At 42.5% G+C, this 121,896-nt stretch overlaps 1 protein-coding gene and 4 pseudogenes across 4 annotated transcripts; 4 read left to right on the forward strand and 1 right to left on the reverse strand.

Annotated features, from left to right (window-relative positions):
- The first annotated feature begins 40,738 nt into the window (after positions 1–40,738).
- LOC127932330 (prostaglandin E2 receptor EP1 subtype-like) lies at positions 40,739–46,648 on the forward strand (annotated as a pseudogene).
- A 6,001-nt stretch (positions 46,649–52,649) lies between these two features.
- LOC118382036 (interleukin enhancer-binding factor 3-like) lies at positions 52,650–68,481 on the forward strand (annotated as a pseudogene). The gene is made up of 21 exons (XR_008143399.1): positions 52,650–52,803; positions 53,402–53,562; positions 54,206–54,320; positions 55,323–55,540; positions 56,484–56,658; positions 56,950–57,126; positions 58,893–58,990; positions 59,648–59,743; positions 59,870–59,981; positions 60,120–60,217; positions 60,482–60,575; positions 60,742–60,870; positions 61,049–61,257; positions 61,674–61,793; positions 62,145–62,270; positions 62,561–62,728; positions 64,320–64,437; positions 64,695–64,733; positions 65,414–65,824; positions 66,459–66,580; positions 68,458–68,481. The product of XR_008143399.1 is annotated as an interleukin enhancer-binding factor 3-like (transcript).
- Positions 68,482–71,046: 2,565 nt separating this feature from the next.
- Positions 71,047–74,441, forward strand: LOC127931926 (tartrate-resistant acid phosphatase type 5-like; annotated as a pseudogene).
- Positions 74,442–88,464: 14,023 nt separating this feature from the next.
- Positions 88,465–94,962, reverse strand: LOC118371123 (glutaryl-CoA dehydrogenase, mitochondrial-like; annotated as a pseudogene). The gene is made up of 12 exons (XR_008144854.1): positions 94,770–94,962; positions 94,168–94,286; positions 94,000–94,035; positions 93,642–93,782; positions 92,486–92,548; positions 92,194–92,364; positions 91,457–91,585; positions 90,578–90,794; positions 90,246–90,349; positions 89,900–90,025; positions 89,535–89,695; positions 88,465–89,053 (listed from the first exon to the last, which is right to left on the reverse strand). The product of XR_008144854.1 is annotated as a glutaryl-CoA dehydrogenase, mitochondrial-like (transcript).
- A 5,414-nt stretch (positions 94,963–100,376) lies between these two features.
- Positions 100,377–121,445, forward strand: LOC118371125 (choline transporter-like protein 2). Of its 2 annotated transcripts, none has more exons than XM_052527886.1 (20): positions 100,377–100,585; positions 108,730–108,778; positions 108,916–108,989; positions 109,382–109,466; positions 110,445–110,646; positions 110,737–110,797; positions 110,930–111,056; positions 112,836–112,919; positions 113,182–113,294; positions 113,697–113,828; positions 114,395–114,587; positions 114,935–115,019; positions 115,227–115,489; positions 115,744–115,838; positions 116,034–116,137; positions 117,851–117,924; positions 118,138–118,208; positions 118,335–118,423; positions 118,667–118,751; positions 121,280–121,445. In XM_052527886.1, the coding sequence occupies exons 1-20, from the start codon at positions 100,543–100,545 to the stop codon at positions 121,390–121,392; spliced, it is 2,142 nt and encodes a 713-aa protein (XP_052383846.1). In that variant the 5' UTR covers positions 100,377–100,542; the 3' UTR covers positions 121,393–121,445. The 2 variants fall into 2 exon arrangements, with proteins under 2 accessions (XP_052383846.1, XP_052383847.1); XM_052527887.1 differs by lacking the exon at positions 100,377–100,585 and adding an exon at positions 107,107–107,330.
- Positions 121,446–121,896: the final 451 nt, after the last annotated feature.

Genomic DNA, 121,896 nt, shown 5'->3' on the forward strand with positions numbered 1-121,896 from the left:
TGTCAAAACAACAAAATAACTAGGGCTTTATAATGATGGTGAAATTTGAGACATTTTGGGATTAAGTGGGTTAAAATCTTCATAGAAGTGACACAGGGGTGACAGAGGAATTTGGGGATTAAGTGGGTTAAAATCATCATAGTATTGTGGCACTTTAGCAACCCTTTATTCATATTACAAATCACATTTCTTGAATTCGCCAAGTAGTCAAAATTAAAGGGCACTTCATTTAATATAGCAGGCTTTTACAATTCAATATCGGTCCACAATTTCTATTTAAAGGCACTCTTTTTGTAGAACGACCCAATACTTGTTCCTTTCAGTCAGCAACCCCATCATTCATTTCATTCGATAACTTAAATTCTGCTCCTTTCAACTCTTTCCATATAACTGTACTTGATTTGTATTGACTATAGTCCAAAAAGACTTGTCCATCCCAAACAGCATCCTATTCCCTCTATATACGACCCTGGTCAAAAGTAGTGCACTATATAGGGAATAGGGTGCCATTTGGGACGCTAGCAATGAGCATTGAATATAGTCCAGACAGAGTTACTGTTTTCTTGCCGAAAGGAGGAAAGCCAACCCAATTAATCAAACTGTTATATTTAATGAAAGCAGACATGTTTAATGTCATGAACATACGCTCCTTCAACAGATATAGTTGACCTTGGTGGGTGGATGGTGAAATAGATCTACCAGAAAATATTAGTTTGGGGTTGTGTTCCTTCCTGAGGACCATAATGGAACCTCTAAACTGAAGATCGATTGTCATGGTTATTACACAGGACAGAAGGAACCTCTGCTACTGAAACATATCTCTGTCTTCTTTCTGTCCTAGATACCAATCAAGGAAAGACATATTCCTATTCTGAAATGATAAAGGCTTTAAGGATTGCACAAGGCTTTTGGATGGCTCTCCAATGAAGCTGCATTTGCAATTCAGATCTGATCTTCATCTAATCTTCCCAATCCAGGCCTGGTCTCCCATTCCCTTCCCAACACTGTATAACGTTACCAATGATCCATTTATAACCTGGGTGGATTTGATGACTCCTCCATGAAATCTCATCCTCCATGCTTGGAGGAAACCAGATGACCTTGGGCTGGAAGGGAGTGAGAGAGAATGTGTGTGTGTGTGTGTGGTTGTGTGTGCAAGCGTGTGCGCATACAGGTGTGCTTTGTTCATGTGTGTGCATCTAGAAACTGGCATGGTCCTCATTGAGGAAGGGCTAGGCTAAACATCTGTTGTAACTGCTGTGAGCGGCGGTGTCTCTCTCAGTCATTGTGGGGAATGGTCCGCTGTCAGGTGTCTCCTTTCCATTTCCAAGAACTTACTCACTCAACCTTCCAATGGGTTTATTATTTTATCCAGACAGATTGGAGTTAGTAGCCAAAGTCCCTTTATTGTTGGTGGTGGTGGGTCTGTGAATACGGTTGAACGTTTTCCTTGAGTGCAGCCCGCTGAGGATATTCAAGGATCTTTCGTTTCTTAGGTTTGTTATGGCAACACTTAAACTCTGTAACCAATTAGAGTAGACCAGTATAAAACCAGAAAGAGAGGATGAGTAAATGAGCTGTGTACCTCAATGTCAGAATGACATATACTTCATCTAAGCCTGGATTACAATGCATATAGTGGTGGTATGCTCACCAGACCTGGGTTCAAATACTTTTGAAATGTTTCATATGATCGTTTGCTTTAGCCGGTGTCTGGAGCGCTAGGTGGGGAGGGGTTAGCAGTTTTTTGGGACTTTCTTTTGGCTCCATTGTAACAGGAAAGCTCAATCAAGAACAGATACAAGTATTTGAAATAATTTCAAATAGTATTTGAACCCAGGTGTGATGCTCACATCCCTTAAAACATTTATCCAGGTGCTGGAATAGAGAGTAGTGTCGTGCAGTAGTAGAGCCCCTGAAACAAGACAGAGCCTGCAATGGATAGGGGTTGACATCTCTTCTCTATTAAGCCAGTGGTGTGGTCCACTGAGTCAACACATGGTCAAATGTATTCCAGGAAAGAAAGGCTTACTGATACAAGCTGGAGGGAAAGATGGCACATATGTCAGCTTGGTGTTGTGTGTGTGTGTGCGCGCGTGCGTGTGTGTGTGTTTGCGCGCATGTGTGTGTTTGCGTGTGCGTGTGCGTGTGCGTGTGCGTGTGTGTGTGTGTTTGCGCGCATGTGTGTTTGCGTGTGCGCGTGGCGTGTGCGTGTGCGTGCATGCGTGTGTGTGTGTGTGTGTGTGTGTGTGTCTAACCATTGTGTAAACCCTGGTGACTTCCCTGCATCACTCAGCAACAGAGCAGGGTCAACTCTCGGCTCCCTTATCTGCCGCAGTGCATCTGAGGACACACACACACTTACTCACACACACTCTTCAAATATGTGACAAAAGTCAAACGGCAGGAAGTAACACTCCATGTATTCGGGCGCTGAAGATCAGCGTGGTAGCGGGGTTGAGCAGACATATGCAGTGCTTACTGGGATTGCAGTCTCCGCGAACGTGGAAACATTGCCTTTACATTTCACTCATGCTACAACGCTGATCCTCGGCACTATTGATTGAATCCAGCCCTTCAACTCAGTGACTCTTCATTGCGTCACACATAAACACATATCCTCCTCGTCTTTGCGGCGCAATAAAAAACCGAAGCCAAATTCCAAACAACGGTCCAGAAAATGTGGTTATCTTTGAGTTCTCGGCGAGAAGTTGATAAACGCTTGTGCTCCCGGGTTGTTTATATTGACATGTCTAACGTTCAGTAAACGTCTGCTGACTCCTACTCTTGTTCGGGGACTTGGCCGAGGAGGAACCCAAGCAAAGTTTGGCCCCTGAATTAGAGATGACTCGTGTTCTTTAAGAATCATTTGTTCATCGGTGTTCTCTCCGCTTCTCTGTTATATAACCTTGTTGGTCTTCGGTATAGAAAGGTTTCTAGGCCTCTATAGGAAAGTCTGTCACGTGGAACGCCACTACCACTTCTCAGGACCCCATAACTCGAGGGGATCATTCGCTCTACAGATCATTTACTGCTGTCTACAGGAGATCACTTATAGCCCAAACCACTGGAGGCTCAGAGACAGTAATTGAGCGTTAATAATACATTTTGTTTACGTTCTTATGTCAGGGCTGCTGGTAGATGCGTTCGTTTGGAAAGGTGTAATTTACAAAGGTGCTTAATGGCCGTTGGGGATGAGGAAGGGATCAATTTGAAGCCAAGCAGGAAGTGGATGCAGGGAGGAAACGAGTAGGTGACAATGTAAACATGGGATTTTCTCTTCTTTTCTCGCTCATCATTCTCCAGTTCAGTTACTGTAACTCAGCCCTCATAGCAGCCTTTCCATGTGCCTGCCATAAAGTGTTATAGGTGAACCTGCAAGACAGAGGAATTCATGTGGGTTTAGTAAATATCAAATATGTCACAATTTAATTGAACACAGTATAGTGGCTGCTTCCTCTGCATCCCTCTATCTGTCTCTCTCCCTTCTGTCTCCCTGCCCCCACCTCTCTCTCTCTCTGCCCCCTCTCTCTCGGGACGTGGGGCTGTGCATAGACGTAGAATGACCATAGTAATGATGCATCTACAACACCATGTTAGCCATATTGAGTGTGCCCATAAGTGTACCAGTACCAGCCAAATTGCCTTGATCGGAGGGACTTTACATCAATCTAGTAGAACCAATTATATTTCTATGGGCTTGTCATTGACCACTCTTAACTGTCAGGCTCTGAAAGAACAGAGTGCAGTTTAATTCCTAAGAAATCAAATGTATTTTGCAAGAGAGCCCCTGGAGATTATATCTGGTATCTGAGTTTCCTCCGGGCTAAATGATGAACCATTGGGACTCCGGAGAAGGATTTGGACATCTACTAGACAGCAAAACAAACAGGCCAACAGACACACTGTTGCCAATATCTCCATACTTTGTGACCACTCTAAGAGTCTAAACACTCTCACTCTCTCGCTCTCTATCGCATTCTCTCTCTTCCCCTCTTTCTCCCCCCACATTTTTTTATGCATGATTATTCAGTTAGTGCAGTGGACCTGATCCTAACCCTCTGGGGGGCCTCAACACCAGACCCAGCCTCAGGACAGTTGGTCTCAACGGTTGTGAAACTATGCTGCTCGTGCCGAGGACATGAACTAATGACCGTGATGGCCACCACGGACTAATAACTCCTCTACAGCGAACCGCGAGGACAGGGGGGAAAGTGTGATTTATGAGCCTGCCTTTTCCAAATGGGAGGAAGGTTGACCTAATGCATTAAATAACTTTCACATTTCTACAGCATCTCACTTTGGGTTTGCAGTCTATGGTGCGAAGGTTGTCTGTTGTCTGTCGTCTGTCTGTCTGTCTGTCTGTCTGTCTGTCTGTCTGTCTGTCTGTCTGTCTGTCTGTCTGTCACCATCTGTCTGTCTGTCTGTCTGTCTGTTCGTCTGTCTGTCTGTCCTGTACTGTCTGTCTGTCGTCTGTCTGTCTGTCTGTCTGTCTGTCTGTCTGTCTGTCTGTCTAATGTCTGTCTGTCTGTCTGTCTGTCTGTCTGTCTGTCTGTCTGTCTGTCTGTCTGTCTGTCTGTCTGTCTGTCTGTCTGTCTGTCTGAATCTGTCTGTCATCTGTCTGTCTGTCTGTCTGTGTGTGTGTGTGTGTGTGTGTGTGTGTGTGTATGGCCCCGTTCTACAGACAGAGGTTGACAACGAGAGACAAGAAGATGAGGGTTTTATTGTTGCTGTCTGGTTGTGTTTTAGATATGTGTTTAGTTGTATGTTTCCACGTGGTGAAAACCAAAACAAGGGCTGGATAGAGATGCTGAATGATCATATCCCGTTTTTCACATCTGGGGACCGCAATGAATAAACCCACTTTTCGCTTTTATGGTTCTAAAATGATGTAATGTTGGATTATTTTCTGAGTATCATTATTATTTTTAATGAACTGGTAATGGTTAGAACTCATGTTAGTAGATCTCCTGAAATTGTGTATCCATGACCATGACCGCGGACCGTGGTCTAAAAATGGACCAGGTTCATCTCATAATTGGAACTCGATGGTGAAATCCAACCGGTGTTATTGAAAACCCAACAAGCTTAATTCCAATAACAGATTTTTAATAAACAGCTAGACAAGAATACATACGAACGTTAGCCGCATAGCTACCTAATTCCCATACAAGCTAAATATATTTGAGAAACATGAGAGGCAGATTGGTTTACATGCTCCAGAGTTTGGTGGGCGCATTATTCTGATTTTGTACACCCCATATTTCACTTCATTGGCCTTGTAAAGCAGAGAGTGCCAGAGCACTCAGACTGCGGGTCGAGTTCAAAGGAGACAGGCAGGTTCGTATTGGCATCATTCATTATGCAGCTGTGGTGTAGTGATCATCTGATCTATGTCTAAAGGCTCTCTCCCTCTCCCTCTCTCTCTCTCTCTCTCTCCCTCTCTCTCTCTCTACCTCAGCCCAAGTTTATCTCTCTCTCTCTCTCTCTCTCTCTCTCTCTCTCTCTCTCTCTCTCTCTCTCTCTCTCTCTCTCTCTCTCTCTCTCTCTCTCTCTCTCTCTCTCTCTCTCTCTCTCTCTCTCTCTCTCTCTCTCTCTCTCTCTCTCTCTCTCTCTCTCTCTCTCTCTCTCTCTCTCTCTCCCTCCCTCTCTCTCTCCCTCTCCTCTCTGCTATGATAGCTTGAGCCAGAAAAATATTGTGTGTTCAGTAAATTAAAAGTGGCCCTAATGCTTAAGGAATTATAGTCCAAGGCACCGTCCGTTGACGTTTGAGTGACCCTTGCTAAATCTAATTTCCTCTCCTGGTAAATTGACCAAAGGGACCTTGATTTTTCCTCTTTGCTCTTGGATGCGAAGGTTGGATGATGTGAGGAGTGTTTGGGACTGGGGATGAGGGATAGCGAGTGTATTTTATATTGGTATAACGCTGATTAAATCAATTCCATGGGCCAATGGTCATTTATGCAGTCAGATTTTCCAGACCCCAGCCAGGTTGGTGACTGTTGTCAAAAACAATCGGACTGTTCTAGAACATGAGATAAAACACGTAAGAGACTCTAACAGTGTCTCGTCAGTCATGAGATAAATATGGCTGATCTCTCTCTCTCTCTCTCTCTCTCTCTCTCTGTTTATTTTTGTCTAAAATATCCAGTTGTCTCCATCTGGTCTAGTAGGCCGTGACCAGACACATATATGGTAACAAAAGGAGCATATCGACAGACAAACTTCAACCTTTACCCTAGCAGGAAAACAAACAGCGTTGTGCCAGAAGAATAGTTTTTACTTTATGCAACAGTCTAACATGCTTATTTTTTATTTTCTCTTGCAATGAATCATTCTTCTATCTTTCATTTTCTGGGACTGTGTGACGGTAAATAGCCCCCCAGCCCACACAGAGTTCTGGGCTGATCATGGAGGATGCAGCTGCAGAGAACCACCCAGTCCTGTCGTCCCTTCTACGCTACTAAGCAACTAACTGTCAGTCTGCATCTAGTTCCCTCAAACTCAACTCAAAGCCAGTTCCACTGCATTTCTTTCATTGTTCCCATCTAATCAGAGACAGATTTAGACCTGGGACACCAGGTGTGTGCAATTAATGATCAGGTAGAACAGAAAACCAGCAGGCTCCGGAACAGAAAACCAGGTAGAACAGAAAACCAGCAGGCTCCGGAACAGAAAACCAGGTAGAACAGAAAACCAGCAGGCTCCGGAACAGAAAACCAGGGAGAACAGAAAATCAGCAGGCTCCGGAACAGAAAACCAGGTAGAACAGAAAACCAGCAGGCTCCGGAACAGAAAACCAGGTAGAACAGAAAACCAGCAGGCTCCGGAACAGAAAACCAGGTAGAACAGAAAACCAGCAGGCTCCGGAACAGAAAACCAGGTAGAACAGAAAACCAGCAGGCTCCGGAACAGAAAACCAGGTAGAACAGAAAACCAGCAGGCTCCGGAACAGAAAACCAGGTAGAACAGAAAACCAGCAGGCTCCGGAACAGAAAACCAGGTAGAACAGAAAACCAGCAGGCTCCGGAACAGAAAACCAGGTAGAACAGAAAACCAGCAGGCTCCGGACCTCGTAGGGTAACAACAGAAAACCAGCAGGCTCCGGACCTCGTAGGGTAAGAGTTGAATACTCCTAATTTAGTATATAGTAACAGACTTGTTCAGTCCAGATACTTCACACAGCCTTTCTTAGTTCAGGATGTGTGCAGGAGTGCAGGGAATCACATAGGCCTATCATTTCCCAATGCCATTGGTCAATAGCTTCTCCATTATGATGCAGTTCAGTGTTGGGGTCAATTCCATTTCAATTCAGTCAATCCATAAAGTAAACAAAAATTCATTGGACTTTCAATTTACCTCCTGAATTGATTGAATCGAAATGGAATTGACCCCCAACCCTGAACTGTACTTTATGTGAGAAGCTACGTATGTGAGAAGCTATGTAAGCTGGCCTTGCTCAACACAATAGCCTCCCCCATAACTCTATTGTATGAACATCTCATGAAGGGGAATGCTAATGGTATGGAACACTAACAGGGAATATTAGCTCATTACAAACTACACCACTTATTCCAGTAAAATCAGAAACTAGGCCAACGCATTAACTATGCTGGCAGCACATTAGCTTGTTTTCTCCTTCCAGATTTGAACAATGCCTCTGGAATAGGGGGCATCTGGTGGAGCGGGAATAAGCAGTGCCGTACTGGGACATTGATTTGTCTGACCTAATGAAAAACACTAAATGTTTGTTTTTTTATGGAGGGGGCTTTAGACGAAGCGCTCACAAGTTTACTGTGTGGAAATCCCAATGTGATTCATGAGTTTCAATTTAGGATTTATTGTTCTTCAGAAACCTTCATTCCACTCGGTTACTGAGGGTACATTCAGACAGTGCATGCCCCTCAAATGGCAACCTATTCCCTATGTTGTGCACTTCTTTTGACCAGGGCCCATAAGGCTCCCACAGGGTGCTAGTCAAAAGTAGTGCACGACATGGCGAAAAGGCTGCCATTTCAGATGTAGTCAGTGTTTCAGTTAGAATTAATATATATATCTGTCCCAGAATGGCTGGCTGTCCCTAACTGTAGGAAACTGACTAAAATGAATACTGGTTTTCAAAGACAACAGATCTTAAACATATTCATGTTTTATATACAGAGCTGACTTGTTTTGAGCTTATTGCTTTCCATATTATATAGGCTAATACTTGGATTCAACATCAGCAGATAAATTGTGCATCTTCATTTATGTTTTACAGTGGGGCAAAAAAGTATTTAGTCAGCCACCAATTGTGCAAACTCTCCCACTTAAAAATATGAGAGAGGCTTGTAATTTTCATCATAGGTACACTTCAACTATGACAGACAAAATTAGGAAAAAAATCCAGAAAATCACATTGTAGGATTTTTAATGAATTTATTTGCAAATTATGGTGGAAAATAACAAAAGTTTATCTCAGTACTTTGTTATATACCCTTTATTTTCTGTAAGTCTTCACAAGGTTTTCACACACTGTTGCTGGTATTTTGGCACATTCCTCCATGCAGATCTCCTCTAGAGCAGTGATGTTTTGGGGCTGTTGCTGGGCAACACGGACTTTCAACTCCCTCCAAAGATTTTCTATGGGGTTGAGATCTGGAGACTGGCTAGGCCACTCCAGGACCTTGAAATGCTTCTTACGAAGCCACTCCTTCGTTGCCCGGGCAGTGTGTTTGGGATCATTGTCATGCTGAAAGACCCAGCCACGTTTCATCTTCAATGCCCTTGCTGATGGAAGGAGGTTTTCACTCAAAATCTCACGATACATGGCCCCATTCATTCTTTCCTTTACACGGATCAGTCGTCCTGGTCCCTTTGCAGAAAAACAGCCCCAAAGCATGATGTTTCCACCCCCATGCTTCACAGTAGGTATGGTGTTCTCTGGATGCAACTCAGCATTCTTTGTCCTCCAAACACGATGAGTTGAGTTTTTACCAAAAAGTTATATTTTGGTTTCATCTGACCATATAACATTCTCCCAATCTTCTTCTGGATCATCCAAATGCTCTCCAGCAAACTCCAGACAGGCCTGGACATGTACTGGCTTAAGCAGGGGGACATGTCTGGCACTGCAGGATTTGAGTCTCTGGCGGCGTAGTGTGTTACTGATGGTAGGCTTTGTTACTTTGGTCCCAGCTCTCTGCAGGTCATTCACTAGGTCCCCCCGTGTGGTTCTGGGATTTTTGCTCACCGTTCTTGTGATCATTTTGACCCCACGGGGTGAGATCTTGCGTGGAGCCCCAGATAGAGGGAGATTATCAGTGGTCTTGTATGTCTTCCATTTCCTAATAATTGCTCCCACAGTTGATTTCTTCAAACCAAGCTGCTTACCTATTGCAGATTCAGTCTTCCCAGCCTGGTGCAGGTCTACAATTTTGTTTCTGGTGTCCTTTGACAGCTCTTTGGTGTTGGCCATAGTGGAGTTTGGAGTGTGACTGTTTGAGGTTGTGGACAGGTGTCTTTTATACTGATAACAAGTCCAAACAGGTGCCATTAATACAGGTAATGAGTGGAGGACAGAGGAGCCTCTTAAAGAAGTTGTTACAGGTCTGTGAGAGCCAGAAATCTTGCTTATTTGTAGGTGACCAAATACTTATTTTCCACCATAATTTGCAAATAAATTCATAAAAATCCTACAATGTAGTTTTCTGGTTTTTTTCTCATTTTGTCTGTCATAGTTGAAGTGTACCTATGATGAAAATGACAGGCCTCTCTCATCTTTTTAAGTGGGAGAACTTGCACAATCGGTGGCTGCCTAAATACCTTTTTGCCCCACTGTATACTTACAGAACGATACGTGTTTTATTGATTCTATACTGAATTACATGTAAATTAGATCTATAGGCCTACTTGGAGGAACATCATCCATGTATCCAATATCCATACCATCCTGTTTATGTCATAAACTCTCTCATTTGGCACTGTACATAAAATGTGTGTGTGTGCATGTGTGTGTGATTTTGGTTTTCGTTCCAATTAAGACCTAGACAACCAGGTGAGGGAGTTTCACTTACTAATCAGTGACTGTGTTAGTTCTTTAATCAGAAGTACAAGGGCGAAAACCTGCAGACACTCAGCCCTCCGTGGAAGAGTTTGACACGTGATTTAAAGGAAAATAGGTCGATTTTTTTCGAATAGTATTATTTTGACATAAGTATTTACAAAGTAAGTATTCATATATCTATGCCAAAGGATGGCATGGTATAAAAAGAATCACAAAATTGTGTGTGTGCTTGTGTGCATGCATGCATGTCTACAATAGAGATAAGATGGAAAGCACCCAATCATTGTGGGTGGGAATGTAAACATGGATGAAATGGTTCATGAGAGATAAATACATGAGCAAAACAACATAGACAGAGAGTTTATCGGAAAGGAAGAGTTGAAATAGATTTCCTGGTTTCTCTTTGGGAAAGGGCCAATAGATGGGCCTACAGTGTGAGTCATGTTTGTAATCAGGCCCTGTTATGAGTAATGATTCAAACAATGCTTCGTAATATTAATGAATCAATACAGGGAGGCAGTCACAATTTAATGTTGTTATAAGTAATATGATATACAATAAATTGTGTTATTGGTGTTTGTAGCCAGCAATGTTGAATTAAATTACAAAACCATGTAATTTGACTGTTTGCAGTGTAAAATGCATGGCATTTTTGTCTATCATGCAACTGTGAAATACTAAGGGTTGAACCTGCCATATTTTCAAAGGGTTGAAGCTTGAAGTTGCCAGACAGTGTTCGAGACGAGTTCGGTAGGGTAAGTCGTCATTTTTGTGTGTGAAATATGAATAATGTCATTTCTGGGGCCAGCAATGCTAGAAACACCTTGGATTAATTTATTTGTTAAAAGTTGTAATGTATCAATGCAATCTGATCTCGTGTTTCTCCTGTTTTATGCTTCATTCCCTCAATTCATTCCCTCAACAATTTAGCTTAGCCTAGTTGCAGTTGAAGTCGGAAGTTTACATACACCTTAGCCAAATACATTTAAACTCAGTTTCTGAATTCCTGACTTTTTAATCCCAGTAAAAATCCCTGTTTTTAGGTCAGTTAGGATCACCACTTTATTTTATGAATGTGAAATGTCAGAATAATAGCAGAGAATGATTTATTTCAGCCTTTATTTCTTTCATCACATTCCCAGTGGGTCAGAAGTTTACATACACTCAATTAGTATTTGGTAGCATTGCCTTTAAATAGTTTAACTTGGATCAAACGTTTCAGGTAGCCTTCCCACAAGCTTCCACAATAAATTGGATGAATTTTGGCCCATTCCTCCTAACAGAGCTGGTGTAACTGAGTCAGGTTTGCAGGCCTCCTTGCTCGCACACACTTTTTCAGTTCTGCTCTCAAATGTTCTATAAGCTTGAGTTCAGGGCTTTGTGATGAAAGCCACTCCAATACCTTGACTTTGTTGTCCTTAAGCCATTTTGCAAAAAACTTTGGAAGTATGCTTAGGGTCATTGTCAATTTGGAAGACCCATTTGCGACCAAGCTTTAACTTCCTGACTGGTGTCTTGAAATGTTGCTTGAATATATCCACATCATTTTCCATCCTCGATGCCCATACATTTTGTGAAGTGCACCAGTCCTCCTGCAGCAAAGCACCCCACAACATGATGCTGCCACCCCAGTGATTCACGGATGGGATGGTGTTATTCGGCTTGCAAGCCTCCCCCTTTTCCTCCCAAACATAACGATGGTCATTACGGCCAAACAGTTCTATTTTTGTGTCCTCAGACCAAAAAAAGTACGATCTTTATTTACCATGTGCGGTTGCAAACCGTAGTCTGACTTTTTTTTTATGGCGGATTTGGAGCAGTGGCTTCTTCCTTGCTGAGCGACCTTTCAGGTTATGTCAACATAGGACTCGTTTTACTGTGGATATAGATACTGTTGTACCTGTTTCCTCCAGCATCTTCACAAGGTCCTTTGCTGTTGTTCTGGGATTGATTTGCACTTTTCGCACCGAAAAGTCGTTCATCTCTAGGAGACAGAACGTGTCTCCTTCCTGAGCGGTATGAGTGCTATGTGGTCCCATGGTGTTTATACTTGTGTACTATTGTTCGTACAGATGAACGTGGTACCTTCAGTCGTTTGGAAATTGCTCCCAGGATGAACCAGACTTGTGAAGGTCTAAAAACAAAAATCTGAGGTCTTGGCTGATTTCTTTTGATTTTCCCACGATCAAGCAAAGAGGCACTGAGTTGGAAGGTAGGCCTTGAAATACATCCACAGGTACACCTCCAATTGACTCAAATTATGTCAATTAGCCTAGCAGAAGCTTCTAAAGCCATGACATCATTTTCTGGAATTTTCCAAGCTGTTTAAAGGCACAGTCAACTTAGTGTATGTAAACTTCTGACCCACTGGAATTGTGATACAGTGAATTATAAGTGAAATAATCTGTCCGTAAACAATTATTGGAAAATTACTTGTGTCATGCACAAAGTAGATGTCCTAACCGTCCTAACCGACTTGCCAAAACTATAGTTTGTTAACAAGAAATTAGTGATTGAAAAACACGTTTTAATGACTCCAACCCAACCTTCCGACTTCAACTGTATGTACACTGAACCTTGAGACCATAAAGGGACTAACAGTTGAGGGCAGTTTAGTGAAATTTGAAAACAATTCTAAGCACCACTGAGTTGTTTGAGTCAAAGTCTCACCCTGTGTATCTATGTGTTAGCAGCATAGTGGCAGCCCTGTTGTGGGCCACCCTGACATCGTCTCAATCTCAACAATCGAGAAATAGGCTCTTTTCCAACATTTACACTACGCATTTCTACACTAGCTTATTTTTTTATTATTAAATTGAACCTTTATTGAACTAGGCAAGTCAGTTAAGAACAAATTCTTATTTACAATGACAGCCTACCGGGGAACAGTGCGTTAACTGCCTTGTCAGCTCGGGGATTCGATCCAGCAACCTTTCAGTTACTGGCCCAACACTCTAACCACTAGGCTACCTGCCACCCCATTCTAGTTATTACCTAGAATGGAGCAATAAATTGGGCATGTTTTCTAGGTGGTATGTTAGTATGGACATTGGAACATAGCCATGGCTGAACTGCCAATAGACATATGGAAAAACACAGAAAAGTAGACCAGAGACCACATTACACCAAGAGTACATCAGTGGAGGCTGCAGAGAGGAGGACGGCTCATAGTAATGAATGGAACCGAATGAATCCATTCCAGCTATTATCATGAGCTGTCCTCCCCTCAGCAGCCTCCACTGCTGTACATGTGGCCAAGCAGAACAGTGTTCTAGTTGTGGCAGTGCCCATCCCACATACTGTACAGTCTCTGCCATCCCAGCGAAGCGCCAGGAGACTTCGAAGCCAGGCCATGTGTTTTAGGTTTACACTGTCCCGGGATGCCAAGGAGTTGCCTGGCAACCTGCAACATGGTTGTTATTGTACAGAGACAGACACAGAGACACACCTGAAACAGACTTGCACAAGCATGTGTGCATGAATGCTCTCTCTCTCTCTCTCTCTCTCTCTCTCTCTCTCTCTCTCTCGTCTCTCTCTCTCTGTCTCTCTCCTCTCTCTCTTCTCTCTCTCTCTCTCTCTCTTCTCTCTCTGTCTCTATCTCTCTCTCTCTCTCTCTCTCTCTCTCTCTCCTTCTCTCTCCTTCTCTCTCTCTCTCTCTCTCTCTCGTATGTACAGTGCCTATAGAAAGTATACTCTGACATTACACTGTCAAAGCGGAAGAAAAATTTGAACATTTTTTAAAGATTCATTCAAAATAAAGCACCAATATACTTTGATTAGATAAGTATTCACCGCCTATATGAAACACCTTTGGCAGCAATATTGCAATATTTGACCATTACTCTTTTCAAAGTTCTGTCAAAGTGTTGGAGATCATGGCTAGACATCAATTTTCAAGTCTTTTCAAGCAAATTAAAAACTGTAACTTGGCCACTCAGGAACATCACTGTGTTCTTGGTAAGCAAGTCCAGTGTAGATTTTGCCTTGTGTTGTAGGTTATTGTAGGTTTTCCTCTAGGATTTTGCCTGTGCTTAGCTCCATCCCATTTCTTTTGATCCTGAAAAACTCCCCCGTCGTTGCCGATGTCACGCATACCCAAACCATGATGCAGCCACCACCATGCTTGAAAATAGGTAGGCAGTTACTCTGTGATGTACTGTGTTGGATTTGCCCCAAACATAACACTTTGCATTTAGGCCATTTTTAATGTGTCTGGGTAGTTTAATACATCATCCACAGCATAATGATTAACTTGACCATGCTTAAAGAGATATTCAATGTCTGATTTGTTGTTGTTACCCGTCTACCAATCATATCCTGCCTATTTGGTCCTGTCCGGTGGTATCATCGGATGTGGCCACAGTGTCTCCTGACCCCTCCTGTCTCAGCCTCCAGCATTTATGCTGCAGTAGTTTATGTGTCGATGGCTAGGGTCAGTCTGTTATATCTGGAGTACTTCTCCTGTCTTATCCGGTGTCCTGTGTGAATTTAAGTATGCTCTCTCCAATTCTCTCTTCTCTCTCTCGGAGGACCTGAGCTCTAGGAACATGCTTCAGGACAACCTGGCATGATGACTCCTTGCTGTCCCCAGTCCACCTGGCCGTGCTGCTGCCCGTTTCAACTGTTCTGCCTGCGGCTATGGAACCCTGACCTGTTCACCGGATGTGCTACCTGTCCCAGACCTGCTGTTTCAACTCTCTAGAGACAACAGGAGTGGTAGAGATACTCTTAATGATCGGCTATGAAAAGCCAACGGACATTTACTCCTGAGGTGCTGACTTGCTGCACCCTCGACAGCTACTGTGATTATTATTTGACCATGCTGGTCATTTATGAACATTTGAACATCTTGGCCATGTTCTGTTATAATCTCCACCCGGCACAGCTGAGAAGAGAACTGTCCACCACTCATAGCCTGGTTCCTCTCTAGGTTTCTTCCTAGGTTTTGGCCTTTCTAGGAGTTTTTCCTAGCTAAGGTAGCTTCTACACTTGCATTGCTTGCCGTTTGGGGTTTTTAGGCTGGGTTTCTGTATAGCACTTTGAGATATCAGCTGATGTAAGAAAGGGCTATATAAATAAATTTGATTTGATTTGATCTGCCCTTCTTTACGAGGCTTCTGAAAATCTCCCTGGTCTTGTAGTTGAATCTGTGCTTGAAATTCAATACTTGACTGGGGACCATTTCTTACTTTGTGATTCCTTGAGCAGAATTTGTGTCAGGATTTGGCCAGGGTTGTTCCGGTTTTTGGTCACTAGATGCCCCCATTGTGCTTTTGACCTTTTGTTTTCCCTTGATCCCCATTATTATTTGCACCTGTGCCTCGTTTCCCCTGATTGTATTTAAACTCTGTAGTTTTCCTCAGTTCTTTGCTCTGTGTTTGTATGTTAGCACCCAGCCCTAGTATTCTGTGAACTCTTGTTGATCCGGTGGACTTTCTTGTGGAATTCTGTTTTTTGTTCTTGTTTGTTTATTTTTGAGTATCTGTTGAGGCTTTTTATGCTATACCTACCACCTTGTGGATTTACCTTTTTGTCTTGGAGGATTACCTTTGTTCTTGTGGAATTCCTTTTGAGGTTGTGGAGTTACATGTTTTCCTGAAGGACTTCACTTTTTTACTTCATTAAATACACCGTCTCAAGTACTGCTGTGTCTGCCTCATCTTCTGGGTTCTGCCGACTATTCGTGGCTCAGTTTGTTAAGTGACTGTTTCTCAATCTGGAGACCCTGGTTCGTAACCGGGTCCTGACAATTTGACTTCTGAACTAACTTTGGCTTGCCTAAACAAAGGGGTGAATATTTAAGCAACAACTATATTTTTGTAATTGAATTTGTAATTTCAATCCCACTTTAATGCAACAAAATGTGATAAAAGTTCCAGAGGGTGTAGAGTTTCTATAGGCCCTGTATGTGTTCTTACTACAGTATTACTGTCTTCCCGTCTTGTTATCACTACTGTCAGCTCTATATTTCTACCTTACACATTATTCCAACACTAGTTCCTCTTAGCACTTGTTCTATATTTCTCTGACTGGTGCCTCTCTCCCACTGGGGCCACCTACATGTCAGCTCTATATTTCTACCATACACATTAGTCCAGCACTTGTTCCTCTGACTGGTGCCTCTCTCCACCGGGGCCACCTACATGGGCGTGTTAGTGGTTTACAAATAAAACACTGCGGCAAGTCTGTAAGGTTCATCAATAAAGACAGAGAAATTTGACAAATGCCTGGACTGGATTGGAACTGAACACAATGCAACATGGAGCCCAGAATCAATCCAAATATCAATACAAAGAGTTCAGAACTGAATAACAGTTGACTACAAAATATTTGATTTGAGTTCAGAAAGAAAAGAAAGAAAGATGGACAGCAAAAGTAAAAAAATGTTTTGTTGAGCACACCAGAATTTATCAAACAATGTTATGAGAGCCATAAAATGAAGGGAGGCCTAAACCTTTCCCAATTACACTTGGCTGATTTTTCGTACATTTGAAACAGTTTTACAAACGTTAAAGTCTCAAAAAAAAACATAAAATCAATGTAAAGAGGCGCATTTACTTTTGAACCATTTTAGTCAAAACATATCGTTAAAATGTAAGATGCTGGTAGATTGTGGCTCCACAATGTCCTCTGGAAAACAATGTACAACAACTATGCTAACCACGGTATTGACTTCAAACTGCTTTTTACTATCAAAAAGGTTAGTGGTATTTCCAATCTGGGTCAAATTATCCTTAAATTCAACTCTACATCAACATCATCAGCAACTGATTTTGACACTAATGAGAGAAAAATCATAAATCATAAATAATTTAGAGAAAGCTCAATTAGATAAAGTTCATTCACTTCTAGATTTATTCATAGAAATTCTAGACCTAAATATTTACATATTCGACATGCCAGGAGATGTGACCTTAATACTAGCAACAGTAACCATGACTATGGTGTAATAATATATGATATCCATATGTAACCTAATAAAACCGCAGACAGTGATTTCCAGTTCAGTGGGGCAATGCCTTGGTTTGGACCCCTAGCCTGGCTAAACCAGTCAGAACTCGCCTGCTCATGAGTCAGGCAGCATTCAGTCTGGTTCAGCCAGGCTTGGTCCCCTGGACAGCACTAATGTTTTGGCACAGAGCACAGTGATATTTCAGCTTTGACCCTGTCAGGGCCTCAAGAGGGTTGAGGAGAGGGCAGATAACCACAGTCTGTGTGTAAGAGACAAGCAGTGAGCATAAACACCAGAACCCAGCATCAGAAGATAAGTGTCATCCTTATCATCAAAGACGTTCTGAAATAGAGATCCCTCCTCACAACAAACAATCCAGAAGCATCTCTGATTGTACAGTACTATGCTTGTTATTAATCATGGTGGCATTACATTGAAGTAATATTATTCTATCATTGGGATCTACGTTGAGTGATTGAGAACTCCTGCTGAAGTCCTCGGTGGGGTTTCCATACGGATTATAACATCAGCTAACATCGAGAACAAGGTGCTTGTGTGAAGTCTTTTGAGGATTTGAATAACTGAAAACTTTCACGATAATAGTCCTGATTCCATTAAAACAACATACACTACAATATCTATCCGGCCAGTATCCTTATAGGCTCATTTACATTCCGTCCCAAATGAATGACAATGTCAAACTTTGACAGTGATACTTGCACAGCATAGTTTTTATTACCGGATTGTGATGCTGTTCAGTGAGTTGTACTCTGTTACAAAGGTCCACTCAACACCAGCTTTGTGTTGATGCCAGTTTTATTCAGAGAGAGCGAGAGAGAGAGAGATTGTGTGTGTAATGTCTTTTGTTGTTGTAAACATTGTGTAATGTAAACATTGTGTGTAATGTAAACATTGTGTGTAATGTAAACATGTTGTTATTTTATTGTTAATGTCTGATTGTTTTGTTTAATTTACTTTGTTGGTTTTTGTTCTTATTGTTTGGTGTTTTCACTTGCTTTGGAAATGTAAACATGTTTTCCCTGCCAATAAAGCCGCTTTGAATTGAATTGACACACAGACAGAGAGAGACAGAGAGAGAGACAGAGAGAGAGAGAGATGAGAGAGACAGACAGACAGAGAGACAAGAGAACAGACAGATAGAGACAGAGAGACAGAGAGAATGAACGTGGGCTGAGGGCTCAACAAGATATTAAATATTGAGAGGAGAGAGAGAGAGAGAGAGGAGAGGAGAGAGAGAGAGAGAGAGAGAGAGAGACAGAGAGAGACAGAGAGAGAGAGATGAACGTGGGCTGAGGTAAGCTCAACAAACGCATACTAAATATTGAGAGAGGGAGAGAGAGAGAGAGAGAGAGAGAGAGAGAGAGAGAGAGAGAGACAGAGAGACAGAGACAGAGACAGAGACAGAGACAGAGACAGAGAGAGAGAATGAACGTGGGCTGAGGTAAGCTCAACAACGCATACTAAATATTGAGAGAGGGAGAGAGAGAGAGAGAGAGAGAGAGACAGAGACAGAGAGAGAGAGACAGGAGACAGAGAGAGACAGAGAGAGACAGAGAGAGAGAGAGAGAATGAGCGTGGGCTGAGTAAGCTCAACAACGCATATTAAATATTGAGAGAGAGGGAGAGAGAGAGGGAGAGAGAGAGAGAGAGAGAGAGAGAGAGAGAGAGAGAGAGAGAGAGAGAGAGAGAGAGAGAGAGAGAGACAGAGAGACAGAGAGAGAGAGAGAATGAACGTGGGCTGAGGTAAGCTCAACAACGCATACTAAATATTGAGAGAGGGAGAGAGAGAGAGAGAGAGAGAGAGAGAGAGAGAGAGAGAGAGAGAGAGAGAATTAACTTAGGGCTGAGAGAGCACAACATGAGAGAGACAAACCCTGAGAATTAACTTAGGACCTCGACATGACAGGTAATGTCCAGGCGTGAGCAAGCACAACCCCACTATACAACCCGCCCCCATCCCCATCCTGCAACCTAAGAGGTATGTATCAGATGCTCAACATGCTCTGCTCACACCTACTGGGATATTGCCCCCACACTATAGAACAGACCTCATGGAATATACAAAGTCTGAGGTCATCTTCCTTTGGCCTAAAGCACAGACTTCCATCCAAAGGCAAGACATTGATCCTACGAAACATGGTACAGCAGGACATAATGTCCAGGCCGGGTTACAGAGCAGAGCAACACCAGGTGGGTGGTATAGAGAAGACCCCAACCCCTGGGTTACAGAGAGCTGGTAGTCCATACCAAACCCAGCCCATCCCCCATCCCATCCGCAACTACCAGGTGGGTGGTAAGAGGTACGGACCCACTGGTTATCAGATGCCCATCAAAACATGCCTGGTTCCTCTGCTGGTAGTCCCATCCACCAAACTACCAGGTGGGTGGTATGGTCCCTCTGGGTTACAGAGAGCTATATCACCAAACTAAGGTGGGTGAAACAACGTTTTCTCTGGGTTACACTATAGAACATAAAGCTTTTTACAGAGAAGCTAGTCCCATCCATCCAGGTGGGTGAATATGGTTTCCCTCTGGGTTACAAAGTCTCCACCAAACTACCAGGTGGGTGGTATGGAGACAGACCCACTGGTTGCCCTCTGGGTTGAGGCTGGTAATCCCATCTACCAGGTGGGTGGTATAAAGAGACGGACCTGGTTTCCCTCTGGGTTACAGAAACTAGTCCCAAGAGTAGGAACACAGGTTTCTTCATCAAAGAAATTGGAAATACAGACATTGTCATCCTACAAGAAACATGGTATAAAGGAGACGGATCCACTGGTTTCCCTCTGGGTTACAGAGAGCTGGTAGTCCCATCCACCAAACTACCAGGTGGGTGGGTATAGAGGAGACGGACCCACTGGTTTCCCTCTAGGTTACAGAGAGCTGGTAGTCCCATCCACCAAACTACCAGGTGGGTGGTATAGAGGAGACGGACCCACTGGTTTCCCTCCCTCTGGTTACAGAGAGCTGGTAGTCCCATCCACCAAACTACCAGGTGGGTGGTATAGAGGAGACAGACCCACTGGTTTCCCTCTGGGTTACAGAGAGCTGGTAGTCCCATCCACCAAACTACCAGGTGGGTGGTATAGAGGAGACGGACCCACTGGTTTCCCTCAGGTTACAGAGAGCTGGTAGTCCCATCCACCAAACTACCAGGTGGGTGGTATAGAGGAGACAGACCCACTGGTTTCCCTCTGGGTTACAGAGAGCTGGTAGTCCCATCCACCAAACTACCAGGTGGGTGGTATAGAGGAGACGGACCCACTGGTTTCCCTCTGGGTTACAGAGAGCTGGTAGTCCCATCCACCAAACTACCAGGTGGGTGGTATAGAGGAGACAGACCCACTGGTTCCCATCACCTGGGTTACAGAGAGCTGGTAGTCCCATCCACCAAACTACCAGGTGGGTGGTATAGAGGAGACGACCCACTGGTTTCCCTCTGGGTTACAGAGAGAGCTGGTTAGTCCCATCCACCAAACTACCAGGTGGGTGGTATAGAGGAGAAGGACCCACTGGTTTCCCTCTGGGTTACAGAGAGCTGGTAGTCCCATCCACCAAACTACCAGGTGGGTGGTATAGAGGAGACGGACCCACTCTGGGTTACAGAGAGCTGGTACCCTCTGGGTCACAGAGAGCTGGTAGTCCCATCCACCAAACTACCAGGTGTGAAACAGGGAAGAGACTCATGAGGTATGCTTATTTGGTATAGAGCAGACCTAAACCACTCTATCAAATTAGTCAAAACAGGAACATTTTACATCTGGCTAGAAATGAATAAGGAAATGATCTCAACAGAGAAAATGTCCTCATGTGTGCTACCTTTATCCCCCATTAGAATCCCCATACTTTAACGATGACAGCTTCTCCATCCTAGAAGGAGATCAACAATTTCCAGGCCCAGGGACATGTACTAGTCTGTGGTGACCTAAATGCCAGAACTGGACAAGAACCTGACACCCTCAGCACACAAGGGGACAAACACCTATCTGAGGTGACAGCATTCCCTCCCCCATATGCCCCCTAGACACAACTATGACAACATAACCAACAAAATGGGTCACAACTCCTGCAGCTCTGTCGGACGCTGGGTATGTACATAGTCAATGGTAGGCTTCGAGGGTACTCCTATGGTAGGTACACAAATAGCTCATCTATTGGCAGTAGTACGTACTGTGACTACTTTTATTACTAACCTCAACCCAGAGTCTCTCAGAGCGTTCACAGTCAGCCCACTGACACCCCTATCAGATCACAGCAAAATCTGAGTGTACTTGAACAGAGCAATACTCTATCATGAGGCATCAAAGCCAAAGGAACTGAGTAACATTAAGAAATGCTTAGATGGAAGGAAAAAGCAGTGTGAAATCTACCAAAAACTATTAGGCAACAACCAATTCAACACTTCTGAACAATTTCATGGGACAAAATGTTTCACTGTAATAGTGAAGGTGTAAATTTGGCAGTAGAAAACCTAAACAGTAAATTTGACCACTCAGATTCCCTATCAAATCTAAACATTTCAAGCAGACAACCTAATAAAATGATTGAGAAACCTATACAACCAAAAACATGGAGACCCAGAAATCCTGAGCCTACGCCTTCACTATGGTAAATCACTCAAATATTTGCATCACTGCCTGGTAATGGCAACTGCTCGGCAACTGACCGCAAGGCACTACAGAGGGGTAGTGTGTACGGCCCAGTACATCACTGGGGCCAAGCATCCTGCCATCCAGGACCTCTATACCAGGTGGTGTCAGAGGAAGGCCTTAAAATGGTCAAAGACTCCAGCCACCCTAGTCATAGACTGTTCTCTCTGCTACCACACGGCAAGTGGTACCGAGTGCCAAGTCTAGGTCCAAGAGGCTTCTAAGCAGCTTCTACCTCCAAGCCATAAGAGTCCTGAACATCTAATCAAATGGCCACCCAGACTATTTGCATTTCCCCCTCTTTAACTACAAAAACCTATATTATTCATTGGCCGATGAGATTTAACAACATGGCGAGATCTGGTTCTGAGATCAACTACAAGGTGCTTTTAAATCCGAGCATCTTCTAGGCCAGTTAAAGTTTGTGCAGCATCTACTGATTTGGTCCTCAGCTCCATAAACCAGACACATTCTAATCAAACAAACATGACTCCTTGCTGTCCCCGCCAATCTGACTGTGCTGCTGCTCCAGTTTCAACTGTTCTGCCTTTTATTATTGACCATGCTGGTCATTTATGAACATTTGAACGTCTTGGCCATGTTTCTGTTATAATCTCCACCGCACAGCCAGAAGAGGACTGGCCACCCCACATAGCCTGGTTCCTCTCTAGGTTTCTTCCCTAGGTTTTGGCCTTTCTAGGGAGTTTTTCCTAGCCACCGTGCTTCTACACCTGCATTGCTTGCTGTTTTGGGGTTTTAGGCTGGGTTTCTGTACAGCACTTTGAGATATCAGCTGATGTACGAAGGGCTATATAAATAAATAAATTTGATTTAACGCTGCTGCTAATCTCTGTTATTATCTATGCTTAAGTCACTTTAAAAACTCGACCTACATTCACATATTAACTCAATTACCTCGACTAACCGGTGCCCCTGGACATCGACTCTGTACCGGTACCCCTGTACATAGCCTCGCTATTGTTATTTTACTGCTGCTCTTTAATTATTTGTTACTTTTATTTCTTAAAACTGCATTGTTGGTTAAGGCTTGTAAGTAAGCATTTCACCTGTTGTATGACAAATACAATTTGATTTGATTTGAAATACACTATGGGGAAAAGAACATCAGACATCAAGTCAATGGAACTGAATAATTCATAGAATCTAACCACTTCTGGGAGAATTGGAAAAGTCTAAACAAACAACAGGAAGAGTTGTATCCAAAACGGAGACGTATGGCTTCTCCAATCTTTTTGCCTCCATAACAAAGAACAAACAGCAAAACATTTCCGTACACGATCAAATACAAACCTTAGAATCAACTATTAAAGACTACGAGAAACCATTGGACTCTCCAATTACATTGACTGAACTACAGGACTAGGGAGAGAGAGGGAGGGAGGGAGGGAGGAGAGAGAGAGAGAGAGAGAGAGAGAGAGAGAGAGAGAGAGAGAGAGAGAGAATAAACTTGGGCTGAGGTAAGAGAGAGAGAGAGAGAGAGAGAGAGAGAGAAGAGAGAGAGAAAGAGAGAGAGAGAGAGAGAGAGAGAGAATAAACTTGGGCTGAGGTAAGAGAGAACACAGCATGAGAGAGAGAATGTCAGAGAGAGAGAGAGAGAGAGAGAGAGAGAGAGGAGAGAGAGAGAGAGAGAGAGAGAGAGAGAGAGAGAGAGAGAGAGAGAGAGAGAATAAACTTGGGCTGAGGTAAGAGAGAGAGAGAGAGAGACAGAGAGAGAGAGAGAGAGAGAGAGAGAGAGAGAGAGAGAGAGAGAGAGAGAGAGAGAGAGGGAGAGAGAGAGAGAGAGAGAGAGAGAAAATAAACTTGGGCTGGAGGTAAGCAACACAGCATGATAAATGTCAACATGCTCTCTGTGTTAAAATCAGTGAACATTACTTTAACACAGTTTAGTCTATCTTCAGAGACAGAGGGAGAGAGAATAGAGAGGGGTTGGGTGGGGGGCTATTATGAACATGTTCAAATGGTGTCCTAAGAGACGCGTGTTACAGCATGACCTCGGAAGTGGTGGAGAATAGTGAGCTATGCGTTCTCATCTCTATGTGATGATATGGACCTCGGAAGTGGTGGAGAATAGTGAGCTATGCGTTCTCATCTCTATGTGATGATATGGACCTCGAAGTGGTGGAGTATCAGTGGTGGAGAATAGTGAAGTGGTGGAGAAATAGAGCTATGTGTTCTCATCTCTATGTGATGATATGGACCATTGCCTGCATCCACATGCAACCTGGTCTCAGAGAATTTCATATTATTGTATACGTAACCGAGAAAATTCATTTAGCAGATTAAATAAAATAAAAGTATGCTATGTTATGTTTGGTATGGTTACATAAGACAGATGGTTACTTAAAGAAAACAAAAAGAAGGTGATTGGTCGGAAGGTGATTCGAATCTCATAATGGACAACTTTAGCATTTTAGCTAATTAGCAACTTTTCTACTACTTACTACTTTTTAGCTACTTTGCAACTACTTAGAATGTTAGCTCACCCTTCCCCTAGTCCTAACCCTAATCCTTTTAGCTAACCCCTTCCCCTAACCCTAACCTTAACACTTGAACTTAACTCCTAAACTTAACCCTAACCCCTAACCCTAACCCCCTAGCCCGCTAACGTTAAAGCTACCTAACATTAGCCACCTACCTAACGTTAGCCACCTAGCTAGAATTCAATTCAAATCAAATCTAATTTTATTTGTCACACGTGCCGAATAAAACAGGTGTAGACCTTACCGTGGAAATGCTTACTTACAAGCCCTTAACCAACAATGCAGTTCAGAAATTGAATTAAGAAAATATTTACTGGTCAATGTATCAATGTGAGGGGGTACAGGTTAGTCGAGGTAGTTATTACATGTAGGTTGGGGTAAAGTGACTATGCATAGATAATAAACAGCGAGTAGCAGCAGTATAAAAGGGGTGGATGTAAATAGGCCGGGTGGCCTTTTGATGAATTTTTCAGCAGTCGTACATATCATACAATTCGTAACATATCATACATTTAGCAAATTAGTAACATATTGTATGTTTGTAAATTCCGTAACCTCATTTAATATGAATTGTAATTTTGCCACATCTACAAATTAATACATACCATACAAAAACATAACATATCATACTAAATTGTTTGTCTTGGATTTACGTACAGAATCATACTAAATGGTCTGAGACCAGGTTGACACATGATGCACTTAGCCTGCAGCCACCAATTCTGATACAGCCAATTGCCTGGATCTACTATCATGATCAAACTATTTGTGAGGCAAATTGCCACTAATTCCAAGTACAGCTGGTGAAGTGGATCAAATGTAGGGAAGTATGATTTCTTGCCCTGCTGGCACTGGTATTAAAGCCACATCAATGTCAATGGTAGGCTACAAGAGGACATCTTCTTCAAGTCACTAGCTTGCCAATGTTATTGTACTGCAGCAATCCTGACAGAATTCTTAGACACATTCTTAGACAGGGTGGGAGACATCTTCCTGTGGTTATTTATGGAAATTCAGGAACGTTAAAAGAACATCAGTTTCGGTCTCGGTCATTAGTTTATAGGCTTCATTACAATATATCTGCGGATCTGAGCATAGGCTAAATATCTCACCAAAACATGTTGGGAGTATCAGAAAGCATAGAGGAGTACTGTCAAAGAAATCTAGTGATAGATCTCACTCTGTATGTGATTTAGTGGCAGGTAACCTGGTGGTTAGGAGCGTTGGGCCAGTAACCCAAAGGATTCTGGATCGAATCCTTGAGCCGACAACATAATGTCATTCTGCCCTTGAGCAAAGCAATGAACCCTTATTGCTCCAGGGTTGCCATCAATAATGGCTGATCCCTGGCTGTGACCCCACTCACTGAGGGTGTCTCCGGGGGGAATGGGATATGCCAAAAACACATTTCAATTTCACACCTCACACCAGTACAGGTTACCCACTTGTACATACAATGAAACTGAACTATATAAGCAGCCCCTAATTATTAAATACAATCACAATCAAATGGAGATAATCAGAGGACATCGGTAGTCGATCCACATAATGCAGTTTAAGACAAACTGGATATAAGTAAGTGAAACCAGAACACGAGTGTGTCAAATCAACAAGAGAACCAATAGACACATGTCTACCATTAGGGCTCAACTCAGCCCTGATTACTGCCAAACTGAGGCAAACACGGTCTCTGGCACAGCCCTGCAGACTAATTTTGTCAACAGGGTTCAATTTCAGGGACAGACCAGTGGTGTTGAGAACAGACAGTTTCACAATATGCTACAGGTGTCAGATCCTAATTTGCTGTACAGCAGGAAATGCAAACTCGTAGTGTTTTCACATTTTAAAAAGGCTTCTAAAATGTGTAATTTCTATTTAAAAAGGTTTCTAAAATGTGTACTTTCTAAATAAAAATGTTGGGCTTAATTTGCCCTCACTAAAAATGTATCTTCCCCTACATAAATGTCCACTAATTATAATCCACAAAATAATTCAGATTTTTTTTCATCTCAAGTGTAGTGGTCATTCATCTCAAGTGTAGTGGTCATTCATCTCAAGTGTAGTGGTCATTCATCTCAAGTGTAGTGGTCATTCATCTCAAGTGTAGTGGTCATTCATCTCAAGTGTAGTGGTCATTCACCTCAAGTGTAGTGGTCATTCATCTCAAGTGTAGTGGTCATTCATCTCAAGTGTAGTGGTCATTCATCTCAAGTGTAGTGGTCATTCATCTCAAGTGTAGTGGTCATTCATCTCAAGTGTAGTGGTCATTCATCTCAAGTGTAGTGGTCATTCATCTCAAGTGTAGTGGTCATTCATCTCAAGTGTAGTGGTCATTCCTCTCAAGTGTAGTGGTCATTCATCTCAAGTGTAGTGGTCATTCATCTCAAGTGTAGTGGTCATTCAATTCACAAATGGCTTCATCTAATGTAGGGCAAAAGGAAAAACAAATGATAAATGAGTTTTTTGAAAAAGATAATCAAGTTGAATTGTTAAGTTGTTGATGAGGCTGTACTAGTGTTTTTCAACCTTTTTGGTATTCAACCCTCAATCACGTTTTGCTCTGCCCAAAGTGCCCCCTCATGAGCAACTGATCATTAGACCCATGTTCTTATGAGTCTTCATAATTATCCCCTTACAGATGTAGGATCTTCATTTGAGCCAGTTTGCTACAGCAAGAAAATAATCCTGCAGCAACAGGAAATGAATATTATATTATATTATTATATATATTTGTGGATTATAATTCATGGACATTTTTGTATGGGTCGATACATTTTTCATAAGGGAAAATCAAGTCTGAAATGTCAAACTTCAGAAGCCTTTTTGAAACACAAATACATTCCAAGTTTTTAATTTCATGCATTGCAGGAAAGTTCTCCTGCAACAGGGTGATCAAATTAAGATCCTACATCTGTAACTATCTCATTACATCTCCTTCTACCTCTGAGCTCCAATTCTCATCATCTAATTTCTGTCCTGCAGTTTTACACAATAACCATTCCACTTGGATTCGGGACACGTTCGATACCGTCTGGCTCTCAGTGTTCTTGGCTAATGGTTCCTGTGTTAGTGTGTGTGTGTGCACACACTAATGCTTGTTTGTGTGTGCGCGTGTGTGTGTGTGTCATGGTCATTTCAGGCCAGGTTCAGTCTCTTTGTTTTCATAAGATACTCGCAGGGGCTTATTTCAGTAATTATTCTACATTGATGTCTGAGAGCCTTGTCATCGATCTTGTTTGTCTCCCCATGGAGCATGGCCTAATGGATAATTAACCAATAAGGCCTGAGGAGGTGTGGTATATGGCCAATATACCACGGCTAAGGGATGTTCTTAGGCCATATATCACAAACCCAGAGGTGCCTTATTGTTATTATAAACTGGTTACTAACGTAATTAGAGCAGTAAAAATAAATGTTTTGTCATACCCGTGGTATATAATTGAGTTTATACTATATTTGAGTCGATAATATATTTGAGTCTATACTATATTTGAGTCGATACTATATTTGAGTCGATACTATATTTGAGTCGATACTATATTTGAGTCGATACTATATTTGAGTCAATACTATATTTGAGTCTATACTATATTTGAGTCTATACTATATTTGAGTCGATCCTATATTTGAGTCGATCCTATATTTGAGTCGATACTATATTTGAGTCTATACTATATTTGAGTCTATACTATATTTGAGTCGATATATTTTGAGTCAATACTATATTTGAGTCAATACTATTTTGAGTCGATCCTATATTTGAGTCGATCCTATATTTGACTATTTGATATACTATATTTGAGTCGATACTATATTTGAGTCGATACTATATTTGAGTCTAAACTATATTTGAGTCGATACTATATTTGAGTTTATACTATATTTGAGTCGATAATATATTTGAGTCTATACTATATTTGAGTCGATACTATATTTGAGTCGATACTATATTTGAGTCGATACTATATTTGAGTCAATACTATATTTGAGTCTATACTATATTTGAGTCGATAATATATTTGAGTCTATACTATATTTGAGTCTAAACTATATTTGCTCTCTGTCGCCTATGTGCATGCCTACAAATATGTGTGTAATATTGTGTGTGTGTAGTGTGTGTTCGGCGCCGTGCATGTAGTGTAGGGCATGTGCATACCTGTGTGTGTGTGTAGTGTGTGTTCGGCGCCGTGCATGTAGTGTAGGGCATGTGCATACCTGTGTGTGTATGTAGTTTGTGTTCGGCGCCGTGCATGTAGTGTAGGGCATGTGCATACCTGTGTGTGTGTGTGTAGCCGCCGTGCATGTAGTGTATGTGCATACCTGTGTGTGTGTGTTCATGTTGTGTAGGGCATGTGCATACCTGTGTGTGTGTGTAGTGTATGTAGTGTAGTTGCATACCTGTGTGTGTATGTAGTGTGTGTTCGGCGCCGTGCATGTAGTGTAGGGCATGTGCATACCTGTGTGTGTGTGTAGTGTGTGTGCCGTGCATGTAGTGTAGGGCATGTGCATACCTGTGTGTGTATGTAGTGTGTGTTCAGCCGTGCATGTAGTGTAGGGCATGTGCATACCTGTGGCATGTGCATGTGCATACCTGTGTGTGTGTGTAGTGTGTGTTCGGCGCCGTGCATGTAGTGTAGGGCATGTGCATACCTGTGTGTGTATGTAGTGTGTGTTCGGCGCCGTGCAGTGTGTGTTCGGCGCCGTGCATGTGCATGTGCATACCTGTGTGTGTATGTAGTGTGTGTTCGGCGCCGTGCATGTAGTGTAGGGCATGTGCATACCTGTGTGTGTGTGTAGTGTGTGTTCGGCGCCGTGCATGTAGTGTAGGGCATGTGCATACCTGTGTGTGTGTGTTCGGCGCCGTGCATGTTGTGTAGGGCATGTGCATACCTGTGTGTGTGTGTAGTGTGTTCGGTGCCGTGCATGTAGTGTAGGGCGTGTGCGTACCTGTGTGTGTATGTAGTGTGTGTTCGGCGCCGTGCATGTAGTGTAGGGCATGTGCATACCTGTGTGTGTGTGTAGTGTGTGTTCGGTGCCGTGCATGTAGTGTAGGGCATGTGCATACCTGTGCATGTATGTGTGTAGGGCATGTGCATACCTGTGTGTGTGTGTAGTGTGTGTTCGGCCGTGCATGTAGTGTAGGGCATGTGCATACCTGTGTGTGTGTAGTGTGTGTTCGGCGCCGTGCATGTAGTGTAGGGCATGTGCATACCTGTGTGTGTGTGTAGTGTGTGTTCGGCGCCGTGTATGTAGTGTAGGGCATGTGCATACCTGTGTGTGTGTGTGTGTGTTTCGGCGCCGTGCATGTAGTGTAGGGCATGTGCATACCTGTGTGTGTGTGTGTGTTTCTACGTGTGTTGGTACCATGGCATCAGTCATTAATTAGCTGAATGTTGACTCTGCTAGCAGGCAGCTTTCAGTTCTTAAATCTCTGTTCTGCAGGTCCACTTGAATCACTGCTTCCTCTACCTTTATATCCCTTGATAGTGTGTGTGTTTGTGTGTGTGTCGACAGGACATTCCTTAGTCACTGCCACCTCCTACCTCCCACAGACCGTTACCACCAATGTTGTTCTTACCAACGTCAGCAAAGCCACCGATGGAGAAGTAAAACACGGCACGACCATGAGGTATAGTGGTGGGGGTGTCATGCATCAACGCACCCTCTGACATTTACTGCAAAAGCAATTAACTCTTATCTCTGCAGCGAAGGCAGATTGGCAATGTATTCTTAATGCATTTCCTTCTGGGCTGTCTTCCTGAATGGGAAGGAAGATATGTCAAGACTGCAGAGAAAGGCAACAACAACAAACATCTTTAAACTCCAATTCTTGTCCTATTCGGACTCCATGTTCCACTTCCACGTCTCTTTCTACTGGCATACCGTCCAACATGAACAACGTGTAATAGCCAATAGGTAATCGGTGAAGGATTTTTAAGCAATGCCAGCCAGATCTGGGTTCAAATACTATTTTAAATCTTCTTTGTCCTGAAGTGCCAGAAGGGCGGGCTTTGCAGGTTGCACTTTTACGACTATTCTTTTTGGTTCCATTACGTCAGGCAATCTCAATCAAGTCCAGCTGAAGTAATTTCAATGATTTCGAATAGTATATAAACCCAGGTCTGCCTGGGGCTAATGCATGGGGCCAAGAAAAGCAAAACAATAGTGGTTGCTGCCATATCATGAGCCAAACTGTTCAGTGTGAACAGTAAACATTATGAGAGTCAAGTTCTCATGGAGAAAGGAGAGGCAGAGAGATCGATAAAGAGACAGAAAGAAAGATATTGAGAGTGAAAGGAAGAGAGAGGGAGAGAATGAGAGAGCAGGAGAGAGAAGGATAAAAACTGAGAGAGCGAGAGAGAGAGAGAAAGAGAGAGAGATGTGGTGTGTTTGTTTAGGGATGCTAGTTAGGTTTTGTTTGGCGAGGGCCAAGATGGCCGACAATAATGAACCAATGTTTGAGGAAGATGGTGCCCATTAGAAAGCTATGTAAGTATGTGGAAAGCTGTCATTGGTTTAGTCTGGAAAGATAAAGAGCCAGTCAGTGACTTTATAAAGCATAGAGTGGAAGTGTGATGTTGAAGCACTCCGGTGGCTGTAAATGGCTGTTAAACTGAAAGTAAAGATCAATGAAGCTCATCAAAACAGGCCTGGTTTATATGAGACCTGAATAGCAAAACCAAAAGCTTGTTGGGTCCTTGTTTATGTCGTTCACATTGGATAAGTTCTGTTCTTGTCCTCGAAGGATGGGTTTACTTATTACTACAATTCACAAAAAAACTCATCTTCAGTGATTGGTGGAGAGTTATCAACCCACCTATAGGTCAACGTACTGTACTGTATGTCTCAGGAGGGAAGATAACTGCCAGCAGGAACTGTCTTCATCATGTCAATTAGAGGAACGCGAACACCTCACACACACCAGTAACTTATTGGCTCTGTATCGATTGATCATGTGCCTGCTTTCTAAAACGACCACATCGCTATAGAGATCACAGGTCGATCCATGAGGAAAGCAACAAATGAGTCAACCGCTTGAAGACAAGTGGCCTGATATAGATATATTATCCAAGATTGCCGTGACGGATTGAGAGCTATTTTTGTCTGTCTGATGTTCTTAGCTACATCTTATTTAGTCTTCATCATCCCACTAGTTTGTTGACCATGTTATCCCCATCTCTCTCTCTCTCAACACTTCACAAACTGCCTGGTGGCACGTCACCAATATCAATCAGTTATTATTCTCTCGGAGCGCTGGCATTCCATATTCCAAGCTCCGCCATCCCACACCATCCAAACCCACAAGCCCCACATGGCCTTTCCATCTGGAGGACAGAGATGTGAAAGGAAAAGGGGGAAGAAGGGATGTTTTCTTTTTCAGAACCCCTGATATTTTTATGTGCGTGTGGCGTACTAGACAGCGGTTTTTGGATGGAGAGATGAATGGAAAAAAGGAATTTGGGGATGGAAGGATAGAGGGATGAGCTGGGGCTATTGACCTCCCAATCACCCCCTGTTTCAGCTTTGACTGTCAGCTTCAACACACACGGGCACACACACACTCTTTGCACTTTTGACCCCCCTCCTTCAGACCCATAATCTGTGGTCTCAACAGTGGAAAAGATTAACTGTGAAGAATTCTTCTGAAGATCTCCCAGCTGTGGTCGGTCTGTCTCTCTGGTCGGTCTGTCTCTCTGGTCGGTCTGTCTCTCTGCTCGGTTTGTCTCTCTGTGGTCTTTCTCTCTGGTCGGTCTGTCTCTCTGGTCTGTCTCTCTCTGTGGTCACTGTCTCTCTCTTTGTGGTCGGTCTGTCTCTCTGTGTTGTCTCTCTCTGTGGTCGGTCTTTCTCACTCTTTCTCTCTGGTCGGTCTGTCTCTCTGGTCGGTCTGTCTGGTCGGTCTGTCTCTCTCTGTTTGTCTCTCTGGTTGGTCTTTCTCTCTGGTTCTGTCTCTCTGGTCGGTCTGTCTCTCTCTGTGGTCGGTCTGTCTCTCTCTCTCTGTGGTCGGTCTGTCTCTCTCTCTGTGGTCGGTCTGTCTCTCTCTGTGGTCGGTCTTTCTCACTCTGATTGGTCGGTCTCTCTGGTCGGTCTGTCTCTCTGGTCGGTCTGTCTTAGTACAGGATGGGGATGATTTATGCTGGAGTGTGTGTTTGTGTGTGTGTTATTTTAGGTCCCGACGAGAAGAACATCGTGTGTGTGTGTGTGTGTGTGTGTGTGTGTGTGTGTGTGTGTATGCGTCCTAGTATAGGATCTAAATCTGATTTATGCAGGAGGTAAGTGATACTGCAGACACAGACCTCAAAGCCATACATGCTTCCACTGGATCAACAGGGTTACTGCTTCTCTCCTACTGCTGCATATGAACTGGGATTAAATTACTGACTGCCATTGTTGATTGACTTAAATTCAGAGGTGTCCAACTCATTCCATGGAGGGCCTAGTCTCGGTTGGTTTTTGGTTTTTCCTTTCAATTAAGACCTAGACAACCAGGTGAGGGGAGTTCCTTATTAATCAGTGACCTTAATTAATCAATCAAATACAAGGTGAGGAGGGAAAACCTGCAGACACTCAGCCCTCCGTGGAATGAGTTTGACACGTGATTTAAAAAGAAAATAGGTTGCTAAAAAATATATATATATATTTTTTTTGACATAAGTATTTTACAAAGTAAGTATTCATATATCTAGGCCAATGGATGGCATGATATAAAATGTATAACAAAGTTAAAGGTGTGTTTAATGGCTGTATGTCCTGCTTGTTAAATGATAAGGTAGTTCAGAAGGATAACACTATATACTCACTGTAAAGAATCATCTCCATATGATCTGCTGTGTAACCAAATGGAGGAGAAACAACTGTGGCATCAGCTCAGGTTTCCTTTTCTCTCATTTCAATCTAAAACGTCATTTGTGCAACCTTCGAGGTCAAAGGTACAGTCATTTGACCTCAAACCTTGCCGCCCACACTGAAGCCGTATTGGAAGGCTACAAGGGAGTAACAGGAAATGATTTACATGCTTCCACGCTTACTTTTCTGGAATTGTTTATTTATGTTTCACAATAGATAAATGTAACTAATGTTTACTCAGATATGGTCTTTTGCCAGAAAAGGGAAAGTGAGTCTGGAGAAATGGAGAAGATGGAGAAATGTGAGACAACATAACAGCATGTGGGAATGTGGGAAGGACTAGCTTAGCTATCACAACAAAAATCTGACGCATACTAAGACAATATAATAATGTTTATATTTTACAATAGAATAGTTGGATACAGTCCTTGTTTCGGTTTCAGATCTTTGGCCAGAAAAGTGTGAAGTGATGATATGTGTTGACAGGAGCATATGGGCATTAGAGAGAGTTAGCCATCACAACACAAATCACACACATAATAAGACAGTCTAATGATATTTAGAAAATAACATTTTCTGATGATTTGAATCAGGTGTGTAGTGCTCGGGCAAAAACAAACATGTGCACCCCTTTGGGTCCCCAGGACCAGGATTGAGAACCACAGGTCTAAAGTGTCAGGCTGCTGAGCTGCCAGAAAGGAATTTGCATCCGTTATGAAATGTGTCACTAGAGGGACTACTAGACTGATCCCAGATCTGGAATCAGTCTAGTAGTCCCTCTAGTGACACATTTAATAACGGTTGAAAATCCCTTTCTGGCAGCTCGGCAGCCTGACACTTTAGACTGATCCCAGATCTGTTTGTGTTTCCATGTATGACCACGGGAGTTGGCTGAACAGCACAAACAGATCTGGAATCGGGCTAAAGTGTCAGGCTTAAACATTTTAAGGATTTGGGTTGCATACTATTATATCGTGGAATTTCAGGCTAATTGTTTTTATTGCAAGAGAGGGGCGCAGCCTGCAGCCCACGGCTTAAAATCCATCTTGGCCTCTCCTCTCCTCCATCTCAGACCCTCGTTGAAATTCTACTGGGCCTCGTTCAAAGTATGAACCACCAAGAGCGCCAGAGGCTTTGGTCCAAATTCATAAGCAATAAATAATAAAACCGTTTTCGGCGCACCATTTCGACAAGCCACAGTGCATTGAGTAAGTATGAAGACGAACAAAGGGTTTAGCTTTCAGCGATGTTCAGGATAACAGTGGGCTTTGGTTAGGTGTGCTAGTGTGAAAGCTAAATACAATATTGAGATCGGGTATTTTATACAAATGTCAGGGATTCCACGTAACAGCTTTGAGCTCATATCACTCTACTTGGTGACGTTGTGGAGTGGAGAGAGAAAACGAGAATCAAGTCGATGCTGCAGAACAGATACCATATCTTAATTTGAGCCAGTTTGCTACAGCAGGAAAATAATCCATGCAGCAACAGGAAATTATAATTATTACGTGGATTATAAATGTTGGACATTTTTGAAGGGGGTTGGTACATTTTTCGTTAGGGTAAATCAAGTCTGAAATTTCAATGTGGGAAGTTACATTTCAGAAGCCTTTTTAAACCTCAAATACACTATACGTTTTAAATGTCCTGAATTGCAGGAAAGTTCACCTGCAATTTATCAAATTAAGATCGTATATCTATCGGTTCAAACCTAGAGCTACATCTATTTATCTATATCTGTGGGTTCAAACCTCTTGGGATGATGACAGCTGTTTTCCGTTTTAGCGAAATACTAAACTGACCCACTAAACAACATAACATGTCCTCCGCTTGTCCTCAACATCTGGTTTGTACATGAGTTATGTTTGTTACCATGTAGGTAATGGTTGCTTTCCAACATAATTATATGGTTTTAAAATATGCTTGATGTTCATTTTCTATTTTTTGTTGTATATTAGTTTAGTATTTGGTCCCATATTCCTAGCCCGCAATGACTACTTCAAGCTGACTCTTCAAACTTGTTGGATGCATTTGTTTTGATTGTGTTTCAGATTATGTTTTGCCCAATAGGAACAGAATAGTGAATAATGTATTGTGTCATTTTGGAGTCAGTTTTATTGTAAATATAAATTTTTATGTTTCTGAACACTTCTACATTAATGTGGATGGATAACCATGAATGAATCGTGAAGAATGATGAAAGAAAGTTAGAGAAAAACAAAGATCATACCCCCACCCCCCAAATGCTAACCTCCCCTCTTATTGGTAATGGAGACAGGTAAACATTTTTAAAAACATTGTGGGGGGTACGATCTTATTATAATTATTTTTTTTTTTGTGGTGTGATTGTTGGTTACTGAAATATGAATATACTGATAATTAGTGCAGTGATTTATCAAAAACACATGCATGACCCTTTTCTTTGACAAGATCTAACTAAACTGACTACTGGAAATGTTTGCCCTTGAAAGGAATTTGATTGTGAACTAGACACAGGTGTATTTTTAATTGGCAAGCCTTTCCTTGATGCACACCTGTCTTGTATCAGCCCATGTCCATTCCTCCAAGGTCAGCTGTGGGAGCCAAGGCAATCCATCACTGACAGTGCTGTTCAGAAACTACAAGGCCTACTTCCCAAATGGCACCCCATTCCCTACATAATGCATAGGGCTCTGGTCAAAAGTAGTGCACTATATAGGGAAAGCCCATTTGGGACGCACACCTAAGGCTACCCAGAGTGCATTTCAGCCCCAAGTGCCCAGATCAATAAACCCATTTTCTCCTCTTTGTCTCTGCTCTTGGTTTCAACATGGGGTTCTGGTGGAGAGAAGGCCTGGCCACAATAAACACCTATTTTAGCATACCCCAGGTCGGGGGATTGAAATGTGTGAGTGCTCAGTGCTTGTAGATAAACACCGCGTGATGGATAGAAAGTGTGGAATATTCCATGAATCCATCGCTGTGGTAAATCTAAGAACCCCTACTGTCTCTGTCTGTCTGAGTGTCTGTCTGTCAGACTGTCACCCTCCTCCCACAGAGAAAAGTAGTGAGGTAGCCTAGCTTGCCAACCGTTCCAGAACCAACAAGCTTCCATCTTCCTTCCATTCCACTCAGCATAGTCATCTCTTTATGAATGGACTAAGTGCTTAGAGTCAACGATGCTGATTTGCATATTGTGATGTACTGTAGACATACCAGTAGGCGTCCAATTTATCCTGTTGATTTGAGAGTGGCTAGATAGCATATGGCTTTCCAATCATGACAGCAAAACATCTCACTGTAAAACGTTTGCGGGACAGATTATGACATGGTTTGTGGTTTCTGATTGTCTCTGTGAATAAATTGAATGACTGCATATTGTTTTATTCAAAATAACACTCACGGTGCTGTGTGCATGTGGACAGTTTGGCAAACAAAGCTGTTCAAATTATGTAGGACTGCAGCTGCTGTTGCCTGGGCATCAAGATGTCTGCAGTTGGAGAGGTTGTTCTGAAGGCAAAATACAGACAGAATATCACATTATAAAGTCACATTAGACATGGTGTCAGTAGCTACTGCACCGCATCTGATAGGGTTCATTCATATTCATTCAACATCAGGTGGGTTTATTGCATAAGATATTGAAGAATTTAGTGCAAATGAAGACTGGAGAGACTGCACAGAAGGAACTATCATCAGAAACTGATCGGAGAGGCACAACCATCTCTATTCTTGGGTTTGGGGTGACACTAAAACGCCTGAGACAGGTTGAGATATGAGGTGTTCAGCGATACAGACAGACTATGTTTTTTTTCATACCGCATGGGATGCAGATTTGACGAAGTGCCGCGCACGCAAGCGGTATGCAGTGACCAAAGAGGACTTAACTGTGCTTTTCTTTAGTCTAGCCTTTCCAACTTGATATGAACAGACAGAGATCTTTATCCGAAACCTTTTGCCTGGCTTTTCCAACCCTCCATCGGAGAGCGTTTCAAAGGCCGGCAGGTTCACTGTTGAGACAGAAAAGGGGGTAAGAGAGAGGAGAGCAGTCAGTGGTTTCAGGACCACTTTGTGGTCAGTGGGGAGATTGAGGAGCCGAGGGAGCCCGAGGAGGAGGCCTCAGAGCCAGACTGGGTGTTGGAAAGGACAACGGGGCCATTGCACAGGCCAAATGGCAAAGTCTGTGAGCGCAAATTACCAAGAAAATCGGAATGGGGAACATTTTCATAGAAAAATGGGGCCGGGGTGGGAGTGGGGGTGGGGGGCTCGTCAGGGCCAAGTGCTTGACTTGACTTCTGCTCTACGGGTCTGACCCCGTCTGTTAAAAAATAACAAAAGTTGTCTTCTTCTTGGTCCTGCATTCCGAATCCAACTTCCAAGATCAATATTCCCACAACTGTGTCCCTCTTAGAGATGAGGTGCATCGCAAAGGCAACCTATGGAGCCCTATGGGTCCTGGTCAAAAGTAGGGCACTGTGTGGAGAATAGGATGCCATTTGGGATGCAGACAAGTTCCTAATGGGGAAGGTTTGAGCCGTTCAAATCCTTTGAACTTCCAACGCTGTTTTGCGCTTCTTGATGATCAAGGTAGTCGGTTGTCACTCAATTCCTGCTTGTGTTATCAGATCCTGGCCTCCTACTGAGGAACATTGAAAGAGAAACCACCTCCTGCCACTGTTAAGCCCGTTTGGTGCGGATGTGTGAGGTGAAGGTAGTCTGGCTGGTACCGATGTCGTTCTTTTCTGGCCTTAATGGCCATGTACTCTTATAGTCTCCACCTGGCACAGCCAGAAGAGGACTGGCCACCCCTCAGAGCCTGGCTCCTCTCTAGGTTTCATCCTAGGAGCCTTTTTAGGGAGTTTTTTTTCTAGCCACCGTGCTGTAAAAATGTAAAAATGGCTTTATAATTAAATGTCATTGATTGATTGATTTTCAGGAATGTCACGTTAAAATGGGAAAGGAACTAAAGAGAAAGTAGGAAGTGAAATGAAGGAGATGTTTTCATGTTTCTTGATTCGGAGGTTAATCGTTTTTTATATCAAAGAGGTGACAACTAATATACTGTACCTCAATGTTACATTCCATTTACTTTCACACGCGGGTTGTTTTTCAGGTCCGATGTCACATTAAAATGGAATAAGGAATTTAAAAAAGGAAATGGGAAGTGAATTTCAGGAGATGTTTTCACCTCTGAGATTGCTTCGGCGATTTTTTTTTTAGATCAGAAGGTCAAAACCCTCCTTTGATGCACCTCGTTAAATTCCCTTTTCAATTTTTAATGCGGCATTCCATTTACTTTTCACACACAGGTTGTTTTTCTGATTGTGCGTTTGATCATTCTCGCCGTCTCCCACCTTCTTTCACTCTAACAGATGTTGAGGTTCTCATGTTGTGCTCTGGTTTTCTTGATAGACTACTCTTCAGCCAGACATCTTTCTCGCCATTTCAGCCTTCACAAAGCCTCTCTTTGTGAGAGATGTTTTGAATAATTTGGAAGGTCTAGTAGACCTGGGCCAGTCCAATGGAATACCAAACCAATGTCTCAGAGTATTCCCTCAGAACCATACCAAACATGAATGTCCTCTCTCTCTGTCTCTCTCTTTGTCTCTTTCTCTCCCTCCTCTCTTTCTTTCTCTCTCTCTTTCTGTCTCTTTCTCGCCCTCCTCTCTTTCTTTCTGTCTCTTTCTCTCTTCCTCGCCCTCTCTCTCTCTCTTTCTGTCTCTTTCTCTCTTCCTCGCCCTCCTCTCTTTCTGTCTCTTTCTCTCTTCCTCACCCTCCTCTCTCTCTTTCTATCTCTTTCTCTCTTCCTCGCCCTCCTCTCTCTCTTTCTGTCTCTTTCTCTCTTCCTCACCCTCCTTCTCTCTTTCTTCCTGCCCTCTCTTTCTCTCTGTCTCTCCTTTTCTGTCTCTTTCTCTTCTTCCTCCTCTCTTTCTATCTCTTTCTCTCTTCCTCACCCTCCTCTCTTTCTTTCTGTCTCTTTCTCTCTTCCTCGCCCTCCTCTCTCTTTTTCTGTCTCTTTCTCTCTTCCTCGCCGTCCTCTCTTTCTGTCTCTTTCTCTCTTCCTCACCCTCCTCTCTTTCTGTCTCTTTCTCTTTTCCTTGCACTCCTCTCTTTCTCTCTCTCTGAACTCCTTTCCATCCACTTCTTATTGCCCATAATCCAATGCCAAGCCACAAGCCTGTGTCTGCCCTGGCGTTGCCAAATAATGATTTAATTAAACAAACACGCGCACCTGTCTCCAGTGGGCAGTACGAGACGAGCGCCACGCTTTGGTTGGACCACCTGGCACATTCCTCCTATCACCTCTTTTTAGGCTAAGCTGTCAATCAAAGAGAGAGAAAGACAGACAGTTTCAGCACTAAAGGAATAATGTTAGTAGTAGAGGAAGGAAAATATTTCCCTAACTAAGCTGCATGGTCTCTGGGTAACCATATGAGTGAGTAGTAAAATGACATTCAATGTATTTAAAACCAGAGAGGGATAAGACACAGGCCTACAGTAAATAGTATAAATATGAATCATTCTTGGGCTGATCAGAGTGAATTAATTCCCCTGATATCTGGGCTATCTATAGCAGGCTAATAAAGCCTGTCATAATCAATCACTGCATGAATTAAGTGTCTGGTTTAGAATATATTTGCCTAATATTAGCCTGTATCATACATTTAGATAGGAGAGTAAAACGCCACTAGAGAACCAGTCTGCCTACCTCATAGGCCTACAGTATGTCCTCAGCAAAGCATTCAACTTTTACTGGGTCTGGCCTGATAGTTGACACCTCTAGTTATTTATAACATCATGTTTCATATGCAGCGTCAGCGTAGCAAGAGAGAAATGCTACCTCTCCTCTCGGTTTGCACTTTATCATCAATTGGAAACCACGCATTGATCCTAGGACCTGGAAAAAGAACACTGATCTAGATAAATCAGATTCATCTCACTAGGGCGGCAGGTAGCCTAGCGAATAGAGCGTTGGGCCAGTAACCGAAAGGTCGCTCTTTTGAATACCCGAGCCGACAAGGTGAGACATCTGTTTATGAGCCCTTGAGCAAGGCAGTTAACCTTCATTTGTTCCAGAGGTGCCGTAATACTATGGCTGACCCTGTAAAACAACACATTTCCCTGCACCTATCTGGTGTGTGACAATAAAACATATACACTGTGTGCTACAATACCTCAAGGCATACTCTGAGAAGCAGTAGTTAAAAACACTTGCAACAAATGTATTTTTACAGGAGCACAGAAAATAGCCTGAGTTACTGTATACCAGTAAGTACAAGTATCATTTGACACTTTCCTATACAGGCTGTACGATACTATCTAACCTACTGCATGTAGTGTTTCACCTCTTATAATGATGGGTTATTGATCACACGTTCATGCCATTTTTACTGAGCAATAATGATCAAATGAATCAATAACGGCTATTTAAAAATATATTTCTGTTTTAAACTATAGATGTTTGGCAGCTGGTTATTGTAATGCTATTTGAGTTATTATTTCCTGAACCATGGATATACAGACTGACATTCAAAAGGAATGTGACTCACATTGACTACAGTAGCCTAGTATAACAGTCACCGTAAAACGTACATGTAAACATGGACAAATGACATGAAAAAGTGTTCTTCTATGTCTGAAAATAATATCACTTAAACTTGACTCACGGGGCCGCCCATGGGCTACCTATCCATTAGGACACGGCGCTATATAAAACGCTATTGAGAAACACGCGTCAGAGAACCTGCGGTACAGCCTATCCGCAGCATTGGAATATTCCTCGCGCTCACTCTCTGGTCATGAAACTCCAATCAAACGGATTTAAAAGCGGTGAAGGCAATTCTGTTGGGAAGTTGTTGAACATTTGTTTTCCGAGAACAGTGGGGAATATGAACTCAATGTCATCATCCTGCCGAAGAGATATCATGGAACAATGGGTCTTCTTTTAGACTACTTTTATTCTGCCCCACTCGGTTTAGGAAGACTTTGGTGAATGTGTTTCGTTTTCAACGGTTTCTTTGGATTATATAGATACCTGTATATCTATCTGCAATCTGGTTTTAGAAAAAACACCGGGGACTATTCCGTTGACAGGGTGGACATCACCATTGACTGGAATTATTCATCCCTATCTGTAATGGTAATGATTATTCATGAAATATTTTCTTATCATAATTATTATGGCTTTTTGTGTGTGTGTGTGTGTGTATGGCAACAGTATTAGTAAAGGGTAAGCAAATGGACAGCTTTGGAAAAAAATAACCCTCCTCAAAGAAATGATGCTAAGAATGTTTCAGAGCCACAAAGACATGTCAGTGGTATGTTTGGCATGGTAGTGCATATTCAAAATAGCTAAACACACCTTCATCTGAATAACAATTACAGGGTGACTCGGTGATAAGGTCATCATTAGTCATTGAGTAGGGTGATTAGGATGATAGTGAAAGGTGAAAGGTCAACCCAGAAAATGTATTTGGATGTTTTCTGATTCATCCTCAGTGACTTGATACGAAAACCTATTTGAGTTGCATTTACAGTAAGGGTGAGCTGTGCCTGGAGAACTGTTTTCCTCAAGTTTAGTGAGTATGTAGGTCTATTCATGACGCATATATGCATTTATGCTGAATGTAAACAGGTGCAAAACGACCTGTTGGGATTTGTTTTTACCATAGTAGAACATAAAATAATAGAATATAATTGAGTAGAATAGAACAGCCTAGTTATTCAATGAGTTGGGTAGAATAATCTTTGCAGCATATATCACCTCAATCAGTGACGTTAGACCAGTGAATAAAACAGACAGATCTGTATTAGAAACATAGCCTCTAGACTGTCTGCCACATCAATACAATATAGACACACGGTTGAAGCACAAACACGTGTGTAGAGTTGTCAGAAATGTGTGTTTTTGCTGAAGATGTATTGCTTGAAAGTCTACTTTTACACCAACGAACGCAGACCATTTGAGGCGGTTTAAAAAGAACCATCGCCTCAATGTGATGTCCATGTTTCCATGCTTCCCAAAGACAAGTGTCAATGTGAGGAAACCATTTTGTCAAGAGAGAGAGAGCGAGAACGTGTGTTGCCTACCGCCTCCCTGATCTAGAATAGAGCCCGGGGGATTGAAGCTGCTCATGGAATGTGTCTCAATAGTTGTGCGCTTGTCAACAGGGAACTGTTATAACTTGCCCTTAGTTCTAACCCGTCAGTGGCGTATGACTAATGTACAACAGATTGTGTGATACAACAGAGTGTTTTTCAGCAGAAAAGTCATTACACCAGTGTGTGGAGACACTGCAGAATGGTTGTGTCTATATTTGTGTGCAGACAGCCTCAGTTGTATCACAAAAATATCAGTTGTATCACAACTATTGTGTCAAATGTGTACAACCTGAATTGAGCAGCTGTTTTCTGGGATTAGGTGGAAGCTGTCTCTAACCGCTGATACAGGATCAGATATTGTTTAATGATTCCTTAATAGTTATGTTTGGGAATTGGGGTAGAATGAGCTGATCCTAGACCTGTGGTTAGGGGTTAGGCGCTATTACCTCAAATAAAAATGTAAAATAAAGTAAAATCATAATTTGTCATGTACACAGTTTATAGCAGGTATAAAGGTTGAAGTGAAATGCTTGCGTGATAGACGCTCAACATTGCAGTACAATATCAATAAAAATCAAAAGCAAATAAAAAAGAATGAGTAATTAGAGCAAGGTAGTATTCATAGTAAAACTGATATATACACAATATAATATACAGTATAGATCATGAATGTGTTATGTCAAGTATGACTGTGTTACAAATATAAAGTGGAGAGTGTCTTGGTTGCACAGTTGAATAAATGGTATATAATAGAACACCAGTGTTAAGTGTGTGTGTGTGTGTGCATGTGTGCGTGTGCTTGTGTGTTTGTGCTTGTGTGTTTGTGCTTGTGTGTTTGTGTGTTTGTGCTTGTGTGTTTGTGCTTGTGTGTTTGTGTGTTTGTGCTTGTGTGTAAGGGTTGGATGTGTGGAGAGTCAATGCAAACAGTCTCTACGGTACAGATGTTCTCTGAGGTGCAAATAGCTATTTTTTTGTCAAGTTTAAGTTTAAATGGGCTTTAAACCATATTCTATCTATGTGGGTTGAATAGGATAGAGAACAGTGTGAATTTTGACACACATGATTCTGTGGTGTCATTCACGAGTTCCTCATCGTCATGATATGTTATAGCTAGTAGTTAGCTAGATAGGGAAGAAGACATGTGTTGCTGAAACTTGAGAGTCTGAATTCCAGTATTGACTGTGTGTGTTTTACATTTATATTGCTACCTATACGATGACCCCATTCCCCCATGTTACTTACAGGTCATTGAAGCCTGAAATACCACTATAATCATATTGTCTCTCTCCTTCTCTTCCCAGCCTCTCTCAGTGATGGGGTTCCTGACCTTCAAAGCCCAGTGATGCTAGCCATGAATCACTACAACCTCTCCGGGCCCCCGGGGGCCCTAGACCCTGTCTCCAACCTCAGCCAGTGGGACACGGAGATGGTAGGTAGGCCAGATATTAGAGAAGTGGAACAGTAACCAGAAGGTCACTGGTTAAAGTCCCGGGGCCAGAACTAGCTAATGGAAGGAGGCTGGTTTCACTTCTGTGTGTGTGTGTATGTGTGATGTCCGGTGGTTTGGATAAAATAAGACAGCACAAAGACACAGTTCAGATTGTGATTGGACATAAAGTTGTATTGCATATTGCATATTGTAGGTGGAAATGGAGAGTCTGGCTCACCAGGGGAACCTCACCTCGGACAGGCCTATGTCCGGAGGCCCGATCGCAGCCGCTCTCCATGACCCTGGGCGTCATCTCCAACATCGTGGCCTTGTTCATCCTGGCCAACGCCTACTCCCACCAGCGCCGACGCTCCAAAGCCACCTTCCTCCTCTTCGCCAGCTCCCTGGTACTCACAGACTTTTTTGGGCACATCATCCCGGGAGCGCTGGTCCTCCGGCTTTACCTCTCCGGAGGGGTGTTCCCCGAGGCGGTCGCCGCTTCCTCAAACGGCTCGACCGACCCCATGTGCCAGTTCCTGGGTGGATCTATGGTGTTCTTCGGTCTGTGCCCGCTGTTTCTGGGCTGTGCGATGGCCGCCGAGCGCTGTCTGGGTGTTACGCAGCCACTGCTCCACTCCTCCTTAGTTACTACCACCCGTACCAAGCTGTCCCTCTCTGGTATCTGGCTGGTGGCCCTCTGCGTGGCCCTGCTGCCCTGTTTCCAGCTGGGGTCATACACCTACCAGCACCCCAACAGCTGGTGTTTTATCAAGGTCAGTAGCCAGCAGGGCTGGGGTCAATTAGAATTGACAGCTGACACTTCAGAAAGTGATTTTAATTAAAAAATGAAGAAATGGAAAAACGTTTGAAATAAATAGCTTCTACTCCTCCGTTTATTAAGAAGTAATTAAAAATAGATGCTGTTTTTTAATGTATTATTTATTGATTGAATTCAATTCGAATTGACCCCAGCCCTGGCAGCCAGATACTGAGCTCCCCTAATGCTTTAGGTTGAACATTCTCAAAGTTATATGGCAGTTATTTAAACAATGTGACGTTTAGCAAAACTACCACCAAAAGTTTCATAGAAATAACACTAGTGTACAATAAGACAGGATAAAGTACAGAGTTATATACAACAACGACTAAATGTCTGTCTTCTCCTTCATCAAGGTCTTAGCTAACGACACCCAGGAAGCGGACGTAGCCTTTGTTACGCTCTTCTCCGGGCTGGGCCTGACGTCGCTGGGGTGGCCCTGGTGTGTAACACCATCAGCGGGCTGACCCTGGTTCTGGCCAGGCTGAGACGGAGGCCATCGGGCTACTCATCGTCCCACAGCCACCGCTCAGTGGCCAAGAGCCATGATATAGAGATGGTGGTGCAGCTGGTGGGCATCATGGTCACGTCCTGTATCTGCTGGAGCCCTCTGCTGGTGAGTGGGACAACCTAGGACATGAACAAGTGTAGATGCTGATGCCACTGATTCCATCCACCACACCATGCCTATTCCCTACGCCCGCTACACATCTAGAAAAAAGTCACCCAACAACTATTCCCTACGCCCGGCTACACATCTAGAAAAAAGTCACCCAACAACTATTCCCTACGCCCGCTACACATCTAGAAAAAAGTCACCCAACAACTATTCCCTACGCCCGCTACACATCTAGAAAAAAGTCACCCAACAACTATTCCCTACGCCCGCTACACATCTAGAAAAAAGTCACCTAACAACTATTCCCTACGCCCGCTACACATCTAGAAAAAAGTCACCTAACAACTATTCCCTACGCCCGCTACACATCTAGAAAAAAGTCACCCAACAACTATTCCCTACGCCCGCTACACATCTAGAAAAAAAGTCACCCAACAACTATTCCCTACGCCCGCTACACATCTAGAAAAAAAGTCACCCAACAACTATTCCCTACGCCCGCTACACATCTAGAAAAAAGTCACCCAACAACTATTCCCTACGCCCGCTACACATCTAGAAAAAAGTCACCCAACAACTATTCCCTACGCCCGCTACACATCTAGAAAAAAGTCACCCAGCACAGGCCCCTGCAGTTTGATGCATTTGTACACTGAAAATACACAAGATAGTTTATTTTACACATAATTATTTGAAAGAAATCGAATTAGGCCGTCAATAAAAAAAAATAGGTTGCATGATGCTTCTGGATCAAAGTACAACAATGAACAATTATATCTCTTCTCTTATGCCCCAGATCTTCGGGCTCATGTCTGTGATGCGCTCCTATAGGGGCTCCATTGATAAAGCTGACATGGCCACCTACGAGACGTTGAATTTGATGGGCGTGAGGCTGGCTTCCTGGAACCAGATCCTGGACCCCTGGGTCTATATACTGCTACGTCGGGCCGTCCTCCGCAAGATCTACCTCATCACCAAGTGCCAGGCCGATTTGAATGGGAGTGTGCTCCGGCTGGGAGGGGAACTCGTTTCAGAGCAAGAGCTCGGAGAACAGTCCCGTTAACAGGATATGAGATCATAACCAAGCGCCAGGCCGATTTGAAGGGGAGTGTGCTGTTACGCTGGGAGTGGAACCCCTTTCAGAGTAAAAGCTTGGAGAAGAATACAGTCAACAGGATATGACTGTGTGACCGACAGTGTTCGAGTGAATGCCAGAAGAAGACTGCATTAGCCCACTAAGCTAAAGCCTAGTACTGACCAGAGAGCCAAAGCAACTCTTTAGGTCTCAGGCAAGGTTACTCATCATGCAACGAGCGTGGTCCTTGGTACTTGTGGTGGTCACCGACAGAAAAAGAGGACATTTCTGTTATCCCGTATAGTGAAGGATACGATGCTCTGAAAAATGAGGATTACATGTTCTTCAGCCATGGCAGTATCTCTCAATCTTCTTTGTCACAGTGACTGGCAAGCTAAGATCATCCTCCTTTGGATATCTCTTAAATTAAAATTAGGAATTGAGTACGGACATACCTGGTGTCCGAGTATGGTCTATTGGACCAGTCAGTCTGCATTATCCCACAGATGGAGAGTTGGGAAACACAATACCCCACAGACGGAGAGTTGGGAAACACAATACCCCACAGACGGAGCGTTGGGAAACACACTACCCCACAGATGGAGAGTTGAGAAACACACTACCCCACAGACGGAGAGTTGGGAAACACAATACCCCACAGATGGAGAGTTGAGAAACACAATACCCCACAGAAGGAGAGTTGAGAAACACAATACCCCACAGACGGAGAGTTGAGAAACACAATACCCCACAGACGGAGAGTTGGGAAACACAATACCCCACAGACGGAGCGTTGGGAAACACAATACCCCCACAGACGGAGAGTTGGGAAAACACAATACCCCACAGACGGAGACGTTGGGAACACACAATACCCCACAGACGGAGCGTTGGGAACACACTACCCCACAGACGGAGCGTTGGGAACACACTACCCCACAGATGGAGAGTTGAGAAACACAATACCCCACAGATGGAGAGTTGAGAAACAAATTACCCCACAGATGGAGAGTTGAGAAACACAATACCCCACAGATGGAGAGTTGAGAAACACACTACCCCACAGATGGAGAGTTGAGAAACACAATACCCCACAGATGGAGAGTTGAGAAACACATTACCCCACAGATGGAGAGTTGAGAAACACAATACCCCACAGATGGAGAGTTGAGAAACACAATACCCCACAGATGGAGAGTTGAGAAACACAATACCCCACAGATGGAGAGTTGAGAAACACACTACCCCACAGATGGAGAGTTGAGAAACACAATACCCCACAGATGGAGAACACAATACCCCACAGATGGAGAGTTGAGAAACACACTACCCCACAGATGGAGAGTTGAGAAACACAATACCCCACAGACAGATGGACACAATACCCCACAGATGGAGAGTTGAGAAACACACTACCCCACAGATGGAGAGTTGAGAAACACACTACCCCACAGATGGAGAGTTGAGAAACACAATACCCCACAGATGGAGAGTTGAGAAACACAATACCCCACAGATGGAGAGTTGAGAAACACAATACCCCACAGATGGAGAGTTGAGAAACACAATACCCCACAGATGGAGAGTTGAGAAACACACAACCCCACAGATGGAGAGTTGAGAAACACAATACCCCACAGATGGAGAGTTGGGAAACACACTACCCCACAGACGGAGCGTTGGGAAACACAATACCCGACAGACGGAGAGTTGAGAAACACAATACCCCACAGATGGAGAGTTGAGAAACACACTACCCCACAGATGGAGAGTTGAGAAACACACTACCCCACAGATGGAGAGTTGAGAAACACAATACCCCACAGATGGAGAGTTGAGAAACACAATACCCCACAGATGGAGAGTTGAGAAACACAATACCCCACAGATGGAGAGTTGAGAAACACAATACCCCACAGACGGAGAGTTGAGAAACACACTACCCCACAGATGGAGAGTTGAGAAACACAATACCCCACAGATGGAGAGTTGAGAAACACACTACCCCACAGATGGAGAGTTGAGAAACACAATACCCCACAGATGGAGAGTTGAGAAACACAATACCCCACAGATGGAGAGTTGAGAAACACAATACCCCACAGATGGAGAGTTGAGAAACACAATACCCCACAGACGGAGAGTTGAGAAACACACTACCCCACAGATGGAGAGTTGAGAAACACAATACCCCACAGATGGAGAGTTGAGAAACACAATACCCCACAGATGGAGAGTTGAGAAACACAATACCCCACAGATGGAGAGTTGAGAAACACAATACCCCACAGATGGAGAGTTGAGAAACACACTACCCCACAGATGGAGAGTTGAGAAACACAATACCCCACAGATGGAGAGTTGAGAAACACAATACCCCACAGACGGAGAGTTGAGAAACACAATACCCCACAGATGGAGAGTTGAGAAACACAATACCCCACAGACGGAGAGTTGAGAAACACAATACCCCACAGACGGAGAGTTGAGAAACACAATACCCCACAGACGGAGAGTTGAGAAACACAATACCCCACAGACGGAGAGTTGAGAAACACAATACCCCACAGACGGAGAGTTGAGAAACACAATACCCCACAGATGGAGAGTTGAGAAACACACTACCCCACAGATGGAGAGTTGAGAAACACATTACCCCACAGATGGAGAGTTGAGAAACACAATACCCCACAGATGGAGAGTTGAGAAACACAATACCCCACAGATGGAGAGTTGAGAAACACAATACCCCACAGATGGAGAGTTGAGAAACACAATACCCCACAGATGGAGAGTTGAGAAACACACTACCCCACAGATGGAGAGTTGAGAAACACAATACCCCACAGATGGAGAGTTGAGAAACACAATACCCCACAGATGGAGAGTTGAGAAACACAATACCCCACAGATGGAGAGTTGAGAAACACAATACCCCACAGATGGAGAGTTGAGAAACACAATACCCCACAGATGGAGAGTTGAGAAACACACTCGCATAGTGAGTAGGTCAAAGGCTTGAAGCGTATGAAGATGTGCAGCTATATCAGCACAGAGGTTCATCTGAGAGATCAGAAGTTGAAAGCCTCGCTACATATCTTCATGAATAGAATGTAACGCAGAAGAATATCACAATTCATTCAACATATTGGATCTCATTTGTGGAACGTTGATTATTCTGAAGTCTGTTGGTTAAGGTTTAACAATGACATTTTAACATCATCGATGTCTAACGATTCCCGGACGACTCCAAAAAAACGGAGTTGTATGCTATGTAAATGTTATGCTAAGATTAAGATCGCTTGTTAAGTAAAGGGAGAACTACGATTTTTTCCTGAGCTTCTGATGTATAAAAATGCTACTTCATGTCAAATATTGAAGAAGTTATAAATATTTATTGCTTTTCCTCAATTCTCTGGGGACGTGTAAAGAAGTTATGGAACGTAATTGAATGTGATGAAATAAAGAAGAATGTTTTGACTGAATTAGATACCGTTGTTGTCCTTTTTTCTCTCCTCTCCGCCAAGGTATTAAATACAGTATTACAATAATACAGTATGTTCAAACGGTGTACAGTATCCTGAATATACGGTGGAAAAACACACGATGCAAAGAAATCAAATGGTGTAACTGGGTCCATTCTAGTAAACAGTGACTATTATGCTCAAGTGAATTTTCTTTGATAGGAAACTGAAGATAAATGCTGCAGCCTGCTCACCGCCTACGTAGTTCTCTGAAAACTTTCCTCTCACATAACTGTATATTTGACACAGCTTTTAAATCATACGTTTGGAGAAAGGCCAAAGTCAGCAAAACCCCAAATTCCCAAAATACATGCAACATCACAAGCCAACCCAGCAAACCAGGACCGAGGGTCATCATAACACCTCATAAAACATCCCTGTTCAGTTCTAAGTCCAACGCTTGATTTATTTATTTCTCAGGGCCCCGCAGTCTTGTCTACAATTCATATATTCTGTCTGACTTGGTCTTTTTTTTCATTCAAATGATAAGATGCTGGACACTATGCTCGAAATGTGATTCCCATGGGACAAGAGCAAGAAAGGAATGCTGGTTTAGAGTCAGTAAATTAAATAGCAAATTATATCGACCATGGCAGTCAATAAATAACACTCATAGTTCTTTCCTATAAAATGTTTGACTCCAAGCCACACTGAATAAAATTGTGGTAGCCACGTATGTACAGTTGAAGTCAGAAGTTTATATACACTTAGGTTGAAGTCATTAAAACTAGTTTTTCAACCACTCCACAAATTTCTTGTTAACAAACTATAGTTTTGGCAAGTCAGTTAGGACATCTACTTTGTGCATGACACAAGTAATTTTTCCAACATTTGTTTAGAGACAGAATATTTCACTTATAATTCACTGTATCACAATTCCAGTGGGTCAGAAGTTTACATACACTAAGTTGACTGTGCCTTTAAACAGCTTGGAAAATTCTATAAAATTATGTCATGGCTTTAGAAGCTTTTGATAGGCTAATTTACATAATTTGAGTAAATTGGAGGTGTACCTGTGGATGTAATTCAAGGCCTACCTTCAAACTCAGTGCCTCTTTGCTTGACATCATGGGAAAATCAAATGAAATCAGCCAAGACCTCAGAAAAAAATTGTAGACCTACACAAGTCTGGTTGATCCGTGGGAGCAATTTCCAAACGCCTGAAGGTTCATCTGTACAAACAATAGTATGCAAGTATAAACACCATGGGACCACGCAGCCGTCATACTGCTCAGGAAGGAGACACGTTCTCTCTCCTAGAGATGAACGTACTTTGGTGCGAAAAGTGCAAATCAATCACAGAACAACAGCAAAGGACCTTGTGAAGATGCTGAAGGAAACAGGTACAAAAGTATCTATATCCACAGTAAAAAATAGTCCTATATCGACATAACCTGAAAGGCCGCTCAGCAAGGAAGAAGCCACTGCTCCTAAACCGCCATAAAAAAGCCAGGCTACGGTTTGCAACTGGTCATGGGGACAAAGATTGTACTTTTTGGAGAACTGTCCTCTTGTCTGATGAAACAAAAATAGAACTATTTGGCCATAATGACCATAGTAATGTTTGGAGGAAAAAGGGGGAGGCTTGCAAGCAGAAGAACACCATCCCAAACGTGAAGCACGGGGGTGCCAGCATCATGTTGTGGGGGTGCTTTGCTGCAGGAGAGACTGGTGCACTTCACAACATAGATGACATCATGAGGCAGGAAAATCATGTGGATATATTGAAGCAACATCTCAAGACATCAGTCAGGAAGTTAAAGCTTGGTCGCAAATGGGTCTTCCAAATGGACATTGACCCCAAACATACTTCCAAAGTTGTGGCAAAATGGCTTAAGGACAACAAAGTCAAGGTATTGGAGTGACCATCACAAAGCCCTGACCTCAATCCCATAGAAAATTTGTGGGCAGAACTAAAAAGTGTGTCTGAGCAAGAAGGCCTACAAACCTGACTCAGTTACACCAGCTCTGTCAGGAGGAATGGGCCAAAATTCACCAAATTTATTGTGGGAAGCTTGTGGAAGGCTACCCGAAACATTTGACCCAAGTAAACAATTTAAAGGCAATGCTAGCAAATACTAATTGAGTGTATGTAAACTTCTGACCCACTGGGAATATGATGGAAGAAAGAAAATCTGAAATAAATCATTCTCTCTACTTAATTCTGACATTTCACATTCATAAAATAAACTGGTGATCCTAACTGACATAAGACAGGGAATTGTTACTAGGATTAAACGTCAGGAATTGTGAAAAACTCAGTTTAAATGTATTTGGCTAAGGTGTATGTAAACTTCAGAATTCAACTGTATCTCCACCAGTTTGAATATCTCAAATAACACCTGGCTGTCACCTACTGTAGGCCTAGATATGGCCTAGATATGGCCTACAGTAGGTGGCAGCCAGGTGTTATTTGAGATATCCAAACTGGTGGAGAGAGTGCTGGGTAAAGTGAAGGCTGTGAGGATCACGAGAGGCGGGCTTGTTTAGATTTGTTGTGCTTCTGCAGATCAGAAGGAACGTGTGTTGCGTCTCACCCAATTTGATACGTTTGAAGTGTTGTGTGTTTCTCTTCGGAATCGGGCACCCCTCAAGGGAGTTATAGCTGGCATCTCGTGAGAAGTTGATTTTGAAGAGATTTAAAAATATTCCTGGAGTGATTGATGCACATCGGATGAACAAGCATTTCGCTACACTCGCATTAACATCTGCTAACCATGTGTATGTGACAAATAAAATTTGATTTGAATTGTGAAAAAGTGAAGAGTTTATCTTATTTTATTTGTTGATATGGAGACTCTCCCTACTCAAGTGCAGTTGGGGTATATAAACTACAGAGTCGGCGCATTCATCCCAAGACCAATGGAGTGTGGCTATTGTAAAGCTTTTGGTCATGTTTCAAGTGTTTGCAGAAGGGAGAAGCCGAGATGTCCAAGTTGTGGAAAAGATCATATCATGTGTTTTAAAAGTGAGGAAAATGTGACATGTTGCAATTGTGGTGGGAACCATGAAGCTAAGAGAATGAGGTGGCCAAATTCAGGACTGTCCAGAACATTTCATATGCACCTGGTGTTGCTGGATTCTTCATCTGCGGGACAATGGCGGACTACAACAACTAAAGGTGTTATGCCGCCACCCACTGGATGAGTTGAAGAACCAAAACAATTAAAAAATCGTCATTATTGCGCGACACCGCGCAGCTCCACGCCCCCAAACAGCGCGACATTACTGTGCCTCCCTTCTCAGGTGAGTGTTTTTAACGATATAGAAAAGGTTGTTGCTTTAGTGTTTGTAAATTAACACAAACGTTCTGCTAGCGATGCATTTAATTGCAGTTATGTGCTGAATTAAACATAAAACATGTAGTAGCTTACCTTGCTAACCACAGCATCTGGTACGGTCTCTGGTCTGGTATTATCATGCTAGCTATCTTGCCATAAAAATGGCGTCGGCACCGCAGGTTGAAAACAAATTATGTTAGCCCAATTGGTTTGCAGCGTGTGTAATTTAGTTTTAAAACCAAATTACCCAAAGCTGTATGGACAGCTGCTTACACATTTGGTGGTAAACAAACAGTTAGTTAGCATAGTTTACCTACACTTCGATTTTTAAATTGTATATATTACCTGCACGTTTTTGTGCAACTGCCTGGTATGTTTACGAATGTTAGCTAGGTAGTTACCGCAGGGATGTCACGTGGTGTACAAGCCTGCCGTACGTCACATTAAAGTTTAACCAAATGTTCTTATACAAACTGTATATAGTTTTCTTTGCCATGTGTTTATCATGAGGTGGTGCATTGTATAGAGAGTGATTTAAAGTGTTTCTGTTACCATGGCTACAGCAGGTGTCACACAGGTGGCAGTTAAAAGACAAGCTCATGGCTATGGCAGCAGAGCCAGTGCCAGATGCAGTCTGGGACGAACGCCAGGCCTATGAAGAGCTCCTGTACTGGGACAGCCTGATACAGCGAGGCCATCGCCTGCTACCACACGACTTTGACAGGTACTGTATCGCTCCAGGGTGACGTTTTAATGAGGTACAACTCTAGGGTCCACATCCCAATCCTAACCTTAATTAAAGGAAAACTCCACCTAAAACTATATTTGGCTATTTGTTTCATTAGTCCATTTGTCCGTTGTTGATTTAGTCCCAAAGTGTTTTGCATGTCAGAAATATAGAGTTTTCCAGACAAAAACATTTGAAATACATAAATATAGCCAGTATGATGGATTTACATTATATGGTGCAAAATGCTTCATACCGGCTGTATTTATGTATTTTGAAAGTTATATGTCTGGAAAACTCTATTTCTGACATGCAAAAAAAATATTTTGGGACTAAATCAACAACGGACGAAGAGTTTTTGGGTGGCATTTTCCTTTTACCATTAGTGGGGGGAAATGCAAGCGACACTGACTGAAGAGCAGTGCCTTCTCTCATCCATGCCTTTTACTCTTACTCCACCTGGTTATAATAATGTTACATTATGACAACTACATTGTAGTATTTCTACACACAAGGCATTTCAATTCTCTCCAAATGTTGCACTAATCTCTGCCAAATTGGTCGATGTTGAATCTACACAGGTAAACTTAGTACTGTAATTGGTTTCTATTCTAACTACTTTGTCTCTCTCCCCTCCCAGATATGAGGAGCTACGCTACTGGTATGACTGTCTCTGTTACGAGGAGGAGTTGAGGCAGTACGATGAGTACATCGCAGCCATACAGGAGATCGAGGAGAACCGACCCCAAACTGAGGTTCAAACTTCCACCTCGACTGTTTCTCTCCACGTCAATACAAATTCCCTGTGTGTGTGAATGTAGCGCGGGCTAATGCCTGTCACCTCCGAATGAACACAAGGGTTGGAGAATCAGAATTATCCCTAGGTGTTGTGTTGAATTCTACTTGAATTCACCTGTGCAGCACAGGAGGCTGGTGAGAGGAGGCTGGTTCATTATAATGGCTGGAATGGAGTGAATGGGATGGTATCCAGCACTTGGAAACTGTTTGATGTGTTTAATACCATTAACTCTGTTCTAGCCATTACTATGAGCCGTCCTCCCCTCACCAGCCTCCTCTGCGGTGTATACTGTTTATAGGCCAACACGAGCAGCCAATTGCACCTACTTTGATATGTTGGACAAATGGTCCTATGATTTGTTTCCAACATGATGGCCATTAATAAAATATTTTATTTCCCCTCTTGCTAAGAGGCATGTAATTGCAGAAGTTGTAGATGATACATTAACTATAATTTTCCAGTCACAGTTTTTCCCCTCGGTCTATTTGTACGTACTAGTCATACTGGTACTCCAGATCATTCACACCCATCCTATTCCATTGGAACAAATGAAAGCCGTGCTTAGGGCTGGCTCGGTAACTGTATAACCGTGTAACCGACGATTATGGATGAAGACTGCCATGAAAATAAAATAACTGTTTAATACCATAATGTTTTATTTAAAGTTAACGAACTTTACCCAAAACCATTAAAGTAAAATAAGCCTGCTTCACATCTAACAGCCAATATAAGGAGAGACTAGAGGAGACAAAACTAGCCTGTATTAGAATTTTGTGTTGTGGAACGAACAGCTGTCTAAAGATGGCTGGGCATTCAAAAAGGCAAGACGCACGGTTGATTTATTACAATAAGAACATAGATTTCAGTTTTCCTTTATAAATTGTTTTCTTACTGTGTGCCCAACTGACCACGACCCACATCTCACGTACACTTTTCCATCTTACCTTCTCTCTTCCAGGCCCCTCCGGTGCGCACGCCTCCCATGCGTATCTTCGTGAGCGACGACCGCCACATGATGGCGAAGCACGCGGCGGTGTACCCATCGTCTGAGGAGCTGGAGGCGGTGCAGACAGTCATCTCCCACGTGGAGTGTGCCCTCAAGACCGTCTCCGACCTGCTGGATGTGGAGGCCGGAGTCGGTGTGGCGCCTGTACCTGTGGAGGGGGCAGAGAAGAGGTAAGAAAGACTGATCAAAGACCCTGGTACTGCAGGACCTATACCAGGCGGTGTCAGAGGAAAGCCCATAAAATTGTCAGAGACTCCATTCTGCCAAGTCATAGACTGTTCACTCTGCTACCGCACGGCAAGCGGTACCGGAGCACCAAGTCTAGGACCAAAAGGCTCCTCAACAGCTTCTACCCCCTCCCCCCTTTTGTACACTGCTGTTTATTATCTGTGCATAGTCACTTCACCCCCACCTATGTGTACAAATTACCTCAACTAACCTGTACACCCGCATACTGACTTGGTACCAGTGCCCCCTGTATATAGCCTCGTTATTGTGTTACTTTTTATTATTACTTTTTACTTTAGTCTACTTGGTAAATATTTTCTTAACTCTTCTTGAACTGCACTGTTGGGCTTGTAAGTAAGCATTTCACGTTAAAGTCTACACTTGTTGTATTCGGCGCATGTGACAAATAAAGTTTGATTTGATTTGTTTGGAAACGCTTCCTCCTTCATTTCCTTGAGTTAAGCACAGATTGATACATGATTGGATAGCTGAGAGCAGGATTAACATCCTATTACTTTCACTAATCCAAGCAATTAAGATATGTGACTCTTAGGCTGCAGGTAGCCTAGTGGTCAGTAACCGAAGGTCGCTGGTTCGAATCCCCAGGCCGACTAGGTGAAAAATCTGTTGGTGCTCTTGAGCAAGGCACTTAACCCTAATTGCTCCTGTAAGTCATTCTGGATAAGAGCGTTTGCTAAAACTCTAAAATGTCATGAATACTTCAATATAGGAAGGCAAGATGCATTTTTAGAGAGCGAGAGAAAGAAAGTGAAGGATAACAGTACATCTAATCCTGGATATGTGTGCTTCTTCATATCTTGTAGAATTCCTTATTGCATTTGTCTCTGAATAAGCATTTCCTTGGTTCTCCCTCCCCTGTCCCAGTGAGGTGGCTCCCCCTCCAGAGCGTATCCTGCGTGGGGTGATGAGGGTGGGCCTGGTGGCCAAGGGCCTGCTGCTGAAGGGAGACATGGACCTGGAGCTGGTGCTGCTCTGCACTGAGAAACCCACCGTCACCCTGCTCAGGAAGGTGGCTGAGAACCTCTCCACCCAGATTGAGGTAGTGTATCTATTTCGTTGAACCTTTACTCAACCGGGAAGTCCCATTGCGCTCAGAAGACCTCTTTCCCAATGGAGACCGATATCCTTCGATGATGTTAACGTTGTCTCTCTTTGGTAATTTTGAAGTGAGAGTATGAGAGGGACTGAGAGAGTTGCAATAGGACCTATATTTAAAAAGGTATTTTTGGTTGTGAAAGGTGCTGCCTCTATGCTAATATTGTCTCTCTTTCTGTACTGTAAGACAAAATCCTAACTGATTTATTTTCCCATCATTCCAACTCTACTAAAGCTCGTCACAGAGGACAAGTATGAGGTCACCCAGATCCCAGAGGAGGCGGAGATTGTGATCAAGAGCATCAAGGAGCCCGTCCTGACCCTAACCATTCACCTGACCTCCCCATGATACGCATGGAGGCTGAGCCAGAGGGTGCCGGAGCTACCACCCCCCTGGAGGAACCACCTGGAGGTATGACCCCCAGGGACCAGCCTCCAACCTGGCCAGGAGGCTGGGACTACCCAGCACAACCACGGCTGTGTTCAGGGCACAGCGTTGTGGGATGTCTCAGATAGAAATATGATGTAGAGATCTATTTGTGATAGATATGTGCACCAATATATATTATGTGTGATACTTCTATCTGCAATGTTCTACAACATTGTGCTTTGCTGAATGTAGGCGGCGCTGGACTGCACTTAACAGCAGGCAACTTCAGATCAGCTACAGCAACGGCTGATAATCTATGTGTTACTATTCACTTAAAGCATGTTACCGTGCAGCTCCCTACTGATCCATACACTGAGACACCATTTAAATACCTGATCAGTCAATATAGAGATTAGTAGAACCTGCACAGTGGCTGCTTTAGAACCGATGCCAGTGAACAATCAATCTGATTGGTTCTTCACTGGAGCTCAGAGTTCTTCTATTCGCTGTAATTATGTAACAAAACGGCGACAATCTTCATCGCTACAATGCCTCTTTTAGTCGTTAATAATGCATTGTGTAATAATGTGATTTAAATAACAGTAATGTACGACTTAATTTACAGTTAATTGTATTGTTCAAGTTAAGAAATGAAGGCTTTTCTGAGAATGCCAGCCAATGCGCGGATATAGATTTGATTGCATGTGTTTTTAATGCAGAACAGTGTAACGTGAGGCTCGTATTGCAGCAAAACTGATCGACATGACAGGTAATGTTTTTGGACCCTTCCTTTGACCTGTCTGGTTGAGGAAAGGATATTGAAGGGAAAGTGTATGTGAGAGAGCAATATGTGTGTGTGTGTGTGTGTGTGTGTGTGAGTGAGTAATGCATGGGGGTGTATGTGAGAGAGCAATATGTGTGTGTGAGTGAGTAATGCATGGGGGTGTATGTGAGAGAGCAATATGTGTGTGTGAGTGAGTAATGCATGGGGGTGTATGTGAGAGAGCAATATGTGTGTGTGAGTGAGTAATGCATGGGGGTGTATGTGAGAGAGGCAAAGGGGATGAATGTGATCTAATTAAAAGTCAGGAAAAGGGCATTTTGAGTTCAATCTGCTTTAGTAGCTACGTCCTCCAAGAGAATGGCCTTGTCTTGGATCAAGGCCAGATTTGGTTGCTGGGGGAAGAAGCCAAGCTGAAGCCAAGCAGTTATCAGTTTTGCTGCAGTACCGAGCCGACCACAAATGCATTCTGATTCCAACTGCCTTGTACAGTAATTCCAAACCTGATTGATTCTCTCTTACTAAGCCTTCTAGTGTGTCAGTTTTTAGGGACGCTGGACCTTTGACCAACTGGCCTCTCATTCTGTCTCGGAAAGGTGCAGAGCAGCATGACCCAGTTAAGGGGTACTAAGACTAGGCTTGATTAAGACTAAGAAATCCCCCCAGCAAAACCTTATATTGAGAAATATTATGCTCTGGTACCCCCTGTGAATCTGATGGCTAGAGTACACTCTCATCACTTAGACCTAGCATAGAGTTTTTTGCTACAGAGTGGGTGGGTAAATCCATTCTCTATAAATGCGGGGAGTCCCCTTCAATCAAATTTATTCATAAAGCCCTTTTTACACCAGCCGATGTCACAAAGTGCTGTACAGAAACCCAGTCTAAAACCCCAAACAGCAAGTAATGCAGATGTAGAAGTCCTTGTCCTGCCTTGGGAAAAGCTTCCTCCTCCCCAAGCCTCGAGACAGAAACCCCCCTTGGTCAAACCGTACCTTGTCTTCTTATCCCACCCATCGACCAATAGAAAAGCTAACGGTTGACAGCGATGCGCCGGCGGACGTTCTGGACAGGCAGAAATGCCTAACTGCCTTGGCATCTCTCCGCCACTCCAAGTGGTTCCAGGTTTGCATCCCGTCTTTACTTGTCAAATAAAGTGTTCAAATGTGCCTTTTTATTCTGCCTTGTCCCATAATGAGTTGTGAGTTTGTATGCTCTCACAATGCCTCATTGTTTTCTATGATTTCATTCTGTCTTCCTTGGAACTATATTGCTGTTATTTGCTAGTACAACTGATATTGTAGCTACGTTGTTTTTAAGAGTCCCTACACACTATGTAACCATCGCTCATTTAGAGGGGTTGGGTTAAATGCACATTTAGTTTGAATACATTAAGTTGTGCAGTTGACTAGGTATCCCCTTTCCCTCCTAATTAAATGTTTGGCTCCAATGGTATATTGGAGGAATACTGCACTAACCTTCCTATGCTACCTCTGGGTGCAATATTCCTGATGACTCAGTACTTACGCAACTGGTTCAATTCGACTCGTATCACACTTTTCCTTTGTGCTGTCCAGGCATATTAGCCTCGTGAGCTGCCTGCATCATGTGAGCTCGCGGGATCATGCGGCTCGCGAGGCTACTGGAATATAATATAATAATAATAATATTAATATTGCACCCCTTTTCTTTATTTTATTTGCCAGTGCTCTAGGTAGGTAGGTAGGTTGTTGGATATCGCACCCTTTTTGACTCCGCTCGGCCCGTGCTTGTCTCTCTCAGGCTAAGGTCAACGACCTGAAGTCGGCCGCCGTCGTGATCCGTATCATGAGAGACCTGTGTAACCGCGTCCCCACCTGGGCTCCACTCAGAGGATGGGTGAGTCAAGTCACCCAATAATATTGACTATAATGATATACATGTCACAATAAATTATTACATTGGGTGGCAGCGGTGGGAAAAAAATAGATTCATTATCTACTGTTCTCTCTCTGTTCTGTCAAGCCTTTAGAGCTGCTGTGTGAGAAGGCCATTGGAACATGCGATCGGCCAATGGGAGCAGGAGAGTCTTTCCGCAGAGTTCTCGAGTGCTTGGCGTCTGGAATCCTGATGGCCGGTAAGTCTTTTATCCCTAAAGACCTGTATTGGGTAAATAGAGAAAATAGAGCTTAGCCTTGCAGAACACCTCTCAGAACAATGTAGAAATGACGTCCACCAAATTAAACTAATTCAAATGTTCTTCTGTTGTTCAAAGACGGTCCGGGTATCAAGGACCCTTGTGAGAAGGAGAAGGTGGACGCCATCAGCCACCTGGACACTCAGCAACGTGAGGACATTACACAGAGTGCCCAGGTAAAACAGGCTTCAGTTTCATTCGGTTAGGTGAAATATTTATGCCTATAACATTCCAGGTAGAATTGTAACAAATGGAGCTGACATGATTCCCTACTCTACTTGAAAAACGATAATATCTGTTCTACACAAGATTTTTTTTTTGCTGAAAGTTCTGTTATGTTTGTCCTTAACACTCCCCAGATAGAATATCAAATGTGTTATTCTCTCCCATGTGCTTCCTTTTGTGATTGACTGTGTTCTATGTTTGTTTTTCCCTGTCAGCATGCCTTAAGGTTGTCTGCGTTCGGACAGCTGTACAAGGTGCTAGGGATGGATTCCCTGCCTGCCAGGGAACCAAGGAGGACCATAGGACCAGGTCTCAGAAACTATGGTTGTTAGTATCTCCTCAGTTTTTGGCGATCTTCCTGGCCTGTCCCATGCTTCTCAAATGTGACTTTCATATTAGCTGTCTAGTAGTAGTCTTGATGTGTTGTGAATTTGAACTTTTCCTGAACCCTGTCCCTTTTCCATGTCCCTACCAGCTCAGATCCTGGCCAGTTCCACCTACCCTCCCAAGAGACCTCATGATGCCGCGGACAAAGGGGGAGATGACAGCAAGAAGAGGAAGTCTCAGAAGTTCCAGAAATATCCTAAATTTCCTAGGAAGTCGTGTATGTATCCGAAGTGGTCTTCGAATGGGATATTTCGTAGCTATTCTACCATTGAGGCTCTTTCTGAGGAGGTTACATTTGTTCCTGTTCTGATATGCTCTCTTCCTCTTTCTCCCCCATCTATCTCTTTCTCACTATCTCTCCCTGTCTCTCTTTCTGTCACCCTCCCTTCCCCCAGCCACAGAAGAGAAGCCCGGGGACTCTCCTATGGCCATGAACGCCCTGATGCGTCTCAACCAGCACAAGCCCGGTCTGCAGTACCGTCTGACGGGTCAGAGCGGTCCAGTGCACTTCCCGGTGTTCACCATGTCTGTAGACGTGGACGGCGATACATACGAGGCCTCAGGGCCGTCCAAACGCACCGCCAAACTCCACCTAGCTGCCAAGGTAAGGGGTTGTATGCCTAGGCGAAAACATGCTAGCTGTACCAATAGACTTCCAGTCATTGCGCTAACACTAGTTAGCGTTAGTGTGCAAATCTACCTGCAAGTTCCTTCATACTGCACGTAGAAATGGTATCCACGATTCTGGGTAACTAGACACATCTCGCACTATCCCTTTTAAGATGATGGTTAACTGGTACAACACAAGATGGTCCCTGGAATCAAATGTTACTCTCTTTGAAAGAAAGAGTAGTGTTTCTCCTCTCTCTGTAACCTTCGCTTGCTTTCATCAAAGTGTTATGTCGTTGTTCTCCAAGAATGTAATCCACTGGTTTTGCATTGAATGCCTTGTCGTCTGTATTGACTCTGTTTTATAATGGCTGCCGTCCACCAAGTCCTCTCTCTCCCTGCCCGTCTCAGGTCCTGCAGAAGTTGGGCCTGCCCACTGGGGCGGATGTGAAGATTGAACCAGGCGAAGAGGGAGGAGCCAACGTACCATCCACACCTACAGCAAGTGATGCGTCCATGGCATCTGACGAGGTAGTCATTCTCTCTATGTTCTCTGGCTTTTCCCTGTTACTTTTTTAAATGGTTGACTTAATATACTTTCATAAAGCAGCACAAAGCATTGCTACTGTACCTGTAGACTTCCGGTCATTGCGCTATCGATAGTTAGCATTAGCTTGTGAAACCACCACTTCCTTCCTTCCTACTGCATGTAACAACATAAAAATGGTATCTGTGAGTTTATCTGCCTCTGGGTACGTAGAACAAGGTCTTAAATGCCAGAATCTCACAGTATACTTTCATAAAGCACTTATGTTGCAATAGAGTTGTTGTTGATGATGTTTATTGGACTTGACTGTTCTGCTATGTCTTCCATACTATCAGAACGGTCCCATCCTCACTAAGCACGGGAAGAACCCAGTGATGGAGCTGAATGAGAAGAGACGCAGCCTGAAGTACGAGCTCTCTGCTGAGACCGGGGGCAGCCATGACAAGTGCTTCGTCATGGAGGTCAGTCAGTGGCAGATGGGCGGGGTTTGCACGCTTGGGACAATTCTATTGATTCATTGCGCAAGGATTTGGAAACTACAGTAGATGACTCAACAAAGCATCTCAGAGTAGAAATGGTGATCTAGGATCAGGTCCTACATGTTTATGTAGAATCTTATTCATTACGATCATAGATCAGCACTACCACTCTGAGACGCTTTATGAATATGGGCCCAGATGTAGTTGACAGAGCAGGATGTGGAAACACAGTAACCAGCATGTCTCTTTGTTACCACCTCTGCCACTCACAGGTGGAGGTAGATGGACAGAAGTTCAAAGGTCGAGGCTCCAACAAGAAGGAGGCCAAAGCCTACGCAGCCTTAGCTGCTTTGGACAAACTTTTCCCAGAGGGGGCGGGGCCCTACTATAACCCTCACTCTGACCCCAAGAAGAAGAAACCAGTCACATACACTTCCATGGTAAGACATGATATAAACTCAGCAAAAAAAGAAATGTCCTCTCACTGTCAACTGCGTTTATTTTCAGCAAACTTAACGTGTAAATATTTGTATGAACATAATATTCAACAACTGAGATATAAAATGAACAAGTTCCACAGACATGTGACTAACATAAATGGAGTAATGTGTCCCTGAACAAAGGGGGGGTCAAAATCAAAAGTAACATTCAGTATCTGGTGTGGCCACCAGCTGCATTAAGTACTGCAGTGCATCTCCTCATGGACTGCACCAGATTTTCCAGTTCTTGTTGTGAGATGTTACCCCACTCTTCCACCAAGGCACCTGCAAGTTCCCGGACATTTCTGTGGGGAATGGCCCTAGCCCTCTCTCTCTCCGATCCAACAGGTCCCAGATGTGTTCAATGGGATTGAGATCCGGGCTCTTCGCTGACCATGGCAGAACACTGACCTTCCTGTCTTGCAAGAATTCACACACAGAATGAGCAGTATGGCTGGTGGCATTGTCATGCTGGAGGGTCATGTCAGGATGAGCCTGCAGGAAGGGTACCACATGAGGGAGGAGGATGTCTGCCTGCAATGACAACCAGCTCAGTCCGATGATGCTGTGACACACCGCCCCAGACCATGAAGGACCCTCCACCTCCAAATCGATCCTGCTCCTGAGTGTAGGCCTTGGTGTAACGCTCATTCCTTTGATGATTAACACGAATCCGACCATCTCCCCTGGTGAGACAAAACCGGGAATCGTCACTGAAGAGCACTTTTTGCCCGTCCTGTCTGATCCAGCGACGGTGGATTTGTGCCCATAGGCGACGTTGTTGCCGGTGATGTCTGGTGAGGACCTGCCTTACAACAGGCCTACAAGCCCTCAGTCCAGCTTCTCTCAGCCTATTGCAGACAGTCTGAGCACTGATGGATGGATTGTGCGTTCCTCGTGGAACTCGGGCAGTTGTTGTTGCCATCCTGTATCTGTCCCGCAGGTGTGATGTTCGGATGTACCGATCCTGTGCAGGTGTTGTTACACGTCGTCTGCCACTGTGAGGATGATCAGCTGTCCGTTCTGTCTTGGGTGTCTCACAGTACAGACATTACAATTTATTGCCCTGGCCACATCTGCAGTCCTCATGCTTCCTTGCAGCATGCCTAAGGCACGTTCACGCAGATTAGCAGGGACCCTGGGCATCTTTCTTTTGGTGTTTTTCAGAGTCTGTAGAAAGGCCTCTTTAGTGTCCTAAGTTTTCATAACTGTGACCTTAATTTCCTTAATTGCCGTCTGTTAGTGTCTCAACAACCGTTCCACAGATGCATGTTCATTAATTGTTTATGGTTCATTGTACAAGCATGGGAAACAGTGTTTAAAGCCTTTACAATGAAGATCTGTGAAGTTATTTGGATTTTTACAAACTATCTTTGAAAGACAGGGTCCTGAAAAAGGGATGTTTCTTTTTTTGCTGAGTTTCTTTTGTACACACACTGTAATGCACCTCACAATACTATAGAATCATGACTAGGAATAGCCATGAATTAATCCACACACACACACACCATGATTAGGAACCCTTTAGTGACCTCTGACCCTCCCTCAACAGCATATCCCAGGCTTTGGCACTATTCGAGGCATTCCAACCGACACGGAGCCGAACAACCGGGGCCGTGGGCGAGGCAGGGGTCGAGGAAAGCCTACGACTGGCAGCAGCTACAACCAAAGTAGGACGCTTCACTTGGACTGTCTATCTCAGGATCTAGACGGGCCTTAAGGCCTTTAACCTCATCTCTGTGAGAACATGCTCTTATCACAAAATAATTCAAATATGGCTTATTTTAGATTATTTAGTAAATACGTTAATGATTAGACAATAAGCCTATAGTCGGACTGTTCTAGAGAGCTTGTTAGGAAATCGTCCAACTCTTTTGGGCTCCTTTGCGTTAAGGTAATAAATGTATATCTCTTTTCTTGTTAACAGCAAGCTACCGTTATGGAAGCAGTGCTGGCTCTGGTTATCGTAAGTGTCTTCTCTCCACACTGTTGTCAATTGAACTAATGAGTGATAGGTTAGGTGTGTTCATTTGTGTTTGGTAACTTATCTATTTAGCCTTATCTATTCTGTAACCACTATAGTCTATTGAGTCACTGGTACCCATTTGAATTCCTTAAAAAGTACTTCCTTCCTTCAAGTATAATCACTAGAAATCCAAGAATTAGATAGCCATGTGCCCCCCTTGCATCACCTGTATAATCATGTGTAATGATTGAATTAGTGATTAGGCCTACTTCAAAGAAGGGAGGAATGGGGCCCCAGAAGTGGGATAAGGGGCTAAGTGGGCTAAGACTGCTAGCTTTGCTTTCTGTCCTCCTTGGCCTCTAAGTTGAGTCTTAACACTTACACATTGATTCTCTTATTTAAACCCTAGCATCTCTCCATCATGTTGACTTAAATGCTGGGGCTGGGCTGCAACACAATGTTGAGCATTTGTCATAATAATAATAATAATGTATAATAAAACAAATTAAAAGGAAAATAAACAGTATTTTTACTTCCTAGTTGAAGTTGTGTATATTTCTCAGTTTTTCTCAAAAAGATATCCCCTTCAAAGCATTTGCTAAGTGTTCCTCCAACCAATACTAAATGTCCTCCTTTCACCAATCACACTATCGTAACTTCATTGTCCATCTCTCCCTCAGACAATCTGTACAGTATGGGTGCAACAGAGGCTGCTTCCACAACAACCACCTCCACCGGTGACGCCTCCACAGAGGCAGATGCCAGCGGCAACACCACCGGCTACGGCACCTTCTACCCCGAATCATCCTACACCACACCGGCCATAACCACCTCCGCCACCTCAGCCGCCATGACCGCCCAAGCCCAGGTCGGTGCATCTTCCCTGGGTGACTACCAGTCGGTGCCCCCTCCCCTGGACCAGCAGAGCCCCTATAGTTATGGCTACGGAGGGGATAAGAAGAGTCTGCTGACTGCAGCTCAGTCTCAAGCCCAGCAGACCCAGCAACAGGTGGACTACTCTATGTACAGTACAGCCTACCCCAGCTCTGTCACCGGGGGCCAAATGTACAGTTACGGTGAGTGGGGATTCGGTGAGTGGAAATCTATATAAGGGGCCAAAGGAGGCCCCTACCGCCACACACACTCATACACACATTGATATACCGGTAACTGCTCGATGTAACAGTGCCTTCAGAAAGTGTTCTTACAGATGATGATAATGATGATGTGTGGAGTACAGAGATGAGGAAGTCATTCAAAAATCATGTTCAACACCATTATTGCACACAGTGAGTCCATGCAACTTATTAAATACTGGAATGTAATTTAGCCTTGTCATAGCAAAGGGGTTGAATACTTATTAGCTCAAGACATTTCAGCTTTTCAAATGTTTCCATTTCTAAAAACATAATTCCACTTTGACATGATGGGGTATTGTGTATAGGCCAGTGACAAACAAATTCACGTTTATTTGATTTTAGATTCAGGCTGCAACACAACAACATGTGAAAAAGGTCAAGGAGAGGGAATACTTTCTGAAGGCACTGTATGTGTGTGTATACTAATATATAGATTTTTATCTGGTATTATTTCTGATATTGGTTCTGTCTTTAGTCACTTGATATCCAAATGTGGTCTTAATAATGGCTTAAAGAGTGTTAGTAGAGCATCTGATTGGTTGATTATTTAATGTCTTGTTCTTATTGATGTTTCATTGGTCCGTAGGCTACGGAAACCAATCGAGCTTCAGCATGTATGGGAACGCCTCCTCCCAGGGCTATGGGGGGCGGCTACTCCCCAGACCCAGCAGACTTCCTACCCACGGCATACGGAAACATGAACTATCAGTACAAATAGGGTGTACCACACACACACACCACGTCCCTCTCTCAAGCCTCCAACCAACCCTCTAAAGCCTTCGCCCAGAGGAAAAGAAGACCCTCATGTCTTTCTCTACTTTCATTATATTGATCTAATATTGATGAATCCTAAACACTCAAGTCATTTTCACCATCACTTTATTTCATAAACCAGACTATCTATTTCTTTATTTACCATGTGGTAAATGTAACCTACATGTGTCTAACAAGTAGTTCAGTTCTGTATAGGGATTAGAAAAAGGACATGATAATAATAGCACTTTCAGGATGATGCTATCTTGGGTCATAGACTTCTTGTTCTGTTCAAGTTTCTTTCTTTTTTACACTTTTTCTGTTTTTCTGTTGTCAAGCCACCTGAGGTTGAATGTGAATGTGAACGGAGAATCTGTTCTTATTTCAAAGACTTGTTTTCTTTACATTTTTATTTTCAATTTTAATTTGAATCACTGTTTTATGTTTTAACTGTTATTATATTAACCAGCAGTGTGGTAAGAAAAAACAAGTTGTCAGTAACTTGGATTTGTATGTGAAAGAGCAATGGAAATGTGTTAATTGCTGTTTCATTGGAAGGTTTCGTTAAAAGGCTTGTATCTGGTTGTTTGTAAGAATAAATTACTTTTATTTTGGAGCAAAGTGTCATACATACACTGACCACTGTTTTTCAGACCTGGGTTTAAATACTATTTGGCTTCTTCTCCACATGGCGACCGATCCCCTCACATGTTTTCATGCTGCGAGCCAACTGGTTATTTACCACCTTTAGTTCTGTATTGAATATAGACTAAATCCTATAGTTGACCTGACTGGCAGTGGTTACATTTTAAATCCCTAGAAAGACTATGCTCATCTTGAGCATCACTTTAAAATACCAGGGATGTTCATCACAAGTAACATTACGATGCCGATCATGGCTCATGCATTGTGAGCCAATGACCCAAATGCTTTCTCTGAAGGTATGCTATGCTTGAGTTTCTACTCTTAGCCAATAGCCACTGAATGCACTTCCTCATTGTGTTTCTAGAGCCTGGCCTACCATACCCCACTGTATGTACTGTAGCTAGAAGGGTTTATTTGCAACTTACAACTCAGTTAATCATTCTTCAAAAACCATATGACATAAATGGAAAAACATCCATTGTGGTGTACATTTTACATTTAAATATAGCCCCTCATACATGCAATATTGTTTAATTCACAGCTTTTTCCCACAATTCTGATTAACCTCCATACATATTCTCTGTCCTGTTCTACTACTACAGGGGTGTCAAACTCATTCCATGAAGGGCCTATTGTCTGCTGTTTTTGTTGTTTAAGACCTAGACTACCAGGTGGGGTGAGTTCCTTACTAATTAGTGACCTTTAATTCATCAATCAAGTAAAAGGGAGGAAAGAACCCACAGCCTAACATGGAATCAGCTTGAGGAAGAGGCGATGCATAAGTTTAAAGTAGCATTGAAAAAGTCATCAATATAGATATCTATCTATACAATGCTGCTACATACGTGTGTGTGTGTGTAGATGAGCCATACCAATCAAAGTTTGGACACCTAGTTTGGACCATATTCAAGTGTTTTTCTTTCTTTACTATTTTCTACATTGTGGAATAATAGTAAAGACAAAAAAACTATGAAATAACACATGGAATCATGTAGTGCCAAGTGTTATTCTGCTCTTCTACAATGTAAAATAAAGAATACTCTGGAATGAGTAGGTGTGTCCAAAACACATTAGCTGGAATGGGTCCCAACTGATCCCTTCCATTTTGAAGACATGTATTTTTCATTGTTAGAGCCAATTGAGTATCTGGTCAATATAATGGATAATCTGTGGTTTTGACATGTTAGATCATTGATGTGCAGCTCCTTTGACCTCAGGACCTCTCCAGGTCATGTTTCTGAATCTGCCCCATACATTGACAGATGAATGAATATGGCAAGGTCACACAATGCTGCTAGGTGGGGCCTGGTGGGGTCATAGAGGTAAATGTACAGTAGTAAACATCAGTGAAGTGAAACTAGCTGTGATTTATAAGCATGTAAACATTGTAAACATATGATTCTAAATTGTAAACATATGATTGATTGGGGGCATGTAAACATATGATTGTAAACATATGATTTGTAAACATAAACATATGATTGGGGGGGCATGTAACATTGTAAACATATGATTGTAAACATATGATTGATTGGGGCATAGTTGTAAACATTGTAAACATATGATTGGGGGCATGCAACATTGTAAACATATGATTGGGGGCATGTAGCATTGTAAACATATGTTGGGGGCAAATTGTAAACATATGATTGGGGGGCATGTAACATTGACAAAGATAATTACATTGTGATTGATTAAAGGAGATTGGGGGCATGTAACATTGTAAACATATGATTGGGGGCAAACATATGATTGATTGGGGGCATGTAGCATTGTAAACATATGATTCTGTAAACATATGATTGGGGGGTAGCATTGTAAACATATGATTGGGGGGGGCATAGCATTGTAAATATATGATTGGGGGGCATGTAACATTGTAAACATATGATTGGGGGGGGCATGTAGCATTGTAAACATATGTGATTAAAGTATGCACATTGTAAACATGGCGATTGGGGGCATGTATATATAAATAAATATATATGCCATTTGAAAGCAGACGCTTTATCCAAAGCGACTTACAGTCATGGTGCATACATTCTACGTATGGGTGGTCCTGGGCCTTCAAGATACCGGTGAACAGAGGATAAGGAGAGAGAGAGCAAACGGAGGAGAGATAAGGAGAAACACTGATAACACTGAGGTGGAAAATGTGGAGTCTGACCATTAGCTTTTATAACCAATGTCAGTCACATGCTGCCAGCACTCCTTCTCTGGTCCCAAGACTGACTCGGGGTCAAGGGTGTGAGCAACTGTCATGCTCCAGTGGCATGGTTGTGGTCTGGGTTTGATCACAGACTGGCCTGGGGTGGTGGCTGGGGGTGGGGCAGGGGTTGTGGCTGGGGGTTGGGAGGGGCTGGCCCTGGGGTTACCTTGGTTCTATCAGGACAGACTGACAGGAGCTGATAAAAGAGGAGTGGAGACAGACTAGTGTTGACACGGCTGCAGTAGGACACTCAGGACAACTCACCACCATCACTTATCACAGTGAGTGTATTTACATGACATTCTTATCAACCTGTAGGGTTTCAGTGTAGGAGATACACTACTTTCAGGATTGTTTCATAAGGAATATGGCTGGCTATTTGTTTTTTGCTAAATAGATCTGCATTTTCTGTTTTTACTCCATGTAAAGTTGACTGCTCTGTATCTAGGAGTTGGAGAAGTAGTTATGTAGGTGAGATGTAGGTTATTTAAAATAATTTGCTAGGTAAAATTCTTTGACACTTCTAATGCAACGGGCATGAGAGCGATGAGATCACGAGTCATTGACTCTTCCCTGGGTCATGGTTTGACCGGATACAGCTTATGTCAAATTGAATTCAAAAGTTGAATTTGTTAGTGTTTTAGCTAACCCTAACATTAACCTAATTATCCTAACCGGTTATGAAAGGTCAACTCTGACAAGCTGTAATACTGTCTTTCCTGCCACAGTGGTACTAGAACTCTGATTGGCAACAGCGAGTCCCAGCTGGGATTGGTCAACTCACTAAACAATCAATAAGCAGCCATTTTGGATTTACAAGAAGTGGTACTTACTCTGGGGAAGATAGAGAATTGAGTCTGTCAACACATGATGTGAGAGCCTTGGTTACTTGTGGTAGTTTTCTTGCTTAGTTGGTGCAATGTAAGCTTATTGCTTGTGCTGAGTTGGCAGTGTTTGCATGTTTTGGTTTCAATCTGTAGTTTGTGCTTTGTCATCTGTATTCCTAACATTGGACTTGGATTTTGTCAAATAAAACCAAAGCAAGTTATCATGAATTGTTTTTGTTCTTCAGATGGCCCTTCCCCTGTTCACCCTCCTGCTGACTGCCCTCCCTGTGGTCCACTGCCTCCCCACTGCCTTCCAGGACCTGGAGCAAAGCAGTAGTATGTACATTTAGAACAGTGGTGGCTGGTGGGAGGTGCTAGAAGAGGGCGGGTCTCATGTAATGGCTGGACTGGAATACATGTAATGGTATCAAATATATGGAAAACTCATGTTCGACTCCGTTCCATTGATTCCATTCCAGACATTACAATGAGCCCGTCCTCCTATAGCTCCTCCCACCAGTCTCCACTGCTATTTCAGTTATACTTCCACTGACACATCCTACATTTACCACAAATCAATCTGTTATAGCAAGTTGTGTATATACACTACATTTTCTGGAGACGCTATGTGTTTGTTGGAGGATGTAATGGGTTTGATTCCTGCATGGGCCTCAGTACAATTGAACTGTACATTTCTTTTTGTTAAAAGTGTTTCAGCAAATGGCTATAATTCTACATGTATGGTGGTGTGGTGGTTTCTCCCAGAAACTGAACGTCCATCCGGTTCCCGTGGCTCTGTGGTCAGCAAGTGTCTACCCCTCCTCACACTCACGGTGAGAAAGGCTACAGCCTGGAGATGCAAGATGACAGATGTAAGACTTTGTTCTTGCCTCTGGGTGATAACTTCACTACTCTGGAGTGAACAGTGCAGATTCCCAAGATTCCAGGTCAGTTGTTAAGCAGGAACTCCAGCTGCAGAATGGATCAAATATCCTTACTTTCTTTGCTGTGAATGTTTTTCTGATCCTAATGGTTAGTTGCTGTGTCTGTTACATCTTGAGGAATTTTAAATGTGTTTGGTTTTGCAAAAACGGAATGCGCTTGTTTATCAATCTAAAATGACCTTTGCCCTCCCAGGATACCTTTGAGCACGTGTACACGGCCGACTCTCTCAAACATTCCCTGGTACATCCTGGCTGGAAACCACGACCACGCGGGCAACGTCAAGGCTCAGATCGACTACAGCCGCAAGTCTGACAGATGGTAAGAAACGGACACGTAGACCAGAGACCGGCGAGACATCTCACTCGCTCCTCTTTTTCTGGTTCATGAACTAAGCAGACAAGACCCAGCTGATAATGCATTGGTGCCTATGCGACAGCCACTCCTTCAACAGAACGGAACTGTGACCCTTTTTTTCAATGGTAAACGGCCTGAGTGGGACATCTTCATTTATCCACTGTCTTTGCTTAGACCTTATGCAAGTCTTTGACAGCATAAAACCTTTAGTTTTTCGTATCTGTTCATCATGAATGTTTTATCATGCAGCAGAATCAGTCTTTTCACTGCATAACCCTAGGCTGCATCCCAAATGTCTAAAATAGTACACTATGTTGGGATTAGGGTGCCATTTGGGATTCAGACCGTTTCACCGAGTTGTTTCTATCTTAACCTTCATTGATCAGTCTTCATTCATTGAGCCTCAATCCCCCCTCAGGCGGTTCCCTCACTACTACTACGAGCTGAACTTCCGTATCCCAAACACCAAGCGCACTCTGAGCATCATGATGCTGGATACAGTGATGCTGTGTGGTAACTCTGACGACTACGATGATGAGAAGCCTCGCGGACCCCTCAGCACCATTGAGGCCAACCGACAGGTACACAGATTATTCTGGGCTTTGTTAAATAAAATGTTTTTGGCTTGAACTTTTAAAGTCATTTTAAGACTTGAGATTCTATTGACTGACTTTGTTCCACCGACCCTGTTAACCTGACCATTGTTGCAACTGAATGTACTTTTTACACTTGTTGTTCTTCTTGTCCTTAAGGTTAATTAATTGCAACTGCTGACAAATTCTCCATCAGAAATCCCAAAAACATTGTAATAGAGGAAATGATCAAGAACTAAGTCTTAATTTACTGTATTCACCTACCAGCTGACCTGGCTGCAAAAGAGGATGGCCCAGTCCAAGGCTGACTTCCTGCTTGTGGCTGGTCACTACCCGGTGTGGTCAGTGTCCGAGCACGGCCCCACAGAGTGCCTCCTGAAGAGACTACGCCCCCTTCTGGTCAAGCACAAGGCCACTGCATACTTCTGTGGTCACGATCACAACCTGCAGGTTTGCGGAGGTTTTGAAACTTAATTTCGCATAGTCTTCTCCTAAACTATTCTATCAACCAGAGGGTTGCTGTTAGATAAAGGAAGGCCATATGGAAGATGGATTGTTTACTTTAGCGTGTCACTTTAGCATTCTCGATTTATTGATGGATAATGTTAACTCCCTCGGAATCAGTGTCCTTTCCACAGGACGGTTGAGCTAACGTAGGCTAATGCGATTAGCAAGAGGGTGTAAGTAACAAGATCATTTCCCAGGACATAGACTTATCTGATATTGGCAGAAAGCTTAAATGTTTGTTAATCTAACTGCACTGACCAATTTGCAGTAGCTATTACAGTGAAATAATACAATTCTGTTTGAGGAGAGTGCACAATTTTGAACATAAAGTTATTAATAAAGAAATCAGGCACATTTGGACAGTATTGATACAAAATTCTGAACAGAAATGCAATGGTTCATTGGATCAGTCTAAAACTTTTCAGACACTGCTGCCATCTAGTGACACATCTAAATTGCACCTGGGCTGGAATAATACATTATGGCCTTTCTTTTGCATTTCAAAGATGAAGGTACAAACATTTTTATTTCTTTGTAATATCTTTTACCAGATCTATTGTGTTATAGTCTTCTAGATTCCTTTCACATTTCCACAAACTTCAAAGTGTTTCCTTTCAAATGGTACCACAAATATGCGTATCCTTGCTTCAGGGCCTGAGCTACAAGTAGTTAGGTTTGGTTATGTCATTTTAGGTGAAAATTTAAAAAACGGGATGAATACTTAAGCGGTTTTTATGTTGCATCATGGTATTGTTCAGAATGGCAAACTGTAGAAAAATGTTAAACACAATTAAAAAATATTTTCAGGTAGTGGCTCTGTCTTAAAATGTTTGCGCTCTCCCAAACATGACCCTGACTGACCCCCCCCATTCTCTCCTCAGTACCTGAAGGAGTCTGGTGTGGGCTATGTTGTGAGCGGTGCCGGTAACTTCCTGGACCCAGACACGCGTCACTGGCACCATGTCCCCAAAGACACCCTCAAGTTTTTTACAGGCCAGGCCTCTACCCTGGGAGGCTTTGTCCACGGAGAGGTCAGTCATAAATAGAATTGTCCATTCTACTTTTTTAATGAATTGTCGTATCTGTATCCTGTTTGTGGTTTTGATACTTGTAGACTGACTGGATTGGATGTGTCACATGGCAGCCTATTCTCAATACTCTCTGATCAATAGTGCACTACATGGGGAATAGGGTGCCATTTCAGACGTACATTTGCCGTTCCTGGAGGAGGGGGATCAATAAAGTTGTATTGTATTGAAGGTAACCAAGCACAAGATGACCCTCACCTTCATCCAGGCTAAAGGGACGTCTCTGTACCGCACTGTCTTGCCACGCAGGGACATCGACGATGACCAAAATGGCAGCGACGACAAGGATTAGCCCTAGTGGAAGAGATGACGAAATAGACTGTCACAATTGACCTGTGTGTATATATATGACCGAGCCCTTAAATTAAGGACCTCATTGATTTATTTTACAATACTTCTACTTTAGCAGTTCAATTCTGTCAAATTACAATTTACTCAGATGTAGTCCTTCGTAAGGGCTAGATATTGACCATGTACAATAGGATGGATGGCAGAGGTGTGGATACAGACTGGCAGGTATTATAGCTCATGTTTTGTGGATGGATGAGTTCAGGTTGAGTTTTTAGAAAATAACTTTGGCATTATGAGTTTGCCTGAATGTAGCATGAAGGAAAATAATGTATTTTAATAAATAAGGAAAGGATGTTGTATGATTTTTATTTTTGTGTATTCATTTAAAGAATAAATAACCTTTTGGATTTGTTTTCCTGTAGTTTGTACATATTGATGCCAATCTGTTAAATATTTCAAGGCTTTTGCTATATTGATCATTGGGTCTCAGCATTAGCCCATTACTTTGGCATTGAAGGACCAAATCATCTATTTATCCTTGTACGTGCTGCCCTCTGGCGACTAGGCTATTTCCCTGCACTGCAGTTAAGAATCGGGGACAACGCTTTGCCAGTGTCCTAAATTAATTGACTCAAAAGGCCAGGCTCTGACAAGGGTTGATGACTGTAATAACTCAACTGAAGGGTGTTCATGTAAGTCCAAACGTCGTGATCAAATTGGTCTTAGATAGTTGGACAGATTGACGGTTGGTCCACTTCTTTTCAAACAACATTTGCTCTATTTAGATCTAAAATACATGCCTCAGTCTCTCCCTGAACCCACTGGCTGTAGGGAGCAGAGGTGGGTGAGTGCTGCTGACCATGCTCTTTTTAAAGATGGTGGCTAAATGATGTCCCGCTCACACTGTCTTAATATGGCACAAAATGGTCAGTTACTGTCCCCTTAAGGGGTGGCACTCCCATACTGTAGGCACCAATGCTTTCGCGTCTGGGTCTGGTCTGCGGTAGTTCATTGACTGCATATGAACCAGATAAAATGAGGGAGTAGGATGTGTCTGGTTGTGCTGCTGACCATGCACTTTTGTCTATTGGTGAAGAGAGCCTCTGGTCTGCTGCCAATAGATGAATAGGGATCAGGGCTGAATGGTGTTGGCACCGTCAAGACCCACCAATAGGATTGAACTCAAACACACCGTACCAGTATTGTAGTGTGTATTGTCCTAGGTTGATGTCAATGCATGTTGAGTGGATTAGTGTGAGGTAGCCTACAATACCTTAACGTCTTATCCTTGGCCACATTGCACTATTTGTTATTTACCAATGTATGCATGCAAATCATGAAGTACACTAGAAAATAAAAATTGTTTGAGGTTAAATATAAGCCAATTATGGAGTAGCCAGGCAGGCCTGGATCATCCAGTTGCAATCGTCACGGTATTGGCAGGTACAGTAGGGAGCTGAGCTTAGTGGACCTGAGAGCAGGACAGGGACAGAACGGGATAGGGCCAGAGACTTACCGAGAACATGTCATGTAGCCAGATGGCCGAGTCAGTCGCACCATGGAACCAGGTCCTCTTAGCATGGGGTCAAAACCTTAAAGTGGAATTCCACTCCAAAATGATATTTTGGTATGTTTTTCATTAGTCCACTGTTGATTCAGTCCCAAAATGTTTTGCATGTCAGCAGTCAAGTTTAAAAACCAAACAAGAGTTGAGTGATGACCCTTTAAGGGTCATGGGTAGGGTTTGTTACAACATTCTGTTTTGACTAATCTGAGACGATATCGAGATGTCTGAATTGTTAATGTAATTAATGAATAGATACATTAATTCAATATTTTTCAACCTGACTTTGTAGCCCTTGTGAAACACTTATATACTGTATCTTGTTTTTGTACCTTTATTTAACTAGGCAAGTCAGTTCAGAACAAATTATTATTTTCAATGATGGGTTAGGAACAGTGGGTTAACTGCCTTGTTCAGGTGCAGAACGGCAGATTTTTACCTTGTCAGCTCGTGGAATTCCGTCTTGCAACCTTTCAGTTACTAGTCCAAAGCTCTAACCACTAGGTTACCTGCCGCCCCTTATATTGTTAAACACTGTAGCATGTTTACATTATTAGGTACTTTAGCAAGTTTACATTATTTAGGTACTGTAGCATGTCTACATTATTAGGTACTATAGCACATTTACATTAGATACAGTAGCATGTTTACATTAGATACTGTAGCATGTTTACATTAGGTACTGTAACATTTACATTATTAGGTACTATAGCATGTTTACATTAGATACAGTAGCATGTTTACATTATTAGATACTGTAACATGTTTACATTATTAGATACAGTAGCATGTTTACATTAGATACTGTAACATGTTTACATTATTAGATACTGTAGCACGTTTACATTATTAGATACTGTAGCACGTTTACATTATTAGATACAGTAGCACGTTTACATTATTAGATACTGTAACATGTTTACATTATTAGATACTGTAACATGTTTTCATTATTAGATACAATCATGTTTACATTATTAGATACAGTAGCATGTTTACATTATTAGATACTGTAACATGTTTACATTATTAGATACAGTAGCATGTTTACATTATTAGATACTGTAGCATGTTTACATTATTAGATACTGTAACATGTTTACATTATTAGATACTGTAGCATGTTTACATTATTAGATACAGTAGCATGTTTACATTATTAGATACTGTAACATGTTTACATTATTAGATACAGTAGCATGTTTACATTATTAGATACTGTAGCATGTTTACATTATTAGATACTGTAACATGTTTACATTATTAGATACAGTAGCATGTTTATTATTAGATACTGTAACATGTTTACATTATTAGATACAGTAGCATGTTTACATTATTAGATACAGTAGCATGTTTACATTATTAGATACTGTAACATGTTTACATTATTAGATACAGTAGCATGTTTACATTATTAGATACAGTAGCATGTTTACATTATTAGATACTGTAACATGTTTACATTATTAGATACTGTAACATGTTTACATTATTAGATACAGTAGCATGTTTACATTATTAGATACAGTAGCATGTTTACATTATTAGATACTGTAACATGTTTACATTATTAGATACAGTAGCATGTTTACATTATTAGATACAGTAGCATGTTTACATTATTAGATACTGTAACATGTTTACATTATTAGATACAGTAGCATGTTTACATTATTAGATACAGTAGCATGTTTACATTATTAGATACTGTAACATGTTTACATTATTAGATACTGTAACATGTTTACATTATTAGATACAGTAACATGTTTACATTATTAGATACAGTAGCATGTTTACATTATTAGATACTGTAACATGTTTACATTATTAGATACAGTAGCATGTTTACATTATTAGATACAGTAGCATTTTACATTATTAGATACTGTAACATGTTTACATGTTTGTTTACATTATTAGATACTGTAGCATGTTTACATTATTAGATACTGTAACATGTTTAACATAGTTTACATTATTAGATACTGTAACATGTTTAGATACTGTAACATGTTTACATTATTAGATACTGTAACATGTTTACTGCAACGCCATGAAACTTGATCTCTTCATTACTCATATAGCTGAGGATGTCAAAGACCACTTGTCTACACACAATGTTCCCCCAAACCAGCTGCGCCTTTTCTATAATTTGGCAGTCACTACAATAGTTAAATCACAGCACGACTTTGCATGCACCATCACAGGTGTAGAAAAATGTGAATCCTCCAGTTTGGCCAAACCTGCCAGTCACTACAATGTCCCAAACTGCAGGGATCGGTAATCCACTCGTCACTTGTTCCAATCCGTTTTAGGATTATCCCAAAATGTCCTCTGCCGCACTTGGTTAAACTGTATCTCTACCTAGCAGGCCTATTCTCCCACTATGGACTGACATCCGGGCCTGATCTTTACTGGATAACCAAGTAAAACATTAATTTTCCTTGTATAAACACGTTTATGAGTGGTTAAAAATCCAGTAAAACTGTCTCTCGCACATGACATTCTAGAAATTTTACATACATTTATTAGAATAAGTTCTAGAACATTCAAGTGGGACTCCAGCGGTGTCCCAGTTAGTCTGCGTCAGAACGACCTTTGCGGAGTCCTCATTAGTCCTGCATTAAGCCCTCTTTACCGGTGTGGGCGATACCGATTCCCAACACCAACGTGTCTAAACAGTGTCCCTGCTGGGCTTATGATTTTTATTAGGCCTTGATCTGCTCTTAATACGGCAGTTAGCTTCAACCATGTGCTGACTGCCCAAGACAATGTGATATACCTCACCACCCCAAGAGGTCCTGCAGGTGTCGTCTTTAATATATGCCATTTATTTCTTGTCAATTTACATTCACATTGGTCCAGGAATCTCATATATAGTTTCCTATTAAAATGTGCAGAGTAGTTGGTTCTTATCATCTGGTCATGGTCAAACAGCTGAGTCAAGGCTTATAATCCAATTGACAGTAACACTAATAGTTTGATAGGTTTAACCTATATGAGATTGAGCTTTGTCCTCCAAAACTGGGGATGAAATTAACTCAGATGAACTTCTGTTCTGTCTCCATAGTAATAGTGTGACGTTCTGCCACCCTAACTGAGCTGCCAGAGAGGAAGGAAACAGATGTTTTAATCACCATTGGTCTCATGGTCACATCCCTGAACAGTTAGTTACCTTCCTCTCCAGAAGCTCAGTTAGGATGGCAGACTATGCCAGAGTTCAGTCAATGGTTGAGATGGAAGAACACTGTGGATGGATCCATCAAGACTAACGTGACAATACATCTCATTTCCCGTTGGTACACTAAGCTGCAGTCCTGATAAGATCATTCCATAACAGCTGTCTGTGAGGTTCTGAGCTTCTGCCTCAGATTAAACTGCTCTCTGAGCCTCTAATTCCCTGGCTGAAAAGTAATAAAAGGAGGCTGTATTATAGAGGGCTAAACTGTGTGTGTAATCTTTACTCTTTAATCCCCCTCTTCTGCTCTCTCAATAAAGGAAGACAGGCACTTGAAAGACCCGCACAGATGGATGAACACAGTCGGCATCAAGCTTGACGATAAAAGCTATAAAATAGCATAACAGTATCAAATCCTACATGCAATATCAGGTAACATCCAGCTTAAATAATAATTGTTTGTTTTAAGTTGTGTAACACTATGCCTTTCTGGAGAACTACATAAATTATGGAACATAACTAGCCACAGGAAGCAACAGGATTGAAATATACTACACTGTACTTTAATTATACTACTGTGTGCTTACCCTCTAATATTTGTTTGCATAAGGTAGTGTGTTTCCACTTAAAATACTGTTTAGATAAGCCTATCACGAACATCTTCCCAGGCCACCTGTATGGGAATCACACAGACTCACCTTAACCTAACCTCACCCCTACTAACTGAATTAATTCAACCCTACTAGTTAATTAGTAAATCAACTAATCTAATCCTGCTGAAGCCTGGAAATAACCTTAGTATCAGGTGTTATCAAACAGAACAAATCTAATACCATATTCACACGAACATATGTTTACACAAAGTCCTCTTTAAATTGAAAGTTTTGAATGGCTAACCCACACTCACTTTACCATAACGTTTGACCACAGGAGGCTGGTGAGGGGAGGAGTGCTCATAATAACGGCTGGAATGGAGTCAATGTAATGGTAACAAACACATGGCAACCATGTGGTGATACCATTCCATTCATTCTGTTCTAGCCAGTTATGAGCACTCCTCCCAATGAAGATGCCACCAGCTGCCTTTGACACCCATACGGTTAAAGAATTACCAGATATAGATAGATATAGATAATAGATATATAGGCCTACTGAACAGATTCATTATAAAATACTCAGATGTGGCCGTTTTTCTGTGTTTATTGGTAGTTTTAATGTTTAAATGCTCGAGGAGGAAAAGTCACTAGTCTGTTGGTGTCAAAGAGAGGAAGGAAGTGTGGTGACTTGGCACAAATCCGATGGACAGTTCATAGGGGAAGTCCGGCATCCTCTCCTTGTCCCATGGCCATTAATACACAACAGCCAGTCAATCTGAAGCCATCCCTTCAAGCTTTAAAGAGGGATGATAGGTAACGCCCATCATTGCACTGTTCCCACCAACTTTGGTTTTTAAATCAGAACCCCTTAGTTTCACCTTTTGTTAACCAGGTGGTCCCATTGAGGTCAGAAGACCTCTTTGCCAAGGGAAACCTGGCCAAGTGAGGCAGTATCCCTGCCTGTGCAACTGGGGTTTCCTTGATAGGAAAGATGTGAAGAATATGTCCACTTGGGCCAACTCCAGAAAAGGTCCATCCATATACATTAAGCTTGACGGATATCTGTAACTCTCCAACCAAGTTGGTGAAATTACAAAAGCGTCATAAAACCGTCAATCGATTGTGTGCAGTCCCATGATGTCCTGCAATTTTCTTTTTCACCTGGTGAATACACAATGATGTGCCCAAAACATTCAAAAGTCTTTCTTTTGTTCCTCTGACATTTTTGGATGGAATGTGTTGAGGCTAAACAAGGAAGTTTGGTACTGTTATACTTCGATTTTGGCAATGAGGCCCTTTATCTACTTCCCGAGTTAGATGAACTTGTGGATACCACTTTTATGTCTGTGTCCAGGAAGAGTATGAAGGAAGTTAGAGGTAGTTTCACAAGCCAATGCTAACAAGCGTTAGCGCAATGACTGGAAGTCTATGGGGATCTGCTAGCATGCTACAGGATGGGTACTGCATAGAGATCTGCTAGAATGCTACAGGTTTGGTACTGGAAATTACATGAGCCATATGAATCAAATTAAGATGAACACCAGAATAACCGCTAATGGAATAGCTAACTAAATATGGTTTACCAGTACTGGATTAAAATGTACCTTTCTGACTGTAAGCCTACTGTCCTCAAAAGAACCATTAAAATGACTTTTATTGCACCATGCTTTGAATGGCTTCAGATGATTTTAGACAAGACACTCACGCTAAACAATCCTTCATCTTTAGAGCAGGTGGGTCACCTTTTGATAAAGTACTTATTGCATCATCCCACGGGTGGTCCCTAGGCCTCTTGCTCTCTCTGTGGCTATTTCACCGTATCTTGTGGGTGGGTGCTAATATTTGTCCTAATTCGCACAAATACAAGTGTGTGAATTGGAAAATGTGATTTTTTATATCCCACTTTCCCTGAGACACCCTCGGAGAATGGGGTCAAGGCCAGAGTTGGCCATTACTAGCGACACTTCGGTTACTGGCCCAAAGCTCATACCGCCTGGCTACCTGCCTCCAGTGGTCGGCCTTTTAGGCGTCCGACTCTCATCTCTCGGCCATGTAGGGAATGGCTCAAAGCAGGGCTGTTGACGCTGAGCGAAAAGGGAAGAAGGAGGGTATGTGGGTTATGACATTCAGCAGCTGGCTGGCCAGAGGGCTCCTCAATGGGAGTCATGGGGATGATGATGTTGTCTGTGTCCCAGACGTGGAAGGCGTTGTGGTGGGAGTTGGTCATGATGGGGGCATGTGGGAAGGACCGCAGGGCTTCAGGTCACCATCCTTCAGGGGATCAGGCTCCACGGGACCCAGCAGGCAGTCTGTGTGGAGAGAGAAGTGGGGACAGATGGTGTGATTAGTAGCATAAAATGAATGGGGGTTAGAGATATGACTCCATTTCTCCTAGGTTTCTCCAGTTCATAAAATGTAGGCTATTATCACATCCAAATATTTCACAAAGCCTGATTAAAACAATAGAAACTCAATGGGTACAAATTGTCTTCAGCAGGCAGTCAGTGGATAGAGAGAGGTGGATGGTGTGATTTAGGGCCTACTTTGTACCTACTTAGGCCGATCATGCCTCAAGGAGCATAGGCTATCCGCGACTCTCTGTGATTAGTAGGATAGAAACAAATGGGGGCCGGTATTACACAATCCTCCTATACAGTAGATTCTCCCACAAAAGCATTACATTTGCTTTAAGTCAAAATCGTTTCCCACAGAGACCTGCTAACAAAGTCAATGGGTCCAAAGTATCTTCTCTAAGAAATTCTGCAATTGCAATGATCTATTAATACTCCACTCTAGCCTACAGTGCTGATGTGTGCAGTCAACATGTCAGTCTGAATCTCATTCCTTATCCTCTAAGGTAACCCCTTTCAACTGCTGTACAGTCAGAAACCTAATAGGCTAAAACATATCTCAAATGTACAATTATCCATCAATAGATTGATACACTCCAGTGTACACTACATACAGTATGTTCTTTCTACTTAAAACTCTGATCAATATAGTACTGGAACTTTAAAAGAGAACACTATCACAGTATGTGCAGGTTACCTGTTAAGCTAATCACAATCTCGAGTAACATTCCTTGTCCTAAATTCCCCCAAGAGATTAACTATGAGCTATTTCCAGGGCCAGGTCCTTGATTTTCTTTAAAACTCTGATCAATATAATACTGAGTACTGAGCGCAGGTAACCCGTTAGGTTAATCCCAATCTCAAGTAACATCCCTTGTCCTTAAAGCCCCCCAACTACCTGCTATGTCCAGGGCCAGGTCCTTGATGAGGTGACCAACGATAGCGTAAGCCACAGCCACCACCACGACAGCTGCCATCAGCAGATATAGCATGGATTTAGGCAGCTGGATAATGTCCCTAGGAGGAGGCTTATACTCCTTATAGAGAATATCCTCATCATTAATAAGGATTTTGATCAAATGTCCTGCTTTGTCTGTTAAGTTCAAACTTTTCACGACGTCCATGTTGGCGGTGATCCGCTGCTTTGTAAATGCAGGATGTTTTCTGCGATGAGTTCCTTCACAACGTCCACAAAGTTACTCCACAATGTCCGGAGGTTGTAGGATTCTCTTATCCAAGCCTTTCAATGAGTCAATGCTGCATGCAGACTTAAATACACAGAATAAGAAGTACATTAACTGACTGTGTATTCATTTCAACAAATGGACACAAAAGCAAATGCGTGGCATATTATTCACTCAATATCATGAAAAGAAAATGAGTCATTGATAGAGACTGATTTCAAGTACCACCTCTAAACACAAATAGGCTGGGGAAAAACATAAAACGCTCACCTTGGAATTTCAATTGTAAAGTGAATGCTGTCCACCAAAATCAACTTTGATCAGGTCTTCACAACCACCTGTTCTTTTATGTTCGATCATATTGGGATATGTGATCACACATAACTCTTTGAAAAAGTGTTCCAGTGTTGCCTAGGTGAGCAAGCAGGGGAGGTTCCTTAGCAGGAGAGCTTGATCTAGCGTAGGTCGGAGAGCACGGTGCGGTGGCCACTGTCCAGGGTGCTGAAGGCGCTCTGGCAGTACCCTCTGGTAACAGTGATGAGAGAATAGCTCACCGAGACAGGATTGGCGGATTACTGTGAGAGAACAAGAAACCTCGGGTAGTCCCGCCCCTAATCCACTCCCCCATGATCAAACCAGAGGATCAGAACAGAAGTCAATGCAAAAGAAGGTAGTGTCGGTTGACAATCAGCTTGTCTCTCGTGGACAGATGAAACGGTGAGAATCTGTCAAGGCTCACGTAGAATTGTGATTACGAGCAGCAGTAGTTCCTGCTTTTGGGTTTTCGTCATTTATTATTCACTGAAGGCGTGCTTAAGATGGTGCGGTGATTTTCAAGCCTGTATGCAGATGATAAAAGGTTTCCACTAGATTCCACAGCTACAAAGTCAGAATTGGCTAAATTTGCTTCCTTCCTTAGCACAAAGGTAATGATCGAATCCCAAATCACCCCTTCCCCCCCTCGGGCCTCCATTTGCGTTCACACACGCCTCCACCATATGCACAAGTGTCCCTCAAAGCTGAAGGAGTGAAAATTATGTAGGGAGTACGGAAGGGACTAATTCGACTAGAGCTGGGACGATAAACCGAACACCGACCATACCGATAATTTATTGCAGCTATTTTGCTGATAACGTTCATTATGATAAGTAGCCTATAGTAAAATGTGAAGTTTGAAATTAAATATGTTTGCTAATATGTGTGATTATAAATGAGACAATGGCTACAACCATCAAACTAGTAGTAGTTTAAAGGATGATTTTTTAAAAACTGTGCTGCACATCATTATAAACTTATTGTTCTATGTATTGTTATCGAATCAATTTAGGCAATTTTTTGCAATATGGATTTTATCCATATTTCGCCCAGCTCTAAATTAGACCCTCCAACAACCACTTCGACCAGAACGAAGTGGAATCCCATAAGGCACCGCAGTATTTTTGAGTTTGCGTAAATTAGGTATGCCTAATTACATGCCTTGTGCATTTGACTGTCATATTTCTATATTTCACGTGTAAAAGATGAAATACCTCCCAAATGAAATGATTAACTATTCCCAAGGGTTATATCTTGTAAAACGACAGGGGGAGATTTGTTCATTTGAGTTTCATGCTCATTTCATTATTTATAAGTGGAACATGAATTGCATCATTCAAGTCACGATTCTGTCTCGAAGTTGATGAGTTTACTCACCCCCTCGTCACTCTCTGGAAGTCACCCTCTGAGTTATCAGCAACACATGACAACGGATAGCGGACTAAACTCACACTCCATTGTGAAAAAAAGTTTCTGATGACTCCACCAACGGAGTGGAGCAGAAACCAAGCTTTGTGGAATCTAGCTGCGACTACATTGATTCCCCCAAGGTGAATACTTAAAAATATATATATAATATAAAATGACTACCTTGTACCTATGTTTGTCCTCTGTAGTTGTGTGTATTTCTTTGTTTGCTGAAATCAATGAGCAAACAGTCAGTATTTACTTGATTTAACATTTATTGAAAAAAATATGGATTTCACCAAAAAAAAACAGGCATGCAACTACAGAGGACAAACATAAGTACAAGGTAGGCGTTTCATTATTATTATTCATTGACCTTGGGGCATATCAATGTAGTCTGAGCTAGATTCCACAAAGCCTGGTCTCTGCACCACTCCGTTGGTGGAATCAACATAAACTTCCTTCACTATGGAGTGGAGTCCACTAGACCAGTGGTTCCCAAACTGTGGGGAGCGGGCTCAGTCCAGCTTTCCAGCTTTCAACTTACTCTGGAAAGTTGTAATAGTAGTCACCTTGTCCTAGAGAGATTTACATGGTTATGAAAATGTCATGCCTGGGTAAGACCGAGTGGTGCAGTGGATAAAGGCACTGCATCTCAGTGCAAGAGGTTTAGCTATAGTCCCTGGTTCAAAACCAGGCTGTATCACATATAGATGTGATAATTCTATAGTCCCATAGGGTGTTGTCTGGCATAGGTCGTCATTGTAAATAAGAATTTGTTCTAAACTGACTTGCCTAGTTAAATAGAGGTTAACTTAAACAAATAACAAAAATATTTAAGCCTACACAAAACACAGCCCTTACTTTAATTGTTTCTAAAAATCCCCTATGGAAAAAAAATGTATGGTGGAATAACAATTGCTGCCAGGTTTTATGGGTATTAGGTCTCATAATTTGGTACTCTATTCAGAAGTAAAACAGGAAATGTTTTACTTCATTCACTAGAGCATTTTACTTATAGGTAACCTAGATTAACAATCAGCAGAATTGTATAATGTCCGACTGTGGTTGTGTTAACTCAAATCAAATGTTATTCCCTCAAAATAAAAAGCTGACCCTGAAAGGCTCTCAATATTGCCCCACTAGCGCTCGAGGCTAATGTTAGGTAGCTATTTTCCCGGGAAACTAACAGGCGCGCAATTTCACATTCCATCTCAAAATCAAAGGCTTACTTTTCTTACACGGCGCTTGTAGTAAGTAGCTAGCTATTTTTGAAACATTATACTCAGAGAATTGTAACAAGGTCGTACCATTATTAACTAGCTTGCAAGCCAGGATATAGTACCAAAATTAGCTAGCTAACGTTAGCTTGTAAACAAACCGCATCGTCGCTGTAAGCGAGCTACAGGTTTTAATTCATGTAACGGCAGTACAATACAAAATGCAATAACGTAAGCTAGCCAACTAGGTAATGTTACCTGTAGAAGCAGACTTTTCAAATAGCTGTCTTCTATAGAGTGCGTCGTTTTTCATTCCAGTGCATTTAGTTAAATGTTCATTTCTTATCCACCCACTAACGTTACCTACCTAACAGTTAGTTAACGTTAGCTGAAACAGCGACCCCCACTGTTCTGTCACGCGAAGTGCATTGCCATTGTACCTCCAGATATAAGGCGAAAGTCTGAACATTCACATTTACTTCTCATATGTAATCTGAAGATCTGCAAATGGATGCCTTTTTCTTTGACAAGCTGCCTTCCACCTCACAATCAACTCCTAAACCCAGACATGAGACTACCCAGGTACAGCTATTGATTGACCTTTTCTGACATTATATATCTAGTTACAGTAGATAGTTAAATCGGATTTACATCGTTGATTCTAATAGTTCCGCTGTATGTTCTTGTGATTGCAGATGAATGTCTCCTGCCCCCAGATGGACCCTGATGAAGGTCTTGGCACTGACCACGACTCAGCCAGTGAGAGATCTTCATCCATGACCATGAGCACGGATGAGAGTCAGGAACACCAGATAAGGTATTTAAAGTCCCTAGTCAAGACTCTTTATTTGTTTGTCCTACTCCGGTCTCCGTTTCAGCTCATTTATTGCGCGATTTGGGGACATTTAGTAAAGGAAGAAACTCAAAGGAAAGTCACGTCATCTGTGGAAAGTCAACCAATGCGTTAATGTTGATTTAAGATGAATGAACTAAATGTACTTTCTTGCTTTAAGTTCCAGGATAGATGACATTGGCAAGAAGGTCCAGGACCTGGTTGGGAAGATAAACGACAGCCGCACCATGGACCAGACGATTATGGACAACTTTCAGGACAAGCTAGTGGAAAAGGTATGTAGCTGACTGCCAACATCACAGTTTATCAAACCACATTTTATTGGTCGTGTACACATATTTAGCAGATGTTATTGCGGGTGTAGCAAAATGCTTATGTTCCCAGCCCCAACAGTGCAGTAATACCTAACAATACAAAACAATACACGCAAATCGCAAAAATAAAAAGGAATTAAGAAATATAAAATATTAGAACGAGCCATGTCAGAGTCCAGAATATAAATATATATGTATGTGATGCTGTGTATAGGCATTATGGACAGTATATGAATAGAAAAGGTGTGTACAGTAGTAGTTATATAGTAAAAGCCTTGACTAGAATACAGTATATACATATGAAGTGGGTAAAACAGTATGGAAACATCATTAAAGTGACCAGTGTTCAATGACTATGTACATAGGGCATAGTTATCACACCAGTTGCTCAACAATTCAAAATGTACTCCCAATGTGTATTTACTTCAAGAAACTAAATGCACATATGTATAAATTAGTGTTATATTATGTTATATTTGTAGGCCGTTGTGTTGTACTACATTGTCATAGACTGTCCAACAGTTTCATTATAGCGTACTCTACATGCTATTCCATGTCAATGCTCTCCATCAGGTGGGTGAGATCTGCGGGCAGATGAAGGAGCACATGTACACTGTCTATGAGGAAAACAGCCATGCCATGCAGGTCACGCTCCAGGAGCTGACTCTGGTGCTGGAGAGCTGCAGTAAGCTCAACACTGAGCTCCACACCGTCTCCCAGGCCCTGGCAGGACTCAACAGGGGCCTGACTCTGCACCGGAGTACTGAGTGACTACACTCTTAGAAATAAAGGGTTCCAAAGGGGTTCTTTGCCTGTCCCCATAGGAGAACCCTTCTTGGTTCCAGGTAGTATCCTATTAGTTCCATGTAGTACCCATAAAGAACACTTTACACAGAGGGTTCCACATGGAAACCAAAAAGGGTTCTCCTGTGGGGACAGCCGAAGAACCCTTTTGGAACCCTTTTTTCTAAATGTAGTTTGACAGCCTTTGGAAAACCATTGATGACCCCACTGTACTGTGCCAGCCCCCGTGCAGTGGTTGGTTATAGTATAACGGTGCTGGTTCAAGTGTTAACTAGCTGATTAAATATACCTGCCTTGTAGTTTCAAGTCTGGTGCTTTTGTAAGTGCTGTTTTGGTTAATAAACCTGAGTGTGTTGTTACAAAGCCAAGGCTCGCTTCTTTGTCATTTCAGTTAGTGTGATTGTGTGTCAATGGCTTTTTTGACCAGATTATGTGAAATAATGAGAAAGAAAATCATTTGCAAATGATTCCCTAATCCTATTACTATTTCGATATGGCAGATCATTGAATTGGGATATTCTCTGTCCTCAAACTGGGCACTGATTTAGGTCAGCCGTCGGTATCACAATTACGAAATTACACAATTCATAATTTCAAAATATGCTTTATGTACAGTTCATTTCTTTCACCTAGAAATAAATCAAATAGACCAGTTGTGAACAAATCTCTAAAGATACACATACATACTGTACAACCTCTCACCCATTAAGTGAACTTATTCCATAACATATCTTTCTAATCGATACAGATCCCTTATCAACATGCTACATGCCATTGTGACATCCCTTCGTAGTAGGAGACTGAAGCTACTGTATCAACATTCAAGCTGACATTGTATTTCAATCGTAGATTGATTGAGTACAGGTACATAAGCAAAACAAAAACCGTCTCATATTTGGACCCGGTGTTTCTTTCAGGTTGACTTTTACTTTAATATTCTCTCACCAAACAAAGGCACTTGGGGATGGAAGTCCATCAGCAGTCAGGCACACACCCTCACTGATTACTTCTCAGAAGGCAGATAGATGGGCAGCTCAAGGCTTTCCCAGTCTACTTTAAGTCCGTTATTCAGTCCGTTGTAATAGGAGGACAAGGAGGAGAGTTTACTTCTCAACAGTGAATGACTGCAGTCCAGTGATGGCTCGGCCCAGGATCAAGGCATGGATGTCATGGGTACCTAGAAGAACAAGCAAACACAACGGCATTGTGGGTAGATTATTTGATAAGAGAAATGTGCAAGTGAGGCTAAACTTTTTAATTTAAATTACATTAGATATTGTAGGGCTATATAATACATACATACTGAGAGCACAGGAGGTTGGTGGCATCTTAATTGAGGAGGACAGGCTCGTGGTAATGGCCGGAGCTGAATAAGTGGAATGGTATCAAACACATGGGTTTGATGCCATTCCATTTACTCCGTTCCAGACATTATTATGACCCGTCCTTCCCTCAGCAGCCTCCACTGACTGAGAATTATACCACAAAACCAACAAGTAACTGTAACACTTCATTTGTACACTACTGACCTCTGTTGGTCATCCAGTCTCATTGTCTCTCTCCAATCCAGCCTACTTTCTGCTCATGTTCCAATCACCTGTTCTCCTATCCAACCTTTCCATCCTTTAAATACCATATTCAATCAATCTTCTCCTCACCTTCGTATGTGTTGACGGCCTCCAGGTTCATGACGTGTCTGATAATGTGGTACTCGTCTGCGATGCCGTTGCCTCCCAACATGTCTCGGGCCTGCCTGGCGATGTCCAGGGACTTCCCACAGCTGTTCCTCTTCAGCATGGAGATCATCTCAGGGGCCGCTCTGAGGGAGGGAAGACACACAGGATAGAGATCAGTGTTTAATATAATGAAGAAAGATGGACACATACAGTACACACACAGAGATAGTCTCTCTTCACATATAAAAACTGAAACTAGTACACAGACGAATGCATAAACACACATTGCAGTCTCTCCTCACATCCAAAAGCAAACATTTCACTCACTCAGTGGGGACAACACTCACTTCTTGTCATCGATGAGTCTGCCTAGTGCCAGACAGGACTGCAGGCCGATGGTGATCTCTGTCAGCATGTCAGCCATCTTCTTCTGCATCAGCTGGTTCCTGGCCAAGGGCACGCCAAACTGGATCCTGAATGGACCAAAACAAAAGAGAACGAATCAGATGTCAGCAACATAGAATAGGGTCCTAAAATGCTGAAAGAAGAGGCAGGATGGCAGCTTGACTCCCTTCAATACTCTTTACTACTGAGGGAACGTCTTCCTGAACAAGCTACTTCATCCGTTCATACCAAAAAGTGCTCTGAATGAATAGAGTTGATGACATAATGAGTAGGGAGAGAGGTGTTTACCTGTCCAGTGTGTACTGGCGGGCAGCGTGGAAGCAGAACTCGGCAGCACCTAGAGCTCCCCAGGCGATACCGTAGCGGGCGTTATTCAGGCAGCCGAAGGGACCCTGACCAGAAATTAGACATATACAGTATTATATTTTAACAGAGCACCTTTTCTTCATCTTTAGAGAACTGACTTTGTTTTCTAGATCACATCTCAAGAGTTCTCTAAACATACAGTATCTCGGCCAGTAACTTTGATTCAGTCAGAATTGTTCCTATAGTACATCATTTTATTTAAAGTATTTCTAAACATCATTATGTGTTTGAGTCCAACAGTTAGGCATACTCACAGCCAGTCCAGAGACGTTAGGCAACATATTCTCTTGGGGCACCTCCACCTCGTCCATCAGGATCATGCCCGTGGCCGACGCCCGCAGAGAGAACTTGCCCTCGATCTTAGGCGTTGCCAGGCCCTTCATGCCACGCTCAAGGATGAAGCCTCTGATCCTGCCATCCTCACACTTGGCCCAGACCACCGCGATGTCTGCCACGGGTGAGTTGGTGATCCTGGGGAATAGGGGAGAGAATACGCTAAATCAGTTACCCATAGTGAGAGTTAGGGTATTATAGGTTCAACTACATCATATATGAGGGTAAGCGTATATAATATGCTGGGGAGGGGGGGACAAGCAGGGAAAAGCTAAAGGGCCAACTAGAAGAGCTCATAATTATGGCCCTGAGTTTTAATACAAGGGCAATGGGGTTATTGCTTGCATTACGAAACATATATAGAGACGTAACAGTGCCAACAGTCTGGCGTGGGCTTTGCCAACAACTGGTGTAAGGTTACTGCATCTATATATGGATGGCTATGCATGAAGCTGTGCATGAGGTCCCTCTCATAACGTTCTTTCCATAATGAGACGGTCACACGTACATCTAACCTTCATGTCATGCCACCTAAGTTTCCCACAGTGGAGACAACAAACATTGTGGAAGTACTGTTTGTTACACCTGCATTTTTCAGCAGCCATATAACTGAAGGGATATGTCTCCTCATTGGGACATTTTATAGTTGACTCATAACTACTCTACCTACCTAGCCTGGTCTTTCAAAGAAGTGAACTAAAGCAGAAACGTATGTTAACCCAGACTAGAACCTCCCCAGTCAGACATACATGCCGACTGGTCAGATAGATAGACTGGTACCCAGGTTAGAAGAACCTTACCATGTCTTGGCTCCGCTGATGGTGAAGGTGCTACTGGAGGGGTTGTATTTGGCCTTGGTCTCCATGCCCGCGGGTCACTGCCGTGGTTGGGCTCAGTCAGGCCGAAACAGCCCAAGATCTCCCCACGAGCTACAGCATTACAGAGAGAGATGGGATTATGAAGAGGCCTTATCTAACTGGAATATGAGCTCTGCTTCAGTCTGCATTAGTTTCATTCTCACTTTCGCACCACATTTACTTTGTACAACAACTTAGACTTTTGTCTATGTGCCAATATTAACTATCTATAAACACTTGTTGTTTGTTCATCTACGTTATTTTTTCATACTATATACTTATGAACCGAAAATGATTGATACTGACCGAACCAACCATTTATTGAGGACATTGATATTGAGGACATTGATATCGATAATAACGATAAGAATCCTTTACTAGAGGAATGTGAAGTTTGAAATGAAGTAAGTCTGCTAATATGGGCTATTGCTAATGGGACAATTGATAGCTGAGTGAGTGCAGGTTTTTCCTTTCTTCAATCGATAGCTACAACATCTAAAGTAGTAGTAGTTTTAAGGGTAATGTAAAAAGTAACTGGCGCACATTAATGTTATGAATTTATTGTTATTGTGATACTTCAGTCAATTTATCAGGATATGGATTTTTTTTCCATATCGCCCAGCTCTAGTTTCTATACTATGTGTCATTTTACTATGGAACATATAGTAGTTATTGCTTACCTAGCCTGGGTAGCCACTTCTCCTTCTGTTCCTCTGTGCCGTAGGCGTTGATGGGGTGCATGACCAGTGAGGACTGGACACTCATGACTGAGCGGTAGCCACTGTCCACCCTCTCCACCTCCCTGGCAATGAGCCCGTAGGCCACGTAGCTGGTTCCAGCACAACCATAACCTGGGTGAAGAAGAGACAAAGTTGAGGAAGATGGACAGTTAGTGGACTAATCGAGTTGAGGATGAAGATTGAGTATGAACACATCAATAACAGGATGATGCATGTTTCATATGTTATTTACCTTGGATGGTTGGCCCCAAGACACCCAGCTCTCCCATCTCTGAGACAATCTCACGGTGGAAATCTGTGGGGGGGGGGTGAACAAACAAACAGAAAGTGAGCATGAATAAATAGTTTATAGAGAAGTTCCTTGTATGACATGAGAAGTCTTCTCTCCAGGCATAGCACCTCAGCCTGTGTTTACATTTGTGTCTGTTGGCCATGTGTCAGTGTTGACATTTATCTCCGTTGGCCTTGTGTCAGTGCTGACGTTCGTGTCCGCTGGCCATTTGTCAGTGCCTCAGCTTGTCGCTGTTGGCCATGACCATGCCTCAGCCTATGTCTGTGCTTACACACTGTGCCAGTGCTTACGTTCGTGTCTGTTGGCCATGACCATGCCTCAGCCTGTGTCTGTGCTTACACACTGTGCCAGTGCTTACGTTCGTGTCTGTTGTCCATGATGATGCCATGCCACACTGTGCCAGCCTATGTCTGTGCTTAGCCTACACTGTGCCAGTGCTTACGTTCGTGTCTGTTGGCCATGACCATGCCTCAGCCTATGTCTGTGCTGTGCCAGTGACGTGATGACCATGCCTCAGCCTATGTCTGTGCTAACACACTGTGCCAGTGCTTACGTTCGTGTCTGTTGGCCATGACCATGCCTCAGCCTATGTCTGTGCTTACACACTGTGCCAGTGCTTACATTCGTGTCTGTTGGCCATGATGATGCCTCAGCCTATGTCTGTGCTTACACACTGTGCCAGTGCTTACGTTCGTGTCTGTTGGCCATGACCATGATGCCTCAGCCTATGTCTGTGGCCATGACACACTGTGCCAGTGCTTACGTGCCAGTGCTTACATTCGTGTCTGTTGGCCATGATGATGCCCCAGCCTATGTCTGTGCTTACACACTGTGCCAGTGCTTACACACTGTGCCAGTGATGCCCCAGCCTATGTCGTGCTAACACACTGTGCCAGTGCTTGTTCGTGTCTGTTGGCCATGATGATGCCCAGCCTATGTCTGTGCTTACACACTGTGCCAGTGCTTACGTTCGTGTCTGTTGGCCATGATGATGCCCCAGCCTATGTCTGTGCTTACACACCCAGTGCTCCAGCCGTGTGTCTGTTGGCCATGATGCCTCAGCCTGTCTGTGCTTACACACTGTGCCAGTGCTTACGTTCGTGTCTGTTGGCCATGATGATGCGTGGCATTAGTTTCTCCTGGCAGTAGGTCCTGAAAGAGTCTCTGATCATCACCTCCTCCTCTGTCAGCAGGCCGTCCAGCTCCAGGGCGTCACGCCAGTTAAACTGCACCTTGGCTGTAGAGGGCCATGGGAATTAGAACATGAGGTGACACAAACATGGTGATGTCATACTGTCCACCACCACGTTTCATAATATAATACACCATGTCTGCATGTGTAGCCAGTGGCATCTAGCGGTTAAGTTTACATATGTAATACATTGGTAATGTACACAAGATGTGGTTTGTCCAATACTGTAGCTTTACGAGTTTAACTTGTATAAATGACTTACGTGCTTTTACTGGCTTCTTGGTGGTCACTTCGGCTTCTGAAAGAGTCAACGGCGCAATAAGTCATCAACCGAGACCAACACAAAAGCAGCAATACAGTCTAGACACTTAAAAATGTCACTTTAATACAATCCCATTCTATGTTATTTGTTGCTCACATGTAAACTCACCGTTTTGGGCTGGTGACGCTGCTGCTGTGCCCTGTGCCCGGGAGGCTGAGACTGCAGCACGTTTCCCAGCGTTGGAGAGCAAACGAGTCACAGCACCTCTGAGAGCCATGGTACACAGTCTGAAAGAAATCACAACACAGGACACATTTAATGGTACACTAAGGAGAGTAAAGGTTATACATTTACAAAACATGATATTATCATATTATCCATTTATTTTGAGAAAAATGTATGACATTTAAAACAATGTGATGGTCAAAAATCACATTTGAAGCATTTCAGTGACAATACTGTAAGATACTGTACCAATAATGGCAGTTATAATCTAAAGGAAAAAAATCCTATGGTACAGATTCTTGTTTTAATATCATTTTCCTGGTGTTCCTCCATAGCTCTATTTGAACGAATAAGATAAGAAATGTCATGTTTTATGGTAGCTGTCCTTCATTACACAAGCCTGTTACAAAACATTGTATAACACATGTTGAACAGCAGGTTTTAAAAAACCGTTCTGAACAGTAGCAGTAAAAACAGGTCTTCCTCCGCAACAATGTAACATTGCAGTGAGCAACTTCATGCACAACATAGTATCATTACTGTACCTGTTCTTGTCTGATAATTATTTCCGATGATCTGATAACGTCGAATGGTGATGGCCTTATCTCGTGCAATGCTGGTTGTTTTGTAATCGCTGCAATGTGACGTCAAATGGCTGCGTGGGGACAGCTTTTCATCATAAACGAGTCAAGCCAATAGACACGATACCTGTGATGTTGAAGATTATGCAACAGAGTGCGTTATGAAACTTTGATTTTGTTAACCTTGAATTAAAGCATAAAAACAAAAGCATATATATTTGCATTATAAAATTATTTAGAATGTAATGATTCATAAAGTTATGTGTGGGTTAAATACTTTTTGTCATTGATTTTTCTTTTTGGATCATTTTCCAAAAGTGAAGAATGCCACACTCAAAATGGCGCTAATGTATAGCCATCTGACCGAGGGGCGTTGGCACACTTCCTTCCCATCTCATTGGCTGTGAGTATATAAATGCCGCGTTCAAATGCTTCTCGGATTTTTTTGATTTGCCAATTCGTGAAATATGTTCGTCATATACCGCCTTCAAAACAACTGGCAACTGGGAATTCGTAAATATCCGACTTCAGTGGGGTCAAGAAAACTGGAAACTCGGAAAAAACGAGCTCCGACTGGGAAATATTATTTTGAACGGTCATCCAACTCGGAATTCCAAATCGGCCTAGAGGGCCGACTTGAAGATCACTGACGTCATTATTTGACCTCGTATATTTCAGTGTTCCCAGTTGTCTTGAATGCACCACTTGATTGTAAAAAAAATAGGTACAGCTGACAAATGGCCAAATGGACATGTGCTTCTGAAGACTAGGTTCAAAATACTGTATCTTAACCAAGCCCGAAGAGACCACAATTGTATAGGAGTGTAATATTAAAAGTATTATGCAATTATAGGGTTTATTTACCATAACCATACACATATTTGTTAAAAAAACAAAACAAAAAACATATTTGTTGAACGTTTTCAATTAAACACATTGAGAAGTGAAATGTAAGCTTTATATTAGGCAGTGGTGGAAAAAGTACACAATTGTCATACTTGAGTAAAAGTAATGATATCTTTAATAGAAAATTATTCAAGTAAAAGTGAAAGTCACCCAGTAAAATACTACTTGAGTAAAGTCTAAAAGTATTTGGTTATAAATATACTTAAGTATCAGAAGTACATGTAATTGCAAAAATATACATATAAAAGTAAAAGTATAAATCGTTTCAAATTCCCTATGAGCAAACCAGACAGCACGATGTTCTTGTTTTTTAAAATTTATGGATAGCCAGGGGAACACTCGAACACTTAGGCAATAGTTTACAAACAAAGCATTTGTGTTAAGGAGTCCTCCAGATAAGAGGCAGTAGGGATGACCTGGGATGTTCTCTTGATAAGTGTGTGAATTTAACAATTTTCCTGTCCTGCTAATGTAATGAGTACTTTTGGGTGTCCGGGAAAATGTATGGAGTAAAAATGATGTACTTTTCTTTAGGAATGTAAGTGAAGTAAAAGTAAAATTTGTCCAAAATATAAACAGTAAAGTACAGATACCCACAAAAACTACTTAAGTAGTACTTTAAAGTATTGTTACTTAATAAGTACTTTACGCCACTGATATTAGGCTATGTGGCATTAATCAGAATTGAATGACATAAGCCTAAATGTGTTTGTTTGGTGAACAACATGTGTGGTTGGGATATTTTCATATAGAAAAAGTAAATAGCTCAACAGGATACTTTGAATAGATCGGTTTGCTGAATGAAATGTGTGTATAATGATTACAGTTGTCAATGCAAATGAACAACAACATAAAATGCATTATGCAGAAATGATTAATTAGGCAAACATGATTACTCCAAGCATTCAAAGGCCAGGAAACTAAATATAAGTGTAACCTCCTTCATTATTCATGGTATGTTATGTTAGACGAATCTTGGCATAGTTCATCCACATGACACCCCTGAAAGCAAGGATAGGGTTGTCAGGGCTGACCACAATAGCCTCTATTTGCCATGTCACCCGGCCTACACGGTTGCTGAGGTAGGATCTCTCTCTCTCTTAAATCAATTGAAAGGGGCTTTATTGGCATGGGAAACATGTGTTTACATTGCCAAAACAAGTGAAATAAACAATAAACAAAAGTGAGAAGATACAAAACAACATCAACAAAAAATATTTGAATTTAACAGTAAATGTTGCACTGAAAAAGGTTTTAAAAAAGATAAAGACATTTCAAGTGTTATATTATCAGCTATGTACAGTGTTTTAGCAATGTGCAAAATAATTGCTGTACGAATAGTAGGGGAAGATAAATATGAAATTGGTGGTATTTACAATGTTGTTTGTGCTCCACTGGTTGCCCTTTTCTCAAGACAATGGACCACAAATCGTGTTGCTATGAATGCACACTGCAGTATTTCACCTACCAAATATGGGAGTTTATCAATGTTTGATTGTTTTCAAATTCTTTGTGGGTCTGTGTGATCTGTGGGAAATATGTATCTCTAATGTGGTCATTCATTTGGAAGGTTAGGAAGTGCAGCTCAGTTTCCACCTCATTTTGTGGGCAGTGGGCACATAGCCTGTCCTCTCTCGAGAGCCAGGAATGCCTACGGCAGCCTTTCTCAATAGCAAGGCTATGCTCACTGTCTGTACATAGTCAAGGATTTTCTTAATTTTGGGTCAGTCACAGTGGTCCTGTATTCTGCCACTGTTTACTCTATGTTTAGGGACAGATAGCGTTCCAATTTTCTCTGTTTCTTGGTTGATTCTTTCCAGTGTGTCAAGTAATTGTGTTGCTGTCCTGAAGCTCTGTTGGGTCATTTTATGTTTGTGAACAGAGCCAGCTGGCTGAGAAGACTCTGCAGGTGAGAGCTTTGTGGTGGAACGTGTCGACATTGTTTCCTTTTAGGTGGTCGTATAATTGAACAGCTCTTTTCTGGTGGGTCTAGTCCTAATACTCTGACTGCATTGTTTGGGGTTTTGCGTTGTACACAAAGTATATTTTGGGGTGTTTGTTCCATTTTGTGAATTATTGGTTGCTGAGGGGACCCCAGACCGCACAACCACAGAGGGCAATGGGTTCTATAACTGATTGAAATATTTTTAGCCAGATCCTGATTGTGATGTCGAGTTTTATGTTCCTCTTGATGGCGTAGAAGGCCCTTGCCTTGTCTTTTAGATTGTTCACAGCCTGGTTGAAGTTACCTGTGTTGTGGATGTTTAGGCCGAGGTAGGTATAGTTCTTTGCAGTGGTGATTTTAGCATGTAAATCTTGGTGGGGCAAAAATAAATCAAGTGGGATTTAAAAAGCCACAATACAACACTAAACAATACATGAACTGTACTATAACGGTGACAAACGGTTCCCACAAACTGTTAGGGCCTACATGAAGCTGTCCCAACAGCAGTCCCAACACCTTACCACTGCTACACCTGGCTATCAGCAGAGCCTTGTCTGGCAGCGAAACAGCTTCATTTACTGACTTTAAAAAAACATAGCTGCTATTAAACAAATATGGTTTCTAATGACAATTGAGATGTACAAACTGTGGTATAAGGGGACGACAAGTGGATAAAAGGCAATCCGTGATTTAGATTAAGACATTAATGAGCGAGTTAGGACGGACGTAGTCAATATAACCATTTTTTAAGCACTTTTGAAATGTACAGCGACAGAATTCAGAACATGGGCCGTTCTTACAGTGTTCTCCCTGTACACCATTCAGAACCATAGAATAAAAAAAGGGGCATATAAACACACAATGAAAGCTCTTACAATATTCTCTCAAATCTTTCTCTAAAACAGGCTATAGGCTACATGTGCACCACCAAGTCAGAACAGTAGGCGAAATTAAGATGGGTAAATAGACCAAATTATTAGGGTGAGGCACATGGGCCACTAACAGCAGCATACAATACATTTTTGGACTCACCTTGTTGTGCTGTGCTCACTTGAACAGGAAGGTGGTGTGACGGTCCTTCGTGGGCAAATTTTGCTGTCAAAATTTGGAATTCTCTGGATTTACGGTGATTTCAAAACATCTGGAAACACAGTTGAAATATGATGATGTCATAGATCTTCAGGTCGTAGCTCTAGAAAGAGGCCAGATTTACAATTCTGAGTTGGATGACCATTCAAAACTTATTTTCCCAGTCGGAGCTTGCTTATTCCCGACTTCCCAGTTGTCTTGAACTCACTGAAGTCAAGTTTTCGCAGTTACGAGTTAACAGTTGTTTTGAGCACGGCACAAATCACACTTCATTGACAGCATTGACCATGTTGAACGTTTATCATTTTAAATTTGGAAAATCCCAGATCTGGGACCCCACAGCCACTGTCACTGTTTCCTTCCAAACCACACATTGTTGAATTTACGATTTCCAACTTGTTGTGTAATGTTTATGTCCAATGGCCGATGAGCACCGATACGTTTTATCTATACTTTTTCTTCATTATATATCTTTGTATGAAAAGGACTAAAAAGGATTTGCTAGTAGATTGTCGACTTCATTCATGATGATGACTGCTAGCTAAGATTTTGAAAGTATGAAGTTGACATGATCAGTCCGATCAATGCTACTGTAGATATAACATGATTTGATGCCATTTTATCTGTGGCCAATGACCTTGAGCCTTCTTGGATTGGAACTTCTAATTTAACTCTATGGCAGCATCCAAAGTGCTAGAATTTTCGAGGTCTACCCTTAGACTTGGAGGTGAAGTAGTGTCCCCATGAGTGACAGAACACTGAGCCAATCGCGCCGTAAAGTTCTGTATGTCCTGTTGGCTTGATCCACCACCACAGAAAGCACTTAGCTAGGCTGAAACACTGTCATTATGGACCTGCCTTACTCAAGAAAACAAAAATAGACCATGTTTGTATGTGGCTCTATTAAGTCCATTATATATATATTTTATTTACATTGTTTGCAAACTGATATGTGACACACATTAATGACAAAATTACATGCAAAACAGGCAAGACCCCAAAATGTGGGAATTAGCATACCCCCTGAGTCTCTTCCCTGTGTAACACCTAGAGGGCAACCAGTCGGTCCATCTCCTTTATACCATGTTTCTGGCAGGATGACAATGTCTATATGCCTGATTTCCTTGGTGAAGTCTGGGTTTCTGCTCTTTAGGTGAAAAGCCTCAGAACCCCTCTCTCTCTCTCTCTCTCTCTCTCTCTCTCTCTCTCTCTCTCTCTCTCTCTCTCTCTCTCTCTCTCTCTCTCTGTGTGATTTTAACACAAGTGCTCTCTTTCTTCCTCTCTTCACTGCATGCACCTTTTTACTGTTTGCATTCTTTTCGATTTTGTTTGCTATCAAGTGAATTTTTCCACTCAAAGCTGTGAGAGATTTCCTTTAAGTTTTAACAACTTACAGTCTCTATATTTTATTTGCATGTTGTAAAGAATAATTTTGCCTAATGATTTTGACATTAAAATAGGCTATTCACAGTGTCTGACAGCACAACCCTTCTTCACATTCCTTTGAAGTGGCAGCAAGAAATAAATAGTTTTGGTCCGGCCTTCAGGGTTATTTAATTGGCCGAGCAAGCTGTCAGTTGTTAGTTTTTTATAGCTGATTGGCCACTGTCTCTCTCTCTCGTGGTATGGAATGTATCATGATTTGGGATGGGGTCTTGCCACACACAGTACGTTCGGTTTTGACAGCGAATAGGGAATCGCTCACTGTGTTATTGATGTTTTTTTCTTCGACATTTCCATGGTAACTGTCCAAAATTTGATCAGCAGGCAGCAGCGAGAACACCCAAGTATTCAACCATGGAGCTAAACGAGAAGAACCCGACTCCGGACTCGAAATATGGTAAGAAATGTTCCCTTTCTTCGCATTCTCTTCGCACTGTTATTTTAGAAAAAATGGGTGTGGGTGGAAAAAAATGGAAACAATGACTCGTGAATGATGGGTGGGGACCGGCCGCGTGTGTCCCACTCCCATACAGATTTACATCGCAACATCATCATAATCAGCGTGCAGAATAATAGTTTACGTTTCCCATTAAAAATACCCTTTACAAATAATCAATCCTGCATTTATCAAAGGCTTGCAGCTGTGCTGTTTCAGCCTACATCTATCAAGAGATTTTTAATTTTTTATTTGACCTTTATTTAACTAGGCAAGTCAGTTAAGAACAAATTCTTATTTTCAATGACGGCCTAGGAACAGTGGGTTAACTGCCTGTTCAGGGGCAGAACGACAGATTTGTACCTTGTCAGCGCTCGAGGGTTTGAACGGTTTGTTTATGTTCAATTTAAGGACTAAGTGATATTCATTGTTGCCCTATTATGTACACTGATCATATGGAAATGAATAACCCCATATGGCCTCGGCCAATATGTCTCCCACATGGTCCATTGTTCCCACTAAATGGAATCAGAAGAATCAGAAAGCAAAGTCAGATAGTCTATTCTACAGCCTTTGTCCATTTGACTTTAACCAGTATATAGGACAAAGCTATTAGTCAAATGATGCTTTGCGGGCAATGATTAATTCATTGCCAATTCATTTCTATAACAGAATAATCAGAATAATCAATAGAGTGAATGTGTACTGACAGTTTATAACGTTGAGGTTTGCTCTCTCACAGAAGCAGAAGTTGTTTGTGTGACAACACCCATGTGGTGATATCTAGAATGCCATATGGTTATTACTCACACACACACACACACACACACACACACACACACACACACACACACACACACACACACACACACACACACACACACACACACACACACACACACACACACACACCACCGCTGCGGAAACAATTGGCCCTCAGCTATAGTACATCATTAACACTGATTTATTTAAGTTTTGCCATAACGACTTTCTAAAATGTCACTCATTGCGTGGCATGTCACATGTCTCTCAAGAGGTAGACAGATAGTCAGCCTGTCCTTCGCTGCAGTTGCACTTCCAAATGGTGGTTGGACTTTGGGTTGAGTTGTTGTTCAGAAGATCTGTTGAGTCATCGAGGTCCTCCATCCTGTTTAGCCTTAATCCCTCCAGTCAATGTCATCACATGTTGGAATAGACCTGCACTTCAAACCTCAACTGATTACCAACATAGCAGGCTTACAATACGTTGTCGGTAATTCAGCATTTAGGCCCCACCCTAGTCATATTATGATGAAGATAGAGGCCTAGGTTTGTAATAATATATATAATATATATATGCCATTTCACAGACACTTTTATCCAAAGCGACTTACAGTCATTAATTCCAAAGTAATCTAAGTCATGTTAAATTGGATTCACTGATATCCATTCAGTATGACTGGTTTGTAAGAAAGGGAGTGAGAGACGGACAATAGTTGACTTATAGGCACATTCTCTATGGCAGGGTTCCCCAACTGGCAGGTGATTTTATTTGGCCACCCAAGTTATCTGAGCCAAACAAAAATGTATTTGAATAATCATCATTTTTGGTTGGAATTTTCATTGGTGGACATAAGACTGTAAAAACACCAGAAAATCAGCTCCAAGTGATTTTAACTTTGGAAATCTGTTACAAAGTATTCCCACGCATAATAGAGAGAGAGACATGATCGTATACAAATGTAAGCAAGGTTTGAAATGATTATGTCATTATCTGTTTGGGCTTCTTGCAGTCAATTTGCAGTCTACAAATGATTTGTAACTATGTTCCGGCCCACCGACCATCCGCTCAAGAAAAAATAGTCCTGAATCTAGTTGATGATCCCTGCTCTATGGTTTATCTAAGGAGCCACTGATGTCAGTACAGTATCCTTGTGACTTTCCTGTTGCCATGTAAACAGGCCTTGTCCTCAGTCAGCTCCCTACCCACACATCACACATCAGCCAGAAAGATCATAAACTGAACGGAAGGCCTTTAAACCAATGTTTCAGGTACCTATAGAGAGTCAAAGCCTGGATCCCAGTTTTCTGCTAGCCAGGGCCTGTATCCATAAAGTGTCTCAGGGCCTGTATCCATAAAGTGTCTCAGAGTAGAGGAGTGCTGATCTAGGAGGAGGAGTGCTGATCTATGAGGTAGGAGGATGCTGATCTAGGAGGATGAGGAGGAGTGCTGATCTAGGAGGAGGAGGGCTGATCTAGGAGGTAGGAGTGTTGATCTAGGAGGAGGAGTGCTGATCTAGGAGGAGGAGTGCTGATCTAGGAGGAGGAGAGTGCTGATCTAGGAGGTAGAGTGCTGATCTATGAGGTAGGAGGTGATCTAGGAGGTAGGAGTGCTGATCTAGGAGGTGAGGAGTGCTGATCTATGAGGTAGGAGTGCTGATCTATGAGGGAGGAGGGCTGATCTAGGAGGAGGAGTGCTGATCTATGAGGTAGGAGTGCTGATCTAGGAGGTAGGAGTGAGGAGGTAGCTGATCTAGGAGAAAGAGTCTGATCTAGGAGGTAGGAGTGCTGATCTATGAGTGCTGAGGAGTGCTGATCTGAGGATCTGATCTAGAAGGCAGGAGTGCTGATCTAGGAGGAGGAGTGCTGATCTAGGAGGAGGAGTCTGATCTAGGAGGAGGAGTGCTGATCTAGAGGTGCTGAGGTCTGATCTAGGAGGAGGAGTGCTGATCTAGGAGGTAGGAGTGCTGAACTAGATCTGATCTAGGAGGAGGAGTGCTGATCTAGAGGTGGAGGAGTGCTGATGCTATCTAGAGGAGGAGTGCTGATCTAGGAGGTAGGAGTGCTGATCTAGGAGGTAGAGTGCTGATCTAGGAGGTAGGAGTGCTGATCTAGGAGGTGCTGAGGAGTGCTGATCTAGGAGGTAGGAGTGCTGATCTAGGAGGAGGAGTGCTGAGGAGTGCTGATCTAGAGGTAGGAGTGCTGATCTAGGAGGTAGAGTGCTGATCTAGGAGGTAGGAGTGCTGATCTAGCTGATCTAGGAGGTGAGTGCTGAGGAGTGCTGATCTAGGTGGAGGAGTGCTGATATAAGAGGAGGAGTGCTGATCTAGGAGGTAGGAGTGCTGATCTAGGAGGAGGAGTGGTGATCTCGGTAGGAGTGCTGATCTAGGAGGTAGGAGTGCTGATCTATCTCTGAGGAGTAGGTTAGTATCTGAAAGGAGGGTGATCCTAGATCTTGGAGCACTACTGATCTGATCAGACTACATACAGGCCCTGGTATCATGTCTCATTGTGCTGTTTTGCCAACAACCTGGAGACAGCAAAACAGACCAAACAGCCCACGGACCAGGCTAGTTTCCTGCCATGTTGTCTGTCTATATGAATATCCTCTGACTGTGTATTAGTGGGCCAGTGTGCCGGCTGGATGTCTTGTCTAGTCTAAAGCACCCGCCGGTAGCAGCATGCACAGGCCTGTTGCTGAGTGTCTGATGTACCCACTCATCACACTGAGTCTAGGGGCACTGAGTCAACTCATGAACTCAAGTGGCACACACACACACAGCATATGAATGAGTGTGTTGTTTCACAATGATCCTTTGTCATGCTGTCTCTGGCTGTCAGGTCACAGCAAAACTGTTAGACAGAGTTGCTTAGTGTGATCGTAGTGAGCCATGTAGGGAATGAGAGGGAGCGGCAGGCAGGATTTGGGATGGATTTATTTGGCAACCAGCGGCAAGTATAGACACTTCAGAAAAGGGAATTGAACACGCCCCCCCCCCCCTTCAGTCTCAGGAATATCTGACGGCTTCTCTCAGGCTACTGCCAAAGAAGAGTTTACTCTGGAAGCAGTTGAGTTGTGCAGTATAAACTACACCATGACCTATTCCATATACACATCAATATGATGTACTGTTGTTGAATTGCCACCTACACCAGATAGGTGCAATGAAATGGGTTGTTTTACAGGGTCAGCCATAGTAGTACAGCACCCCTGGAGCAAGTTAGGTGTCAGTGCATTGCTCAAGGGCACATCAACATATTTTTCATCTTGTCTGCTCAGGTATTAGAACCAGTGACCTTTTCATACTGACCCAACAATTTAACCACTATAGTAACCTGTGTTATTAGCGAAGTCCTTCCAAACTATTCCTGTACAGACACATGGAATTAGTAATAACTCATCAATATACAAGATTCATATCGACACTCAAATGCCATGTTTTTGAGTAACATTGGAACGAGAGGCTTCTTTCTCCACCACCTATCTGCTGCTACTGTTATGTTGGCCATCCAGCCATGGCAGTAATGCCCTGTCCCTGTGTGCTAGACCACAACAGACCAGCAGACACTAAACCATTAGATCACTAGACCACAACAGACCAGCAGACACAAACCATTAGACCAGACCACACAACAGACCAGACACTAAACCATTAGATCACTAGACCACAACAGACCAGCAGACACTAAACCATTAGATCACTAGACCACAACAGACCAGCAGACACTAAAACCATTAGATCACTAGACCACAACAGCAGACACAGATCACAACAGACCAGCAGACACTAAACCATTAGATCACTAGACCACAACAGACCAACAGACACTAAACCCATTAGACAGACCAGCTAGACACAAACCATTAGATCATTAGACCACAACAGACCAGCAGACACTAAACCATTAGATCACTAGACCACAACAGACCAGCAGACACTAAACCATTAGATCACTAGACCACAACAGACCAGCAGGCACTAAACCATTAGACCAGCCAGACACTAAACCATTAGATCACTAGACCACGACAGACCAGCAGACACTAAACCATTCGATCACTAGACCACAACAGACCAACAGACACTAAACCATTCGATCACTAGACCACAACAGACCAGCAGGCACTAAACCATTAGATCAGTAGACCACAACAGAACAGCAGACATTAAACCATTGGATCACTAGACCACAACAGACCAGCAGGCACTAAACCATTAGATCACTAGACCACAACAGACCAACAGACACTAAACCATTAGATCACTAGACCACAACAGACCAGCAGACACTAAAACATTAGATCACTAGACCACAACAGACCAGCAGACACTAAACCATTAGATCACTAGACCACAACAGACCAACAGACACTAAACCATTAGATCACTAAGACCACAACCCCATTAAGAGTGTCTAGGTAGTGGACATTCAATAGTCCCACTGGGTCTGGAAGTGGAACATGTCCATCATGACAGCACTGTGTGGCTCAGCTGGTAAGGGCATTATCCCAGCAACGTCAACCCTTGCTTATAATCATGTGACAATTGACAAGACAGCACAAACAGATCTGCTGCCAGGCTACTCCCACTCTAGGTCCCATTGTCAGACTGAAATCTGTCAATACATACAAGTCAGTATTGTCTCCGCTGTGTGTCTATCACATGGCCTTGGAGGTTGGAAGGTGGGAAGGTGTCATGGCCAGACCAGGGAGAGCATGTAGGAGGGCATATGTCCTTCCAGAACAGACACAGATATGTATGGTGGTCTATGCAGGCTGCATTTTCATTTTTGATTGAACCTTTATTTCGACTGGGAAGACATATTGAGAGCTCTCTTTTCCACATGTGCCCTGTCTAATGCAATATAAAATACACATTCAAATACACATTCAAATACAATACAGTACAAAAGAAAATGCTGGGTAGACTACAAACATTGCCAGTGTTTTGTTGAAAACTCATTTATAGACTATAGACTTATAGATCATATATTTGATAGTTAATCAATTGTTTGTAAATCATATGTAGTCTAGTTATAGATACTTTCAGCACGGTTGTGAAGGCAATCAGGAGTGAAACGTTAAAAAAAATACGTCTTAACTTTGAAACAAGAAGTTAGAAAGTTCAGAGAAGTCCCATCATCGCTGGCTAGCGAGAGAACTGCCGACTCATATGAAGGATCCTCTTCCTGTAGGCTTTTTACAGATATAAGGTTGCATGTGTTATTTGAAGGAACATTCTGGATGAACCACTAGACCTAACTAAGTCATGCACAGTGCGCCACACACTGTGTGTTCTGCAGTCGACCCAGTTAGGTGCATAGCCTGTTGCTATCCCCTGAATAGGAAGGGAACTGCAGTTGAGTTTTACGAATGATCATATTATATCAGTGTCTACATACTTGACCTACATGAGAGTGATAGATGTTTAGCTTCGTTTCTAGTCGCCCTGACTTTTGCATCCACACCCATCTATTTTTAGGATAGATGCAAGTCCTGTAAAGCTTTTAAAATCCCCTCTATTAGGGTGAACTCACCAAAAGTCATTTTAGGAGTGAAAAGGTTAAGTTATGCCGGTGAAGGGAAAAGAAAACACTGTTACCTCTCTCTCTCTCTCCTCTCCAACCCTCCTGTGTGCCACCCATTCCCATGATAACAGCCCAGTAAAATAGGCAAAGAGAGGGAGAAATGAAGAGAGCGAGGGAATGGAGGGAGCGTAATGGTAAAGGAAGGCAGAACAAGATTTGACTCGTTCTTTATTTTGCAATACACAGGAAGAAGGAAGTGAGGTCTGAGGTGGTGGTCTGGAGTCGAGACACACTTAACGCATTAAAAGTGTACTGAAATAAATATAGGCAACACAACACAACACATGAATACAGCCAACCTGTTGATGAAAAAGACAGAAAGGGAGTGACTGAGGAGTGAGAATGGCAAAGAATAAAGGTATTGTAAATATTCAGGACGGCGGTGTAACGGTTTTCGTTGTGCCTGTTGTTTCTTTCACTTCTCACTGATTGAGGGCATGATGGGAGTAGCCTTTTCAGTTGTTGTCTGTGACGTTGATTATGTTTTGAACTGAACATTATGGGCTGTAATTATAGACAGTAAATGAATGAGATTGAGGCAACTCACTTTTGTTTACAAACCAATATGGTTTATTTTATGGGACACTGGGTGGTGGTTGCAACGTGTGTGATCTGATGACACAGTGAAATAGTGTACACTCTTAGAACCAAAAAGGGTTCTCCTATGGGGACAGCCGAATAACTATTTTGGAACCCTTTCTTCTAGGAGTGAAGGCTACAGTGTGTCATCACATTGCAGCTGTTGTGTACAATGGGATTTCCAACACTCATACAATAATGTTCTTAAATACTGTACAGTCAAACTAATTGTTCTGCCATCTGAAGAAAAGGGGTGTTTCCTATTTTTTTGTTGAGCAGGATGGAAAGCCTGACTCACTGTTATATCTCACGTTGACAGAACAGTATATCATGGCCACAAGAAGCTGCAACAATGTTCTCAGTCACACTGTGCTCTATGTTCAGAAAATAATGTGACACGTTCGTTAACAAGACACATGGCCATATGTCATAACAGGATAAGGGTCAAGATCTTAGATGCAAAACAGGAAATACAATGTTGCCCCACATCATTTGCGTATTGTAGAACTGTGTAGCTCAGTTAGTAGAGCATGGCATTGGCAATGCCAGGGTTGTGGGTTTGATTCCCACGGGGGGAATGCACTCAGTACTGTAAGTCACTCTGGGTAAGAACTAAAAATGTTTTGGGTGATTGAGCTTTTTGTGTTGGTTTCTAGATGTTATGTAGAATACATTTTATCAGGACCATTCCGACTGTATACACAGCATTATAATTGTCTTGCTCTGCTACCAGACTATGGTGAATTGAGTAGATCCGCTGTCTGATGTGGTGCCTGCCTAGTCTCTGAGGTGTTACCATAGCGTTACTATGGCGCCTAAGAATTTCCACCGGGAGCTCTGAGTCACCGGGGAGCCATTTTGTGGGTTGCTAGGCATGTCAGTCTTGCGGGAGAATCCTTTTGTTATGGAAAATATGTCTCAGCGTTGTTAATGTGTACACACACTTACAGATATACTGTTACACACATATAAACACACACACACACACACACACACACACACACACACACACACACACACACACACACACACACACACACACACACACACACACACACACACACACACACACACACACACACACACACACACACACACACACACACACACACACACACACACACACACCTGTGTATAAATATAAAGAAAAATAATAAACTCTCTTTGCTTGTTCACAGGTGAAGCACGGAAGTTTGACCCTACCTTCAAAGGACCCATCCACAACAGGTAATCATCTCATTATCACCTTTGACAGCCAAACCTCAGTCTATCAATTACCTACATAGCAAAGCTTAATAAAGCTCAACGTCAAAAAATAGCAGTCGAACCATCTCTCTCTCTCCCTCCCTCTCTCTGGTTGCCAGGGGCTGCACAGATGTGTTCTGCTGTATTCTCTTCATCTTGGCCATACTGGGATACTTTGCTGTGGGGATCCTGGGTCAGTGTCTCCACAACTACACTATTACTGGCCATTACATCAGTTCTAGGGCCCTGTGTTTTGGTTAATCATGTCACATGAGCTGGATTTGAACTTTTATTGTAAGCCTTTTCCAGAAATGATAATTGGACCAAAAATGTAAGAAATTGTCTGAGGATGGTGCTGGGCCGTCGGACATAAAAAGAAAAGGGGGCAGTTTGATGAAAGAGCTTTAAATAAAGTTTAAATTTCAGGTCATGTGACATGATTAACCAAAACACAAGGCCCAAAAATGACACAGTAAAGTTATATTTTATTCTATTTGAAATGATTCTATTAGATTCCATCATGTGTCGTTATGATAACTGGACAGTATCTGAACTACAGTGTTGTTATACTTCCTCCTACTCCAGCCTGGTCTCAGGGGGACCCCAGGAAGGTTATCTACCCGACTGACAGCAGAGGACAGTTCTGTGGCCAGGCCGGGACCCCCCTGGAGTAAGCCCCTTCCATTACCCCCCTATTTATTCTGCCTTTGAACATCTCTCTTCAACACTGATCCTTTAGAATTCCTCTTGTCCATTCACATGTCAAGATATTATCTGTCTCTTCGTGTTAATATGTCCTGTGGTATCATCCTGATGCTCTGTGGGGAGCCTGAAAATTATGGCTTAAGGACAACAAATAACTGTCAATATGAACTACTATATAACTGTCTCTACATTTCTGTGGCCATCACAAAGCCCTGTCTCTGTTGACCTCAATCCTGACATTTAATCCTCGTAAAATAGAAAATTTGTCAGAATAATAGGAGAGAATGATTTATTTCAGATTTCTTTCACTTCCCAGTGGATCAAAGTTTATACACTCAATTCGTTTTTGATAGCATTGCAAATTGTTTAACTTGAGTCAAACGCCTTCCACAATCCTGACTTCCTCCAGACAGAGCTGGTACTGAGTCAGGATTGTAGGCCTCCTTGCTCGCACCAGTTCTCTGTCTTTGGAGGAAGAAATACTTTGACTTTGTTGTCCTTAAGCCATTTTGCCCAACTTTGAAGTATTCTTATTGTCCATTTGGGAAGCTTTAACTTCCTGACTGATGTCTTGAATGGCTACCACATGATTTTCCTGCCTCAATGTTTGTCCCAAGTTAAACAAGCTTTAAAGGCAATGCTACTGAATACTAATTGAGTGTATTTAAACTTCTGACCCACTGGGAATGTGATGAAAGAAATAAAAGCTCAAATAAATTATTATCTCTACTACTATTCTGACATTTCACATTCATAAAATAAAGCGGTGATCCTAACTGACTATCCTAAATGACCTGATATCAAGCAAAGAGGCACTGACATCATTTGCTTGGTCGCAAGACAGGGAATTTTTACTAGGATTAAATGTTAGGGAATTGTGAAAACTGAGTTTACATGTATTTGGCTAAGGTGTATGTATGTAACCTGTAATTGTCTCTAACAGGAAGAAACCTCTCCTGTTCTACTTCAACATCCTGAAGTGTGCCAGTCCCCTGACCCTGCTGGAGTTCCAGTGCCCCACCACTCAGTTATGTGTGGAAAGTTGTCCTACCAAACACACGACATTGCTGAAAGCCTACCTGAACAAAGGAGAGCAGGAGTACTACAAGCAGTTCTGCAAGGAAGGAGTGGACTTCTCCAAAATGGTGGGTGACAGAGGAGATACATTTGCAGTGGTAAAGTATGTAGTTAGGGAAATAATGTGTAACTAAGGGTGACTTTGTTTTGTTTCGCAGAGTGCTCCCGAGATCCTGAGGGATGGCCTGTGTCCTTCCATGCTCATGTCCAGCAAACCATGTAAGTCTTCTCAGGAGCCATAGCGTGCACTGTATGTATGTGTGTGTGTGTGTGTTTTTATAAAGACTTAGTAAATGTATAGTGGCCACACAGTTAGTGATTCTTGATCTCCACTCTCTCCTCTCCCTCCAGTCACTCGTCGGTGCCTTCCAGCTCTCAGTACCATGAAAGGTGGTGTGGTTGTCGTTGGCAACGAGACTATTTTTGACAACGGGGAGGGAGAGAAGGTGAACGCCACTGATTTTCTGGACGCTTCAAAGTGAGTCCTCATGCCTCAACCTGAAACACCGTCAATATACAGTACCAGTCAAACGTTTGGACACACCTACTCATTCAAGGGTTTTTCTTTATTTGGACTATTTTCTACATTGTAGAATAATAGTGAAGACATCAAAACTATGAAATAACACATATGGAATCATGTAGTAAACAATTTTTTAAAAACAAATGAGATTCTTCAAAGTAGCCACCCTTTGCCTTGAAGACAGCTTTGCGCACTCTTGGCATTCTCTTAACCAGCTTCACCTGCAATGCATTTCCAACAGTCTTGAAGGAGTTCCCACATATGCTGAGTATTTGTTGGCTGCTTTTCCTTCACTCTGCGGTCCAACTCATCCCAAACCATCTCAATTGGGTTGAGGTCGGGGGATTGTGGAGGCCAGGTCATCTAATGTATCACTCCATCACTCTCCTTGGTCAAATAGCCCTTACACAGCCTGGAGGTGTATTGGGTCATTGTCCTGTTGAAAAACAAACGATAGTCCCACTAAGTGCAAACCAGATAGGATGGTGAATCACTGCAGAATGCTATGGTAGCCATGCTGGATGCTGGATAAGTGTGCCTTGAATTCTAAATAAATCACTGACAGTGTCACCAGCAAAGCACCCCCCACATCACACCTCCTCCTCCATGCTTCACGGTGGGAAACACACATGTGGAGATCATTCGTTCAACCACTCTGCATCTCACAAAGACACGGAGGTTGGAACCAAAAACCTCATAATTGGAATCATCAGACCAAAGGAGAGATGTCCACTGGTCTAATGTCCATTGCTTGTGTTTCTTGGCCTAAGCAAGTTTTTTTCTTATTATTGGTGTATTTTAGTAGTGGTTTCTTTGCAGCAATTTGACCATGAAGGCCTGATTCACGCAGTCTCCTCTGAACAGCTGATGCTGAGACGTGTCTGTTACTTGAACTCTATGAAGCATTTATTTGGGCTGCATTCTGACGTGCAGTTAACTCTAATGAATTTATCCTCTGCAGCAGAGGTATGAGGTAAGAGTCTTCCTTTCCTGTGGGGGTCCTCATGAGAGCCAGTTTCATCATAGCGCTTGATGGTTTTTGCAACTACACTTGAAGAAACTTTCACGTTCTTGAAATGTTCCTGATTGACTGACCTTCATGTCTTAAAGTAATGATGGACTGTCGTTTCTCTTTGCTTATTTGAGCTGTTCTTGCCATAATATGGACTTGGTCTTTTATCAAATAGGGCTCTTCTGTATACCAACCCTACCTTGTCACAACACAACTGATTGGTTTCAAATGCATTAAGAAGGAAAGAAATTCCACAAATGAACTTTTAACTAGGCACACCTGTTCATTGAAATACATTCCAGGTGACTACCTCATGAAGCTGGTTGAGAGAATGCCAAGAGTGTGCAATGCTGTCATCAAGGCAAAGTGTGGCTACTTTGAAAACACTTATTTGGTTACTACATGATTCCATATGTGTTATTTCATAGTTTTGATGTCTTCACTATTATTCTACAATGTCGAAAATAGTCAAAACAAAGAAAACCCTTGAATGAGTAGGTGTGTCCAAACTTTTGACTGGTACTGTATGAATGAATGAATGAATGAATCAACCTACCTACCTACCTACCTACCTACCAACCAACCTATCAATCTGTCTGTCTGTCTGTCTGTCTGTCTGTCTGTCTGTCTGTCTGTCTGTCTGTCTGTCTGTCTGTCTGTCTGTCCGCCCGCCCGTCTGTCAATTGTTAGCAAAGTGTTAAGTGGACTTGTTGTTCTTACAGGAAGTCCAATGTGGTTGTTGAGGCTCGCCAGGTAGCCATGAGGATCTTTGAGGACTACACTGTGTCCTGGTACTGGATACTGATGTGAGTGTCTCTCTGTGGTAAACACACTCATGACACAAGACAATAAAGAAAGTTGCACACTCTATAGTTACCTGTATTATCCCAATAATGTATTGCTGAGCCAACATTTCCCCATAGAGATAAATGTTCCCTCACAGGAATAACAAAGTTCTGTGAATTTGAATATTATCTGTATTCCTCCAGCAGTCTGGTGACAGTGTGGGAGGGGGTCAGTCTCATCTTAATAAGGTTCTGTGAATGGGATTTCCTGTCTCTCCTCCAGTGGTCTGGTGATAGCCATGGTGGTCAGTCTCATCTTCATCGTCCTCCTGCGCTACCTGGCCGGGATCATGATCTGGGTCATGATCGTCATGGTGATACTGGTCATCGGATATGGTATTATATTCCCCTTTCCCGAAACCTATCTAACTGAAAACATATTGTTGTTTTACCTATTTAAAGTACCATTAAAAATAATAAAATCAACATTGTGCTTTATCAAGTTAACCATTAAGAAATGTTAGAGGTAGGCTCAGTGATATGACGTAGGTGCACTAAGTAAACATCAAGAGTGGGTCAATTTCCGCAACAACTAAGAGCGTTGAAGTGCAAGGCTAAACTTCTCGGCTGATTTGGTCCCATGGCTACCAGGCTGTAACGGTGTGAAGAAAACCCCGTACACGTGTACAGATACTGTGTCACTGTGTGAGAGCCAAGTATTTCATCTTGCTCATCGCAATATCTGCTGTGCTGCTCGTGCAACGTCATTTGGCTGACTCTTACCTTTAAAATGTTTAGGGATCTTCCATTGTGCCATGGAGTACCGCAGCCTGAAGGGAGAGCCGGGTTCTGACGTCACTATCCGTGATCTGGGACTGCAGACAGACTTCTCTGTTTACCTGCAGATCAGACAGACCTGGCTGGCTTTCAGTGAGTACATGCACTCATTCTTCCTCTTTCTCTCTCCCTCTATTTATTTTTCTCTCTCTTCTGCTCTCTCACTTTCTCTTTCTCTCTCAATTCATTTGAATTTGCTTTATTTGCATGATGTACATATTGCCAAAGCTTACTTTGGAGATTTACAATATTAACATAATTACAATAATATTAATCAATATAGTCAACAGGACAACAGTAACAACAATAATCAAGGGTCAAAATAACCATACATTGAACAATAACAATAAGCATAGAGGACATGTGCAGGTTGGTTGGTCTGGCAGACACTGTCCCTCATGTTATGGCAGGCAGCAATGTAGTGCGCTGCCAACCCACAGCTCTCTCTGCGTCCTCCCCAACAGGACAGGCAGCCTACTCTCATCAGAGAGGTCTTTGAAACCTTGAATAAGTATGTCAAATTTGGGGAAATGACACTCTCTCTCCCTATCTCTCCATTTCTATACTCTTCTCCCTCGCTCTCTCACATCAACTCATTCAACTCAAGTTGAGACACACACACACACCAACACTCTAACTACACTCCGCTCCTTCGTCAGTGATCATCCTGTCCATCGTGGAGGTGGTTGTCATCCTGCTGCTCATCTTCCTCAGGAAGAGAGTCCTCATCGCCATCGCCCTCATCAAGGAGGCCAGCAGGGCTGTTGGCCATGTGATGTCATCACTGTTCTACCCTCTGTTGACCTTTGCCCTGCTGGCCCTGGTCATAGCCTACTGGGCCATCACTGCTGTGTATCCTTCAGCTGTCAATCATGTTATTCATGTTTACATGTCTGTCAAGGGAAAGAAGTGTTCCTGTATCGGTCCTTGTAATGGTGTGAAATGTGCTAGATTACTTTTAGTTATAGGTTTTGTTGTAGCGCTAGCCTAGATAGCCGTAGATGGTGAAGGGAACCATGCAGATTGAAATGTGGACAGACTGAGACCGTCAAGGAAAATAACTGGGACGACTCCTCCACAAGTCATCGCTGCGGAAACTAAATGTATCCATAAAGTTTCCATGCAGATGGTCACGTCTGTATGACATGTCTCAGTATCTACTTCTTTAGTGATGGAACCTCCTTGACCACCTTTCCCAGCTTCCTGTCCACCTCCAATGAGCAGGTGTACAAAGTGTTCAACACCACTGAGTGTAATTACTCCAGAGACACCTGCAATCCCGAGGTGAGCCACAAGATGTCTCTGTTCTTCCATATCTGCCTGTTTACACATCAGGCTTATTTCTTGTAAACTTTTATATGTTCCTTCTATTCTATCTGTATATAGTGTTCAAAAACGGCCATTTTTCTCATTTATTGAATATAAGTGGACTACTCCTTTAATACCAGCAGAAGTGCTAATATCACAGAGATGTCCCCTCTCTTTCCTCAGACATTCAACACCACCAACATCACAGCCCGGTGCCCGGACGCCGAGTGCCTGTTTGCCTTCTATGGAGGCGAGACCTACTACCATAAATACCTCATCCTGTTCCAGTTCTACAACGTGTTCCTCTTCTTCTGGTGTGCTAACTTTGTGACAGCGCTGGGTCAGGTGACCCTGGCTGGGGCCTTTGCATCCTACTACTGGGCCTTCAAGAAGCCCGACGACATCCCAGCCAACCCCATCTGCTCCTCACTTGGTCGAGCCCTCAGGTAGGCGGGGTAGTGTGTGGGATGGGGGGTGGGGGTTTGGATGCATGTGTGTGTGTGTGTGTGTGTGTGTGTAAGCAGAGCACGTGGGTGTGGGGGGGTGAGTGACTGAGTGAGTGTGTGAGTGAGTGATAGGGTGAAAGAAAGAGAAAGAAAGAAAGAAAGAAAGAAAGAAAGAAAGAAAGAAGGGTTGCATGGAGAGTTAGTGAGAGACCAATAATTTGGACACAATCTTTTACCTTCTTCCCCCTGTCTAGATACCATACAGGCTCCCTTGCCTTCGGTTCCCTCATCCTGTCTCTGGTTCAGGTCATCAGGGTTCTGCTGGAGTACCTGGACCAGAAGCTGAAAGGTGAGGTGGTGTTCTCACATATCCTGTTCCATTCTCAGATGTGAGTGACTGGGATACTTCCTCATTGACATCATACAGTGGGAAATGGACCAAAAAAATGTCACTACTAATTATTACATTGTAATAGATGGTTGTTATCTAAATGAACAGGAACAGATGTCATTATCTCCTGTTTGTTTTTATGTACCCCACTAGCTGCCCAGAATCGCTTTGCCAAGTTCCTGCTCAGCTGCCTGAAGTGCTGCTTCTGGTGCCTGGAGAAATTCATCAAGTTCCTCAACAGAAACGCCTACATCATGGTGAGTTCATCAACCTAACTGTGTGAATGTACGTTCTTTGTGTGTTAAAGACTGTGTGAACAGTGTGAATTGAAGACAGTGTGAACTGTGTGAATTGAAGACAGTGTGAACTGTTTGAATTGAAGAGTGTGAACTGTGTGAATTGAAGACAGTGTGAACTGTGTGAATTGAAGGCAGTGTGAACTGTGTGAATTGAAGGCAGTGTGAATTGTGTGAATTGAAGACAGTGTGAACTGTGTGAATTGAAGACTGTGTGAATTGAAGACAGTGTGAACTGTGTGAATTGAAGACAGTGTGAACTGTGTGAATTGAAGACTGTGTGAATTGAAGACAGTGTGAACTGTGTGAATTGAAGACAGTGTGAACTGTGTGAATTGAAGACTGTGTGAACTGTGTGAATTGAAGGCAGTGTGAACTGTGTGAATTGAATGCAGTGTGAACTGAGTGAATTGAAGACAGTGTGAACTGTGTGAATTGAAGACTGTGTGAACTGTGTGAATTGAAGACTGTGTGAACTGTGTGAATTGAATACAGTGTGAACTGTGTGAATTGAAGACAGTGTGAACTGTGTGAATTGAAGACAGTGTGAACTATGTGAATTGAAGGCAGTGTGAACTGTGTGAATTGAAGACAGTGTGAACTGTGTGAATTGAAGACAGTGTGAACTGTGAATTGAAGACAGTGTGAACTGTGTGAATTGAAGACAGTGTGAACTGTGTGAACTGAAGGCAGTGTGAACTGTGTGAATTGAAGACAGTGTGAACTGTGTGAATTGAAGACAGTGTGAACTGTGTGAATTGAAGACAGTGTGAACTGTGTGAATTGAAGACAGTGTGAACTGTGTGAATTGAAGACAGTGTGAACTGTGTGAATTGAAGACAGTGTGAACTGTGTGAATTGAAGACAGTGTGAACTGTGAATTGAAGACAGTGTGAACTGTGTGAATTGAAGACAGTGTGAACTATGTGAATTGAAGGCAGTGTGAACTGTGTGAATTGAAGACAGTGTGAACTGTGTGAATTGAAGACAGTGTGAATTGAAGACAGTGTGAACTATGTGAATTGAAGACCGTGTGAACTATGTGAATTGAAGGCAGTGTGAACTGTGTGAATTGAAGACAGTGTGAACTGTGTGAATTGAAGACCGTGTGAACTGTGTGAATTGAAGGCAGTGTGAACTGTGTGAATTGAAGACAGTGTGAACTGTGTGAATTGAAGACAGTGTGAACTGTGTGAATTGAAGGCAGTGTGAACTGTGTGAATTGAAGGCAGTGTGAACTGAATTGAAGGCAGTGTGAACTGTGTGAATTGAAGGCAGTGTGAACTGTGTGAATTGAAGACAGTGTGAACTGTGTGAATTGAAGGCAGTGTGAACTGTGTGAATTGAAGACAGTGTGAACTGTGTGAATTGAAGACAGTGTGAACTGTGTGAATTGAAGGCAGTGTGAACTGTGTTGAAGGCAGTTGAAGACAGTGTGAACTGTGTGAATTGAAGGCAGTGTGAACTGTGTGAATTGAAGGCAGTGTGAACTGTGTGAATTGAAGGCAGTGTGAACTGTGTGATTTGAAGACAGTGTAAACTGTGTGAATTGAAGACTGTGTGAACTGTGTGAATTGAAGGCAGTGTGAGCTGTGTGAATTGAAGACTGTGTGAACTGTGTGAATTGAAGACTGTGTGAATTGACACTGTATGTAACACCACATGTTTCCCTAGGTGGCAATATATGGTAAAAGCTTCTGCACCTCAGCCAGAGATGCCTTCTTCCTCCTCATGAGAAATATAATCAGGTGAGTGTTGTTGACTACTGAGACGCCCTTCATAAACCCTACATAAACCCTCCATGAACCCTTCACATCTCCTTCTCAAACCCAAGTCTCTGGGACCTTTTCTGAAGAGCAATAGCATCTTTAACAACTCCACATCTCCATTCATACAGACAGTATTCATGTATCTCTTTGGGTTTCTGTCTCTTTTGATTCATTTCTCTGTTGGCTTCTCAGGGTGGCTGTCTTGGACAAGGTGACTGACTTCCTATTGTTTTTGGGGAAGCTCCTCATCGTTGGAATTGTGGGTAAGTGATCCTCAGAAACACAAGCAGAGAGACTTGATTGACACCTTGTACAGTTTCCCACCATCTGTGATACCTTTCAGTGAGCCCTCATATCCTAATAATATGCATCTCTTCTTCTCTTGCTAGGAATCTGTTCTTTCTTCTTCTTCTCTGGGAGGATTAAGGCTGTGGAGCAGACTGCCCCCTCTCTCAACTACTACTGGGTTCCCATTCTGGTGAGATACAGGCCTGAATGAACTCTTATACTGTTACTTCAATCCACGTTTCTCAATGTTTTTTGTGCTAGGGATTGGTAAGCTAAAGGTCATACTTATTTAAAGGACCGTTACATTAAAACTGGTCAACATTATCCCAGGGCCGGTCTACTGACTCAAGACTGAGGAATACTGCCTTAGAGTGTCTAAGTGTTGTTTGTATTGATTCCAACACTGTGCGTGTGCCTGTTTCTCTCTTCCTAGACGGTGGTGGTGGGATCCTACCTGATTGCCCATGGATTCTTCAGTGTGTACGCTATGTGTGTGGACACACTCTTCCTCTGCTTCTGTAAGTAATATCATATTTTATTGGTATACTCTTTAGTCACTCACACAACTTTCCAAATCTGAAATGCTCTTTTTACCTGAGATTCCTCTTTTGCCTGCCATGTTTCTGACTTTTCCTTCTCTTTGTCTCTTCCCTCCTTATTCCACACTTCACTATTTCTTATTCCGCACTTTTGCTTCTGTTATTTTTTACCACTAACCCGAACAAACATAACCCCGTAATACACATCAAACACACACACAACGAAGGCGAAGACCTGGAGAAACGACGGCTCTCCAGAAAGGCCGTACTTCATGTCTCCGGAGCTTCACGAGATTCTCTCCAAAACCAAAATGGCGGAGGAAGAGGACAACAAAGATGGTACGGAACAGCCAGACGCTGACCCAACTGAACCTACACTGATGGACGAAGTTCGCCTGGAGGAGGAAGTACCGCTGAAAGAACAAGATGGAGAGATACAACTGAAACGCCAAGATGTGTTCATGCAGGCCAATGAAGAGGAGCGACCTCTGAAGGAGAAGACCGAAGAGGCGGAAGTGGAAGAAACACAAGAGAAATCTGAAGTGAAGGAGGAGGAGGAAGAGAAGGGACCAGAAAAGACGGGACCAGAAGAGGAGGAAGGAGTGGAAGAAAAGGGATCAAAGGAGGACAAACCTGAAGAGAAGGATCACCAGCCGACAGAACCTAAAAAGGAAGAGATAGAGGAAAAGAAACCTCAAGAGGCGGAGCCTAAAGACCATTCTTCTACACCTCAGGAGTAGTGGTTTACGTTGTCATGGAGACGTGAAGCTTGGTAAACCTCATAACTAGGTCAGGAAATGCTCCTGGCCCTCCTCATATAACATGTGCCGTATGGAGCCAGTATACACTACCTGTTACTAACGACGTAATATGTAATTCTATGCTAATATGTAATTCTATGCTAACGACTGTGTGATTTGAACCAGTTAAATGTATGACCAGCTTTTAAATGCAAGACTTTTCACAGTGCTAATGTATTGTATTCACACATAGGGTTGTTTTAACATAAAGGTAGATGGTTTTAACAAGGTCCTGTGGTTGTAAAAGGCTGATCAAAAACCCAGTGCATCTCTGTAGCTTGAAAATATTATGTTTATTTATTGATTATTCATTTATTGTGTTGGTTTGGTTTTAGACAGTGATGTTTTTTTTATCGTGAGGATCTGTAGATCTGTGAGTGCTGAACCTGTGCCTGACTACTACAATTGTTATTATGAATATTTAATTGTCTTAATATCATGAAGTAATGAGTAATGAATGCACTATGAATTCACTATTACAATGTTTACAGTCAATCAAAACAAAACTTCAACTAACGATGAAAATGAACAATGTTTACATTGATACCAGCTGACACCAAATGGTAAATCCTTTGATATCCTTTGATATGAAAATGTGATTTCCAATGGAATCAATGTGTATGTACAGTATGTATTTATTAATAGGTATGCTTATTATGTCTTATTACATCTGTGTGCAATTATTTATTTAGCTTATTAAGTTCTGTATCAATTATATAGATGATCCCTCCAGCCAAGAACACGTTTTTGGACTCAATGTATTGTAGGGAAATTCCACAAACTACTTGCCTTGGAATTTCAGACTGGCTTAACTGCTGTGATTGTGTTGCTGTGACGCAATCGTTTTAACCTCTCAGATCTAGGTCGTATTAACCACAGTTGGTCGGTTGTACCTTAATTGGGGAGGACAGGCTCTTGGTAATTGCTGGAGCGGAATCAGTGGAATGGTATCAAATACATCAAAAACATTGTTTCCATGTGTTTGATGCCATTCCATCTACTCCATTCCGGCCTCATTATGAGGCGTACCTGAACTTGTTTTTGTTTTCCGTTGCAAAATGTTTTTAAACGTTTTCTGCTGCATGGCCTAATGAATGCAAGCCCTGCTCAATGTTTACTGACCCTATTTGCCTTTGTTTTCTTCTTTCTCTCGCTCTCTTTCTCTCTCTCTTCTTCCTATCTCTGTGCTGCATGGTGTTTCAGTAACATTGCCTTTGAGTGCTTTATCAAAACTAACCTTGCAACATTCTGTCAATATTTTCTATCTGTTTCTGTCAGTGTGTGTCACATTGTAACCATGTTAGCTGATGTAGTATTTCACTTATATATGATACATTCCACTCAGTTTGCTTCTGTTGGATGCAGCTGTTGATTAAAGTTTGTTGTATGGATCAATATCTAGCTTTTTTTTGCATGTAAATGACAAATGTAATCATATTGAATGACGATAGGACAGTGGGAGAATGACACAATGGTGAGTTTCTATTCACTTTGGGACAGTTTCCCAGATACAGACTTAATAAGTTTAGTCCTGGACTACACAAGCACTTTCATCAACGCATGCTTTTCAGTACAGGATTAAGCTTAGATGGTGTCTGGGTAACCTTTATGTTGTTAGGAATAGGATACTGTTTTACCTGAAGAGATGTTGAGTTTGACAATGGTTGCTTCTCTTATTGTTGTCTCATCAATCCATTGATTTTCCAGTGGAAGACCTGGAACGCAATGACGGAACTGCAGAGAGACCCTACTTCATGTCTCAGAACCTTCTCACCATTCTGAAGAAGTCCAACGAGGATCAGGCCAAGACTGTAGACTAGCTGTTGGTGTGTGCGTGCGTACGTGTGAGGAGAACAGAGAAAGATGCGGTCAAGCCGCCTGTGTGTGTGTGTCGAATGTGCCTTAAGATCACGATACTGTATGGCTACAGAAGGATGCCATCGCGTGCGTTTTTTACGTGTGAGGACTTTGAACAGACTTTGAAAGATGGCTAGGCCGTTTTACTTCTAGGCAAGCCGCCTTGCCTGCGCAGTGTGCTGTGTGTTTACTTTGGCTCTTCTAGGCTTTTAATGTGCCTTAAGATCACTTCTAGGTCGACTAGGCCGTTTTACTTACTTCTAGTATGGCTACTTCTAGACTTGGCTAGGATGCCATCGTCTAGGCCGTTTTACTTCTAGGCCGTTTTACGGAGAGGCCGTTTTACTTTTTTACTTTGGCTAGGCTTTAGGCCGTTTTACTTCTAGGCCGTTTTATTTTTTGGCTAGACCGTTTACTTTGGCTAGCCGTTTTACTTTCTGGCTAGTCCTTTACTTGAAACTCTCTTT

The sequence above is a fragment of the Oncorhynchus keta genome, chromosome 10 (genome assembly GCF_023373465.1).
Source record: "Oncorhynchus keta strain PuntledgeMale-10-30-2019 chromosome 10, Oket_V2, whole genome shotgun sequence".
NCBI lineage: Eukaryota > Metazoa > Chordata > Actinopteri > Salmoniformes > Salmonidae > Oncorhynchus > Oncorhynchus keta.

Excerpts from the sequence above, each read along its gene's own strand:
- LOC118371125 (XM_052527886.1), top strand. The coding sequence starts at position 100,543 with ATGGAGCTAAACGAGAAGAACCCGACTCCGGACTCGAAATATG. Across the intron at positions 112,920-113,181 it reads TCCTGGTACTGGATACTGAT|TGGTCTGGTGATAGCCATGG; the intron begins GTGAGTGTCTCT and ends TCTCTCCTCCAG. Across the intron at positions 116,138-117,850 it reads ACAGAAACGCCTACATCATG|GTGGCAATATATGGTAAAAG; the intron begins GTGAGTTCATCA and ends ATGTTTCCCTAG.